Here is a 144179-nt window from a genome sequence, read left to right as displayed (position 1 = left end):
TGAGTGTCACCTACTGGAAGCTTCCTTAAACCACAAACACACCATTTCCCACCATGAATATCACCAACACTGCTCTAGAACTTTGACCACACTGTATCCCAGACCTGATTTAGAGCCCTTCCCAGATTGCAAATTCTAGCACCTTCCTTTGGAACAAGGGCAGTGGTCTGGAATAGAGGTCTAAGTTGTGCAGGGCATTGCTACTAAAACACAAAGAAAGCTTCCGGTGGCTGCACTGCCTGTCCTGAGGTAGGAATGCAAGATACAGAATTTTAACTATTACATTACAGGACATAGTCCCCTATGATCCTAACCCCTGGGCATTTATAAACGTCACAAAAATGCCAGGTTGCTGAAACTCTTAAGGATGATCTTCCACCTGAACAGGCTGGCAGCTTGTACAGCGGAAGAACAGATTACAAAGGAAACGCTTTTATCGTCATGGTGACTACAGAATCAATCTTGTAAGAGGGGGGTGTTTCCAAACGTCTCCGTTAGCTTCCTGACCAGGGTGTTTGGAACGCTTATTTCTCCGGTCCTGACTATTCTTCAGATGTGCTGCTCACACTCCACTACAAGGGAAAAGAGCCTCATTTGAAACTGCCAAACAAGTACCCCGCCTCTCAAACTTAGCATTTACATGCTGATGACCCTCGTCAGTTTCCCTTTACCATAGGCGGCAGTAGTTCTGCTCCCGGTCCAATATCCAGATGATCCAAACACTGATTCTGCACACCTGCAAGTGTGCTCCCTGCCGGTACGTTTCCACAAGTCCTCGCTGAGGGCGTGGGGGGGAGGGCGGGGTAAGCAGCACCAGGCTGAGGTCCTGAGTCAGGGATTATCTAGCCTTTGTTGAGTGTGAACAAGCCAGGCTTCGAGCCCTAGCCCACCATCTGATCTAGCAAAAACACATTTGGTGTGGACTGTATCAATTCTCTCCGAGAAACAGGTTCCAGAAAGGAAATAAGCGTTTTAAAATGTTTATTGGTAGGAGCTCCTAGGAAGACAGCGGGAATGTGAATAAGAGTGAATAAATTTTCCTGTGGAAAGAAATGCTGGTGATCTGGCTTCGTATTCTAATTTCTTCAATTTCCACTCATAGGTTGCTGGAGGAACTGCAAGTTTATGCACAAAGAAAGGACTACTTCAGGCTCAATGAAAAATGGGTCCCTAGCAACTGTCAAGCTCTATGTTCATTGCGACAAAGAGAAATAATAAGCGGAGTCTCCGAGTATCCCGCACCTCCTATGGAAATGGGCCGGCATGTAGGCTAACCCTTCGCTCTGCAACAAACCCTATTGTCTCCCTGAGATTATGCCTAAGCACTACTTATCCTAAATAGCACAGGGAAGAAAATAAAGCATAATTATTTCCTACAGAGGTAGCCTCACATGTGTTCTGGTTTTATGGTGATTACTGAGCTATATCTCCTTTCTTCAGAAAGAGGGAAAACGGAGTCTGTACAGAGGTAGGATGGAACCGGTACCTGGAGCTCCATTCGAGGGACACGTGGAGGAATTCCACTCTCTGTCCATCCTGCTCTTTGAGGCAGGAATCACTGTTAAGTCTTCCTTATGAGGAAGCTGAAGCGCATAGGCGTTAAATAACTTACCCAAGCCGACACCATTAATTAGCAGAAAGGCTTTGCTGGTGGTGCGGAAAGTTAGATATTTTATTTTTTTAAGAATTTTATCAACAAAATGGACTTTGACTCAAGAATGAAGTAATTTTTGAGTCAAACTATTTTATTTCTAACACACACACACACACACACACAAAAAAACTATCTCCTATGATATCAATTTTTAAAGGTAACGACTTTCACCCCTATTACTCAATACCAGCTTGTTTTGAGCAGTGATAATAAATTATTTTTCCTCTGATGCAGACTTTTTTATTATAGCTACTTATCAAACTCAATCCTAATCAACTAGCAAAGGGCCTGAATGTCCTGTGTACTGTTATATTTTGAGCCAAATATAGGTGAGAGCTCAAGTCATCTTTCCGCTGCTAAGTCTCCAGTAGCTATGGCGGAAGAAAGCAGACTATTTATTTCACATTTCTGGCTCCACTCCATAGGACTTATATCATAGTAGAAAGGTTTTTCAAAATCCTTACAACTCCTATTATATTCTTTTAACCTGGGCCCAGCAACAAAGTTCTATAAGACTCAAGAAGACTGATGAAAGTTCAAAGACAGCCTGAAACACAAAGTGAGATCTAGGGCATCAAGACTATGACATGAGGTCTCACCTTAAAAACCAAAATGCAAAGTGAAAAATGTGTCTGCTTTCTGTGGTTTTGTTTTATTTTTATTTTATTTATTTACACTTCAGCCATTGTCCCCACTTATTGGTCCCCCCCCCAGAGTTTCTCATCCCATTCCTCCTCCCCCTTGTCTTGAGGAAGGTCCTCCTCCAGACCTCTCCCTCCCCTGGGACCTTAAGTTTCTTGAGGATAAAGCGCATCTTTTCCCAGTGAGTTAGACAAGGCTGTCCTCTACTACATATGTGCCAGGAGCCTGGGACCATCCCAGGTATTCTGCCTGGTTGGTGGCTCAGTCTCTGAGAACTCCCTGGGGTCTGGATTAGTTGAGATTCCTGGTCTTGCTATGGGGTCACTCTCCCCTTCAGCTTCCTCAACCCTTTTCCCATGGGGGTCCCCAGCTTCAGTCTAATGGTTGGGTGTAGATATCTGTGTCTCAGTCAGCTGCTTGGTAGGGCCTCTCAGAGGACAGCCATGCCAAGCTCCCATGTGTAAACACATCACACTTCAGTAATTGTGCCAGGCCTTGGTGCCCTCCCCGCTTCATGAGATGGATCCCAAGTTGGGCCAGTCATTGGACCACTTTTCCTTCAGTCTCTTCTCCCTTTTTGTCCCTAACCCTGTCCCTCCACTTGAGGCCCTGTTATCTACTGGAAGTGGGTTCTTCGAATCCCCTCTCCCCAATATTGGGCCCTTTGAGTCCTGAGAGTCTCTCACCTCCAGGGGCTCTAGTGCTTTCTGGACGGTGCCCTCCACCTCCCATCCCCTTAGGCTGCTTATTTCTTTTCTGCTCGCCTCCCCTATATCTAATCATGTTCCCCTTGTCCTCTCCCCCTCCTTTCTCCCACCCATGTCCTTGCCTTACTCTGCCTCCTGTGATTATTGTCTCCTTCCTTCTAAGTAGGATAGAAGCATCCTCATTTGAGCCTTCCTTCTTGTTAAACTTCTTGCAGTCTGTGGGCTGTATCATGGGTATTCTGCACTCTTTGGCTAATACCCACTTATCAGTGAATATATACCATGCATGTCTTCTCAGGATATTTTCTAGTTCCATCCATTTGCCTGCAAAATTAGTAATTCCCTCGTTTTTAATAGCTGAGTAGTATTCCATTGTGTAAATGTACCACATTTTCTATATCCATTCTTTGGTTGAGGGATTTCTGGGTTGTTTCCAGCTTCTAGCTATTACAAATAAGTTTGCTATGAACATAGTGGAGTACGTGTCCTTGTGTTATGGTGGGGTATCTTTTGGGTATATGCCCAAGAGTGGTATAGCTGAGTCTTCAGGTAGATCTATTTCCAATTTTCAGACATCTGTTAAGAATCCTCCCCCAAAAAATGTTAAGGCCTTTGTTTTGTCTTAACCAAAGCATAGATGCAGTTATCAAGATCAATAAGAAGTCTGTACATAGGGTTTTCTTGCTGGGCAAGAAGTGACCAATCAAAAGCATCAATGTGGAACACATGTGATTTAGGGCACATTCTTATAAGTGGCTGCAAAAATATGTGACCTTGACAGTAGCCTTCAAATTACACCATAGTGTAGAGCACAAGCGTAGGAGACAAATGGGCATCGGCTTAAATATATGACCCTGAGCTGTGTAGTCTTCTACACGCACCTAACCTCTCCAAGCACTTTTGTGCAGGTAAAACAGAGATAATCACAGTGTTGTGGGAATTAAAAGCAAAACCTAATATAAAGCAGCTCACACATGGCCAGCATGTGATAAATACTCATTAAGCAGGAATTCATTCTCATTATTACTTTTTACTGTGCATGCAGTTAGCTGTTTCATGTGTCTGAACTGAATGATAACAGCATTTGCCATGCATATAATTTTAATGGCCTTTGAATCCCCGCAGCCCCTTTCATCTCAGAGGACCGAAGCCCTGCCAAATATTACCCCCCCCCTTTTTTTTATTCCTGTGGGTATAGGTGAGAGCTCATAAAAAGCCTCGCTATTTAAAGGAAGTATGAAAGAGAGAGCCAACTGCACGTGTTTAAACCAAACCAAATCCAGTTCCTTCCAGGGCTCCTAAAATGAAATGGATCATATTATCTGCTCCCAGTGGCTAACCGTCGTTTATTGGGAATGTAAGCCAATGTGGCTGATGCATTACTCTTTCCAGCAGTGGGGCTGGGTTTGTTTTGTTTTGTTTTCTTTCTGAACTGCTTTCAGGTTTTCGAAATTCGAATTTAAACGTCTGTCAGTCTGGGTGCAGATAACGCTGAACAGATTGTGAAGGTGATGGGATGCAATCTAGTCAAAGCCGAGGCGAGCGCCAGCAGGCTGAAGACCCAGCTCACTCCTGTTCGCAGCCTTTGCTAATGATGGAACAATTGTTGGTGCTGATTTGTGGCTGGCATTGGTATGCAGGCTACAGCACTTTCATCTGCAATCCAGCACCAGATTGTTTAATCCGGCCAATGAGTGTGCTGTGTCTGCAAGAAAGGGCTCCAAAGAATCTCTCCAGATAATAAGACATGGGGATATGCGAGCAAGCACAGCCTCCGATCTACCTCCAGAATCCTCCCTGAAACCATTGTTTGGTCATGTAATGGGACATGTGCATCTTAACAATTTATATGAATTAATAACGGAACACAGCTTTCAAATAGTAGAATCAGTCAATACACAGAAGGGGGGAGTGCTGAACTGTAGACTGCACAATTCCAAACTTAGCTAACATAACCTTTCCAATAAATAAATACATAAATACATAAATAAATGGAAAGAAGGAAGAAAAATGTGTAAATATGCTCAGACTGCCATCCGCATTGACTGTGGGGACCTGATTTTTTTTTCCTTTTTCTTTTTACCAAACAGCACCTGCCTCTCTATTGAGAGACGTCTGCACGCAAGGATAAGTGAGAACAACAAAGGCTTCTGCCGTGGCTGCATCATTTTCTTAGAACTTGCCATCATATGCTTCCGGTCAGAGAGAGAGGGTTGGTTCGGGAGTGAAGCTTTTAATATCAGGTGAATGGATTTTCGTAGGAGGTTAGGAAGCTTCCGCTCTTAAAGAGAAAGATGGAGCTTTAAATGTAATCACGTCTCTTTTGGCTGTAATTATCAGTGCGCGGCGAATCATCTTTCCATTTAATCTGTTTAGGCAAAGGAAATATCTGCTCCCATATCTGTGCCAGGCGGTCTGGAGAAGCCAGAGCGGCCCCATTTCACCAGCTGCGAGGAAGTACAGCTAATCCAGAAAAATGATCCTGAAAGATCACCTTTAAGGGAGGGTGGAAATAAAAGTACAAATTGATTTAAAAACAAAACAAAGAAACAAAAAAACTAGGAACTTGTCACATGTTCACCGCTTAAAGAGATTATGATATTGAGTATTTTTTTCATAATTCCTATTGCAAAAAAAGTTCACACTGTCTAAATGAGAAAATATCAGACTTTGACTAATCGGCCTTGTTTGAAAAATAGTAAAAATATAGAGGTAAATAGCAGCTTGAATTGGTGTCAAGAGTCCAGGCAAATGCTGCAATTCCTGTGCAAAATAAAAGTTTGTAAAAGTCCCTCTTACAGCTATAATAAACAATAAATATTAAATATTTGTGAAGTGCTTTGAAAATGATAACTATCACCTAAAAATCAGCAGAAAGAAAGAGAAATCCTGGCATGGTGCTGCATGTCTCTAACTCCAGTACTCAACAGGGAGAGACCAGAGGATCAGGAGCTCAAGTCTAACCTCTGAACGTAGTGAGCTTTAGTGTATCCTGAGCTGCAAAGAAAGCTGTTTCAAAAAAAAAAAGATAAAAAGGGGAAAAAAGAGTAGGAGAGAACAAAAGTGTTAGAAACTATGGCATATAAACAGTATAGTATTAAATATGTATATTTGTATATTTTTAGTGTTTTTTAAAATGGTGAATCTTCACTGTAAAATTCTACCAGGCCTTCAAAAGGAACCAACACCAATCCTTCCCAAATTATTCCATAAAATATTATAGGAATGTAAACAACCCAACTTCTGTTATAAAACTGGTATTACACTGATGGAACAACCAAATAAAGATGCAACCAAAAGGAAGGAAGGAAGGAAGAAAGAGGGAGAGAGAGAGAGAGAGAGAGAGAGAGAGAGAGAGAGAGAGAGAGAGAGAGAGAGAGAAGCTGTGGGAGTTTGAGAGATGGCTCCAAGGTCAGAGAGCTGGGAGCCCCTCCAGCGGACCCATGTGTTCAGCATCCATATGTTGGCTCACAGTATTTTGTAGCTCCAGTCTCGTGGGATCCAACACCCTCCTCTGACCTTCTCAAACACTGCACACATGTGGTTCACAGACATACATGGTAGTCAAAACATTCAGTCACATGCAATAGAAATGAAGAGAGGAAGGAAGGGAGCAATTGCAATGAAGTGAAATTATACATGGCTGGGGAGACAGCGGGACAGATGCGGTTACTCGTCACCAACCCTACCACCTACACTGATGTCCAGAACCCAGCTGGTGAAATGGGAAAACAGACTCACTAGCTGGATTCCATCTTCCACGTACTACCATGGTACATACATGCCCCAACACACAAAATCACATTTTTATAAAAGATCCTTCAACATGAGCAAGTTGATTTTGTTCCAGTGATGGACCAGCATACACAAATCAGTAACTGTACTGTATCACAAAGAAAAGCCACATGAATATTTTAATAGATGCAGAAAAAGCTTTTGACAAAATCCAACATTGCTTTTTAATTCCAACAAAAGCAAGCAAAAGATTCAGAGACAGCCTGAGCTCCCACTGTTAGAAAACCCACATGAACACCAGGCTATACAACCATAATGTATATTCTGAGGGCCTAGGGCAGACTCATACAGACTCTAATTGTTGGCTCTGTCTCTGTGAGGCCCTATGGACCCATGTTAGTTGATTTTTGTGGGTTTTCTTGTGGTGTCCTTATCCCCTCTGACTCCTAGCAATGCAGGGATGGTTCAGCATATGAAAATTTATTAATGTGATCTACCATATAAACAAACTAAAAGAGAAAAAAAGAACACATGATCATCTGATTCGCTACTGAAAACTCCTTTGACAAAATCCAACACCCCTTCATGATAAAAGTCCTGAAGGCTTTTATCTAACTGGACATAGCTAAGCATAATAAAGGCAATTTACCAGCAAGCCAATTACAACATCAAAATAAGTGAAAAGAAACTCAAAGCAATTCCACTAAAATCCAGAATAAGACATGGCTGTCTACTCTCTTCATAACTATTCCGTATAGAATTTAAAGTTCTAGCTAGAGCAATTAGACAACTAAAAGAGAGCAAAGGGATACAAACTAGAAATAGAGAAGTCAAAGTACCTCTATTTGCAGATAATATGATAATATACATAACTGACCCAATAATTCTACCAGTGAACTCCTACAGATGATAAACACCTTCAACAAAGTGGGTGGATACAAGATTAACTCAAAACCCACAGACCTCCTATATACAAATGACAAGCAGGCCAAGAACAACGTCAGAGAAGCAATGCTCTTCACAACAGCCACAAATAACGTAAAATAACTTGGTGTAACTCTAACCAAGCAAGTAAAAGACCTGTCTGACAAAACTTCAAGCCTTTGAAGAAAAAAATGGAGAAAGTATCATAAGATGGTAATTTTTCCTGTAACTTGTCTTTGCTACTTTCTGGGTTCTTCTTTACCCTTCAGTTTTACCTGCTACTGCCAGCTAGGAGAAGAAGAAGAGTAGAGGGGGAGATTTCTCTGAATCTAATTTCTTTCTTTTTTATTTCTTCTTTGAGCACTACAACTAACAAACCATCACCAACCTGCCTCAACAACCAACAACTTCACCTATTAGAGCTCTAGTATTAATATACCCTCTGAAAAATTCCAAGAATTCCAAATGTCATACAATCACAGAAATGATCTGCAGCTGGCCAAACATGCTTTTGCTAGAGCACAAGACAAATCATGGTCAGCTGCTTCAGACAGTCCAAAGCAGCCCCTCATCCCCACATCTGGGATTAAAATGATTCAAATATGTCACTACAATCTCCTATGTTTGTGATAGAAATAAGTCTAAGTAAGACTAGGAATAGAAAGAATGCATTCAATATAAAAGCTCTGTGTAGCAAAGGAAGCTGTTTGGGAAGAGATAACCTACAGAAAAGGCATAGATCTTTGCCTGACAGAGAATTAGTATCTAGAATATACAAAGAGCTCCAAATAATAAACACTGGGTCAGTAATATGGCTCAGTGACTAAAGGTGCTTGCCACCAAGACAACCTGAGTGAGATCCCCATGAGTGACCTGGTAGAAGGAATCTGACTTCTGACCTACATACACACACTGTGGAACATGGCTATCTACACACATATGTGTGCACTTGCACACAAATCAACAACTACAATTTAAAACAGGGTCATTGTGGGAGAAACTACAGCGATTTCTTTGCTAAATGGACATGTGTCAAGCTGCCTTATAGATACTTATGTTTCTACCTAAACATTAGTGCCTCATTCAGCCTAGGTCAGGGAAGCTTCTGCTTAGAGTTGGCAATTGGTTGATGCAAAGACTCACAACTGGACAAAGTGCTAATAATAGCTGACCATTGAGCTATCAGCCCTAAATGGGACACCTGTGTAACCCCATCTTAAGTTTAGAAAATAACACAGAGGGGATGAAAAGGGCTGAAGAGCAAGGAGAGGGGAAGGGTTACCATGAAATACTACTGTCTTCTGGATACAGCATGGCTGGGGTAGTCATGATGCCACAGCAGCAATAGCTGCTACATGAAACCTACACAAGGTTGGTCCCATTGTGTGTAGGTGAAAAGTGCTTAAGGACTCACACCTCTTTGCAGAGCTAGACAGTTAATGGTCGCTGAGGGATGGAGAGTCCTATTTCTCAAGGGTACAGCCATTGGTAAATTGTTCTCACTCAAGTAAACTGTCTCCTAGTCATACTTATTCAAGCAACCTAACTAAATGCACACACACACACACACACACACACATACACACACACTGAAAGAAAGAGGAAAAACTTTCTTTAAATTGTTGGGAAGAAGAAGAAAGGGTCTAGTGGGAGAAGAGAAGGAAATAGTAAGAGACAATAATTATGGGGATATGGTGATGGTGTGGGGGTGGGGAGTATGTAATTGTGAAATAAGAAATACAATTTCTAAAAGAAAAGAAAATAGGTTATCTTGCTGAGAAGTGCTAAAAGGTGCCAGGTGAGCTAATATTCACTATGTCCTTCATTCAATCTAGTGGAGGAGACACACAGGTGTCTAACAGAGGGAGGCTAACAGAGGGAGGGTGGCCTTCACAGCTTCGGATGGCCTTTACCCATAGAAGATGACAGCCGTACTAACTTGGCAAAGGACTTGTTTCTTTGCAGACTCACATGAATTCAGCAGTCAGTTGCTATTGTCCATTAGCATCTTTGCTCCAAAATCCACAGCTTGCTATTGTTGCAGAAACTAATGGTTTCTAAATAGCATTCTTAAAATTTTGTAACAATTATGGCTATAAAATTATTATATATTTTTGCTTTGACAAAAAAATCTTAGGAAAATGAATACATTTTAATAGTACTAACACACACACACACACACACACACACACACACACATTTCCACTTAGGGGAAGTAGTCTAGTAAGAATGCAAGGCCACTGGTAAAGAGTCAATAGCTTGACAGTTCATGATAGAAAGATGCGACATAAGAGGGTTAACAGAACAGCTTTTAGCCTTAGCTATTTGGTAAACTGGAACTACATTTCCTAAAACTCCTTTCTTGTCTTGTCTTGGATGGTGCTGGCCTCAAGATAAGTCTACATGACCAATGACAGAGAAGAAAACTAGTGGCTCATGTGGTCAGAAGATCATCATCATAGGTGCTCAAAGCAAAGGGCAGAGGGGCAGAGATATGAGCAGATCCAGTTTGTCCTACTCATTCTGAAGTTCATTCCAAGCCATCTGTCTGCCATGATTATCTGTAGCAGCACAACTCCACCATTAAACCCATTTATTTAGCCACAGGAACAAGCATCATCTTGAAGTCTTCTGTTGATGTTCCATTTCTAACTCTATGGTACCTGATGAACAGGACAGACTTCATGCAAGCTCCAACTTGCTTACCTACTCTAGAACTGGTTCAGGCAGGTACAGTCTATAGTACGAGTCATGTAAAATTACTTAGTAAAAGACCGTTGACCTTAAATCTAGTACTCAGTCTTTTTGTTCCTCCTGTTTCATAACCATGCATTCAGTTTGTGTGCTTTTAACATCTCAAGACATCCCTGGAGACAACTCTTGGATGGAATGTGTTCATATTTACTAACTAGTGCAATAATTAAAAGCCAGAATAACAGGCCTAAAAGTATATACCTCATGATACATTGCATGTTTAGCATGCACAAAACCCTGGGAAAATAGCCAAAATAATGTTCAAATCATATATTTATAAATTCTTGGACAAAATTTTATGTGCAAGCCTTTCTAAACACTTCCAGGTGAGTTGTGTAGTATTGATATTGTAAAATGTTTTTGGGGGAATTGAGATATTAAGTTACTCAAGGAGGAAAAGAAGAAAAGTACAAAAAAATTCCTAAGTTATTGCTCAGAAGAGAAAAATGTCCATTTACAGACTTTAAAATCAATTTCTTCCTTTTTGATGTTTATAAATAAAATGTTGTAGGAAATGAAGATGCCCCAGAAACTAAGTCTTAGGACATGTATGAGCTAGAGAAGCTTCTAGCAATTTAAGGAAACATGTTTCAGATTCAGGAATCTCTCAAACCAAATGTTAAACCACTAGTAGTTTGAAATCACCCCATATACGTATATTTTCATAAAATTGGCAAGCGCTAGGCCCCTTAGAGTTGTCAGTGGATGACTGGGTGCACATGTCCATGTAAGCACACAGTAGAGAAAGAGAACAGCAGACACAGTAATAATCTCAGAGGGAGCAACAAGAGGAAAAAGTGCTTTGATGTACCTGGACCAGGCTGTGTTCTAATAATCTAACAAATATTAACTGATGAGCTAAGACAGGCTCATTCATACCTGTGTCTATCTCCTCTTAACACCACAGTCAGCAACGCTCACTTCAGAAGCTTTTACCAGTCACCATGCAGCATTTGCACCATGGAAATCAACAAACCCCCTGACTTAGGACCAGTTACTCGGTTAGTCCATTAATAAGCCCTGGAGTATCATTAGTCTTCAGTCAGACATCTGAAAGGCAGTTCACACGTTGTTGGTACCCTAGTACATTATTCAGTGTAGCTTGATAATGTAGCTGCTCTTAGGCAGAGGATGGAGAAAAGTGTACAAAAAGTAAGGGACCAAGCATCTTAAGGGAAGCAGGGCAAGATAGCACAGGAGGTAAAGGTACTTTCCAGCAATCCTGATGACCTGAGTTCATCTCTAGAACCTACAGATCTATAGGGAGAAGGGCAGGAACCAATGTTCTCAAGTTGTTCTCTGACCTCCACTCATGTGCTGTGGTATGTGCATCACACACGCGCGCGCACGCGCACACACACACACACACACACACACACACACACACGGACATGCATACACACATACACACACTTTAAGAAATGTAGGGAAAATGTCTTAAAATAAAGAATTTTAGAGTAAAGGGAAATCTGCCTGGGGTGCAATTACTCTATAATAATATGTGATCTAGAATAACCCAGCACGTTCCCTATCCTTCAGGGCTTCTGGGAATGTTGACAAGCATACTCCTTTGCTTGCCATGCTGCTATCTATAACACTCGCTGCTGTGGTTTATTTTTTACTATTCTAAGAGAAGACTTGAGACTAGGTGATTTATAATAAACAGAACTCATTGGCTCACAGTTCTATAACCTGGGAAGCTTAGGACTGAGGAAGCTGGATCTGGCATGGTATAAAGTCAAAAACCCAATCCAAGAGTGGGGGTGCAAATGTTTCTTTTTGTAAAGAAGCCAGCTCTTCAACACTCTGTTCATGAGGGTGGGATCCTTGTGGCCTAACACTACTTAGAAGTTTCCTTCCCACTGTTACAATAACAACCTTCAGTGTGAGTTTTGAAGGAGCAAACACATTAATCACAGCGCAGCCTTCTCCTTGAACACCAGGCCTGGGGAAAATCAATCACTTGAGTTTCCTGCGAACCATTGGTGGTTTTGCAATCAAAGGTTTAACAGTCGTTGCCATTAATGAGTTGACATTATCTTAAGCCCAATCAGCTATAAAATCAGACTTTGAGTGATTTCAAGGAAAACTTTAATGCCAATGAAATAATAGAAGGAATGAGAGGAGGATAGAAAGGCATGGAGACAGACAAACTGACAAGAAAAGTCAAGAACGGCACCAGGCATTCAGAGCTATGGAAACCTTAACTTTACACCATGGACAAGGCTCAGTTGATGCTTTGAAGCCAAGTGCACTCTATCTGCCTCTCTTCCTCCTGCCCACAGGGAAGTAGTAGTGTCAGTGGGTAGCCTGAGTCAGAGCATGCAAGGAAAACCATTACAAGCCTCTTCTCTCATATTTCTAGAAAAGAGGAAACCTCTCTATCTAGGCTCCAAACCAGGAAGTGAATTTTTAATTCAAGTGGTTGTTCTATTGGAGAAAGAACTGCCCATTGTATTAAACAATCCTCGAGCTTTGCTGGTAGAAATAAAAGTCAAGACAATGTGAAGGAGTCAGCAGGAAGAATAACAAATGAAGGGTCCTCTGCTGTAAACAACTGTCAGGACTAAGCAGAGAAGAGGGAGCTGGGCTGCTTCCTTACTTAGCAGGGTCCTACTCCTCAAGCTCAGAAGCCTCCCAGCTGCCCTCCTCCATCCCTGTGTTTGGCCGACCCATTGACTCTCCCTATCAATCAAAACTAGCATCTGCGGCCACTGTCCCAGCAGACTTGCACTCTGGGCTTCATTTTGAACATCCACTGGTCCTGAACCAGTTTAAATGGTAAACGGGATGCTATTTAAAGGGTGGTGATCTTGCAACATCACTCCAGTAATGAAACTAACTCCCCCCCCCCCCCAGCAAAATCTTTGCTTCATACTCAAGAGAAATATGCCTAGGTTCCAGGTTAGTGAAATATGCCTAGGTTCCAGGTTAGTGAAATATGCCTAGGTTCCAGGTTAGTGAAATATGCCTAGGTTCCAGGTTAGTGAAATATGCTTAGGTTCCAGGTTAGTGAAATATGCCTAGGTTCCAGGTTAGTGAAATTGTCTGGCATTTGTGGTGTGTGCTGCCTTCGGGTGCTATATGTCAGTGTTGTTATAAGTAAAATGGAGCATGAAGTAACTTACCAACAAAACGCTGTGCTACTTTATAGTTGGGTCAGGGCAAGAGTGTCCTGTGGGTCATGTCATGGTCCTGTGGTAGTTGGAGAAGGAGAGGGACAGACAGTAACTTCTCTTTTCATCCTTGGTTTTGATCCAAAAGCAGTTCTTTTGAAGGACACTTTGAGCCCCACTGGGAAAACACAGTAGACAGCATGACCCTGGAACCCAGAGCACACACTCAGGGCTAACCCAACATAATGACAGAAACAACTGGCTTTTGTCCTATGTTCTTTTTGTGAGACTGGAGGCTGAGCTTAGGGTCTCAAGCAAATGCTTCTTGTGTGTGAACCTTCCAAAGAGACAGGAATAAGTATCTATAAGATATCCCAGTGTTGTGCTTTCTACAGCTTCTGTGACCATAGTGTCAACACACACACACACACACACACACACACACACATACACACACACATACACACACATATAAACACACACACATACACACACATACACATACACACACATATAAACACACACACATACACACACATACACATACACACACATATACACACACATACACACACACACAAGCACATACACACACATACACACACACAAAGGGCATACATGCATATACACATGCACACGCATAGACACACAAACAACATAGAAAAGATGACTCAAAAAATGTTCAGTAACAAGAGAAGATACCCACTAGTCTCTGTCGTCTTTAGCCACTACGGTCACAGAAGCTGTGGATAGTATCAAGTGGCTCTGGACTTCAGCAAAGAGATCGGACCATTCTGTGCTCTAGAAAAGGGGATGCTGAAGACTGTTAGGGAAAGAAAGCAAGATTCCAAAATGGCTGTTTAAAAAACAAACAAATCATGCACTTTGGGGGACCCAATATAGTGGATGATGACTAACCCCACAAATACCTGATATTTCTGCATAGCTGTGTGTATGCACAGAGAACCCTTGACACTAGTAAAAATGCTATAAAAATATAGCTGATGATGATGATGATGAAGCCAAACTATACAGGTTCACCGTTTCTGCTCCTGTTTCCTGCACAGAGACATTGCAAACAAACCTGCGAGTCGCTGCCCTGTTTCCTTCAATGATATCATCCTGATCCTCAATCCAAATCAGCACAGGGGTGACTGTTATAATCACAAAACAATACCACAAGACTCTGCGAAATGTACAGTACTTCCTTGTGCGTTATTAAATCTCACAATAGCCCCGTGAGAAAAGCAAACTAGCAGAACAGGAATCCTAACATTAAGAAGGAAGGATGCCAGGCTATGGTGGTGCGTGCTTTTGATCCCAACACCACTCTGCAGGCAGAAGCAGATGGACCCTCTAGCTCTGAGTTCTAAGCCTAGTCATAGAGCAAGATCCAGGACAGATACACAGAGAAAGTCCCTGTGATTGCCCCCCCCCCCCAGAAAAAGGAAGAAAAAAGGAAAGAGAAGAAAGAGAGTTGATGCAGCCTTTGGGTACCGGCAATGGGGCAGCAGGCCTGGGGCCATGCCACCCAGTCCATGTCCAATGTGTAATGGGGTACCAGCAGAAATCCTAATGATTCCCAATGTCTTGTAACCAGTGTTTTAAGGGTTAGATCTACAGAGTTGTTTAGACCCCTCAAGGATAGCTTTACAGAGTGATGAGGTTGCTCTAAATATTCACATAAGCTAAAATCTGAAGCAAGGGGGAAGCTTCAGACAAATAAAACTGGCCCCGGAAAGCACAAAGAGGGGCGTAGAGAGGCAGGGAGCCACACGCACAGACTTCTCCGGAAAGCCAGAGTAGCTAAGTTCCAAGGTTTCATTAAAAGCAGGGTGTGTGAAGGAGTTCACTTTAGAACACCTCCCAACAGCAGCTTTGAGAAAAGAAACCCCTCCCACCCCGTCCTTACTTCAACTCCCAAGATTCCGAGCCTCAGCCATGAGTCACACAGCAATTGCCTATGATATGCATCTGCTGGGATCCCTTCAGCTTCAGCTTCCGCAGGGAAAGGCAGGCTCCTGCCTGCCTGTAATGAAGGAGAAAATCAGTGCAACAATGTGTCCGGACGCCAGTGAGCTGGCAGCCAGCAAAAACACGCTAGTACACTAGTGCATTTGGCTAATTTTCCTTTCCAGGGCTATTCACAGATTAAGAGAAATTCAAGGTCGGCATCCTTTCCTTAAATGTGACCTCTTTGTTTCCATTTTAATGTGTCCCTAGAAGTTTCCTGTGGGTAGGTAAATAAGCTTTGTGCTGATTTAATCATCCTCTCCTTCTGTTTCCAGGCTTTGGACTTCCTGGCCCTCTCGAACTTCAGAGTATCACTCCCAGTTCAACCCAGTCTTGTTTTCTGGAAGAGAACAGTGATATAAATAAAAGCAGACTACCAGCTGAAAGCAGCCCAGGCTCCTGCTGTAGGGCTAAAGAGCTAATTCCCAGGAAGAATTAGTCAACTGAACTAGCTGGAGATAGAGAAGAAAGCCTTAGAGGTCACTAATTTGAAAACATGGTACTTGAATACCCACCCAGAAAAAAACAACAACAAAACAAACAAAAAACCCTCTTATTAATCCTCAGTAACATACCAGCTTCTTACTGAATCACCCTATTTCTGCACCTTCCTGTCTTATCCATTAACTCACTGGTGACTGGTATAGTAGTACGCATAGCCCACAGTGTAATCCCAGCACTTAGATGGCTAAAAAGCAAGTTCAAGACCATCCTAGGATGCACAGCAACAGCAACACCCTGTCTCAGAAAAAAAAAAAAAAAAAAGATGACATAAATAAATAAATCTGGCATAATGGTACACAAACTATAATTTGAGCACTCAGAAGATAAAACCATGAGGATTGGGAGTTTAAAGTTATTCTCAGATATATTACAAGTTCAAGGCCAGCAAATGAGAATGTCTTAAAACAAAACCCATAAAAAATAATGAATAATATAGTGGTAGAGCATTTGCCTAGAGTAGCCAAGGCTCTAGATTCAATATCCAGCACTCTGCAAATAAGTAGGTGAAAATAAATGTTGTGCTAGGGCGTGGCACACACCTTTAATCCCAGCACTCAGGAGGTAGAGGCAGGCAGAACTCTATAAGTATGAAACCAACCTGGTCTACAAATCAAGTTTCAGGACAGCCAAGGCTACCCAAAGAAACACTGTCTCTAAAATAAAAATAAAATATAACAATAAATAAGTAAGCCTGGTCTGCAAAGTGAATTTCAGAACAGCCACACAGAGAAACCTTGTCTCTTACAAACAAACAAACAGTTATATGTGCCAGAGATGTAGCTCAGTTGGAATACTTGCCTAGCATTTGCCAAACTCTTGGTTCAAGACCCAGCACCAGGTAAAAGCAGGTTCTGTGATGTAGGCAGATGTCTTAATCTCTGTTTATCCTCATTGGAGAGGTGAAAGCAAGAGGTCTGGAAGGTCAGGATGATCTGTAGCTTGACTTTAAGGCCAGGCTAGGTTGTTACCCCAGATCCTGTCTCAAAAAGAAATGTTTTATGGGAGAGTAGTCATTGTGTTCTTGAGAATTTCAGACAGGCTATTTTCTCCAATGGTCAGGCTAGACAGAAAGAAAAGATACTGCAGTGACACTCCTGTCCACTGTGTCAGTGGTAAGGGTAAATTCCACAAAGTATAAAGCAGGTTGTAACAGTTACTAGTCAAAGCAATGTGGAAGTGGCTTACAACAGAGGCTTCAAATCTTGATGAGCCATCAGAACACAATAAAGATTTATATATCTTATTTATATGAGTACACTGTCGCTGTCTTCAGACACACCAGAAGAGGGCATCAGATCCCATTACAGATGGTTATGAGCCACCATGTGTTAGTCATTGAATTGGGAATTGAACTCAGGACCTCTGGAATAGCAGTTGGTGCTCTTAACCACTGAACCATCTCTCCACCCCTTACTATTCCTGGTGTTGGGGAATCTTCTAACTGGTTAATTGACCTTGAAATTATTTTAAATTATATAGGATGTGTGATATTTGTGTTCATGTGAATGACTTAAATTTACCCAAAGAATGGAAAATGAGTCCAAGCATTTTGTGAATTTTAGAAGCCCCAAGCCTGGGGCTGAGAAATAATGTAAAAGTATTTAGAGTCGTTTGGTGTAGAAGGTAATTGGAATAGATCTTTGAATTTTCTAGTTTGCAGAAATTTGTAATAAAGGCAATTTTGTTATCTTGACTTTTTTTTAATAAATACACAGAACAGATTAGAATGAGCCTTTGGTGATGGGGAATTATTTTTACATGTGTATGTGTGGGTTCCACTCGTGATGTCCAGAGTTTGATGTGTGCTACCAACCCTGCTTGTTTCTGTTTGAGACAGGGTCTCCATGAGGCCTAGCTGATCTCTTAGCTCCTAAACCTGCCTCTCTGTTTCCCAAGTTTGGCACCATAGGCTTGTCAGCAAGATCTGTAAAATGCTTGTCTTGATTTTGTATTTGTTCATGTTGTGTAATATTAAAAAACAATTGCTTGATATATTCCTTAAAAAAAAAAAAAAAAAAAAAAAAAAACTACTTCAATAAGGGTCCTTAGACACTTTAACCTCCCTGCTAGTCTACTACCCACCAGAGGTAGTGGAGAGGTTAATAGGGTAAAGGGCGTGTGAACCTGTTTAGATATAGTTCTTTTGAGTGATTTCAATCTTCACTGTCAGGATGTTGTCATTGTCAGCAGTTCAGTTCACACGAATTAGCAATGCAGGCTTAAACCACTCACCAATATGATTCACAAATCAGTAGTAATGGCAGTTCAATCCAGAAGAAACCGCAAGGCTCTGCCCATAGACCCAAGTCTATGGAAGTGACAAGAAGCCACAGGAATGTCATGAGAAGTTCTGTGGTGGTTTCTCTCTACGAAGTCACAACCAAGGCTAAAGTGACAGATGTAGGGAAGACACATGAACTGCCCTCAGGCCCGGCTGCTTCAGTACAGCTATTAAGTTTGCTTGTACCCTGGCCAGCCTGCCTTACAATGAACCCATAGACCAAATTTGGCTTTTCTCTGTCCTTGTGTGTATGACTGGGACAGCCATACTTTACAGCTAGCAGACACTCACAAGGTCCTCAGTAGTAAGGGAGGTCTTATTACATAAAAGACCATGGTGAGGCTTTGAACCCAGGTGGGAAGCCACACCTGTAATGCCAGCCCTTGACAGACTCAGACAGGAGGATTCTTGCCACTTCAAGGCCAGCCTGGCTTATTAAGAACCTTTCTCAAAGGCACAAAAATAAACAAGGCCTGGTGTCACTCACCTGTCATCTCAGCACTCAGGGGCTAAGGCAGGAGAATCATAACAATTCAGAGGACAGCCTAGGCTACAAAGCAAAAATTTTTCTTAATAATAAACAACTATATAAATAAATACCATTGAAAGTTAGGTTCTGGTTTTAGTTTCCATATACATATTTGTAAAAGTATCTTTGACTTGCCTCATGTAAATGTCTTCTCTGAGGCTGCCTCTGTCTGCTAACACAGGCCTAGTCCTGGAATCCTCTAGCCTCCGTACAAGCTAAGCTAGGCCTTGAATGTTTTTAGCCTCTGAGAATTACTGCTGAATAAGCTTTCTAGTTCTTTCTGAGCTCTGGCTGACTGGTTCAACCCAGCGTCTGTCTGTCTGTCTGTCTGTCTGTCTCTCTCTCTCTCTCTCTCTCTCTCTCTCTCTCTCTCTCTCTCTCTCTGAACTGCTCTCTTAAATAGCATTTCTCTTCTCGTGAGAGTAGGCCGTATCCTATCACGTCAAATCTTTCTCTGATTCGTCATTTTGTCTGGCCATCAGTTAGACATCACTTTCAAACATGGCTGCTTCCTTCTACAAACTTTATCTTCATTGTTTGGGATTAAAGGTGTACACTAAGGATATGTCTGTATTCCAGCCAAAGGAATTAAAGGTGTATGGTAAGGGCTGAGCTGCACCACAACTAGCAATGTGGTTTTTTTCCAGTAAATAATACCATCTCAGGGGTCACAGTGTGATCCAATATCCTGCAACAGATATATATTATATATAAAGCATATCTTCCCCATACAGAGTTCCTGTGACTTTTCTTTTTTTTAGGATTTATTTATTTATTATATATAAGTACACTGTAGCTGTCTTCGGACACACCAGAAGAGGGCATCAGATCTCATTCAGATGGTTGTGAGCCACCATGTGGTTGCTGGGATTTGAACTCAGGACCTCTGAAAGAACGGTCAGTGCTCTTAACCACTGAGCCATCTTTCCAGCCCTCCCCTACTTTTCTAACTCCACTCTTGTTTGTCTTTTTTGTTCTGCTCGATGCTCATAGGGGGACAGTATTGCCCTTAGTTACCCCCATGACACCCTAATTCAACCAGAAGCAGCCAGAACTGACCTCAGTGTCATAAATCCTTTGGGCCTTACTTTCCACTAACCCTGGTTAAAGCTGTTTCTTTTCATGTAAGCAAAAAGGGCTGCAACATCAGACCACAGACACTGCTTCTGTACAGGGAATTATCCATCCGGTGTGCAGGCTATCCCATCCCAGGGACAGCAGGCAGGCTCTCAGCTGTTACCATCAGAAAAGCCAAAACACAGGAAAAGTGCAGCCATACATAGCACTAGCTTCTCACTGCCCGAACCCAAAGCAACCTCTTTCATCCTATATCCTGCCTCGTACCTTTTCTAAGCTACCAGAACACAGCGGCTTTGAGACACATTATTCACCCTGTAATAAGGCCTTAGTTCTAACCAAAGATTCCTTTACAAGTTTATAAAAGTAAGAAATGTCTTTTGTTCTGCTGGGTCATTGGATTGCCTATTCCAACTGTGGATGGCCGCGTTACTAAAGGATATTTCACCTGAAATATACCTCAGTGTTCTCCTGCAAAACCTGAAAAGAATCATTCTTTATTATATAAAACAGGCTTTTCACTTCTTTGGTGAAGTTTATTACAAGGTATTTGTTTTAAGCTCTATGTGAATAAGATTGCTTCCTTGATTTCTTTCTCAGTATGTTGGCCCTTGATATCTGTGAAGGCTACTGATTTTGTATTTTAATTATGTAACCTGACACTTTGCTGAAATTATTTAAGCCAATGGCTCTCAACCTTCATAAAGTCACAACCCTTTAATACAGTCGCTCACGTGTGGTGACCCTCCCAACCGTAAAATTATTTTCTTCTGTATGAAGTTGCTATTTCATACTATAATTTTGCTAAGCTGAATGGTAACATAAATATCTATGCTTCCAATGGCTTTAGATGACCCTTGTGAAAGGATTGTTGGGTCCCCCTAAAGGGATCCAGACAGTTCTTGGGAGTTATCCAATGGAATCTTTAGGGGCTCTTATGTAGAAGCTTATTGTCTGCAAATAAGAATCTCTGGCATCTTCCTTTTCTAGTATATTCACATTTATTGCTGTATTGTTCTGGTTGAGACTTCTAGCACTGAATTAAATAAGTGTGGAGAAAGTGGACCCATTGTCTTATACTGGTTTTCATGGAAAATGTATTTAAACTAAGCCAAGCCATTTAATTTGAAGCAATATCACACTCTTAACCCCAAGAAGAGGCAGGCTCTGACACCCTCATCATAAAGCTAATGTTATAGAATAGTTGGGTCCCATAAAGTTACCAAGTGTGAGACTTAATTGTATGCCTGCATCAGGTATATATGTTTAGAGAAACCATCACACCCTATGATAAAGTAGTACATACTTATAGCTGTAAATGTGCTGAGAACTGCTCTCTTGAATTCCCATAAATAATGGCATTCAAGTATCGGGCATGGTGGCACATCCCTTAAATCTCAGCACTCAAGAGGCAGGGGTAGGCGATTTTCCATGAGTTCAAGGCCAGCCTGATCTGCATAGTGAGTTTCATGCTGCCAATACTGTATAATTAAACCTTCCCTCACTAGTAATAATAACAATAACAATAAGAAACATTCGAAGGATTTCAAATTTGTATGGAAAGAATCACAGTAACACGGGACCTGAGTTTAATTCTCAGCACCCACATCAAATGGCTGCCAACTGCATATAACTCCAATACCATGACATACAGTGCCCTTTTCTGCCTCATGAGACAATAAAATCACATTAAAAAAAACCCATATACAGAAAGAGATACGCATTCTTTAAATTACAAAATCAAACCCAGTATAATGTTGCATGCATTTGGAAAGCAGAGGCGTTTGGATCTCTGTGAGTTTGAGGCCAGCGGGTCTGCCTTGCTAGTTCCAGGCTAGCTAACAAATGTCTCAAAAAATTATAAAATAAAACATTTTAATATTTTTCATTTTTTTAATTAAAACATCATCCCCCCCTTTCACTTTCCTTTTTCTACCCTTTCCACAAATCCCCTCTTTGCTCCCTCTCAAACCCATGGCTTCTTTTTTAATTTGTTATTATTCCGTATGTATAAATGCATAGATATATAAATACAGCCTTGGGAATCCATGTAGTGTTGCTTGTATGTATATGAATGATTTGGGGAATGACCACTCAGAACTGGCTAAGAAATTAGGGGCTCATTCATGAGGATGACTAAGTCCCCCTCCCTCAGCCGTTTTTATTTGCCTGTAGTCTTTGTCTGGGGTGGAATTTCCCATGGAATTTCCCCATTTTGTGATGCCTGTTCATTGGTGTTGCTAATGTTCCAGTCCTGTTTAGACAGCCATAATACTGAGGTATAGCAGGTAAAGCCTCCCCATTACTTCCAGAAGACTTGATTTCACAGCTGTCTTCCTGTCCCTATGGCTCGTACTATCTTCTTGCCCTCTCTTCCCATGTGTTCCCTGAGCCTTTTTTTCCTCGAGAAAGAAATTAGATATAATAATAATAACAACAATAATAATAATGATGATAAACTGACAGGTGTGGTAGTACATAGCTTAATCCCACCACTTGATGGAGGTAGGAGAGTCAAGCATTCTCAAACTGAGTTTGAGGTCACCCTGGGCTACAGGAGATCTAAAACACAGAGGAGGGTCAGGAAGAGGAAAGGGAGAGAGAAAGAGGAAGAGGAAGAGGGGAGAGGAAACTGGAAAACAAAACAGCACATTAAGTCCAAAACTAAATAGAAGCACATATAAATGAGACTAGAAAGACTATATTTAGAAATTATCATTAAAACTAGAAAAACTTTTACTTTGAATAAAAAGGAATTACTAGGCTGAGGAATGGAAGAGAAATTATAACTACCAACCTCTGATAAATGAAAAGCAGGTGAAGGGGCTACCACGAACAAATGTGTAACAACCAGGCAGACAAGTTGACCAACTTTCTTGACCTCTCTCACTTTTTAAAACCATAGGTCGTTAGTTCATTGTTCAGTGCAAAAGTGAAATTACTCTGTGACTGAGCAACTCCTATGTATTTATAAAGACTGAGATATGCAGGGACAGAAATGTGCACGCCTGTGTTCACAGTAGCTTCATTTGTAGGAATCAAAGTGGAAACAACTCTGATGCCTACCAATTAGTGATATAAAACTTTTTTAGTAATATAAAACGTAGCATATATCCACGTAAGCAAATATTTGTCAGTAAAAAGAAATGGCTGGGCATCCTGCTGGATGCCTATAACAAAGATCAGTAGTTCAGTGTTATCCTGGGCTACCTGTCTTTAAAAAAAAGACAAACAAAAGAAGAAAAACAAGGAAGGAGATTATAATATATACCAGAAACTGCAGGAGCCTCAAAAACCCTGGGTACAGGTAGCAAATTAGAAAAAGAGAAAATGTTACATTATTACATTACACATTGTTCCAGTGTGCTGGTGTGGCCATCCTAGTCTGAGGCACAGAGAAGGAGCAGTTGTGTGTTTCTCAAGGACGGGTCTGGACAGCTGGGGAAGCACTTCTTGATTCCAAGAGGCATCAAGTTTCTTTTGGGTCCTAAAGACATTCTAAAGTTAGAGTACAGTGACCTTGTGCCATGCCACTTACTAGCTAGCCTCACAAATAGCCCTGCTGTGTCTTTGCTCTCCTCTCTCCCCACTTCTTTTGCTTTGAACCTCCCAGGCCTTTTGCTGCTCGCCTTCCTGCCATGCAAGCTCAGCCTCAAGCCCAGCAAACCCCACTCTGTCCCCTGTGTCCTCGAATCAGAAGCATCCGGAGCAACATGAGCTAGTGTGTTTTTTTTTCCTCTGGGCTCACCAAGCCAGTCCAAATTACTCCTGCACCCACACCTGTAGATACAGCCCTTGGGAGCAAGGAACATACATCTTCACTAAGCCAATGGGGAGATTTAGGTGGTAAAAAAATATTCTAATCAACTTGCACTGTGGCAAAAACCTTTCTAAGAGCAAACAGAAGTGTCTGAGATATTGTGGACTTACATCAGCTAAATTTTATCCGATTGTCAGGCAAAGCCTGAGTGATAACTTAGTTCATGCTCTTGTCCAAAAAGTCAATTTGCTATTATTTACTTTGTTGTGGACTCTATTTGTGTGTATTCTAACGACCCTTTAAATTACTTTATAGCAATAGCTACATAAACACTGTTTTACTTTAATGAAAATCAGACTCAGTTCATCATAGATTTTATGATGTAGGTGTGTAGGATTTAATTTAATGTTGTTTTCTATTGGCAAAGGACTATAGGCTACAAATATCTGGTTTCTAGCACACTTATATGGCTTCTCCTCTTGAGAGTTCACATTGGCAGGAGAAAGCAATATGGACCAACTGGTGGCACTGTAAGGGAAATCTCCGGAGGCTGTCTCAACAGAATTGTCATCCTCTTAGGATGTAGTGCCTGTATGACTCTGGGAAATTTCCAGATAGAGGCACAGTTCAGTTTAGTGTGGCCAGCATATTTATTAACTGGGCACCAATAAAAAAAAAACATTGAAACTTATCTCTGTCTCATTTCCCAGTTTCCCAAAAGACTGACATTTCTGTTTGATAGCCTCAAGATATCAAAAGATGGCTCAGAGGCTAAGAACACTTGCTGTTCTTCGAGGGGTCCATGGCTGAACCGTCAGCACACATATGGTAATTCTCGGCTGTCTGTAAATCCAGTTGCAGGGGATCTGATAACCTCTTTAGACATCTGTGGGCACCAGGCAAGTATGTGGTATGTATACACTTATGCAGGTAAAGCACTCATATAGATAAATGATCTATAAGAGATTGTTCCATAATGAACAAAACACATCCCTTAAAGTTTTCATCCCACTCTGACACTTTTGCTCAGTTTAGAGGGTGTGGCTGTGGAAAGGCTCACTGCAGTTTGAGGACTTGATTCTGGTCATTAGCACCACAAAAATAACCAATCAATTAAACAAACAGAAATCGAGCTTTTATAATCCCGCGCTTCCTTGTTTTCATTTGTAAAATGAGAACAGTAATTATCCACCACATTTAGTGGTACTGAGAAGAGTAATTGGTATATTACTCGCAGTTAAGTGGAACCAGGCACTGCACTCTGGCCTTGGATAGAGCAAGGCCTCAGCATCCTCAACACTGGGAGTCCAAAAATGTGCCGCATTTCCCTTTAAATCAACCAGAGGATGCCACAGTTTCCAAGGTAGGAACTGGTTCACTTACATCTTTGCTATCACACATTTTGAAGACTTTCACCATGCCTTCTCTTACATGTCTGACTGTTTCTTTGAGGGAAAAAAAATGCTAATTAAAGTTCAAGAAGAGTTAAAGAACAACTCTTTTAGGCTAAGAATTAAGATGTAGAATCCCTTAAGTTTTCTCTGTTGCCAACTAGTTATGACCTTCAATGATTTATATACCCAGGTTCTACACATGGAAACAGAGGGAATAAACCCCCACCCCCGACCCTTCTAGCTTGAATTTTCTCTCCAATGAGACAATCCTAAAGTAAATGTGACAGTGTTTCTGTAAGAGAAATTTTCAGCAGGTGTTATACTTCCTGTCCCTAGAGGCCTTGCGGATGGATGTGGCTGCTGTGTCACAAGTGCAGCAGTAGGTGGCAGAGAGGAGAGCGGCTGTGTTTACGCTCAGTGTTCTGACCCATGACCATCTGAATTATCCGTCACCTAACATTCCCTGAAAAAAGCAAGCCTATGACACCCACCAGTCCAGTGCCAGGGGGCCCAGATAGGGAGCTAGCCTGAGATGACCACTAGTCCAGCACTATTCAGGCCTACGGGGGTAGACCTTGTCTGAGATTACCCCTGCCCAGTGAAATAATGCATCAGTGGGACATAGTATTTCTGAGACCACTCCTGAGATGACACCAGACACTCGGAGGCCACAGGCACCACTAAGAGGAGCAAGTAAGTGGTAGAGAAATGGAAGAGAAAGAGAAGCAGAGGATGTGTGCAATGAAGAAAACTTGAGGGTAGTAAGGAACAGGCTAATGCGAGTAGCCAGTGATGTCACCTGGGACCATGGTGGGGTTCTGGTCTGTGGTGCCTCCAGAGACCATGTCTGGGTTTTTGGTATTGAAGCAGCAAGGGTCTGTGAACACCAACAGCCAAACAGAAAACCCTAGTCTAGACTGCTGCCCAGGGACACACTGATGTTGGAGGGTTGTGGACAACTGGTATCATGGTAGAGTTGTCTCTGGAGACATAAAAGCAGAAGAGCTGACCCCATCCCCAGCCAGTTACAGTGCTCTAGGAATTGGGACCTGCACATTGCAGGATCTGACCCTATGGACATGAGCATGGGAGACCTGACCCTACCACTGGTCTCCTCCGAGGTGGCATAGAGAGATTAGAGAGAGATGCCTTCTCCTCCCTTACCACCTTCAGAAGGCAGGAGACACGGCTCTGGGGTCAGGACAGGAGAAATGGTTCTACTCCTTACCAGGGGAAGCACTCAGGAGAGCAACCTGCACCTTGCCTGGGCAGCACAGTACCACTAGTGATGGAGGCACACAGGAGGTTCTTCTGAGGAGGTAGATACGGGCTTGGTAGCCCCCCATTTGCCAGCTATGTGGAGACATGGGTGAGGGAGAGACTCTTGGAGGCTCACCCCATGCCGCCTACACCAGGCAGAAGAGCTGGCCCTGGTGTGGGGGTGCGGGTGAGCCAGTCTGAGGATGTGAATGCAGCAGAGCCCTGCCTCTCACCTGCTGGGAGATGGCACAGATGAGAGATACCATTTTCCCCTCCACATTCCTCACCATCTACAGCAGGCAGGCGGGAAAGCTGGCTCTGGGGTCATGGAGTTGGAGAACTGGCCCCTTACCAGCTGCAACACTTGGAAGCGTGAGCCCTGTATCCTGTCTGGGCAGCAGAATAGAGCTGGCTCTGGTTTCAGGACTTGCTGGTGAGTTAGTCCTGTGAGTAAGAATGGGAGAGCCAGGCTGGAGAGATGGCTCAGTGGTTAAGAACACTGACTGTTCTTCCAAAGGTCTTGAGTTCAATTCCCAGCAACCACATGGTGGCTCACAACCCTCTGTAATGAGGATTTGATGCCCTCTCAGTGTACTCATATACATAAAATAAACAAATCTTATACATAAAATAAACAAATCTTTAAAAAAGAAGAAGAATGGGAGAACCACTGGGCTGACCAAGTCTAGGGCTTTGAGTTGGTCCACCCCAACACCTACCCTATCAATAAACTGCTGGAGTGCATGAAAAGGTTAATCCTGCATATCCAAAGCTACAGGATCTCCATGACACAAAGCAACAACAGTGTAGCTAAGAGGAATCCCAGTGAGTATCAGGATTAATAGAGCAACAGAAGCCAGAGGCCTTGGACCAAACAAGGAACATTTGCAAGCAAGTATAGACAAAAGGGTGTACTGTGGGACACACTGGATGGGATTGGTGTGCCTGATGTGAGATTCACAAAGAACCAGTAAAAAGTTAAAAATATGTTACATTCTTTTTACTTCTTTTAAGAATTTATTTAGTTTATTTTTATATTTATGAGTGTTTTGCCTGTGTGTGTGTGTGTGTGTGTGTGTGTGTGTGTGTGTGAGAGAGAGAGAGAGAGAGAGAGAGAGAGAGAGAGAGAGAGAGAGAGAGAGAGAGAGAGAGAGATGTACTTGGTGCACACAGAAGCCAGCGGGAGGCATCTATCTGATCCCCTGAACCCAGAGTTACAGATTGTTGTGAGCCTTGTGTGTACTGGGAACCAAACCTGAGCCTCTGCAAGAGTAGCCAATGCTCTTAACTGAGGGGCCTTCTCCCTAACCCCATCTTTTTACTTCACTTGAACCTCAAACTCAAGGTCTGTGTCAAACAAACTAATCAGACCTCATGACTATTGAGCCAAGAATATGTTAAAATGCATTTTCATCACAAATTCAAGGACATGTAATTAACCTTCTTTTGAAAAATACACCGAATTTTCTGGCTCAGTGGCTAAGAGTACTTGCTGCTCTTGCAAAAGAGCCAGGTTCATTTCCCAGCACCCACATAGCAGCTCTCAACCATCTATAATTCCCGTTTCATGGGGTTTGGCACTTTCCTCTTGTCTTTATAGACAACAGACACCCATGGGGAACACAGTCATACGTGCAGGCAAAACACCCATACAAATAATATAACTTTAAAAATCAATTTTAAAACATATACTAGTACTAGTTAAGTTCTCATTGGAAAATGAGAATTTTAGTTAAAACCTACCCAAAGCAAAAAATCAAAAAACAAACAAACAAAACAAAAAAAAAAAAAAAAAAAAAAAACCTGAGTGGTGAGATGCAAGCCACACCCTGGAGGGAGACCTGGGGCTTCTCCTGGGAACATGCTTGTGAAATCAGAGTTATCACTGATTTAAATTTATCACAGACCAGCAAAGCACTAGACTCAGAAAAGTAACCATAAGCAACAAGCCAATTATAATTCTTAAGCACTTTCTCAAAAAATTTTATCTTTATTTGAAATGCATGAGTGCTTTTTCTACGTGAATGACTGCAGAGGCCAGAAGCGGACATGCATTCTCCTGGTGCTGGAGTCATAGGTGGCTGTGAACAGCCCTGAGGTTGGAGCCTGATCAACCTCCCTAGGAGCAACAAAGACTTTACTTCAGGGCCATCTCTCCAGCTGCTTTTAAGACAGTTATCTCAAGAAAATGGACAAGAGTCTACAGAAGGGGAAAATGTTGAGTGAAAAAGAAGGGGAAAGTTAAATATAAAATAAAGTGTCCCCAAATTTAACCCCCAAATAAAAGATAAAAGAGGCTTTCTAGAGAAACAAAAGACTGGTATGGAAGCCTGCAGGGTAAAAAGGCACAAATCAAAGCCACACAGAATAATTACATAAGATGTCAATGGAAGGCCAGGAGGCACTTGATCCTTGTGGGAACAGCCTAGCTCAATCCCCAGTGCCAGAGCTCCATCTGAGAAAACCAACAGGACTAAGTTAGTGCCCAGAGATGTCAAATATGTGTCACGAACAACAAAACAAGACCTCGAAAACTGTTCTCCATTAAAGAGACCTCAAATGAATGAATGCACAGGCCTTGCTGGAAACCTGGACTGTAACAATTTTGTAATTTGGGAAGAATTGGGGAAATCTTGGTGTGGGTTATAGATACTGAACTGCTACAGTTTCTAAGAATAACAATGTTGTGGTTATGCATGTTATATGCTTTTTATATATTATATAATACATTATATATATACATATAGGCATTTTTGCTTAATGATATCTGTGGTGTTTAAGAACCAGTAAAGTGCTAGGATGTTTGAAGTCACTGTCAACTAATTGAGAAAGAAATCATATTGTAATAAAAGACAAAATGAGCCAATCCAAATATTGATAATTGCTGACATTAGTGATGTAATTTCATAAACAACGTTGTACTAGTCTTGGCATTTAGCTGGAAGATGGAAGTCTTACAACCAAAATTTTAGGGCTGGAGGGATGGCCTGGTAGTTAAGAGTGTTTCTGCTCTTCCGCCTACGTCAGGTACTATAACCACCTGTAACACTAGCTCTGGAGGCTCCAATGTCTTCTTCTGGCTTCTTCTGGCACTTATGCACATGTGGGATGCATTCACACACACACACACACACACACACACCACATATAATACTTTTTTTGAAAAAAGCTGAATAAACTTTCCCAAAGTGAAGCCTCTCACAGAAACCTGGCAGCAGGACCCTGAAGTCCCAGCACTCAAAACAGACCAGAGGGTGGCGGGCTCCTTGGCAGTATGAGCCACTAAGTGAGACTGTGTCACAACAAGAAAAAAATATATTCACATAAGTTTTCAATAAGTAAATTATGCTGGGCTTGGTTATATGCCTTTAATTCCCACACTCAGGAGGTAGAAACTGGTGGATCATTGAATTCAAGGCCAGTCTGGTCTACATAGCAAGTTCAGGCCAGCCAGGGCTATATGGTGAGATCCTGATTCAAACAAATTAAATAAGGTGTTTACAGGCAAAAATTTAAAAACCTCCAACTATGTAGCATACTAAGTTTTCAGAAATGCTCAACATTTGTCCATTTTCCTTCACCAGAGAGAAGAAGAATGTATTTAATAATAAAAAAAAACTATACTAATCATTGATGGATTCTGCAAATAAGAATATGAGCTCCTTGGAGGTTAGGGTTATTCTTCTAACCAGAGCCACAGGGGTTCTCTCCTGTGGGTGTGGACAGGAGCAGTTACACTGTGGTATCTATTGGGTAACACTGAGAGTCAAAAATAGGAAGCTCTAGATGCAAATTAAGCTTGTGGTTTAAAAAAAGAAAAAGTTGAAAAAAAAATTTTTTTTTGAAGTAAGCTAGCCCCAGGGGAATTTCTTTCCTCAACTGAGGCAGGTGTGTGATTTCTTGAGGGGAAAAGTAAAGAGGAGATAATGTGACAGAGCCAGCCACTGGCATCAGGTGTCTTAGGCAGATATGGCGGAGAATCGTCTGATGGGTAGTCTGTCTCTAAAAAGAGAAGCAAGATGAACGTGTGTGCCTCTCCCATCACACATGGGTAACACAGTATGTTTGCTCACCCCTTACTTCCCTCTGCTCCCTCTTGTCCACTCCACTGTCCCCTGGCTCCTACACTGTCCCCTTCACCCGAAATAGTCTTCTTTCTGCCTTCATGTCTTTCATATGTGTGTGCATGTTCTGTGAAAGGTATTTTCCAATGGGAGAGCATGTCTGTTTCTCACCCCGCCCCCCATAATGTCTTCTTCCTGCCTCCCTCTCCCTAAGTCATCCACCGCCCACACAGTTTCCCTCAGCTTTAACATCACATACATCTGGGGGGATGGAAACCTTCAAAAGGAGCCTTCCCTCAAAGGAAAGAATTTCTGTTAATGGGAAGTCATTTATTATTGCATTAAGTTTGAAATGACAACAAATGCTGCTTAGCAATGATAAAAAGAGATAGTAAGGCTAGGGGCTATTTACTTACCCTCAGAAAGTGATGGGGATGGCAAGCTACACAGGACCGGAGAGGAAAGAAGGAAGGAAGGAAGAGAGGACGTGCTCTATACAATGAGACAGCCATTCCAGGCCTCTTACTGCAACAGAAAGAAAATGTTCAGCAATAAGAAAATGCTTATTTCTGATGCTGTCTGCAAACCTTTAAGCACATGCAGTCCTTTTCAAACTCCCACACTGTGTAGAAAGAGAAAATGACATGTGAGCCACACCCATGCTCCGACTCTACCTTGGGAAAAGGTTAAATAAGGTAGAAGGCAAACTGCTGGCTAGTGGTCCATTTGCCATTACAGCCAATAGAGTTGTTGGTAAACAGTTGGACACTGTGCAGCAAAGTTTACCAAACTGAATCTGACATTTGAACTGTCAAACACAAGTTCTCTCTTTACCTCTCTTTCAGAATAACCACATCAAATTGCATTAAAGTTGTATTAGCCCTCAGTTTCATTTAGTACAGAAACATGCTTTCTTTCTTTCTTTCTTTTTTTGAGAAACATCTTTTCAAGGGATGACAATAAACTTTGAGATTAGAAAACTGCTTATGACAATTTGATGCAAGCAGCTATTTTTGGTCTGTGTCTTTATAATGCTTCTCTTTGTAGTTGTCTTCAAGAAAAAAAAAACATTAGCTTTAGAAAAGCCAGGTTTCATGTGGGGGGGTTAAAAGGAGGGCTAGAGCATTATGCAAACTTGAGGTGGGATCTCTTGCATCTTCTAATTGTGGGGATCCCATGTTGAATTTCTTAGTAACTCTCTGTACCTCTGACTCCCCATATGCAAAACAAATACCAGAAACATGCCCCCTCTTTGAAGCATGCCCCCTTTTTGGATTAGCATGAAGATTAGATGAGTAAGTATGTGATGCACAGGAAGTCATGTAGGTGGCCACTGGGGACCTTCACTGACTCTTTTTATCAGTCTTTATGTTCAGTCCTGAGGATGGTGCTTCGCATAAGCAGGCACACTCTGTAGACACTTTGCATAATGTCTATAGACACTGAACTACATCCATATCCAGGTTCTCATTAATATCTCCCTCTCTTTTTTCTTTAAAATTTATTTATTATATATAAATATATATAAGTAAATAATAAAATAAAATAATAAAATTTATTTATTATATATAAATATAGTATAAGTACACTGCAGCTGTCTTCAGACACACCAGAAGAGGGCATCGGATCCCATTACAGATGGTTGTGAGCCACCATGTGGTTGCTGGGAATTAAACTCAGGACCTCTGGAAGATCAGTAAGTGCTCTTAACTGATGAGTTATCTCTCCAGCCCCCATAATTTGCCACTTTCATACAAAGGGTTGGCTGTAAGGATGGCTAAATTAAAACATATTTTTGTATATTATAAAATTTGGTTTTCAATTTAGACTTATTTCTGTATAACCAGAGAATTCAGTGGGTAACATTCCTTGAAAACACTTTCAATGACTGGCTCGATCGCTCTATAATATAGTATATTAAACAACATTAAATATGGGGTTGTGGAGATTTTTTCCAGAAAAAAACATGCAAATTTATAATCAGATAATGTTTGTCCCATTGTGTGTCCCATAGATCACATAGAACTGAACCAAAGTTGAAGATTACATATGGAGCCTTTTTGAGATGTCCCAGCAGTGAAAAGCTTGGCTGCTCTTTCGGAGGACCAGGGTTCTGCTCCCAACACCCCCATGGCAGCTCCAATCTGTAACTCCACTTTCCAGGAGATCTGAGGCCCTCCTCTGACCAGGCATCAGTGTGGTACATACACACCTGAAGGGGGAAACACTTCCACACATAACAATAAGATCAAATTTAAAAACTGAGAAGATATCACTTCCTTCACATCTCTTACCCACTCTCCTAAGATTCAAATTTGGGAGCTGGAGAGATGGTTCAGTGGTTAAAAACACTGGCTGCCTGTTCGTCCAGAGAATCCAGGTTCAATTCCCAGCACCCATATAGTAATTCACAACCATCTCAACCCAGGTTCCAAAATTCAAATTTGTGCTGCCCCAAGGGACTTTCAGACTTTCTAAGTAATTCAATTTGTCTTTGCTTTTGTATAGAAGGTAATTGTATAATCATTAGTACTAATCCGAAATTTTCAGGGTCATTGGCTTAACTTTCTAATGTAGACATGATCAGAAGAGGAAGTGGAGTTGAACAAGCTCCGGAAGTTGGAGGTGAGAAAATCTCTTTAGAATAAGCAGAAAATTTTCAGAAAGAAAAACCAGTATAAAAATGCCAGTTGAGTTCTACTGGCCAAGCAGCCATGGGCATTTGTGATAAAGAGTTCTGTAAGTCAGACCCAGTGTGGTCCCAGGAGGCCCTGTTTTGTCTTCAAGTAGCTTACACGTCTTGTCATTTAGGAAAAGATATTCAGGGCTGGAGAGAAGGCTCGCCAGTTAAAAAGCACTTGCTGCCTTTCCAGAGTTCCTGGGCTCACCACTGGTCACAGCTCTCGGTAACTCCAAGTACATAGACTCTGACGTCTGTAAGCACATGGTGCATAAACATTCATGCAGGCAAAACACTCATACACCTGAACTAAAGTGAGTCTAAAAAATGCTTCAAAAAGGAATGAACAGACAAATCTCGTTGCCTAACTAAACTAATAAATACTATGAAATCGGGTGACATGAGATGACAAGGCGCCGTTCTTTTCTTTCCTTTTTGTGGTTCCCCTGAAGTTCCAGAACTGAACGGGAGTACTCTAGATTACACAGCAAGCTGAGCCACCTTCACAGCAAAACTTTAGAGTAAGTTAACGTTCTATTTATCTCTGTCAAAAAAAAATGAATCATGATTTATTTATGACTCTCTAATCACTTTTTTTTTCAGAAAATAGAAATGAATGTTCTAGTGGGCTAAGTAAGGAGACTGGTTATCATGGACACAGATGGCTGAACAAGCAGAAACAAATGAACGAAAAATAGGTTGGCAAGATGACTCAGTAGACCAGGGTGCTTGCTGCCATCCCTGACAACCTAAGTTCAAGCCCAGAATTCAAATGGTGGAGAAAGAAAGCCTGCTGCTGCTGCTGCTGCTGCTGCTGCTAGGTGTCCTGTGACTTCCATAGGTGAATGTCATTATGTATGCACATGCACAAACACAGATGAACACCAAGTAGATAGATGATGAATGGATAGGTAGATAGATAGCAGGTAGGTAGGTAGGTAGGTAGGTAGGTAGATAGATAGATAGATAGATAGATAGATAGATAGATAGATAGATAGATAGATGCACACATGCATACACACATACATACATATATACATACATAGATACATAGATGAATAGATACATATATGGATAGATACATAGATAGGTAGCTGGATAAGTTACATAGATACATAGACACATAGGAAGATTGATATAGAAATAAGTACAGAAATGATAGACAACATAAAAAACTATTAAGCTGACTATTCATTTCAAAGTTGCTTTTCTTCTAAAAGAACCAGTGTAGTAATAAAAAATAACAGATTAGTGTTAATAGACTATTATATTAATAGGTTATTGATAGTAATAATAGATTAATAGCATTGGGCTTTTTCTAGGTTTGATGGGTGTTCTCCAGTTTGTCTGCTTGTCTGTTTTAGTTCTGTTTGTTATTAAGGAAGAGGACCTTCACTAAATGTCAACTGAGCTGATTTCCTTGGGAAAGTGGCTGCTGTCTCTCTAAATCCTGATCTCTCTGGTCAGATCAGCAGTGTGACTTCTGCCTAATGGCAGGGAAAGCATGAATGGCACCAGTCTGGTTTCCAGAATCTTAGTCTTTTGTCATTGTCATTTAAGAAATTCCTTTTGTAGATCTATTATAATGTGAGCTGACCTTTGCCAAGGTGAGCAGTGACTGTCATAAGATTATGATGCAGAGGACACCGAAAGCCAGAACCTGCTCCATTGGGATCTTTTGTCATAGCTCAAAAATACAAAGCTAGAAGGCCACACGGGATGAGTGGTGACATTAATTCCAATTATTCCACGACTCACCAAGAGATAAAAATCGGTTTTTTACTTTCTTTAAATCTAATCTGACTGTGTCAGAGACTCTGTAGATTGGGACAAAAAAGTGACTCGTAACTAAGATTGGACCTTCAGCAGTCTCTGAATACATTTTCCCCCGTTGTCCACATGTACTTACTGAGAAATACACTGCCAGGTAAGAACTCCAGTCAGAATGCACAGAGGGAGCCGTGTCTACAGTGTTTGGCAGAGAATTCTGGGAGAATTCTTGCCCTCTACATGTGAGGACACAGAGGTGTCACATGTGAGGGAAGAGTTCTTGAAACCTCTGTGCTATGAATGTCGATGCGTGAATGACACCAGCCAGGGCTGAGGCGAGCAGAACCAGTTAGCTAAACTGTACCTGAAGCACAGAACCCTGCGCAAAGCAGAATGGTTGTTGGAAAGCACCACATTTTGAGGTGATTTGTCATGCAGCAGTAGCTAACCAGATGGCAGGTGGAAAGTCACTTTCTCCTCTGCTGCTTATGCGGTGTCTCTAGTATGGGATCTATCTTCCTGGTTCATCTTCATCTAGACTTTACAAAGAGGTTCTCCCAGAAATGCTCTGCCAAAATTCTGGAAGGAAAAGACTAACTGGATTAACTCATTGTTGCCTGTTGTGAACATTTCATGATTCAACCCTCTTCACTAAATTAAACAACTGTCCAGTTTAAAATGCCCATTAAAAGACAGACACTTTCTGTACATATGAAACTTCACATCAGGTTCATATACTTTAACATGTCCATCAAAAGACTCCGACAAGATCTAGCTGGATCTGTGTTTCAATGCTAAAAGCACAAGAAGGTTTGAGGTCTGGAGATATATGTTAGCCCAGGTCCTAGAAATGAGGACTGGGTTGAAAGATTAAAAGATAGTGGAATGTAATGCTTCTTAATATTGTCTAGAGAAATCAGATTCATGTCCATTCGGAAATGGAGAGCAGCTAGGGGTGTGTAGAACAGGCCATAATCGCAGCTGCTCTGGAGGCTGACTAAAGAACCACAAGTTTGGGGCCAGCATGCTTAACTTAGTGAGATTCTGTTTCAAAGACTAGTTTTTTGTTTGTTTGGTTGCTTGGTTGGTTTGTTTTCTTTCCTTTATTCAATCCAAGGATGTAGTTCACTGGTAGAGTTTTTCTAGCATGTGTGAAGCCCTTGGTTCAATTCCTTGTATTAAAAAAGGAATAAAAATGTAAATGAAGATAGGCATTTAGGGCCAGGTTGTGGCTTTTTGGTAAAGCTATACCTAGCTCACAGAAGACCTGGGTTTGATTCTCAGCACCACAGAGAAAAGAAAGAAAAGAAGGGAGGGGGGAGGCAAGGAAAAAGAGAAGGAAGGAGGAAAGGGGAAAGTGGGGGAAGGGGGAACGTCAGGCATAGTGGTTCATGCCTGTAATTAATTTAGCTAAATACTGGAGACAGGATAGTCGTAAGTTCAAGGTTAACCTCAGCTACATAATGACTTGTATATCAACCTGGCTACAGGAGATCCAATGGTTGGTTGGTTAGTTGGTTGGATGGTTGGTTGGTTGGTTGGTTGTGGCAGAGTATCATAGGTAACCCTAGCTAGCTAGAAATCCTCTATGTTGACCAGGCTGGCCTCTAACTCAGTGATCCACCTGCCTCTGTTTCCCGAATGCTAGGATTAAAGAAGTGCACCACCAGGATCAACAAGACCCTGCCTTTAAAAAGGAAGAAGGAGATGGAAAAGGTGTAGGTGAGTAGGACAGAAAGCAGGAGGCAAGCAGACAAGCAAGAAGGCTAGAGATGGAGGGAAGAAGCTAGGCATAGTGGCACAAGCCTGCAACACCTGCTCAGGCAGGCCAGGGCAAAAAGGCAGCGAGTGTGAAGATGGCCTAGATTACATTGCACATCTCAAGCATCTCTCTCTCTCTCTCTCTCTCTCTCTTTTCTTCCCACTCTCTCTCTTTCAATATATAGATATCTCTGTCTCAAACTCAAACGTAGCAAGAATACATATAAATATTACATATATATATATATAATAAGATGTCACAGACAAGGTAACACTGTGGCAACAGCAAGGTTCGTGGGCAAAGCACATGCTTGGTGCAGCACGGCAAGAATCCGAGCTAATTCATGGGAACTGAGTTTCCTTTCATGCTGTGTGTGTGTGTGTGTGTGTGTGTGTGTGTGTGTGTGTGTGTGCGTGTGCTTGTTTTGCTTCCTATTGGTGTTTTTTGGTCTTCCTGACTTAGTTTTTGTTTTACTTGGTTTTGACCTTCACGTTTTGTTTTTCTGTTGTTTTCCTTTTTAGGGAAGGGAGAACTTGACTTTGAGTGGGTGGGAAGGTGTGGAGGATCGTTGAGGTGATAAAGGAGAAAAAAAAACGATAATTAAAATACATTGAACGGACATTCTTAATAACAAATTTAAAGACAGAAAAGCCTCTCTAATATCAATGCCAAAAATCTAAATAAAGTCTGGCAAGAGAAAACACCCACCAATTCACTAGAGACTTGCTTAACATATGGCCTCAGACTGTAGCCTAGGCTGACCTTGACCTTGAGGAACTCCCACCTCAGCATTTCGGTACTGGGATCACAGGTGAGCTCCACCCATCCTGCCCGCTCCCTCTGCTTTCCCAAGGACAACCTTCCCTCTATTAATTGGGGAAAAAAGGCTAAATTTGCCCAATTATACAATGAAGCAACAGAGTGCAGTTAGGGTGTCCCATCCGCTCTTTTGTGTACTATGCAGAACAATAAGCAGCCAACAATCAAAGTCCTCAAAACAATCCAAACTGGGCTGGGCGTGATGGTGCACACCTTTCAGTCGCTCCGCCCAAGCTACTTTGTGCTGACCTTTGACCATGCTTCTTTACCTTGTGTGTGTGGCCTCCTGCTGGTTCTCGGCATTTCTTGAGCACACTAATCTAACATCCTGCACCACACTTATTCTTTAGTTCGCTTCTTCAAAGAGCTTGAAACCAGAAAGTGCTATTTACTCCTCAGCTTCCCTGCTAGCTGGATCTTGCAACATGTGAGCGGAACTGAAGTTCAGAACAGAGACGGCGTTGATCAATATTGTTGAATAAATGGATAAATGCCTAAAATTACAGGCATTTTTTTTCCATAAACACGAGATTATTTTTTAAGGTGAAGTGGAGAGGGGGATACCACCGAGTGGAGGTCCTGGTCTGGTGCTTGCTATATAGAGCAGGCTAGCCTTAAATCTGAAGAAAGCCACGAACATCCCTGTCTCCTGCCTCTGTACCCCAGCCCCAGATACTGATGTGCAACATAACCTTGGGGGCAGGTGACAATCAGGTCTCAGAAATATGAATAAAACACATTCTGAGGTAATATTTAAGGATCAGAGACGCCTCTGTTGTGTGAATGTGTATTTATGTTTTTTGGCTTGGTTGGGTGGCTTTGTTTTTAATTTAACATCTCTTTTTCTATTTTCTCAATTTACTTGTTCTTCTTGGTTATAGCAGGTTAAATAAGGCCATTTTTATGCATGTATAATGTCCTTTGAGTGTGTTCCCTGCAGACCCCACTGTCCTCCTCACCCCTCCCATTGGTCCCATGTGCTCTCTGCTTTCCTTCGACTTTCCTATAGTCAGTCCTTGTGTGACTTTAAGCATCTACAATATCTAGGATATATGAGACAGGCCATGTGGCATGTCTGTGTGAGACTGACTTGACTCATCTCCCATTTTCCTGTAAATAACATAACTTTATGACTACAAATATCCATTGTTCATATAAACCATTATAGATGGGACCAGAAAGATGGTTCACTGGGCAAAGGCAACTATCTCCAAGACTGACAACCTGAGTTCCAGCCCTAGGTGGATACAGAGAGAGAGAGCTTTCATCAGATTCCCCCAGTCTCGGCTAGCTCTCACTGACTCAAGACTATAGATCAAGATGTGAGATCTCAGTTGTTCCTGCCGTCTTGGACTCTAACCTTCTGAATCCATGAGTGAAAGTAAGTGTTTTCCTTAGTAAGTTCTCTTGGTCATCGAGTTTTATCACAGAAGTAGAAAAGTAACCCAGGTGCTTTTGCAAAATAAAATCCAAATAAAATGCAGCAACACATCATTAGCAAGGTCTCAGCTGGTTGTCAATCTGTGATGTTTAAAATGTGAACTTTGGTTGCTTTTGTATATATCAAAAAGAGAATTCAGTTGTGATGGTAGACACCTATAATCCCAACAAGTAAGACATGGAGGCAGGATAACCAAGAATTCAAGGACATCTTCAGGTAAACAATGAGTTCAAAGACACTCTAGACTTCACGACACTTTGTCTCAAACAAAAGCAAAACAAACAAACAAACAAAAAACAACTTAGAAAGACAGCTGGGACTTTTGACTCATGGCTTTAATTCTAGATATGGAGGAGGCTGAGGCAAGAGATGGAGTGAAACCAAGTCCAAAGCCAGCCAGGACAATCTAGTGACATATGGTCTCAGCTGAAGAGTTAAAAGACCTGGGGAGGATTCAGTAATAGGGTGCTTGGCCAGCATATGTGTAGGTTCAATGCCAACACCACAAAACCACCACAACAATAATACTAGCCATAGGAAACAAATAGATGTAAAAACTAAAGAGAAGCAGGTATCTGGGGATGTGGTAGTGTATGCCTGTAATCCCAGCACCTAAGAGGAGAGAGATCAGAATCAACAGAGAATTGAAGAACAATAGAGGTTTAGGCACTAATCTTAATTTCATTTGATGAGGACATTCCAACACTAAAGAATTAAAATGGCCGTCTTTCTTTGGGGAATCGGTGTGACAGTCATCCCATGATTGTGAAATGAATTTGAGAGTCCAGGAAGCACAATAGAAGCACGTTGTTTTCAAGTCTAGGCATCCCTCTGTGCTTTGCAGTCACTGGCAGTTGTTCCCAGCACAGCCAGTTTCAGTGTGGCTAACCTCACACTTAGATGATGGCTAACATAAGATGGGGAGTATGTATATAAACACACAGTTGCTGTCTTCAGACACACCAGAAGAGGGCATCAGATCCCATTACAGATGGTTGTGAGCCACCATGTAGTTGCTGGGAATTGAACTCAAGACTTCTGGAAGAGCAGTCAGTGCTCTTAACTGCTGAGCCATCGCTCCAGCCCAGAAAGCTACTTCTTAACTGTAGTTGTTTATTTCTGATACTCCTGATGATCCCCATAGGGGAATTCAGATTCCAGGACTATCCATGAGAAAACTGTCAAGTCTCAGCCACTTAGGACTGGCCAGGAATGTCCAGTTCTAAAGAGCAGACTGCCACACAGCACAGCCTCTCTCACAGGACATTGATTGTGCTTCGAGCATGTAACCCTGTTTTTGCTCAGTAGGGAACATCAGCATATAGTGTGGAGATGAACTCACTGCATACTTTCCCTTAGTGCTTCTACAATCATTTTCTCTTTCCAGAATGAGTACCCGGAACTACCCCAAGTGTTCTGAGCTGAGTTTTCAAAATCTCTTAGTCAATTATTGTATGCACCCTGAACAGGGACAATCAAGTGAAGAGAAATGTATTCCGTGCTTTCTAAATTATAATTTGAGATGAGATTTTTTTTTCCTAATAATTCTCTAGAGGGTCAAATTTAAGTGCCATATGTGTGACTAAACTTACTAAGTTTGGTGATTTTTTTCAAAAATTTGAAGGATATCTAGAGGGTGACAGCATACCAATAACACTGAATTCAAAACAAAAATGGTTTGAAAACAGTTTCTTGATTAGAATTGTCCCTGATCTCAGCATAGCAGTTGGACTCTAGGTCCTATGGCTACCATCACTAGGAAAGGGGGGAAAGCTTCAGGGAAGAAAGGAACAGTGGTACCATACTCATGTAGTTCTCCATCAGAGTCATACCAGAGTCTAAGGGGACACTCATGTGCTTGTCCACACACTTTTGGGAAAGCATGAAAGTCAGCCTTCCTGGTCTTCTATTTTAAACAATCAATGCTCTGATTACCCATTCACTCCTCTGTCAGTGCTCCGATGGGGGTAAATATGTGTACATTGTTGGAGACTCTGAGATGGATGCTGTTGTTCTTGGTCCGAAGAAGTGGTGGTTAGTTGGTCAAGCCCTTTTTGGTATCTTCTGTCCATATATTTCTGGGGAATTCTAAGAATTTGCATCTTCCTCCAGCTCAGCAAAGCAGGCTCTAGAATTAATGTCTATTCCTTCAGGTTCCACTTGAGATCCTTAAACATCAGGTCAAAGCTGCCAGCTATGCCAAGGAACTTCTCACCAGGGAATCTGCCTAACAGTTATCATCAGTCTGAGGCTCTTTGATGGCAGATGACAGTTCTTATCTGCATTTTATGCTGAAAGAATATGTCTAAATAAATCCCAGCTCAACGTACCTGCAAAGTTCTCCTATATACTCACTGCATAGACACAAAAGCCCCTTAAGGGACACAGGGCTTTTCTGCACCAGTCACCTTCCAAAAACTGAAGTCCTAAGGGCATCAGGTCATCCTACTTTAACGTACCCTTCAAATTTCCATAAAGTCAAGTCCCACGTGGACATTTCTTTAATGGACAGGATAACAATATCTTCTGTTCAACCCAGTACCTAGGTCATTGTTATACCTCCAAGTCAACAAAAGTCCTGACATAAAAGCTTTTATAATGTGGATTCTTCAGCTGTCAACTTCTCAAAGCTTTGTCACAGTTATCAGTGTTTTGTTTTTAAAATGTCCATCTTCCTGGAATGAAGCCTGAGACCCCCACACCCATCTTTCCTCATTCTCCTGCTAATTAGCCAAACGTTTTCTTTGCATCTGTAAGACCCCCTTGAAGGGAAGCTGATTTAACTAATTTGTCATGCCTTCTCTGACGGAAGTTCATTCTGCACCAATGGAGCGATGAGGAGAGTAAGAGAGGAGCCCCTATAACCACAATATTACCATGACTTAGCCACATCATAGAGCCCAGGCCCCTTTAACTATAATGTTGCCATGACTTAGCCACATTGTAGAGCCCAGGCCCCATAACCACAATGTTACCATGACGTAATCACATCATAGAGCTCATGCCATATGTCCTACACACAACTCACATCAGTGGCTTTCTCCAAGGCAGTGCTCCACCAGGAAGTTACAGGAGTGGTAAGGCAGTCCCCCTTACAGTGGCTTTTATTCAGTCTCCTGGGATGGCTGTTCCCTGGGGACTGACATTGTGTGTCTGTCAACTGCAGTGATCTGTGACAACCCCACAGAGGTCTGTAAAGTCTATCTATGCCCACCCTTGGTCTGAATAAGGACACAGATTTATTATATTTATTATAAGCTTTGGGCACTATCAATTGAAAGATTCTCAGTTATTCTAACTGGACAATACTGGCCTGGCCTACATCCCACCATGTGGCCTGTTACCTGTCTATCTTAGTCTCATACTGGCTGGTACTCTTCTGGTCTCCACTTGAGACTCTCCCTCTCCCTCCCCCTCCCCTCCCCTCCCCCTCTCCTCCCCCTCTCCCTCCCCTCCCCCCTCCGTCTCTCTGGGCATGGAAGCCACACTTTTTCCTCTCCTGCCCAGCGATAGGCTGTTCAGCTTTTCATTTGACCAATCAGAAGATGATGGAGATCAATCTTTTACGAAATCCTGAGTCTGGAGATGCTTCATAATACTGACTGTGACCTGATCTCTGGGTATATAAACCAGCCTTTGAATACACAGAGTATGAAAACATCCTCCAACCACAGACCACTTTCCCTCTGCCCGCTTGTGGGACTGGGCATCTGCTAGATTCTTGGACTTCCCCACTCACAGCTGCTGCCGAACATTGTTGGGGAGTTGGACAACAGACTGTAAGCCACCAACAAATACCTTATTATATCGAGACTACCATAAGTTCTGTGACTCTAGAGAACCCTGACTAATACAGAAATTACAACATATTCTCCTACTCTGTATCCCTCCCCTCACACTGACAACCTTTTTGGTACATTTTAAGTTTCTCTAACTAATGTAACTTCCCCTTTCTGAGTGGCTTTGTGGCTAGTGGGAGGACCGTCATATGAACTAGGACCAATTTTAAGACTCAACCTAACATTCTCTTATCTCATTATATTTGTAGGAGGCTGTCTGAATGGTTCAGTGGGTGAAGGCATTTGCTGTCAAGTCTGAAGACCTGCGCTCAAGACATGAAAGAAGGAGAGAACTACCTCAGAAAGCAGCCCCATGACTTCCACATCCATTGTGAACACACAACTAAATGTGTTATCTTTAAATGATTTTTGAGAAAGCTGACAGCAGGCCCACCTGGTAAAGATGCTTGTTGCCTAATGATCCAGTGCTATCCCTGATGAAAGTGTCATGGTGGGAGGGGAGAAATGAATCTTCAGTTTATCCTCTGACCCGTGCAGGTGTGCCATCACCTGGGTAGCACACACGCTCACACACATACACAGAAATTTAAAAACTGTTTTAAAAGACAGCAATAACCCATGGTTATGTATTTAACTTCTTTTCTTATAAGTTTAGAATTCCGTAAGCATCCAGTAAAACCTGCTGCCCCTGTAATTAGAGCTGTCTCTAAACTCCTGGGCCCTTTGGCCTTTCCTCACTAATTGCAGTTTCAGTGACTATTCTGTAAAACACGGCCACATGATCACCCAGGACTCAATGTTCCTCCTGCAACCCCTTCACTCTCTCACTTCCCAAACCACACTTCCGTCAGTGAGCCAGGGCTCTTAGAGACAATTCCACTTAATGGATACTGACTCCATTAGAAAAAGTAATCACTTCCCCCCACCTACTCTTATAACTACAACCAGCAGATGCTTTAGGGAACCTTAAAAGATTTAAGGACAACACACACACACACACACACACACACACACACACACCCTATCAAGTAAGCAATATTGTAGCAATGATGTCTGAGATGTTCTGATGCAATCCAGGAAGACACCATCGGAACCCACAGGTCTGAAGCTCAGTCTCACAGTGTCCACCTTCTTTTAGAGTTGGCCATAATCCCCAGCGTGTTTTGCCTGCGCTTCTGATCATAAACGGGTTCCCACAGCCCCTTCCTCAGGTCCAGTGATCATGTGAGTATCTCGCAGAACCCAGGGAAGCACTGACTCAGATGGGCCCATGTATTACAGAGGACATGGAAAGGATGGACAGAGCCACTTCCTGCTCGGTGGAATGAGGGGGTGGCTTGGTGGGGACTGCCAAGCCCCCACCTGAACAATCAAGCCATGTGACAGGCTTAATAGAAAAGGGAGTTTGTTTGCGACCTGGAGGAGGGGTTGGAGGCAGAGGAGGAAGGGGGACAGAGAAAGAGAAGGACGGGGTTTGGGGAGGAAAAGAGAAAAAAGGGAAGAAGACGGCCTGGCTAGGACAGGTAGGGAAGAGCGGGGAGGAAGAGAGAAAAGAGAGAAGTAAAAAAGGAGGGAAAGAAGGGAGAGAGGGAGGGAGAGAGGGAGAGAGAGAGAGAAGATGAACAGTTCTTTTTATAGTAAGCAGAGAGAGAAAGGGAGGGAGACGGAGAGAGAAAGAGAGAAGCTGAACTGTCCTTTTTATAGTGAGTCAGGCGTCTACCTGGCTGTTGCTAGGTAACTGCTGGGTGGAGCATAGAGGAAAAGCTAACACAGACTCCAAGCCTCCTCTTTCCACACTGCATCTCGGGCACCTGCAGGTGTTCAGCAATCCAGATGCTCGTACATGCTACAGTAACATCAGTGCCGTGGTGTAAAACTACTCCCTTCCTCTGGGATGAAAATGCTTAAAGTCGGGAGAACATAACTGACCTCTGAGTAAAGACACAACAGCTGAACATTTACACACAGATCAGGGATGACTAGTTTTTTTTTCCATACCCCAGCAGCCACTAAAGGTCTCCTTTATAGATTTTCTTATAATCATAATTAAGTTTCAACGTGAGGATTTACTTTTAGTTCTATGGGAACAAAATAACTTCACAAATTAAGATTTTAGTCCAGTAAATGGATGTAAATCTTCACCAACTGGGCATGCTGAAGGACTTCATGCGGAAGATGGCTTAGCCCCTCTTACTGCTTCCTGCACGCCTGGGTCTACCTTTTGTTCCGCTCTCTCCCTTACACATCAATAACAATGTCTCTCTTCGTTGGTTGCTCAATGATGTCAACAAAGAAGACATTTCAGTTTTGTGGCAAACCATTCCGATAGGGAAATTTTTAGACAATACAAGTTCTCAACTATCTATATTTTTCCTTTGGGTGTTTGAGACAGGACCTCATTTTATTACCCAGACGGACCTCAAACCATTGTGATTGTGGGACAGAGCTACCACACTTGACTTCAACTTGGTATTTCTGGAGGATTGATCAAGGGACTCTGCAAAGTGCTCATAGCCTGCCATACATAAACCTGGATGTCAGGCTGCTTCAGCCAGCCTCAGGTTCTTTGATGGCAAGAGTTTATTTATTCCCTCTGAGACTTCACTTGTCTTCTCACTGAAGATAATAACACAAATCTGGTAGAGTCTTATAACAGGATAAAAAGATAAATAAAAGAATGCTGTGTCCCTGGCACAAATCAGGCAAGTAATATTTTTATGATTATTCTTATATTGCCAAACTGTTGCTGTTATGTAGAGCTTGGCAGAAATCACAGCCACCCTGCACATCACCTGGACAGCATCTTTCTGACATTATAAAAAGGAGCATGTGGAAAAGAGGGATCTGTAGGACGAATGACCTCAGACTGCAATGGAAACTGTGTGGTCTGCACTAACCAGGACCAGGGTTTTTCAACAATTTCCTCTGTGCTTAGAATTAACTTCACAAAACTTCCTGGACCTTAGGATCGCAAGGAAACTTCACGGCGAGTGAACGGAGGGGCCTGGTTTCTTCACCCTGCTGCCAGTGTTGCCATCAGAGTGAGCTTTCCCCTCCTGTACTGAGCAACAAAACTGAGGACCTTGGGGCTGGGGAGATGGTGCGGTGGTTAAGAGTACTGGCTGTTTTATAGAGAACGTGGGTTCAATTCCCACTGCCCACATGGCAGCTCGTAACCATCTATAACTCTAGTATAGGGGATCTGACACCCAGACTCAGACATACATCCAAGCAAAACACTGATGCATATTAAAATATATAAAAATAAATAAATCATTAAAAACCCTGTGAGCCTTGGCTGCGCTACACAAGTCCCCTGCACCTTCACCCACAGGTCGCACCTACAGTCTGCCTTTCTAAGATTCATAATTTCATTAAATTATCTTTTCTTTCCCTTCAAACACCCACCTTAATTTTCTCTCTCTCCTACGGGCATTAAACTATGTTCAAGTGTTTCTTATGTTAAAAATAAAAATCCAGTTTTCACCCACACATCCCTCTGAGCTGCTCTTTCTCCCTCATCCCCTCCACCGTAAGCCTTCTTTAAATGGTTGTCTCCACAGAGTCACTTCCTGCTTGGCTTCCTGGGCTCAAGGCTCTCCTACAAAAATTTACTTGGCTGGAGATCACTAGACTGTCCACCTGTGTATTCGAGGACAGTTCTTGTCACCAGCATCTTGTGACAGCTTGCTGGCTGGTGGATTGCTTGCCAGGTCTTATTCTTCCTCCAGAAGCTATTAATCTATTCTTAACCCTTGTCCCTTGGTGCCAAGGACCCTCCTGCCCTGTCCCCAGAGCCCTTTCCCTGCCACTAGGTTGGAGCTTCATTTTCCCCTCTCCCTACTGAAAAGACTGGTTTCATCAAGCCCAACCTCTGTCCTGGTGATTCACAGACTCAAACCTGTAGCTACACCAAACATCCCATAAGCCAGGTGGCACCTGGCTGTGCCCAGCCTCACGCTGCTGAAAACCCATCACTATGGTTTACAACAACACTCATAGCAAAGTGCCACATCCTGCCCTCCCGCTCCCTCCACCCCAACTTCCTGCTCCACATCTATTTCTGGAACACCTCTGGCTTGACCCACTTTTCTCATCCCTGTGGTCTAATCTCTAACCCCGACCACTTGGTTTTACCTAGGTGATGAGTCACTTTTCTCACTGTTGTGACAAAATAACATGACAGTGGCAGTTTAAGAAAGAAAGGTATAGCTGGGCAGTGGCGGTGCGCACCTTTAATCCCAGCAATCTAGAGACGGAGGCAGAGGCAGGCAGATCCCTGAGTTTTATGCCAGCCTGCTCTATAAAGTAAGTTACAGGACAGCCCGGGCTACTACATAGTGAGACTCTGCCTCAAAGAGGGAGGGAGGAATCATTTTGTCTCACAGTCCAAGGGTACTGTCCGACACAGGGGGGAAGAAGAGCAAGAAGAGGTGAGCGTTGCTGTTCATCTTTCTTCTTCCTGTTTATTCAGTCCAGAGCCCTAACACACGGAATGTGACTACCCATATTTGGGGTGAGTCTTCCCACCCCTATTAACCTAATTTAAAACCCCTTCTTAGACATAGCCAGAGGTTCATCCCCTAGGTGACTCCACATGTGCCCAGTTGAAGATCAATATTAAGTATTTCCATGTTTCCCACTTCCCACCTTGCTGACACACCATCTTTCTTGTTTCTGTTGTAGCATCTATTACACCAGGCTGGCTGGCCATGGACTTCTAGGTATCTCCTGTCTCCAAGGATAACTAGAGTTACAGATGCAGGCCACTGCCTTGGCTATTCACATGGGCTCTGGTGACCGGGCTTAGATAGTCAGGCGTGCACAGCCAGCCCTTCCAGCCACTGAACCTTCTTCCCAGCCCTGCTCCTCTGCTTTTTCAGTCTCCACACTGGAGATACAGAGGTATTTCCGTATTCCAGATCTGCCAATCTGACTGTTTTCTTCTCCTCTACAATCCATTGCTATTGTTTGGACCCCCTTTTTATTTGCCTACGTATAATGCTTATGTGAGGAGAGCACACATATGTGTGCAAATGAGCATGCACAGGGAGGCCAGCGTTTGATGTTGGGAATCTTCCTCCAGCACTCTTCTACCTTACTCTTGGAGGCAGGGTATTTAATTGAACCCAGAGCTCCCCTCTGAGGCTCACCAACTTGCTGTGGGACTATCTTGCCTCCACCTCTGGAACTGGAATTACAGTTGGGTTGTTATACTTACCTCAAATCTATGCCAGTTCTGGGGAATCTAACCTCAGGTTCTTTTGCTCACATGACAGACGACTGCTTTAATCACTGAGCCATATCCTTAATGCTTATCAAAACTCTGAGTCAAGGTTTGACTGTATAGCCCTGGCTGGTCCAGAGATCACTGTATTGACTAGGCTAGCCTGGAACTCATAGAGAGCTATGTGCCTCTGCCTTTTCAGTATTGGGATAGAAGGTGTGCATCACCATAGCTGGCTTCCTTTGTGGGGCAGGCATTGTGGAGGCAGACAAGGTTAACTTTGTAGCACAGGATGGCCTTGAAGTCACTACATAGAACAGACTGACCTCAAATTCCAAGATCTGCCTGCAACCGACTCCAGAGTACAGGGATTAAAAGTGTGTACCACCATGCTAGGTCTTTTTATTTTTTTATATAGTCCAGACTAGCCTCGCTCCTACCCCATCCCACCCTCACACTTGGCCTCTCTGAAAATCCTCTAGAATTCATTTCTTCAGATAGTTCCTGTTCCCTTAGTCATTCAGTCTTTCTCTTCATGAAGCGCTCCCCTTTTGTGTCAGGACTGGCCTCTGGAGTTCCTTCTTTACTCCTAAGATCTGTTTAAACATCACAGCCACGGGGGCTTTCTCCAAGGCTGAGGCATGAGTTGATCCCAGCAGCCCATCTTCCCTTACACTGCTTACGCTGTTTTGTATTAACCGCTCTGCACACCCGCTTTCCCAGGTTTGCCTGAAATCTATGCAGGCAAAGGAACCCCGCCTATTCGCTGTTGTGCACCTGAGTAAAAGAATCAGTGTGTAAAGGAATACCAACGGCTGTTTCTGAGCACTGTATTACCCGCTGTTTAACCCTAAATGAGCTAGTTAATCTTTCTGACACTTCCCTGCTTGCATTAAATACGTGTCTCCTCTTGCTATGTAACAAAATTTAGTAAGATAGGGATCAAAAGAGTCTTACTTTAAAGATTACTGCAGAGGTAAGGAGCATAGCTTGGGAGTAGAGCTCTTGCCTGGCACACTGAAAAAGAAAAGGAAGTCTTTATGGTACTTTGTGAATACAGAGTCTAGACCACAGTCCTGAATTGTCAGTCACTGACCTACAGGAGACTGAATGAATCTGACTCTTCCAAAAAGTGTGCTTTTATCAGTTCTCTCTTAAGAAAAACAAAACAAACAACAAAAAAAAAAAAAACAAAAAAACAAAACAAAAAAAAAAAAAAAAACAGTTACCTTTTTCAAGTGTGTGTGTGTGTGTGTATGTGTGTGTGTGTGTATACACTTTAGGTCCTGCCTAGGGCACACCTGTGGAGGTCGAAGGATAACTTGTGAGAGTTGATTCTCTTCTTTCCCCGTTTGGGTCTCACAGATTAAATCTCTGCCACCAGGCTTGGCAGCAGGCATCTTTGCCCACAAGGCCACCTCTCCAGTCCTCAGAACATAAAGTAAAATGGAGGTCAACAAGATGACTGAGCAGCCAAAGGTACTTTCCACCCAAGTCTTTCTAAGCAGAGTGGTATCTCTGGTCCCACACATAGATGGAAGGCCAGGACCAACTCCTCAGAGTTGTTCTTTGACCTCTGCACCCACATTCCCACACACCCATTATCTACACACATATCTAAATAAATCATGGAACACTTTGTAATTCATGGAACACTTTATAATGTTGCATTTAATCCCTATACATGAGCCATGGTGACCATCTCTGCCATATTCTACTTTCAGTAAATGTGTGGCCAAAGAGAACACTGTTGTTGGTTTTGAGGTTTTACTATCTACTAGATTTTCTTTATCGGGTGGTATACATGCTAAGGTGCATGAGTAGATATCAGAGGACAATAAGTGGGAATTTATTCCCTCCTTCTACTGTGTGGTTCTGGGGCTTGAACTCAAGTTGTCAGCCTAGCAACAGCCAATCACCTTTATCCAAAGCCATCTGGCTGGCATTGTTAGTTTTCAGAGGCAGGGCCTCACTATGTAGGCCAGGTTGTACAGACCAGCCCTAAACTTGCAGCAGTTCTTCCTCTGTCCCCTCAAGCTGGGTTTACAGTTGTGCAATAGTGTTTTCTGCAGTTTTCTGAGGCAAGCTATCATAGCCTAGGCTGGTCTGAAACTGACACTGCAGCTCATGCTGGTCTCAAACTCACAATGCTCTGGCTTAACCTCCAGATTCCTGGCGTTACAGGTAGGCATTACCTCATGTGATTTTTAAATATCTGTTTTTGTAAAGTTGCCTATGCTTTTAAAAGTCAATCACAACCCCCCAAAAATGATAAATTCACAGTTTCCAAGACATTCATTCTACATAGACTTTACTAGTTCTTGCCTTCTGGTAGACAGTGGTTTCAGGCATTCTCTTAATGTAAGTGGTTCAGGAAAGTTTACTTCATTAAAACCTACTGTCTGTTATAATACACTATCAGGGTCTAGCAAGAAGGCTCAGTTAGTGAAGCTCTTGCCAAGCAAACATCATCACCTGAGCTCAATCACCTGATTGAAAGGACTACCAAAAGTTGTCATCAGACCTCCACACAAATGCTGGCAACCACATTCACATGTGTATACCTGTGAATAGATATCACGCAGAGACAAGAATGAGAACAATTAGAGTTTGTGGGATATTTATATATATGTAAAATAGCAGCTGTCTAAAGTTCATGAAGTCCTGCTTTTACCTCTCTGCACAACAAAAGTATATCAACTCAAGAGAAACAAGGACATCATCACTAGGATATTTGCTTGTACCTGGTAACACTAAGCCATGAAAGCACAACCTTCTGCAACTGTCCCTTCCTTGCTTGTATCTGCCCAGGTATAATGAGACCACCAACCAGAAGATGGGGAGGGCAGGGAGCCCTCTCAGGAGACCCTGTCACATCCTACCTTAAGACACAAATATGTCTCTTTTTGCCTCACAGCTTTCTGTGAGGGACCCCTGGTTTGTGATTCACAAAAAACTGTTGTGAAATGCAAGACCATAGGCTGTCCATCATGCCAAATAGTAATAACATTGTGATCTAAGATATAACAAATGAGAGTCCAGGCTTGGAGGCACACACACCTCTAATCCCAGCAGAGGCAGGCCAATCTCTGAGTTTGAAGCCAACCTGGGATAAATAGAAAGCCAATATATATGGGGGGTAACACATTGCATTGCCAACCTTGGAGGAAACTCCTGACTTCTGATATACCCATGGGCTCGGAGCTGGCGGTGAGTCAGATCTCATTAGATCTTCTACACACTTGTCTAGAAAATTTGTAGACACTGTAAAGGATATAAAGAAAATTGGATATCAAATAATGCTACCCTGCTTCATTTCGATTTTTATGCCTCTCCAGTTAGAGACATATCTGTAAGGAAGAAAATAATTTAACTAAGAGAGGCCTAAAACTAGTCTTGCTCAGTTGTTTTGTTTTGTTTTGGAGTCTGGGCCTCACTGGTGCAGTCTGGGTTGACCTGAATGTAGCTCAAAATGGCCCTGTGTTGAAAACCCTCTTACTTTAGCTTCCCACGTTCTAGGACTAGAGTAAGATGCCATTGTATCTGGCTACTAAGTGTCTTTATTTATTACATGATATTTATTACATGCGATAAGCCAGCTCAATGGTTTTTTGAGTGCTTATATATCTGACTCCTGCAAATCTGCTGAAAGACCATGTTAGCTTTCACCCCAGAGTTAATCCATTAGCTTCTCCTCAGGACCTCCATCCGGAATTGGAGTCTGGGAACCTGCTTACACAGGGTGCTTCCCAAAGCTCCCTAGGCAGTTTGATTGCTTTTCCAATTGGCATCATTTTGAGTGTATCCCCAAGGATCCATGCCTCGCTAACAAGTTCAGCAGGGGGCGCTCTTTCCACTTTCCAAATTCCATGGAAGGCGGAATGGCTATTATTAGGTCACTCCCCAAAGACAGGAACAGGTCAGAAAAGCAATTTTGCCTTTTTTGGTCATTAATGAAACTACATTAAGGCTTCACTTTTTATTTGTGTGTGTATACCTCACAGAGGGTGTTGAAGGTGGGGTGTGGGGAATATGCCTGGGAATTGCAAGCCTCTAAACTCTTGAGCTACTTCTCCCTACCATAAAGGGGAGAAGTAATAATCTATGCTTATCAGAGGAGGTGAGAATTCAAATATGATGGTATATGTCAGTTACCCTAGCATGTGACAGACTGAAGCAAGAAGATCACAAGTTCAAGACCAGCCTAGGACACACCTATCTAAGACTGTCGTCAAACTAAGTAAAATCAAACAGAAAGAAGACAAGATAAACCAAAAGATGAAACAACAAGGTTTATGGAGGGTGGGCTATGGAGAGCAGCAAGTTAGGAAAGTGGTCCAGGTTTCCACTGCACGGAAGCTGCAGGAAGAAGCTGGTGGCCCGTGTACCCACATAAGCAGTCCTTACATCAAGATGTTTTTTCCCTAGGAGGAAAATGGACAAAGACTCTGTGAAGATACTTGAACAAAAAGCCAAATTCTGCCAAGCAGGGCAGAAAATAAAAGGAAGAAACAATGAAGAAAAATGAAGGAATAATATTCTTGCATATGATATTGCATTGAAAACTGCTAAAATGAATGAGGGTAAGATTAATTCAATATTACCAGTAATACTGAAAACAAGATTTACCTGTTTCTAGATAAAACTGTGGTGGTACATACTGTCACCCCAGTCAGTACTCAAGAGAAGGAGGCAGAAGAATAGCAATAAGCTCACAAATTTAAGAACAGCCTGGTCTATGCGGTGAGTTCAAAGTCTACTTGGGCCTCATGGCAGCATCTGGGTCAACAAAGCAAAGTCGGGTGTGGTGACACAAACCTTTGATCCCAACACTTTGGAGGCAGATGCAAGTGGATCTCAGTGAATCTGAGATCTACATAGAGAATTCCAGGACATTAAAAAAATAACAACAACAACAACAACAACAAAAAAGACAGGCATTGTAACATGCTTATAATCCTACATTTGAAAGGTGGAGGGAGGGGCTCAGAGGTTCAAAGGCAGCTAGAACTATATAAAAATTCCAAAACCATTTTTCCTCACATGAAATCATAAAAATAAAAATGTTCTGAAAGTTACAGGAGATTGATATTAGCAACACATTTACAACATTCCTGGAGAGTTGTCATGATATTTGTCCAAATAATGGTCTTAATGGTCTCTTCATAATACCTCTAATAGTAGTATATTAGGATTAGAGTAGGGAAATGTCTCACTAGTCCATACATAAACCAGGTCAAGCAAGGTCAGGACAAATTAAGTACAGGTCAAAGTAAGAAAAAAAGACTGAGATATTATATCATTATCTCTGGTTTTAGAAAACAATGATTTTTATCATTATTGATAATTCGTTCCCATCACCAGGCTAAGGGTTATGTGCAAATGTTTTTATCTATTGGTAATGTCTTTTAATTAGTATTTTATCTATCTTCCTATCTCCCTTCCTTTGATAGGAAGAACAGCAAGGCTGTGTCCTGGCCCAAGTGCTGTGTCCGCTGACGTAGGTTGTCATTAAGATGGCTGTAACTGTCTATCATGTTATATACACTTCAGGAAAAAAATGTTTTCAGAGCTGTGACATGACATGTGATGTCTCTGTGAGATCTCTGTAAATCTTTCAAAGCTGTAGGTAGCAAAATTCTTAAAGAAAAAGAAATCAGGTCTTTAAAAACAATGTTCTACACTGCAGGCAGGAAGAACAGCTAGGGTGCACTTAGGTTTTGTTGGCCTTTTGTCTGTTATTAGCACACTACAAAACCAAAAAACCCAGAGCCTACAGTGCACTGTAAGGCAGTTCTCCACTGGACAGCAGCGGACAGGAAATGGCCTCCTCTCCAGCAAGCTTGGTGACAGAACAACTGACTTCGACAGCAGATGCTCAAGCCAGTCAAGTCAAGTCTTTGACACAAAATGGCAAGGTTATGTTATGCCTTGGGACTGGCCTTTCCCTCCTCCATCAGGAAACAAAGGCTCCATGGTGGGGTAGCAGCACCTCTTATTCCTCATTTTAGAGACATAGCCAAGAATCTGATAACACTCGGCTGTTGTTCAGACAGCAAATTATCTTTTAAAAACTAGATTAGCCACACCTGGGAAGGGGCAGCTCTCAAAAATGCATAGTATTCACAAAGCTGGCTCTGAATTCCTCCTACAGATGGACCCTAATGCCAGTAAACAGTGATTATGCACACCAGAGCCACCCTTTCCCAGAAGTAGCTAAGAAAGGAGGCTTTCTTTAAATCAACAGAAAAAAAAAAAAAAAAAAAGTATGGAAAAACAAAAATCTACAGACAGTCATAGTTTCACTTCATTTTTCTCATAAAAAGTCACAGCAGCCAATGAGAATAATGTATTTTCCTTTTAAGTAACAAATGTCATGGTGGTTAAGGGTGGCTAGGGAGACAGAAAAGAATTTGGCAAGAAAATGTTCAGAAAAAGCAACTGCAACCCAAGCATACTTCCAGATAGACAAGAACCACCTGCTATAACAGAGAGGTTTTAAAAGATGAACCAGGGAGATGGTTTTGAAGACTTTTCTTTCTAAAAATGATTTCAATAGAAAGGAACGTATAGACATGTCAGATCTGGCCCGTGCTTTTAATCTCAGCTCTCTGGAAGCCGAGAAAGCAGATCTCTAAGTCTGAGGTCAGCCTAGTTAGTGAGTTCTAGTCTAGTCAAGATTATCTAGTGAAGCGGAGAGGCAGGGTGTGGGTGTGGAGGGATTTGAATATTTGGAAGGCTGAAGAGATGGCCAGGCAGTTATGAAACCCTGCTCAGTTCTTGCAGAGGACCTGAGTTCTCTTACTGAGCACTCACATTGGGCAGTCTACAACAGCCTGCACTTCTAGTGTTGGGGACCTGATGCCTCTTCTGGACTCTGCAGGTACCTCACATGATGCACACACATACACTCTGGACCACACACATACATATTAAAAAAAAAAATGCATACCAACACTAGATTTCCCATCTATTATTAAGCATAGAAAGATATATAATTATATATATATATATTCCTATAGTTAGTCAAGAAACACTCCTGGAAGTAGATGGCTTACCACTGATAAGAGTAATAAGTACCCACACACATACTTGGAGTCTTAGTTAATCCTTCCAACAACATTGTGTTTAACAGTGCTTAAGGGCTGGGGGATAAAACTCATTCGTAGAGTTATGTAACATGTCTGGGTTCACACAGCAAGAGATTCAGGCAGATTTCCTGAAGTCTGTTCTACTCCAAAACCCACACTTTAAGCAACTCTGGTATTAGACATGACATAAATGTATTCAATGGTTCGTATAGAATTTCATATCCTAGTCAAAAAAATGATAAGGAGTCTTCCTGTATTTTAAAATTCAGCAGTAACCATGAACATCTCGATGACACAGTAATGGACAGACAGAAAAGACAGAAATTTAACTCCACAAGAAATGCTTATGGGAAGACAAGATTTTGCTCAGTTAGTACCAAATCAGAAATCTGATTATTTCTTTTCTCCTTCCTCTCTTTTCTTCTGTTTGAAATAAAATAATTACCATGGGCACAATTTATACATGGCTACTTGCCTTTGAAGACATAAGTCTGGTGTGCAACTAGTCCTGTTAGGAGCCAGGCTCTCACTGGCAAGTGGAATGGGTGACTGAAAAGGTGCAAAGGAGCTGCTGGGCCCTTTAAGATTAACTGCAGGCCATTCCCAACAGCCAGGCCTAGTGGCCAAGCTAAGGTGAGGTACAGCAACCTGAATAGGAACTGAGAGTATGGAAGTCCTGTGTTCTCCACATGCATTCTGATACATGGGTGTGTGCATTCAACAATCATGCACATACACACATACACACACACATACCTTATTATAAAATAATCTTTGTGTGTGTGTGTGTGTGTGTGTGTGTGTGTGTGTGTTTTATCACAGCAAAATTGTGGAGGTCATATGACAACTTAGTAAATCAGTTCTCTCATTCTATCTCTATGAGGGCTCTGGAAACAAAGGCAGTTTGCTCTACTCGTATGGTAAGCACTCTTTACATGACTTCTAACATTTGCTGGCCAGCTTTGTTAGAAACTCTGGGAGTTTTTGACCTTGAAGACAATTCAAAATGAAGGTCAGCACATGTGGGTCATAGTGTCTGCTGCCCTTCCCTATATAGGCCAGGCTGCGGTCAAATGGGAATCCTGTTACTTCCTACTACTGGGTTAGTCCTGAGTGTGCTCTGTCAATGCATTAGACATGAAATGCCAAATAACCAGGGCAAAACCCCTGAACTACAATGGGAATTTCAGGTTTCTAAATGGGGGGAGGGGTTAGTTTTGAGACAGGGTCTTATGTATCCCAGACTGGCCTAGAATTCAGTGTAGCCATGTGAGTATGACCATGAGCAGATCACCCTTCTGTCCCCAGCTCCTGGATCCTGACATCACAGGCGTCACCATGGCTTGAGCTTCTCTGAGCAGAAAAGGCAGAACACAGGACCTAACGACAGGTTTGCCTAGCTACTCCTTGGATTTCAAAACCAGCTCCCAAGGGCACTGTAGACACCTGCTGAGGCTTCGGAGGCTGCCCCTGCTAAAATTTAGATCTGAGAATGACTCCTGTTTGGAGGGAGCCTCAACAGGAATAGTTTGGCTATTTTAGTTCTGGTTACTAGCAGGCAGTTTTGGATTTCCACATGAACTCAACACTCTTGGTGCTTGGTAAACAAATAGACAACAGCCTGGAGAGTTGGCTCCATGGTTCAGAGCACTTGCTCTTTCTTGCACAGGACCTAGGTTTAGTTCCCAGGACCCAAGAGGCAGCTCACAACGATTTGTAACTGACCCCCTCTCGTTCCTGGGGTACGAGGCCAACACACAGTACACAGACATACATGCCAGCAAAACACCCATACAAATAAACTAATTAATTAAAAATCATAAATGTATTAAAAAGAACAGACAAAGACGGTGAACACCTTTAATCCCAGCACTTTGGAGGCAGAGGCAAGCTGATCTCTGAGTTCTAAGCCACCTGGTCTACAGTTTCAGATGAACCAGGGCTACAGTGAGACCTAGCCTCAAAAAAAAAAAAAAAAAAAATTAATTTAAAAATAAAGTCTTGCTGTAGAGCCCAGCTAAATGTTATGATTACTGACTTGTGAGATCATGCCTTGGTAATTGTTTCTAAATGGAAGAAACATTGTTTCCTTAGAACTTACTTTAAGCATTCTTCTCAGTAACAATGTGACACATAAAGTTGCCTTTCCTGAGTGAGTACATAGATATTTAAGACTGTTCACGAAGAGGAAGTGTTTGCACTGCATGAAATTAAGGGAAGGTATCATGGCTGCCCCCCCCCCCCATTCTTTCTCCCTCCCTCCCTCCCTCCCGCTTTCTTTCTCCCCACCTCTCCTGTCTAACTATAAGGCCCAGCTGAGTTCAAACTCCCAGACTTCCTATTGCCTCAGACTTCTAAAGGCTGTAATTGCAGGTCTGCTGTTTCTTGTCAAAATTTATGTTGTGTGTGTGTGTGTGTGTGTGTGTGTGTGTAAAAGAGAGAGAATGTGTGTGTGTGTGTGTAAAAGAGAAAGAATGTGTGTGTGTGTGTGTGTGTGTGTGTGTGTGTGTGTGTAAAAGAGAGAGAATGTGTGTGTGGGTGTTGGACATTTATGTGTGCATGCCATAGCACACATATGGGTAGGTCAGAGGATGGCTTAATGTAATTTATTTTACCTTTACAAAGGTTGTGGGGATCCAACTAAGTTTCTTAGGTTTGCGAGGCAACTCTACAGGCTAAGTTTCTACTACTCAGCCTTATTCTTTTCCGTTGACCCATTTGAGTCAGGGCTGACCCGGAACTGTAGGGCTCAAATGATCCTTCTGTCCATCAGTCTCAGGATTAGCTGTGACTACGGGTCAGAGCTGGTCCCAGGCCTGATTTCTAAAGAACATACACAGTCCCCCACCCCCCCCTCGCGCGCGCACACACACACACACACACACACACACACACACAGAGGCACCCATGATCCACGCAAAAAAAAAAAAAAAAAAAAAAAAAAGGGCGCTTTACAGACCATATAATAATGTTGAAGTAAATGTTAAAGTAGACTTAAGGTTGCCCTGATCACAAACGATCCTATACCGATAGAAGAGGTTCCCAAATTACCTACTTAAAACATAACATTCAGTGACCTGAAAACTTGAAGACTGAGGGTGGGTGAGTGTGCGCTCAAATACCCTAAACTGTGAGTTTGTCTTGATCTCGTCTTCAAAAGTTAATGATTACCAAGAGGAACATTTAAGATGCAAGTAAAAACTCCTGAACAAGAAAAGAGAAAACTGCCAACAGAAGAGCTGGTGTCCATAAGCCTTGAACTTCTGGAAAAACTGAGCGCTGCTTGTTAGGAATCCAGCTTCCCACAAGGCGGTTTCTTCATTTACTTTACCGTACGGTGTGGAAATTTGTGCAAAATAGAGGAACTTACGGGGGCGACTTGAACATTAGAAACTGCTGGCTTATTTCTTATGAGTGACAAGTAGGGGCTCAGAGACACCCCTCCTGTCTGTGCGAGGCTGCCCCACTTCGCGGCCCACGTGGCCAAAGTAAACAGAAGGTGGGCCTGGGCGGGGAGCGCCGGGCGCCGCCGAATTGATGCATTATGGAGTCTTTAACGCCCGGGCCCCTCGAGCTCTCCCGGCAAGGCCATGGAGAAATGGGGAGCGGCTTGGCTGGGCGACAGGGAAGGGGGTGGCAGGATGTGGGACGAGTGGGGGGACCGACTGGTGCGGTGCTGGCGGCGGGAGCGCGGGGAGACAGGGGCCCCCGGAGCGCGCGGGAGGGCGCAGAGTTTCCAAGTGCCCCCGTGGGGGACAGAGGCGCGGAGGCCCACGCGCGGGTGTGCGGCCGGCAGCCCCGGGGACTGCGGAAAGGCCGGGGTGGAGCCCCGAGGAGGCCCCTAGCCCCTAGCGAGGGAGCGAGTGCACAGGCCCGGCCTCGCCGCGCCCCGGTGAACCAGTGAGCGCACAGCCCGGATCCCGCCGCGCCCCCGGGAACCAGCGAGCGCATAACCCGGGCCCCGCCGCGTCCCCGCGAGGGAGCAAGCGCGCAACCCGGGCCTCGCCGCGTCCCCGCGAGGGAGCGAGAGCGCAACCCGGGCCTCGCCGCGTCCCCGCGAGCGCATAACCCGGGCCGCGCCGCGCCCCCGCGAGGGAACGAGCGCACAGCCTGGGTCCGCGTCCGCGCTCGCGCCCGCGCCGCTCGCATGCCAGTCACGTCCGCCCCCTCGGCGGCCGCCCGAGAGCCGGCCCCGCCGAGCCCAGAGAACAGACGTCAAACTGCCTTATGAATATTGATGCGGAGGCGAGGCTGCTTTCGTAGAGGAGCAGAAGGAAGCAAGATGGCTGCCTTGTAGGATTTGTTAGAAAGGAGACCCGGCTGCGACGGCGGCGGACTGCGAGGCTGAGGGACCAGAACCAGGTCAGAGCGCTGCTGTCCGCGCCTGTCTCTCTCTCTCCCTTTCTCTCCTCGCTCTTTTCGGCCGCGGAATGGTCCCTTTCCAGTCTCCCTCTCTTTCTCTCGGCCTTGCGGGGACTGTCATGTCACCCACAAATACCAAGAGGGAAGAAGAGGGAAGCCTCACAAATTACAAGAGCTTCTTCAACATGGCTGACAAATATAGTTTTAATTCAGCACCCCCTTCTCCTGCAACCTGCACTTCTGGGGTCCCTTCTTCCTGCTAACGTGTGTCCCCCCTCTATACCCAGAAAACTTACCTTTGTACCTCCCACCAGCCACTCTTCTGGCCTTTTAGTCTCAGGAAAGTGAGTGTTTTCTTGGGGCTGCCTTTCTGAAAGAGTTCTTCTTTGGGGACCACCACTTTCTCTTTTGATCCTCCTCTCCCCTGTCCTTAGTGTAAGTCAAAGGAGCCCCTAGTTCATCTTCAGACACCCCGGAAAGAACACTGACCCGGTGTGTTTGACTCTTTTATCTCCAGTAGTGTTTGTTTGGGTCCTGTTCTGGGTTTGTGTCTCCGGTGTTTGTGTCCCTCCCCCTCCCCCCGTGGACGATTACACTAGACAGATGTCACAGTGAGTGGATTAAGGATCCACTACGTGGAGTTTTTTTTTTTTTTTCTTTATTTCTTTCCTTTTTTCTCTTGAGTCCGCGCGTTTTGTTAGTGGTGCTGAGTGAAAGAGGAAAGAATAGTTTCTCTGCTCCCCGAAACAAGATCAGAACCCACTTTTCTCAAGGTTCACAAGCTTTGCGGGGCTGTGCCTTCTAGTTTGGGAAATGTGTGTAAGAGAATCTGTGCAAATCTGTGTGTTGGCTTTGTGCTGCCCCCGAATCAGCTTCGTTCCTGTTCCCCTTAAGTGACAGGCACACACAAAGGCAGGCGCAGGCCGGGGGAGGGGGCGGTCTGAGCGGGCTGAGTGTTCCGAGTTGGAGAAGGCAAGGTCAGGGGCGCCCAAAGAAATGAAACCCAATCCCAGCGAAGATTTCTAACAGTTCCATCCCAAATGTCCTTAACTCTGGTATTCACTCTTTTATTTGGTCGTACACAAACACACACACACACACACACACACACACACACACACACACACACACACACCCCTCCCTACTCTTCACTCAGATCTTGACTCTCTTCCCTAGATCTTCTTGCTCACTGTTAGAATGGTAATAGGGTTTCTATAGAGAGTTTTCTATGTTTGGCTAAACCAAGTGAGGCCTGGACAGACTCTTGAGAAGGTTGAGTTAAAAGATGTGGTTACTTGCTTGTTAATGACTTCATGATAGCTTTTGTTTGCTTTGAGCAATTTTTTTTTTCTCTCATTACTGATCTGAAATAGAATTAGGTTTGTTTGTGTTATTTTTCCCAAGTTGTTTGCTTAAAATTTAGCAAAAATATTGTGGTGCTTGTCTATCTGGGGAGCAGAATGTATCAGTAGATTTAAGAATCATAAGTCACTTTGCTCTAATAAGGATTAAAATGGCAAAATTTTTACTCAGAATTCATCAGCAAAGAACCAGCATAAGGATAAGATTACATGTTAGAAGTTGGGATTCATGGGGAAAATACATTTGGTTTAAGACTTTGGGTATTGCAGCCTAGCTAATGAAATCATTACATTTGCATTTTAATGGAAAGTTGAAATACTGAAGAGGAGTCACATTCTTTTCCATGTTGATATGTGTGTTTTGTAATGTATTTTGAATACAGTATAAATTGTAACCTCATAAATACTAATTTAAAAATGCTATTAAGCAGAACAGTGTTTGTGAAAGATTGGGGCTTAAACTTAAGATCAGTAGGGGTTGATTTGATTCCAGGGCAGATGGAAAGGAATGTCGTTGTATAAATCAGGTTTCCAAACCCTTAGTAGTTCACTTTACAAGTCTTTCTGTTTTGGTTCTCAGAAATGAGAAATGTGGCTAAGTTTGCTTTCAGCTTGGTACTAGGGACTCATCCACATGACTAGAGGGAAGAAACATTACTCATCCCTGAACAGAAGCAGTTCATTGGTTCTGACTTGCCCTAAAGTAGTAGAGGAAACACAGAGCCCCCATAAATGTTTATTGTTGGTTGAGAAAACTATGGTCAATTATTCCAGTAGTCTACAATTAAAAATAAGAAATTTGTGTCACTAGTAAGCCAGTGTGTCATGACTTCTTTGGTGGACAACTTTTCAGATTCATATTTTATCCCCTCACACGACACTAAAGTGTTTCCCACTATAATCAATAAGTGTGCTTACACTGACTTTATTTTAATGTTATCATAGAGACTACTCTTTCCTGCTGTGAGGTTTAGGTTCTTTTTACTTGGTTCATTCTAGCTTTATGCTGAAAACAGCTGCTAAGTAATATTTTAAGGGTTTCAGGGAAATGTTTTATATTTTTGAGCACTCTAAGTAAAAAGAAACACTTTCTCACTTCTTAGAGAAATTATTTAAGCAAGCTCAGGATGGAGAGCCTACAGTTATGTTCAGTTACTGTGTGTGTTAAAGTCCCACCTAAGTATTTTTAAAGTTCTTCAGAGCTGTTTCAGTTGATTTTACTTTGGCAAAAATATTTTTAAAAAATAACAAGATTGTACATTTAAAAAATACATTGTTTTATTTATTCACATCTTGAACTAATGAAAAATTACTTGGAACCTGACTTTGATTTATTTAAACTCACGTATTTGGCAAGTATTCTTTAAGGCTTTCAGTAGATTTACTGTTTAAGTCTGTGCTGGGAACCAGTGGGACGGTGTAGTTTCCACGTGGCGACATATGGCCCTGATACTGCCATCACCAATACTTTTCATGCAATGTCACACCTGCTTTGGACCCTTTAGGATGACTTCCCCGGTCCTCATTGGCTGCTGGGTTTATGGTTTCTTTTGGTTTCATTTGTCAAAGTTAAAGATTCCCTATCAATTTCTCTGGCTCCACCCAGACCCTGTTGTAAGGCAAGTGCCAGTATTTCCTTGTTTGCTCACCTCATCTGGAAACTCTTCTCATGACTCAGACACATCTAAAAGAAACTCTAGTTTCCATCATTACCCAAGCAAATCAGTCTATTTTTAAATGAAATTACCATCATATAAAAATGTCATAGAAATGTCTGAGTTCAGGTATGTAATCTTAATTATCACTTGGCAAGCTGAGGCAGGAAAATTGCTAAAAAAAAAAAAAAATAGAGCTAACTTGAGCTATAGAATGAAACACCTCAACAAACAAAGAAAGGAGATAATGTGAAATGCTAGTATTTTAGGCTACCTGGTATTTAATACTAGATCTAACTTCATGCTGCCAGCATTCCTAATTTTTCAGTTATTATAAAGAAGATTTGTTTTCTGTATATGTGAACTTGCTTGCATGCACGTATGTGTGCTGCATGCATGCCTGGAACCTTTGGAAGCCAGAAGAGGATGTTGATCCCCCTGGATCTGGGGTCAGGTAGTTATGAGTTTGGCATAGGTGTAGCTTGGAACCCAGACCCTCTGCCAAGAGCACTGTGTGAGCTTAAATGCTGAGCTGTCTCTCATCATCAGATTTCATAATCTTACATAGCTTATTGCTTGAAGACATAATATAATTGTTTCTTGAATGGGACACTATTGATTCATTAAAATTATGGTTTGTCAAAGATTATGCCACCATTGAATAGCAATTCCTAGGAGCAGCATCAGACCAAAGCCAGCAGCAGGAAAATGTCTTGTAAGCCAGCTTTACAGTTGGAGCCTTAACTGTGGGAGAATCCAGCTGCCAAGTGGAGCTGGTTGGTTATCTTGGAAACTGTGCTGAAGAACACAGCCACAGTGAGTTTTGCCAAACACACAGTATTTACTTGGGTCTAGTGCTCTGGTTTTTATTACAGTTTACTGCCAAAACTAAGTGAATACTTTGACATTATTGAATGATACAGTGCATCTGTTGGTGAATGTAGGGTGGGGCAGAGGAGGAGGGGCAGCCAGAACATGTGTATCACTGTGACCAGCAGCAGAAAGACTTGGGTGCACTTAGCACTTTGTTACCAAGTGTATTCTGACTTTATATGGACATTGCAGGAAATTCCAGGTTTAAGATAGATACATCATCCTTCCCAGTAGAACTGACCTTGAGTTGCTACCAATGTAGCAACTTCTGTTTTGACTTTCTCCACTTGTTATAAAAGGTATCTAAGGGGTTGGAAAGAAGACTGAGTAGTGAAGAATACTTTGCTCAATCATAAGGATGGGAGTTTGAATCCTACAACCTACAGCACACACCTATTATTACATGTCCAAGGATTCCAATACCCCACTTCAACCTCTGAGACAGCGGCATTCAGACAGCAGAGACCGGGCAGATCTTTGCAAGTTTGAGACCAGCTTGATGTATGTAGTGAATTCCAGGACATCCAGGGTTATGTAGAGAAACCCTATCTCAAAATAAATAAATTGATACTTTAAAAATGGAAAATCTCAGATTAGGAAATTATAGGCAAAACTGTACTTACATATTCTATGCTTTAGGAAACAGAATGGTAGGTTTAAACTGTTTTTGGAGAATGCCTTTGATAATCTCAACCTACAGTTTTAAAGTTATGCTTTGTGTGTTTATTTTAATGTGCATTTCTCTCTATATATATTGCACTATGTTCCTATGGTGCCAGCAGAGAACAGAAAAGGGAATCTTCAGATCCCTTGGGACTGGGGTTACAGAAGATCTTGATCTGCCATGTGAGTGCTGGAAACTGAATCCAGGTCCGGGAAGAGTAGTCAGTGATCTTAACTGTCCGGCCATTTCTTCAGCTGTGGTTTGAGATGAGGTCTTGCTGAGGAGTCCCAGATGACCTGGTACTTACTGTACAACCCAGGCTGGAATCCGACTTGCTGCAGTCTTCCAGACTCCATCTTCTGCGTGCTTACCATGCCCACCTGAGGAAGTAGGGCTCAATGGGTCAAGCTCAAGGCGGATATGAAATCCTATTCTAAATAGTCTGAGAATTAAAACCAAAGATGACTAAACTGGGGTAAAGTCCTTTCGAAGGATAATTTAGAGCATAAAATAAATTCATTGTTGGTTCTGAAAATACTGCACGTTTCTTTTAAATCAGATTTCTTTCTGTCTGTTGAGCAGTTGCTGATTTCTATATCTTTTTATTCACTAGCAGGATCTTGTAGAAACTTTATATTTTTACTAGAACGTGTCATGTGCACTCAAAGCATAGTAGGAAAATAATGGTAATAGGAATGATCAGGGCAGTAGGTAATGATGCTGCTTTACCTTAATGTAAGTGCTACAGGAAAAGGTCATGATGGCTCCTCTTCAAGCCACCCATCTTCACCACAGGATTTAGTGACTTATACATTCAAACTGGAATTACATCTTTTTTATTTGAAGCTTTTATTACAACAGTTTCAGAATCTCTACATTTATATGAAGCAATGCACACAGATCCTTTGTATATGACCTGTTCTCCTCTAGAGGGAACATTTTGCACAACTTTACTAAAGTGTCATACCCAGAAAGCTGGCATTGATTCAACTTTGTGTGTGTGTGTGTGTGTGTGTGTGTGTGTATGTGTGTATGTGAAACTCAGGGTCTCAGACATGCTAGGCAATTATTTTTCCATTGAGAAATAGTAATTGTTTGTGGGTTTTTTTTTTTTTTTTTTTTTTTTTAAGTTTAAGATAGAGCCATACTCTGTAACCCAAGCTGATCAAACTCATGGCAATAGCTTCTGTAGTGCTGTGATTACAGGCACAAAGTATCACATCCTATTCCGTCTTCTTTGTCTTTTGAGACCGTGTCCCGCTACGTAGTCCAAGATAGCTTCCTTCTACCTCAGCCTCCTCTGTGCTTTGCTGAAGGTTGTGTGCAGCAGAGCTTGTCTTCATGCCTATCTGTCTGCCTGTCTTTCTTGACTTTCTTCACTCATTCAACCCTGTGTATACCTGGTCCAATGCCCCTTTATCTCATGATCTTGAGGACAAAAAAGTTGGGGACAATTCTCCATTATGCATGTGATTGTGCCATTAAAGTTTAGCAAATTATATTCGGTCATGCAGCCTTTAGCAGTTAGTTCAGGAGGTGGAGCCTAAGAAATAGTAAAGGACTGTCATGTTTAAATGGATGCCAAATTTATAGTAAGATCTAGAAATGAAGTCTGTAGATTGAATATTTTAGCATCAAATTACTAGACAATCTTTGGGTCTTATCTAGCTGAAAATAGAAAGGCATTAGAGGGCTTCACCAGTTCCTAAAGTTTGAACTTCTTGTACAAGACAGGATCTCAACATGTAGACCACATAGACCAGGCTGGTCTCAGCCTCATAAAGATCTACTTTTTGAGTTCTGGGATAGTAGACATTGCCCTGCGCCCAGCTCCAATTTCTCTTAGTACTTGAGAATCATTTTATGATGGGAGGTTTTATTCACTACATTTTAGTCCTTCATTTTTCCTTTTATGGACTTCCAAAACTTTATTTACCCCCATGGAAAACTGAAATACTGTGATTTGTTGTTTTTGCCTTACTATATATCCCAGACCAACCTAAAACTTGATTTAGCCAAAGATGGCCTTAGCATTGCTCTCTCTTTTTTCTTTCCTTTCTCTCTTTGAGACAGTGTCTTTTTTCCTTCCTTCCTTCCTTCCTTCCTTCCTTCCTTCCTTCCTTCTTTTCTTTCTTTTATAAATTACCCCCCCCCCCAGATTTATTTGTCTTATGTGTATAAGTACACTGTCCCTGTCTTCAGACACACCAGAAGAGGGCATCGTATCACACATTACAGATAATTGTGAGCCACCTTGTGGTTGCTGGGAATTGAACTTAGGACCTCTGGAGAGCAGTCAGTGCTCTTAACCATTGAGCCATCTCTCCAGCCTGACAGTGTCTTTTTATTTTATTATTATTATTTTTTTTTTTTGCTAGCCTTGAAATCAAAATTTTTCTGCTTTACCTTTCCAGATACTAGGATTATAATCGTGCACCACTATGCCCTGTTTGGCTTTGAACTCTTTATCTTCCTGCCTCAGCCTCCTAGGTGTCACATGCTAAGTGTAAGTTACTTGTCTGCATCTGTTGTTGATTTTTTTCTTTAAAGAATAACTTATGTGCATCAGTGTTTTGTCTGCATGTGTGTGCCTGATGTCAGTGAAGGTTAAAAGAGGGCATCAGATCACTAGGAACTACGGTATCAAATACTTGTGAGCTACCATTGGGTGCTGGGAACTGAACCCAGGTCCTTTACAAGAGAGGCATGTGCTCTTAAATAATGATCCAGTTCTCCCTGTTGTTGATTTTGTTTTGTTTTTGTTTTCCAAGATAGAGCTTTTTTTTAATACCCTGGCTGTCCTGGAACTCACACTGTAGACCAGGCTGGCCTCGAACTCAGAGATCTGCTTCTGCCTTCTGAGTTGTGAGACTAAAGGCAGGCCCTACAATGCCTGGCTTGTTGTTGATATTTATACTTTACTTTTACAAATACCTTCTTTGAAAAATAAAACATATTCAAAAGGAATAATGGGTTGTTTTGCTTAAGGACTATTCTCTGCAGAGAACCCTGCCTGTGGCCTGGAACAGGTAGGGGCTGCCTTTCACTAAGGTGCACGGTACTATACATTAGGTTTTGCTACTGTGACTGGTCTGAGTTATGAAACAAAGTCTGTTATGACTTTATGCACATTGCTAAAATGCATGTTATCAAATTACTTTCTTCACAGAATATTATACTTTAATGGGAACTATCCACAGAACGCTCCATTTTATTTTATTTATGTATTTTGTCTTAGAAAAACAAACCAGCAGTGGCCTATGTAATGGAAGCCAGGTGATGTGAAATGGTATCTGAGTTACTCTTCTCATTTTCCTCCCTGTGTGCAAATAGAAGGTCACCCATTAGAACAAGGCCTTAGTCCTCTAAGGTAGGCAGTGGTGCCCAGCCACAGCTGGGCTGTCAGCACACTGGCCTGTTCCTGCCCATTCCAGCCACAGCTGCATTCCATCCTCAGCACGAGGCTCTCTCCGGCCCATTTGCTTCTAGTCTGTCTGTTCTTGATGCACCTCCCCACTTTGCAAAAGGTCCTGATCTGAAGTTTTAGAATCATATTGGCTGCTGGCTGTAGCATGATCTCAGGTTTTTGCACCTTTCATGACTTTTGCACTAAAGGTTCACTTTTCACCAGTCTGTAATTAGAATGGGAAAGCTTTCTTTCTTTTTCTTTTTCTTTTTTTTTTTTTGCAAATAAAGTTGGCTGATCAACTATCAAGTTCAGGCAAGAATCTTAAAATGAATGTTAAGTCACTCACATTTCTATTTTAAAGTTAACAAAAGAAAAGAAAACACATAAATAAATGTCTTTCAGATTTGAGGGGAGAAGGAATTTCCCAACTTGAAAATGCTTAACACAACAAACAAACAAACAAACAAACAAATAAATAAATAAGTAAATAAAGTGCTTAACACATAAATTTTTCTTTTGGTAAAAACTTAGGTATATCTTGGAAAGAACATATTTTAAATGTTATACTCCAAATTCTGCTTGTTTTATGCAAATACCACGTAAATGGTTTGTTTTTTTTTTTTCTGTGACATTACTTTATGTTTAGGTTGACATTCAAGCAAGACTGTATTCTAATTTGTTACCCTCTAATTCATGGGAAAACACTGGCAGAAAGCAAAGGTAGCAGAGATTTCTGCAGATGGTTCCCCTAACCAATGGCTTGGCTTCTGGCTCTCCTCAATGGCTTGGGCTTGATTACTGTTAAAAATTGGTCATTCGCTTTGGAAACTAAGCTTTCTCTAGCTTGAAATGATCTCATTCCTTTTAAAACATTATTTTTTTTTCTAGTGGAAAACTTTATAGATTTCTTTCAAATAGATTTGAAATCATTTCTACCGAGTGCGTATTTCAAGTGTTAAAGAGATATAGAACGTGTCATTTTTAAAATTTAGGATTTGTTATTTTTTAATACATAACTTGTTTCTATATTACGTTCATTGGTGCTTTGCCAGCATGTGTGTCCGTGTGAGGGTGTCAGAAGTCCTAACATTGGAGTTTCAGACAGTCAGGAGCTGCCACTTGGGTGGTGGTAGTTGAACCTGGGAAGAGCAGCTACTACTCTTAACCATGAAACTATGCCATGTGCCTGGTGCCTGAATTGACCAAAAGAGATGTCATATCTCTCAGAGCTTGAGTTATGGATTATTGTGATGTTACATGTGGGAGTTTGGGTTGAACCCCAGTCCTCTGAGCCCTTCAGCACCAGTATGTTTAATTTTAAAGTGTTTTAAATAAATAAAAAAGAATAAAGACAAACTTAATCCTTATTAGAGCAAATTCTTTGTCATTCGCGGCTACATTTTTACGGCCAAGGAAGTAGGTTTCTGTGTGCAAAAGAAGCAGTCAAGTCTATTACACAGGACCCTGTCACAGGACACGTGGGCCAGTGCTCTTGGCTGTGCTGTTTACAAACATTAGGCAACCACTGGGAGAGAGGAGGCTTTTGTGTCTGGGGCCCCGTCCCCCCCACCCCCTTAATTAATAGTAAAAAATCTCCTGTCCTGACTCTGACCTGGTCATGACCCCAAGATCAAGGTGTTTAGGTGAGGCCTGCCCAATTCAAAGTTTACTTACCAAAGTCTGCCAAGCTAAATATGTGTGGAGGGGTGGGGGTGGGGTGGGAAGAAGGATGTGTGGAGGGTGTGTGGAGGCTAGGGTAGGAGATGGGGGGGGGGGCTGGGTTGGGTTAATCTTTTTGTCTCCAGAGGCTCCCAGAGCCAGTCTTGGCTAGCCTTTTTGTTTGTTTTGGTAGATGATGCCTTGGTTCTGTTAATTACAGTGTCCACTGCCTATTCTCACAAATGCCTTTCCAATAACAATCAACAGTGACAAAAAGGGGATCTTGGAGGAACTTAGAGAGGGGAAAGAATAATCAGAACATAGTGTATGAAAATTAAAAAAAATAAAAAATTCTTTTTTCATTTTGGGGTCTTGAGAGGTGAATCCGTGATCCAACTTCCAAAAAGTAAGAACTGTGACCAAAGAAACTTTACACTTTCCGGGTTCCTCTCTTCCCACCCCCACACTGGTATCTGAAATCCACCCTGTAGGATGGCTGCCCCACCCTACTCAGGATCCACCTCACCCTGGGGGGTGGCATAATAGAAAGAAAGCTGTCCTTGGGACGTCCTCCTTTTCCTGGTAGATTTCTGGGGATTTTTATTCCTGTTTATCCATAAAGAGTCTTGAGGGATTTTTGTACTCGTTTTTTTTTTTTGTTTTGTTTTGTTAAGCATCGGGACTTTAAGTGTTGTAGTAAGCAGGCTGGTCCTGATATGTAAAGTGTGAGAAGGTTTTGAGATGTGTTTGTGTCATATCCAATCAAGGTTTCCCTGACATCATCTGCAAGTGGAAGGTGTGTTAACTGAGATGCAGGTGCTCACTGTTTTCTGAGACAGTATACCCCAGGCTGTCCAGAAACGCACTTTGTGAACTAGACACATAGACATGCACATTAGCAAAGGCCTGGCTCCAGAGGAGCTCCAGGTTAATCTCATTTCATCACACATGCTCAAACACCACACAGATTTAATGTTTATAGACCATTCCGGAATTCTGAGGACTATTGATGGTTAACTCTGGGGGTGGGGTTGCTTCAGTTGCTGCTTGCAAACCATTTAGCTAGCTCTTGGAAATGGTACCAAATAAGAAAACCCCGAAGGGGTAGTAAACTTGTCTGAAAGAGAAATGTATACACCCAAAGCAGCCTCACCCTGTCTATTCTAGAATTATTCACATCTGAATTAAATATTTTGAATAAGAAATAGTGACAGCTTTTGCCTCTGAGAAGTACTTTTGTGAGCAAACCACAGTGGTCCCTTAACTCTTTGATAGTTAGGCTGGCCCAAACCCTGTTACAAATTAACTTAGTTAACTAATAGTTATTCCCATAGTAGTTAGGGCTTCCTTTTCTCTCATTTTAAGATGCAGCATTTATTTGTGCATTTTCAAAAACAGTTCCTAATGTATGCATAAATGGTTTTTTTTTTTCGAAAACTACTGAATATATTTGTACGGAGGACTTTTTGTCTCCAGAGGCTCCCAGAGCCAGTCTTGGCTAACTAATGTTGATTAGTAATGGATTGAACTGGAGAAAAACTTGTTTTTATCTGATACATTTGCTTATCTGTTGTAGGTTTTTTTAAGAATGGGTCTCCTTGTGTAGCCAAGGTTGTCCTTGAGTTTACTGCATAGCTCAGGCTGCCCTCAAATTTTGGTACTTCTCCTGCCTCAGCTTCCATAATGCTAGAATACATACCTGGCTAAATCATTTGGTACATCCATGACAGGGGTGGCGGGATAGGAATAAAAGTAAAGTGAGAGATAGTTTTCTATGCAGTTTGATAATGTGCTTGTGTGTGTATTCACCTGGGTGTCAACAAGTGTTGACATGCTGGCCAGGTGAGAGGAAAACATGCAGAAATGGTGACACTAAAAGTTTTCAGTGAATAATAAACACTGTCACCAAGAAAACTACAAGATTGACTGTAAACTAATTCCTGCTTGTAACAAATTATCAAATATTTGATTTTCTCTCATTCTTTGCACTTTTAATAATTCTTGTTAACTGTAGGTTTAATTCACTGTGTTCGTTTGAATTTGATTTTTGTTGTGATTGTTTTACAGGCCTTGGGCCACTTTACCTCTGAGCCATATCCTCTGGTTCATATTTTATGTGCAGCATGTACATTAAATGTCCTTCCGAGCACTTACCCCTTTAACATTAACCACCTTCCATCCACTTTTAAATTATTTATTAGATTTGAAAAAAAAAAAAAAAACAGTTCATGCACAGCATTGTGTATTGTGACCAGATATAGACTCTAAGAAATGAGGAGAGAAAAGACTTCGAGGGAAAGTCAGTTTGCTGATGTTGCTTAAGAGGCAATGTTTAATTCCAATACAGGCAATACTAACCACGTTCTGTTCTGATGATTTGTTTCCTCAGATTCCGTATTTAAGTTAGATCATGCCACAGGAAACTTCTCAAGTTGTGGCTTTCTCTGTCACTGGGTATGTGTGTCTTCATCATGTTGTTCTGTCCTCTCCATGCCCGCTTTGCCATCTGCGAGATGGAACAGCTAACATTTTTGATATGTTGCTAAGAGGAGCTGATGGGATGTCAAGTTTCAGTGGTTCAGTGGACGGCGTTTGCTCTTCAGGTGTGTGTGTTGAACATTTGTCTAGATCAGGAAGGAAGTCGCCATCATCTTTGCTTCTGTGGAGTGGCAAGAATCAGAGATTTGATCCCCTTGCCTGTTATTCCAGCATTGTGGAAGCTGAGGCAGGAGGACTGCCATAAGTTTGAGGCCAGCATAATCTTCACAGCTATTTATCTATGCATCCGAGGACTTTCCTGGGATATTTTCCAATCATTACTTGAAGGACTGATTTTTTTTCTATTGCCTGGATGGTCCTTCATCTGAATCTGGCATAACTTTCACAGTATTGGGCCTGAGAAAGAATACACAGGGTAGTGGCGTAACCTCTGAAGAGATGGAGAATCATTTTCATCCTTGGATTGTTGCAGTCAGACACACTAGCTCCTGTTGTCACCTGTTTGTGCCTCTCCTAAGCTTGACTTTAGAAATATTAAATGGTCATATGCATGGTTTAAAAACTGTCAATGCTGAAGAGTAGCTGAAGAGTGTGTGGAGTAGACGGTGGCTCACACCTAGTTTCTCAGCACTCGGGAAGCAGAGCCAGGAAGATACAAAATTTCAGGTTATTTGATGGAAAATTTGAGGCCAGCCTCTCTCTGCCTTCCGGTGTAAGGATTAAAGGTATGCACCACCACACCAAGCATGTGGGCTTATTATTGTTTTGCTGTGTAGCCCAAGCTACATGCTAAATATCTGAGGAGGACCTTAAACTTCTGATCCCGTTGCCTCCAAGTAGTGAGACTATACCTTACTTGGTACAAATCAAACATTTAAATTAATATAATTAAAATCACACACACACATATATAATCACAAAATCTTTCATATTTTAAATTAAACAATGCCAGCCAGTGGTGGTGGTGATACATTTAATTGTACTACTCTGGAGTCAGAAGCAGGTAGATCTCTCTGAGTTCAAGGCCAGCCTGGTCTACAGAGTTCCTGGACAATCAAGGCTAAACAGAGAAATCCTGTCTTGAGAAAACAAAACGAAACAAAAACTGAACAATGTCATATTGACCCACCTGACCCAGCCCCAGCTGATGAAAGACATGAAACTCACTATTTATCCAGCATTTCTTCTCTTCTCTCCCTTCTACCATAATGCTTTTGTATTTGTTTACTTAATGTGTGAGGGAGAGTGGGTCTCCAGCCCCCAATTTTCTGTTTTCTATGCTGTTATTCCACGTTAGTAAGTCTGTAAGTTCCATATGGGGTGGGGACAGAAGCTATAGCTCATAAACCTTCAAACATGAGCAAGGGTTGCTTTGGTTTGATCCTAGCAACACAAAAGAAAGAATTATATCCTAGTGCCATTTATAGTGTGTGTGTGTGTGTGTGTGTGTGTGTGTGTGTGTTGTTTCTTACTGTTAATGGAAGCAAGTACTTTGCTGACAGTCAGGATTGTGATGTCTAGAACTCAGCCCAAGGTGTGGTAAACAGGAGGCTGAGCAGAAAGTGCAATCCTGATACAGAATTTGTGTTGCCTCCGGTGTTAATATTTTAATCATCAACTTAAGTGAATTTTGTTTTCATATATTTTTTAAATTCCTTAAAATAATGCTACACTTTAGTTTCTTTCATATACACTCTCAGATTTCCCTGTAAACATTCATTTTTTTTCCTTGAAAACTGATTGTTTATTGTGTTCTTTAACTGATTATTTCTAATCAGGAGTGTGCATCTGTGTGGGTCTATGTGACTGAATGCTGTGGCGGTCAGAGGCTTTGAATAGGAAGTGGATTTCTCTGTCCAAAGAGCTTCTGTCACCTTTGTCCCCTTCCTGGGCTTCATCATACTTCACCTCTCCTGTCCACCTCTTCTCTTTCACACTAGTCTATACCTCAAAGCATTTTGGAGGTCTAAGAGATAATAACAGTCCTAACCTGTACAAAAGGCTTTGCATTTTTCTGCATGGTTAACAGAAACATACCTGTATTTAAAATCATTTGGAGTAATTAAAACTTTTATTTTCTAGAGTCCAAATCCTATTGTGTAGTGCAGGCTGTTCTCAAATTCTAGATTTCCCCTGCCTCAGTAGAGATTGCAGGTACATATCACCATACCTGTTAGTTTGGCATCATCTGAACTAAGAATTTAGGAGACATTGGTAGATTACTAACCATCTTTTATTGCTTTTGTAATATCCCATGTCAACATTTTAAACATTCAACTGCTTCTTATGAAAGCAGTTGACTCTTTAACTCCAAAATCTCATTACAAAGTATTTAGGGTATAACTTAAAAATGTGATTCTTCTTAACACTATGTAATCCCTAAACTCAAGGTCTATACAATCTTAAAACAAAAACCTTCATTTATTTTAAGGAATTTTTCTGTTGTCACTTTATCTCATTATCTATTTTTCTTATTTTTGTGGAATTTCTAATTGTGCCTTAATACCTACTCATCCCCCAGTTGAATCTTTTTTATTAAAGTCCTCACATTTCACACTTCATTTCAAAAGTATCCATCCAGTGCAGGCAACTGGGGCTGGGTTTGCAAATGGAAGCCCTGCAGTTCAATTTCCCAGGAGCTTCTGGTGCATAGGAAACATTGTACCTAAAGTGCTCTTCACAATGGCACTGTATTCTTTTTCCATGTTCTTATAAGGTTAAGGTATTCCAAGTACCTTGTGTGCTTAAAAACATGATTTGCAACACTTTTTTGAGTTTTAAACAACCCAATTATCAGCAGAGGGAAGGTCAGTTGATTCCTACCTTCCCAGGTGTGTCTGCTAACCTTGGTGCTTGTAGAGATTGTGGTTTCTGGTTGCTCTCATGATAAGATAGAAATCTTTCAGCTTGCTTCTTTAGGCTTCAGATGTCCTTGGCATTAGCAAACCTTGATTTGGTGGTACACACCTTTACTTTCCAGCACTTGGGAGAAAGCAGAAGTGGTGGATCTCTGAGCTTTAGGCCAGCCTAGTCTACATAGTGAGTTTAAGTCAGCCAGAGCGACATAGTGAGGCCTTGTCTCCAAAGGAAAAAAAGAAAAAAGAAAAAGAAAGAAAGGTCTGGAGACTTTGAATACCTGTTGCTTTTCCTTAGGACCTGGGTTTAGTTCCCAAAACCCATATGCCAGTTGGTGGCTCACAACCGTCTATGACTACACTTCTAGGGGATCAGATACATTCTTCTCCAAGGTCACTAGGCACACATTGCTCGTAAGCATATATGCAGATAAAATATTCATATAAATAAACCTAAAAACCCAAACCTTTGAGTTTTGTTTTAGACATTGCTTATTGATTATTAATATTTTATTCCACGTGTGTGAATGTTTTCCTGAATGTTTATCTGTGCACCACATAGTATCTGGAGCTATAAGAGACCAGAAGAAGGTTTGGCTCTCCTGGAGATGGCAATTGTGAGCAGTCATAGAAGTGCTGGTAATTAACCTCAGAGCCTCTGCAACAGCAGCTGTGGTCTTAACTGCTGGACTATCTCTTGAGTCCCACAAAATAAATTTTGTTTGTTTTCTTGAGACAGGGTCTCTCTACATAACCCTGGCTGTCTTGAAACTCACTATGGAGACTAGGCTGGCCTGTAGCTCCTTCTGCCTCTTAAGTGAAAGGACTAATAGTATCTTCTACTGGGCCCAAAATAGTTTTTTAAAATGAGGTCACAAGTGGATAGGATGATTTGTTATGTGCAATTTTCAACAGCTTTCAAGATACAATTTTATATTGTGTGTTGGGATATACCAATATTCTAAAGACAAAGCCAGGCCAATTTATGAGCAGTCAAGGCCAGACTAGTCTATATAGAGAATTCTAGTCATCCAGGGCTATACAGCGAGACACCTAGTCTTGGAGCAGGAGGAAAAGAGAAATAATAATAAAAAAAAAAAAAAAAAAAAAGAGAGAGAGAGAGAGAGAGAGAGAGAGAGAGAGAGAGAGAGAAATGAAGTAAAAGACTTTATAAATCCCTATGGGTTTATACAGTTATAAAGTTGGAGTGGGAGTTGGTGGTTTTGTTTTTTAGTTTCTAAAAATGGCAGACTTCCTGTTTGCAGTCTGTGGAGTAGGGAACATAGAAGTCACCACTTCTTCCAAATGACAAGTAAAGATGAGGGAGATGAAAGCCAACAGTGCTTGATTCTGTCAAAAGAGGATCAGAGGAAACCGTAGTCCGGTGCTGAGGAGATGCAGGCACATGGTGAAAGGCACAGCTTGTCAACAGTCCACAGGAAGAGCTGTCCTGACCTATTGTCAGGGTGGGAAAACCTGGGCAGTTAGTGACTTGCTGGGGACGTGGTGAGGCTGAGGGGTGCAGGCTCCTGGATCACCCAGTCAATATGGCACCCACTTCCAACTTCCTGTGCCACCAGCTCTTCCAGTTCCTCTAAGTTGGTGGTGTGGCCCACAACCACATGCTTCCTGGCAAGAAGGGGAAAGAAATCCTTTTGATACACGCCAGAGAATTCTGTTAGCCTTCCAAGGCCTGGCTTCAAGAAAGTATTGAATAAAACCTGCATTCTGGCCTTTTTTCCCTTTCTTAAACTTGGCCTCACTACGTGCTTCTGGCTGTAATAGACCCTAACCTGCCCACTGCTGGGATAGAGGCACCAGCAGCTCAGCAGTTTCTGGAATTTTATCAGATTCTAGCCTAACCCTAACTTGAAGGAAGAGAACTACCCAACTGCAGACCACTCAAAAAATCCAGTTTTGCCCAGCTGGCTGAAATAACTTGAAACCACAGTGGTGATGTTTATAGTGCAAGGTACAGACCCACAGAAGACAGACTAGCCACAGCAGGGCACATTGTTCCTCTACTGCATCATCAAAGCCTTAGTGAGGGCAGTTACCAAGGATATTTTCTGTGCTGTTGAACAAACAATTGCAAGGCATACAAAAAAAAAAAAAAAATGAAGACATACTCAACATAGAAGCAAATATAGTAACAATGTTGGAATTATCAAGATTTGTATTATAGATTTGTATTATATTTGTACTGACTTACATATAGCATTTAGAATTTTTTTTTTTTTTTTTTTTTTTTTTTTGCTTAGTTTGTCTTTTCAAGACATGGTTTCTCTGTATAACCCTGACTGCCTGACTGTCCTGGAACTCACTCTAATCTGTCTGGCTTCAAACTCAAAGATTTTCCCGCTTCTGCTTCCTGAGTGCTGGGATTACAGGCATGACCCACCACTGCCTGGCTTATGTAGTGTGTGTGTGTGTGTGTGTGTGTGTGTGTGTGTGTGTGTGATCTCTCTGAGCCAGTTCTCCTTTCAGGATGGGAATCTCAGTGGTAAAACCCAGGTGTTAGCTTTAGCAGGTCCATCTTGCAGGGCCAAGAAGTGGTTTCAATGATTAATATGCTAATGAATAAGTAGAGAAGGTAGACAGATGCAAGAACAGGTAGATAATGCTGACAGGGATAGACATTTTCGGAAAGAGCTAAAGACCCACTGAACGGCAAGCATGCTGCGGCAGGAGTAATAAATGCCTTTGCTGGATTCATTAATAAACGGGATGCCACCAAAGGAAGAATCTGAGCGCAAGGACTTGGCCCAAGAAAATATAAAAGCGAAAATACAAAAGGAAAAGGGCCAGGATGGACGAGAGCTGCAGGACACACCCAAAGTGCCTCCTGTAAGAGAGAGCCAAGAGTGAAAAATGCAGAAGTACCTGAGTAGTCTCATTCATGTCAAATGCAAGATTATAAATCTAGGCTGCTCACAAACACCAACTAACCCACCCACCCCTCCCTTACGGTCTTTCTTAATTGACCTATGGCATTATTCATGATGAAAAGTTAGCTCTGCTCTTTTATTAAGAGCAGGATCTACATGGAGATTTGTCTCCTGTAAGGGTCTAGATGAGACAGTGGGCTTTCTTCAGTTACCTTCTTAACAGTGCTCCTGGCACAAAGGTTACAAAGCAAATTAGTATCCCTACAGATTGCACAGTTAGTATTCAAGATGAGATGTTTAGTTTCTAACTCCTTCCTTGCCTCACTGCATCATTTGAAAGTGAGTTCTTCTAATAGAAAGTTATTTGTTGACAGCTGGGACTCCTACATGATTTATGCTACCTCTGACCTGCATTCTGTGTAACACATGACTTCATCTGTGGCAGTGAGTGGAGGTGACATGTACACCCTGCCCTGGCACACACCTGGTGCCTTACTTAAGTAACTTACTTCATCTATGCTTGCTGCTGGAAGATTGGCATGCCCCTGGAAGGCTGTCTGAAGTGAGGCCTGTAAAGCAGGTGTCTCCTTAGGACAGATCGGTCTGCTGGGTTCTTATCTATGAATAGTAAGAGGTTTTTTTTTTTTTTTTCTATTTGGTTATTAATTTTATTTTTAAAAATTTGTTTCTTTGGCTGGCCTTGAGATTGTAAAACTCCTCCTATATCAACTCCCTGAGTGCTGGTATAGCGAACAGCTCACACACAGCTTCTCAGCATTACTTTCTAAGATGGTCTCAATACTTGACCTTAGCCACAGGTCCAGAAGCCACAGAATCTTTAGCCGTCACCTGTGTCTTTATTATTTGCATTTAGCGGGATGTATGTGTGTAACTGTAAATATTAAATAAGAATCTGTTCTGTTGCTATGAGTCCCACAGAGTGATACTCCAGGGGGAGCCGTTCTAGGAGCAGCTCCAGTGTGTAGCCCCTGCAGTCCCCCAAGTCAGCTAGTTACCAAGCCTGATACCCGTACATCTCATTCCACCGGCCCTGAGCCCTCTCATCTTTCGAGGGCAACAGAGCTGGAACTGCTGGTTCCAGCTGCCTCCACAGCCCAGTAAAATCATGACTCAACAGTCCCTCTGCTGCTTCCGTCGTGAATCTCTCGCTATCCCCTCCCCTTCTGCTTTACCAAAACTTTGTTCCCACCCATTCTCTGCTGTCCAATCATATATAGCCTTGACATCAACCTACATATGTGTGTGCCTATTGGTCTTTATGTAGTCCATAAATCCTCCATTGGTCACAGGTGACATTCTTTGAGAAGATGTTTGATGGTTTCCACCTTGTTCCATGATGAAGCTGGTTGGATGTATTGAGTATCCCCTCTGCATCTCTGCCCCACTCCACTCTTCACCATAGCATGGTTGTAGACAACTCTTACAGTGGTTTCAATAACACAGAAGCTACAGGTGGCTAGAATTCCTTGGACAAAGGACTATCAACAGGCACAAAGTTTTTGTTCAGGTATCTTAGAAGACTTAGCGAATAAAAATAGGAGTTTTACATGCTGGAGAAGATGGCCTGATTTGATGCTTAGCACCCATATAATGGCTCAAAACTATGTGTAACTCTGACACCTGCTCCTGACCGCCATAGGCACCAGGCACACGTGTGGAGCACACACATGCATGCAGGCAAAACATAAATTATTATTCACTTTATAATGCAGCTCTGCACGGACATGTCCTGTGATCTTCGTCATGCTGTAGAGTTTGGTGTGTTTGTTCAATTTTGTGCTGTTTTTAAAATGTTTATAACAACTCAAACATTAAGTAGCTGTAGTTATACTCTCTTTGTATAACACAAGAATAATTACTTTCATCAAAAGTCATCCTTGTTATAGAAACATTTGAATTTCTTATCCATATATATGATTATCAAACCTCAAGTATAACATGTACTTTTGGCTTTTTTGTTGTATTTTGCCTGTTTTGTTGCTGTTGTTGTTGTTGTTTTCAGACCGGGTCTCACTGTCTTACCTTTCCAGATTGCACCATATGCCTGGCTGAATTTAAATCTCTGTGCTATCTGGCATCTTTACTTATGGGGAAATGGTTTTAAATTCAGTTAACTGGCCCAGAATTTGAAAAGTTAGCCTTCTGCTTCCATTTTCATTGAAGGTTGATAATATAATTTTGGTATGGTTTTGAAAACACTTTAAAAGACTGTTATATTTAAATGTTTGGGGTTTTCCCCCACAAATTTCCTCCTCATCTTGCTCTCTAGCTATCACTAGAGTGAAAAGTGACATTCTCCCCCCCCCCCCCCACCCAGCAATGTTATATTCAAAGAGACTTAACAACAGTCGGTCTTTTTTTATCCCTTAGGATCTGTGGGAAGAAGCAGAGCCCTTTGCAGCAGGTGCCGGAGAGGGGCTGTACCCCTGCTCATTGAAGTGCTTCCAAGGGAGCTGGCGCTTCTGCTGCCTGAGTCACTGGGCCTCCCCATCACCCTGAAACCAAAATAACTCAGGGCGTATAGGTAGGCTGCAGATGACTACTGGGACCCTGCTCCATCCTGGGACCAGGCTTTGCTTACCAGATATTAAATATTTTTTTTACTATTGGTTATGGCAAGAGAGACCTCATTTATTGTTTTAAGTGGATAAATGCTCTCTCTCTCTCTCTCTCTCTCTCTCTCTCTCTCACACACACACACACACACACACACTCTTCTTTTTCACTTTGAGATAAAATTTTGCCAAGCTGGCCTGAAACCCTGACACATCAGTGCTTTTTAATAAAATCTGTGTTGGGCATGATAGCATACACCTGTAATCCCAGCACTTTGGATACAGAAGCAGGTAGATTTTTTGAAGAAATTCTTGGAAGCCAGCCTGGTGTATATAAGCTCCAGGCCAGCCAGGGTTACATAGTAAGACCCTGGCTAAATAATAATAATGATAGTAAGAATAGTAATAATTATGATTAAAATTTCATCTTTTTTTCTGTTTGGGAACTGTACCACACTTTGGGGTGTGCACACACACACATTCACACACACACACACACACACACACACACACACACACGCGCACACACACACATACACAGGAATGCACACATGGGTTAATTTTGAAGTTCTACTTCCTGTTCCTCTTGCCCCCATGCCCTAAGTTTTGGGATGACAGGTGTGAGCCACCATCATGATAGAATTACTTTTATTTCATCTTAAATAAAATTTCTAGTTTGCAAAATGCATGATTTGTTTTCACAAAACAGATAAAAGTAACTCCAGAACTTTCTTGTTTGCTTTTATGTCTTCTTATAAATCCTTTCCTTTGCTTTTCTATTAGAAGTGAGGTTTGATAAAAATCCACCTGGGTGTGGTGTTGCATGCCTGTAATCTGAGTGCTAGAGATGCCGAAGAAGGAGGCTCAAGAGTCTGAAGCCTTGGTGGGCTACATGGAATCTCTGAGGACAGCCTGAGATTCAGAGCCAGACCCTGTCTGAAAACAAGAAGGAACTGCTTAAGACATGCTTGTTTAAAATTCAACACTACTGTTTCTGAATGTGATACTATTTAAACATTTTTTTAAGATCCATTTTTGTTTTTAATTATGAGTAGCACAAGGCTGTGTGGCATGTGAGTACAGGAACTCAGGGAGCCCAAAGGAATTGGATTCCTTAGAGCTACAGTTGCCTGTGGTTGGGAGCTGCTCAGGCTATGTGCTAGAAACTGAATCCTCTGCAAGGAACAGTATGTGGTCTTAATTGCCAAGCCAAGCCATCTCTCCAGCCAAGTAATGCTGTTTCAAAGAAATAATAATAGACCAAAGGTCACCAGCCTTATAATGTGGTGTCGGAGTGGGAAGTTTCACGCCACAAGTAGTTCTGCATCGTGCCCATCCTCAGACTCCCTCTAGTTGATGCTTGATGTTGGCCGCTCCCGAAATGGCCTTACATCTTCCCTCATGTGAGCATGCCTTCACTTGAAGGCAGAACTATGAGTCATTTATGATACAATTCATAGTTTAACACTCATTCTTCTTGAATGTTTCAAAGACATCGGGAGGTAAGGTTAATATAAGCCTAATACTTTCTTCAAAATATTGGAAGGCAAACTATTTTTAATATCCAGCACTATATTATAGATTTAAAACAGTTCTATAAAGCTTGTGCAGTCTACTTCTGATCCTTAATGTGTGACCACTATGAATGGTACAGACATTTAGTCTGGTTGAACCTTGGTCATAGGCTTTTTTTTTTTTTTTTTTTTTTTTTGACTCTACCATGGCACTTAATGACACAGAATTCACAAATCTAAAGGAGTAGAGCTTATGTTTTAAAATGTCTCTGAACCCAGCGGTGAACATTGTGAATGTCTACCTTGCTTACACATTTCTGCTTAGGGAATGTTTTTTGGTAGAAACTGTGTGATTAGAGGTTAGAGGTGAGACTCAGCTAGTAGAGGAAGCTTGCCTAACATGCAAAATACCCTGGGTTTCACTCTTTTGTACTGCATAAACTACACTGGGTGGTAAGGACCTGCAATCCTAGTACTCAAGAAGTAGGGACTGAGGATTGGGAATTTAGATCAGCTTTGGCTGTGTAGCAAGTTCAAGGCCAGCTTGGGATATGTGATATTCTGTCTTGGAAAATTTCTTTAACAATCATAACTGGGAATAAGTTGAGATAGTTCTATCAATAAAAAGTACCTTGCATGTCTATATCTTATCTGCTCCGGGTTCAGCTTTGTTTTTCTCATTATGCAACACTGGCTGACCTATAACTTGCCAAGTGAGTAGCTCAGCCTAGATCTGAACTGGTGGTTATCCTCCTGCCTCTGTCTCTTAGAGTACTGGATCTACAGGTGTACATCACCACACCTCGCTGCTTATATGATATATGTATTTGTTCCATCAGACTCAAACCAGCATGTAAGCCAGTGGGTCTCAACCACTAAGGATCATGAGCCCTTTGGGGGCCAAGCAACTCTTATAGAGAAGTCACCTAACACCATCATAAAACACAGATATTTACAATGTGATTCACAATTGTAGCAAAATTAAAGTTCTGAAATAGTAACAAATGTTGGGGGTCACCACACATGAGGAATAGTATTTAAGGGTCACAGCGTTAGGAAGGTTGAGAACCTTAGAGCTGCTGCTGCTGGATGCAAGGCCAGCCTGGCCTACAGAGTGAGTTCAAGACTAGCCAGGGCTACACAGAGAAACCCTGTCTTGAGCTCTGCCCTACACCCTCCCCAAATTGTTTTCCAGTAGAATTACTGTCCTGTATGTAACCATATCAATACCTCCTCTGTGTTAGTTGGTTTCTGTTGCTGTAGTAAAGTTCAGTAAACTTACACAGGACTTGTTTTTTGCCTTGTGGCTCCAGAAGGATAAGAGTCCACTCTGGGGGAAGATAAGGCAGCAAGCAGCAGGTCTAGGGGCAGGAAGAGAAAACTGACAGCTCACATCTTTAACCACAGGTACAAAGCACAGAGTGAGCTGGAAATGGCAGAGGATTTTAATTCTCAAATCCCATCCACAGCGTCATACTTCCTCTAACTGGGTCGTACCTCCTAAATGTTCCCCAAATAGTACCACAATCTGAGGACTCAGTGTTCAAAGGCCTGAGACCAAAAGGGGGATTTTTCATGTAAACAACCACAACCACAATGCCTAGTGTTTGTTCTCAAAAAAAAAAAAAAAAAAAAAAGGAAATGACAGATGAACCATTAAAACCAGTGTAAATGTTATATCCTCTTCTTTCTCTTCTCTGTAGACCAGGCTGGCCTCAAATTCACAGAGATCTGCCTGCCTTTGTCTCCTTAGTACTCTGAGTCTGAGTAAAGGTGTGTTCCACTATTCTTCCCCTTCTCTCTATATGGGATTTTCAGAGCTCAGAATGGCACCACAGTGGTGGGAGGTTTTATTTCTTACTTGGTAGATTTAAAGTAAATCATATCTTTCTCTGCTTTTCAGAGTTAAAGATTTAGACGCGCCTGCCATTGGCCCAGACTTTGACCACAGAGGTCAGAGACCAGCAGGTGTCCAAGTGTCCAATGTCTATAGTTCAGACTCAGAAACTTTCCGAACGCTTTCCTTTTGTAAGGGCAACAGTTGGGAACAGGGTAGGCAACATTCCTGCCTCAGCTTCCTGTCTGCTGAAATAATTAAGATGCTCGGATTTCTGCTATATTTTTCCTCATTTTCTTCCAATGTGGATGTCCCATCTTTATTTTCAAGCATACCCACTATAACTTTTTTCTCACATCTTGTTTGTTTGTCTCTGGCAAGAATGTAACTTGACTGATATAACTTCTGCTCATAGTTGGGAATTTATAGGTATCTCTGTCATTCTGCCTGGCTCCTGGCTTCCTCTCGGTGTAGTGCAAACGTGATGACGGCCATAGTATTTTCAATGCTGGCTAATATTTCAGATTTGTTTGTGATTTCAGGTCTCTAAAGACTTAACAAGAAACAACTTATGTGGGGCACATTTGTTTTTACTTGGCTGGAATTTGTTCTGTGAATTCCTGCTGAATCCTTCCTTTAGAGCCACACTTTGTAGAAGTCAAGAGGAACAAGAGCAGAAATAACAAAAGATCTTTCTTATTTTTTTTTCTTCCCGTAACTTGCTTTAAAGCAGTTGCTCTTGGTGTGACCATTTTTAAAGCATTGCTAGGGAAAGAGCCATTGCTGCCAAGCTGCTGAGATTCTGAAATAGCATTTTCTTCTGAGAACTGGGCAGCTGAGGTCACTTACTAGCTCTGGGTGTGGGTGGAAGGGGAGAGCCTTTTTGGGGACACACCCTGCTGAGGTCAGTAACCTGCTGTGCAGTGCACTCAATCTACTCTGACCCCATTTAGACCTGGAAGATCTCAGCAGGCTGAGACAGCATCTGTACAGGAAGGAAGCAACTAATGCTGTGAGGCTCAGACGGGGCTCAAAAGGGAAAGGAAGGGCCAGACCCAACATGATGAACTTAGAGCCTTTGTGACATTTGGTTAGCGATGGATCCAAGTACTGACAAAGAATGACTTTGTCCCTGGACATGGTGGCTTATGTTAGGAATCCCAGTATGCAGGAGGCTGTGGAAGGAGGATGAAGGCAAGCCTGATCCATATGGTAAGCTCTAGGCCAGCCTGGGATATAGAATGAGACCATGCCTTAGAAGAAAAAAATAAAAAGAAAGATATTATACATAGTATACCTTACTTGTATGCATGTGCGCATTTATAGTTTGAGTGGCTGGATTTTAGAGATTTCTTCTTCTTCTGTTAAAGGCCTGCTTTGGCTGGAGGACTACCAAAACCCACATAAGCATGCCTGGAAGCTTCCTGGAATCCCAGCTCCAGAGAGGCAGAGACTCCCCAGAGCATGGCTAGCTAGACTCCAATGGCTAGCACTAGAGAGCCACTGATTCAGTATGAAACCTGCCTCACTACATGTAGAGCAATGAAGGTTGACATGTATATGCACAGACACATAGACACACACAGAGACAGACAGACAGAGAGAGAGAGAGAGAGAGAGAGAGAGAGAGAGACAGAGAGAGATGCATACCTCCTATACATAAAAAGAAAACGCACTTCCAGGGTTTGAAATAGTGAATTAGGCTCTGGCACACAAACACAGTGTGTCCATGGTAGAGAAGAGGCTCTGGGACTCTGCCACCTCTGTGCTGAACCTAAGTGAGCCCTAAGGCTTTTAGAAGTAGATCATAGCTTTTTACTGTATTATTATAAATTTTACCTTCTAGAAAAAATGTTTTAAAACATTGAATCGATCATAGATTTCTAACTTATTATTTTAAACTTTATCTTCTAGAAAATTATTTTAAAACACCAAAATAACTAATAAGGATAAAATTGGAGTAGATTTCAGTTTAAGGAGAAAATCTGTCTAGGAACTACACAAATTTCAGAAAGATTGCGCTTTATAGAGTACATCGGTCCGTTGCTAAGAGGTTGTTTGGGGCATGGAAAACTGGAGCCTCGTGGTTCCCGACAGTTTGCCAGCTGGAATCCCAGCCAACCAGATAACAAGTTGTAGCAACACTCGGTCCTCTAGGACACCTGAACCCATGCCAAGCCTTGGAGGAAAGTCTCTCTAAGCACGCTGCCGTCCATCTGAGAGTAGAGGGTACTATGGTGTGTGTACAGCCCCATGGTGTGTGTACACAGAAGTATTCCAACACAGGAGGCTTGCAGTCGAAGTCCTGATAGTATTTAGCATCGTCTGACTGTTTTGGGTTTTAAACAGAAAACAAGAAGGCAGAAACCTCTTTGCCTTTCTTCTTGTTCTGTAGGTAAGTGGTTAAACTCAGCTGGAGAGACCTCAAGTATGCATGTTAGGAAATGGCATTGACCTGCTTTTTAATATGTGTTAGTTGGGGTTTTACTGCTGTGAACAGACTTCATGACCAAGGCAACTCTTATAAGGACAACATTTAATTGGGGCTAGCTTACAGGTTCAGAGGTTCAATCCATTATCATCAAGGTGAGAACATGGCAGCATCCAGGCAAGTATGGTACAGGAGGAGCCGAATTCTAAATCTTCATCTAAAGGCTGCTAGCAGAATATCACATGCACAGTGGCACACCTATCCCAACAAGGCCACACCCACTCCAACAGGACCACATCTAATAGTGCTACCCCTGGGCTGAGCATATACAAACCATTACATATCCTACCAAAATTGTATTGAAAGATGGGGGTGGGGGGAAGAAAGGGGTTAAGGTATGGGGGGAAGAGAAGAAAGAAAGATCCTTAAATTCATCTTTATTTATTGTAAATCCCTAGATGTCCTCAGGTGAATTAAGGTGAAATCCATATCTCTCTCAGCTTTCTTTTCAGGAATAATGTATTTATCTGGTTGATGTTGTCACTGATCTTGTCACTCAAACCCAGAGCTTTGTTACTGTACCTGATTTATTCTTGTTTTCTCTACGTACCTAGAATGTCACTGAACTTTATGTTTATGTACTAATATTAGTTCCCCACCTAGTCATTTTCTTTCGGTTCAGGCTCAATTTCATACTACAGGGTTTCAGACCCATCACTCCATGAATAGCTGTCCTACTAAGTATCTTACCTATCAATATTCATATCACCTTTTAGCCATTTACCACTTATGATAATAAATACAATTAAAGGAACATGCAATCACAAGTGTTGGTAAGGTTGTAGAAGACTTGGAACCCCATTAACTCCACCCTTTGTTTAGACGTCTAGATTTCCTCCGAGTGCTATAGACTTTCGTTGTGTCTTTGGCTGGCGGATTAGGTTCTGTTGCTTTCTGCTGTGTTTTTATTCTCAGGTAATCTTTTCAAAATTCATATCAGAGAAAATGAAAGCTCCAGAACACAGGGCCTACCAGTCGTAAGGACTCTCCCTTCTATAGCAGCCAGAATGATGCCCTCACATGATGCATGAAGAGTAAATGTTAACTTAGTGCTTCATGCAGTGAGTGCCAAGGTGTAAATGCTCTTCAACTCTGCCTTCCATAGAATCACTGGGGTCAAAGTCCTACCGTAGTCCTCAGAGTGTCTGGGTGAAGGGCACATCCTGGCACTAGATGCTGCTCTTGTAGCCCAGACTTTGGGCACTGAGCCAACAGATATTGCAAGTCAGTGATACAGAACCTAGTTGACCATCACAAGGACTGAGCTCTTGGTTCTTGCCTGTCTCAAAGTGCTCTCTATACAGATGGAATTTTTATTGGGACATTTGAAGGTGGCACTGCTTTGATAAAAATGTTTTAACCCTAAATTTTTTTTCAACGCCCAGCAATGTTATTAGGCCTCTAACTTTTTAAACAGCACACCATACAGTTAGGAACAAGCAAAGGTGCCCTGATCCTATTTGCAAACTAAAACCAAGTAAACTCTTGTGTTCTCTAGGCTGGTAAAACATTCAGCAGCTTACCCTCCCAAGATTCTCCATGTCCCTTGTTCCTGTCCTGTTACGGTGCTTGGAAGCAGGAGATGGGCTCATTCGTGGTCAACAGGACATGATCCAGGAGAAGCAGTGAGGGACAGTGCTGCTGGTAAGGAGGGGCACCGAGGGCACTTTGCAGTTACCTGGATACTCTCTCCTCTGCCTTTAACTCCAGGTCACGATCTCTGAAGTTGTATGAGTTTTTATGCATATCTGCATTTTCTGGACTGATATTTTTATTTAATTTTTAACTTTATTTTAAAAAACAAAGATAAAAGAAAAAATTTGAAATATTTTTGCATAAATGTATACAAATACATTTTTGTCAGTGCTTGGCTTTCTCCTTTTCCTTTTTTTAAGGTTTGATACTCTGCATTAATGTCTTACTAGTTACAATGAGCAAAAAGTACATGTAAAACAGGATGTAACCCAGAATTAGTCAACGTTTTCTTGGTGTGTAAGGATTGAGCATATTTTTTTTTTCTTTTTTTCTTGAACTTCACACAGTCTGTGAGTTGTTTCTGGAGCAGTCCGAGCCTCTGGGGTTAGCATCCCACTATCAGTGACTGCATATTATGTCTGTTCTTTTGTGACTGGGTTATCTCACTCAGAATGATATTCTCTAGATGCAGCCGTTTTATTAAGAATTTCCTTAAGTCATTGTTTCTGGTGGCTGAGTAGTATTCCATTGTGTATATGTACCACAATTTTTGTATCCATTCGTCTTCTGAAGGACATCTGGGTTCCTTCCAGCTTCTGGCTATTATAAATAGAGCCGCTATGAACATTGTGGTGCATATATCTTTGTTGTGTATTAAAGTGTCTCTGGGGTATATGCCCAGAAGTGGAATAGCTGGGTCTTCAGGTAGTACTATATCCAATTTTCTGAGGTATCGCCAGACAGATTTCCAGAGTGGTTGTATCAGTTTACAACCCCACCAACAGTGGAGAAGTGTTCCTCTTTCTCTGCAGCCTCGCCAGCATCTGCTGTCATCTGAGTTTTGGATCTTGGCCAATCTGACTGGTGTGAGGTGGAATCTCAGGGTTGTTTTGATTTGCATTTCCCTGATGGCTAAGGATGTTGAGCACTTCCTTAGATGTTTCTCAGCCATTCCATATTCCCCAATTGAGAACGTTTTGTTTAGCTCTGTACCCCATTTTTAATAGGGTTGTTTGATTCTCTGGTGTCTAGCTTTTTGAGTTCTTTGTATACTTTAGATATTAGGCCTCTATCTTATGTGGAGTTGGTAAAGATCTTTTCCCATTCTGTTGGCTGCCGTTTTGTTTTCTTGACAATGTCCTTATCCTTACAGAAACTTTGCAATCTCATTAAGTCTCATTTGTTAATCTTTGACCTTAGAGCTTGAGCAATTGGTGTTTTGTTCAGAAAATTTTCTCCTGTGCCTATGTGTTCTAAGGTTTTTCCTACTTTCTCATCTAATAGTTTCAGTGTATCTGGTTTAATGTGGAGATCTGTGATCCACTTACACTTGAGCTTTGTACAAGGAGATAAGAAGGGTCTATTTTCATTCTTCTGCATGCTGAATAGGCTGTCCTCTTTCCATTGAATGTTTAGAGCTCCTTTGTCAAAAATTAGGTGACCATATACGTGAGGGCTCATTTCTGGATCTTCTATTCTATTCCATTGATCCACATGCCTATTTCTGTACCAGTACCATGCAGTTTTCAGCACAATTGCCTTGTAATATATAGCTTGAGGTCAGGGATAGTGATTCCCTCAGATGTTTTTTTGTTGTTGAGGATGGATTTCGCTATTCTAGGTCTTTTGTTATTTCAGATGAAATTGCACATTGATCTTTCCAACTCAATGAAGAACTGGGTTGGAATTTTGATGGGGATTGCATTGAATGTGTAGATTGCTTTTGGTTGGATGGCCATTTTTAAAATGTTGATCCCTCCAATCCATGAGCATGGGAGATCTTTCCATTTTCTAAGATCTTCCTCCATTTCCTTCTTTAGAGGTTTGAAGTTCTTGTCATACAGGTCCTTCACTTGCTTAGTTAGAGTCACACCAAGGTATTTCATAGTTTTTGTGACTATTGTGAAGGGTATCTTTTCCCTAATTTCTTTCTCCACATGTTGGTCCTTTGAATATAGGAAGGCTACTGATTTGTTTGAGTTAATTTTGTATCCAGCCACTTTGCTGAACTTGTTTATCACCTGTAGGAGTTCTCTGGTGGAATTTGTGGGGTCACTTAAGTACACTATCATGTCATCTGCAAAGAGTGATGTTTTTACTTCTTCCTTTCCAATTTGTATCCCTTCGATTTTCTTTTGCTGTCTAATTGCTCCAGCCAGGACTTCCAGTACTACGTTGAATAGGTAGGGGGAGAGTGGGCAGCCTTGTTGAGTCCCTGATTTTAGTGGGATTGCTTCAAGTTTCCCACCGTTAAGTTTGATGTTGGCTGTAGGTTGTATATTGCTTTTATTATGTTTAGGTATGGACCTTGGATTCCTGTTTTTTCCAGGACTTTTAACATGAAGTGGTGTTGAATTTTGTCAAATGCTTTCTCAGCATCTAGTGAGATGACCATGTGATTTTGTTCTTTGAGTTTGTTTATATGGTGGATTACATTGATGGATTTCCGTATATTAAACCATCCCTGCATCCCAGGGATGAAGTCTACTTGGTCATGGTGAATGATCATTTTGATGTGTTCTTGGATTCGGTTTGCAAGGCTTTTGTTGAGTATTTTTGCATCAATATTCATAAGTAAGATTGGTCTGAAGTTCTCTTTCCTTGTAGGGTCTTTATGTCGTTTAGGAACGAAGGTTATTGTAGCCTCAAAAAAATGAGTTAGGTAGTATTCCATCTGATTCTATCTTGTGGAATAGTTTGGAGAGTATTGGTGTTATGTCCGCAATAAATGTCTGATAAAATTCTGCACTGAACTCATCTGGCCTGGGCTTTTTTTGGTTGGGAGGCTTTTGATGACTTCTTCTATTTTTTTAGGTGTTATGGGATTATTTAGATGGTTTACCTGGTCCTGGTTTCACTTTAGGATCTTGTATCTGTCTAGGAATTCATCCATTTCCTCCAGATTTTCCAATTTTGTGGAGTATAGACTTTTGTAGTAGGATCTGATGATTTCTTGAATTTCCTCAGTTTCAGTTGTTATGTCTCCACTTTCCTTTCTGATTTTGTTAATTTGTATACTCTCTTTTTGCCCTCTAGTTAGTTGGCTAAGGGTTTATCAATCTTGTTGATTTTCTCAAAGAACCAGCTCTTGGTTTTGTTGATTCTTTTGATGGTTCTTTTTGTTTGTATTTGGTCTATTTCTACCCTAAGTATGATTATTTCTTGCCGTATACTCCTCTTGGGTGTATCTTCTTCCTTTTGTTCTAGAGCTTTTAGCTGTGCTGTCAAGTTGGTGATGTATGCTTTCTCCAGTTCCTTTTTGGAAGCGCTCAGAGCTATGAGTTTTCCTCTCAGTACTGCTTTCATTGCATCGCATAGGTTTGTGTATGTTGTGTTTTCATTTTCATTGAATTCTAGAAAATCCTTAATTCCTTTCTTTATTTCTTCTTTGACCCTGCTATCGTTTAACAGAGCGTTGTTTAGTTTCCATGTGTATGTGGGCTTTTTGTTGTCTTTGTTGTTGTTAAAGACCAGCCTTAGAACATGGTGATCTGAGAGGATGCATGGGAGTATTTCAATCTTCTTATATCGATTGAGGTTCGTTCTGTGTCCAATTATGTGGTCAATTTATGAGAAAGGTGCCGTGAGGTGCTGAGAAGAGGGTGTATTCTTTTACTTTAGGATGATATGTTCTGTAGATATCTATTAATTCCAGTTGGTTCATAGTCTCTGCTCGTTTTACTGTGTCCTTGTTCAGTTTCTGTTTCCATGATCTGTCCATTGGTGAGAGTGGGGTATTAAAGTCTCCCACTATTATTGTGTGGGGTGAAATGTATTTTTTGAGCTTTAGTAGGGTTTCTTTTATGAATATGGGTGCTTTTGTATTTGGAGCATATATGTTAAGGATTGAGAGTTCCTCCTGACAGAGTTCCCCTGTAATGAGTAAAAAGTGTCCTTCCTTATCTTTTTTGATAACTTTTGGTTGGAAATTTACTTTAATAGCCACTCCAACTTGCTTCTTGGGGCTGTTTGCTTGGAAGTTTTTTTCCCACCCTTTTACTCTGAGATAGTGTCTGTCTCTGTCTCTGAGATGAGTTTCCTGTAGGCAGCAAAATGCTGGATTTTATTTCTGTATCCAGTCTGATAGCCTATGTCTCTTTATTGGGGAGTTGAGTCCATTTATGTTAATAGATATCAAGGAAAAGTGGTTTCTGTTTCCTGCTATTATTGCTTTTGTAGGTTGAGTTGTGTCTGTGTCTGTTTCTTCTTTTGGTTTTCTTACTTAGGAGTTTTCTTGTTTTTACTAGGATGTAGTTCCCATCATTGTATTGGGTTTTCCACCTATAATTCGTTGTAGTGCTGGGTCAGATATTGTGTAAATTTAGATTTGTCTTGAAATATCTTGATCTATCCATCTATGGTGATTGATAGTTTTGCTGGGTATAGCAGTTTGGGCTGGCACTTGTGCTCTCTTAGGGTCTACATGATGTCTGTCCAGGCTCTTCTAGCTTTCATAGTCTCTGTTAAGAAATCAGATGTGATTCTGATTGGTCTGCCTTTATATGTTACCTGACCTTTTTCCCTTACTGCTTTTAGTATTCTTTCTTTGCTTTGGGCACTTGGTGTTTTGACTATTATGTGTTGGGAGAAATTTCTTTTCTGGTCCAACCTATTTGGAGTTCTGAAGGCTTCTTTTATGCTCGTGGTCATCTCATTCTTAAGGGTAGGGAAGTTTTCTTCTACAATTTTGTTGAAGATATTTACTCTGCCTTTTAGTTGATATTCTTCTCCCTCTTCTATTCTTATTATCCTTAGGTTTGGTCTTCTCATTGTGTCCTGGATCTCCTGGACATTTTGGGTTAGGAGCTTTTTGGTTTTTGCATCTTCTCTGAATGTTTTCAATGTTGTCTTCGGCCCCCGAGATTCTCTCTTCCATCTCTTGTAGTCTATTGGAAATGCTTGCTTCTGTGACTCCTGGTTTCTTTTTTAGGTGTTCTACCTCTAGGGTTATCTCTTTTAGTGTTTTGTTTATTGTGTCAATTTCCATTTTAAATTCCTTCTTCCATTCCTTCATCTCTTTGGTTCTGTTTTCCTCTAGTTCTTTAAGTTCTTTGAGTGTTTTTCTTGTTTCCTCTTTAAAAGCTTCTGATTCTTTTTGCTTCCCCCCCGCCCCCTTTCTTGTTTAAGGATCTCTATCATCGTCTTGAGGTATGATTTTAGGTCTTTGTCTTCTTTTTCTGGAGTGTTTGGCATTCTGCTGTTCGCTGTGATGGGAGAGCTGGGTGCTGGTGTTGCCAGGTTGTCTTGGTTTCCCTGGGATATGCTCTTTCACTTTCCTCTTGCCATCTTGTTGTTGGTGATATGTTCTTGCCTTTCCCTTGTACATGGCCTGTGTCCCTGTATCTCTGCTGGTCCAGGTGTTGGATGGTCCGAGCCCTGTTCTGAGCTCCATAGAGGCAGGGTGGGAACAGAGGTCCCAATGCTGGGTTCCTGGTCCCTGGATCAGGCAGGGCAGGGGTGAGCTTTCAGTGTGCACACTTGGCAGAGATCTCTCTGCCCCCGGCTACTCGGATCCCCTTCTCGCCAGGCCTTTACCTTTGGGACTGGATTGTTATTTTTAAAGAGGGTTTCTGTCAGATTCTTAATGTCTGATCCTTTCAGGAAAAAGACGGAAAAGTCTTTGAAAGCTACTCAGCCTGGAGTGGTGGAGTGTTATTGCTACCACTCCCAGTCCCTCCCCTCCCTCTCTGACTCACCTCTCACTTCCTCAGTCAGCATTTGCATTTGTTTTCAGGTCTGTGCTGAGCACTGGGAGTGCAGGCTGCTGTGGTAGTAGACCCGCTGCTGGGCACTAGCTGAGAACTAAAACGTGACAAGTGGTGACTTGTGTTGCAGATCTGACAGGCATTAATTCAGGCTTCTGAGAGGACAAAACAGGCTGGAGGAGGAAAATCCAAAGACCTTGTGTCTTTAAAGTTGATCTTAATAAAGACCAGTTTGCTTTCAATGCACTGAACTGCTAGTAAGTTTCCCAAACTAAGGGTTCTTAAAAGGAAAAAAGAAAGAGTTATTACTTTTACTTATTTACTTAGGGGGAGACATTCAATATCATGTGTGTGTGTGTGTGTGTGTGTGTGTGTGTGTGTGTGTACGTCACAGAACAACTTGTAGAAATGGTTCTGTCCTTTTACCATGTGAGTTCTGTAGATAGAACCCATTCACCCTTGGTAGCAACCACCCTTGCCCATCTTGTCGGCAGTAATGAAGTCCTCCACATACCGTGCATGTGCTTGTATGTGCGAATGCACATGTGTGCATATGTGTGTACTTGTACTTGTGGAGGTTAAATGACGACCCTCAGGAATCTGTGTTTTTCTTCTACCATGTAGGTCCTGGGGATCAAACTCAGGTTTGTCAGGTTTGCCAGCAGAAACCTTTACACACTGAGCCATCTCTCTGACCACAAAGTAAGGACTCCTTATAAAATGATTTTCCTTTATTTATATGCATACAAAGAGGTAAAGAACAAATGGATGCTCCCTCCCCCACAGAAAACTAAATGCATTCTATATATACCTTTTTCTGTGCTAGAAGCCAGCTGAAGTGGGGGGGGGGGTGGGTCTTGTGGGAGAGCACTGATGGTCAGACAGAAAAGGAAGATTTCAGAAGTGTTCCATAACTCTGAGCAGGTAGTTCAGCTGTGGTGTATCTTTATGCATTTGTCATAAAGAATCCTGCCTAAAGCTGCTAGCTAGAACCTCTGCCCACATCCTCGGAGCCTGAGGATGATACTTCTGAGGGACTGACTTGCTACCATCTTTGCTGTGGCCTTGGTTAAGCCCCCATAGCTTCAGAGGCCGGCCAGATTACCTCTTTACCATGGGGGTTTGATGTCATTGTAAGAGAACCCTCAGAATGAAAAATTTCCCCTGACTGTTAAGATTTCCTAGACCCTTTTCCCTGCTCATGAAGGGAATCTTGGGTAATTAGGAGCAGGCTTTACTTTGCTCCTCATCCAACCAGTGCTCACTTCTCCCTGTGGTGCCAACCATGACCGCTCCTTGACTCCTGTTCTCTACATGAGATCAAAGCACATGTATGTTAAGATGGAATTTTTACTTCTTCAGTGAGATTAGAGCATGACTCAGGATTTCTTTTTGGAGGTGGGGGGGTGAGGCATGAAGTGTGCATGTTTATGAGAAAGCGTAAGAGAAATAACTAAAAAAGAAGTTAAAATGTTCACTGTTGGCAAATTGGCTTGCTGGGGAGCTTTTTTTTTTTTAACCCCTTCTTCCTATCTTAGTTCACACTTAACATTCACAGTTGGGTCAGCTCAGCCTAGGACATGGCTTTCAGTAGTAACTAAGTACAGGACATATTTGAATACATTACAGAGGGTGTGTCTAAGGCCTTTAACCTTGCTTTTACTTGGCTATTAGGAAATAGTCAACAACAAGAGGATCATTCTTTGGATACTATCTATCTATCTGTCTGTCTGTCTGTCTGTATCTATCTATCTATCTATCTATCTATCTATCTATCTATCTATCATCTATCATTTATCTATCTAACTGTAGGGTTGGGCACAATGAAACTTCCCATTTTTCTCCCAGCATACATTTCATTGTCATCACCATTACTACCCTTGTGTTATTTATCACTAATCTTACTCATTCCTTCAGTTGTTATTTTCTTTCATTCTTGTATTTCTTTAATTAGTTCTTTGTGTGAGAGAGTGTTCTACAAGTCTGCCTGTACCTTTGACCCTCTGGGAACAGACAACTCTATGTTCTTGACAAGATTCCCATTACTCCTCAGGTTTAAATTACCAAGATTTTAAAATAAGACTTAGGAAAACCATTGCTATGAATGGGAAAATCTGTAGCCATTTGCCTAACAAACCTCATGAATTTGCCGTTTGATTCTTGGGATAGTTCATTGTTTGTTATTGAATTAAGGTCAAACTGTGTTGTGGTCTGACTTAAGTTATTCTCCTGCCTCAAGTTCCCAGGTGACTTTAGGTCACCATATTGCCTTGCTGACACAGGATTTTAAAACAAACACAGACACAGCAGATCATCTCATGCCGAGATCTTCAGTCTCCAAATAGATTCTCACCTCCTGCCATTTGTTATTGCTTTTAATTTTTAAAAGTTTTGTTAAATGTATTGTGTTTAGTGTTTGGACACACATACACATGCAATGTTTCAAAATTAGTCCTCTCCCAATACTGTGTATATAGTGAGGATGGAACTCATTGAGTTCAACTGAGTTTCTTTACCTGTTGAGTTATCTTGCTAGTCCCAGCTTTAGTTATTTTTAAAAAATAAAATAGAACTATTTTGTAAATAAACTGCAGAAGTGTATTTGAAAGGTTTTGATTGTCTGCTTTTAAAATCTCCATACTTGTTTCTTTCCTTTACACCCTGACACAGAACATCTTGAGGTGAAATGTGTAAGAGCATAGCCCTGTGATACACACTAGCATGTGTAACCTGTGTCTCTCGGAGATTAGAGAACATGAACACTGTCCTAGGATTCAGCTGAGTAACTCAGCAATCTCTGAATTCACAAACAGCTGAGCAGCAGCTTTGTGTTACTATGTATCTACATGCAACAAGTTTTGCACTTAGAACAAGTAGAGCAGACTGAAACAGATCCCCACCGAGAAAGCCATCTTCCCTGTCCTTGGATTTGGTTTCCTCTTCCGGCAGAGTATCATTTGCCTCTATTGATCTCATGGGATATTTTAAGCAGCGATGAGAGTCTTGGTGAAAACTCTTTGTATTCTAAAATAAAATTAGGAAAGTCCTTTGTGGGCTGGAAAGATGGCTTAGTGGTTAATAGTACTGACTGCTCTTCCAGAGGTCTTGAGTTCAAATCTCAGCAACCACATGGTGGCTCACAACCATCTGTAATGAGATCTGATGCCCTCTTCTGGTGAGTCTGAAGACAGCTACGGTGTACTTATATGTAATAAATAAATAAACCTGTAAAATAAAGTCAGAGTGCCAAAGGAGGCCCTAGAAGTGTTTACCCATCATTTCAGGTGTTATCCTACCAGATTTTTTTTTTCTCAATATGAAGATGTTGTGTATCGCACCACTAATAGTGTTCTTGTAGAATTTCTGATCCTATGGTGAATATTCTATGTGTATTTAAGGCTTTTGCAATTTTTTTTTCTTTTTTCTTTTCATTTTTTTTATTAGATACCCTCTGTATTTACGGCTTTTGTAATTTTTGACCAAAGGATATACTCTCTTTAAATATTAGTGAAGGTTTAGACTTAAACACCACAACTTAATATTTATCTTGAATATTTACCGAAGAGAACTAAAGATTTTTTTATCCACATAAAAACCTGCACAGATATGTTCATAGCAGATTTTATTATGGATGAGTGTTTTGTCTGCATGTAGGTATGTGTACCTTGAGCCTGCCTGGTGCCCACAGAGGGCAGAGAGGGTGTTAGGTTCTCTGTAACTTGAATTGCAGACTGTTATGAGCCTCCATGTAGATGTTGGGAGTCCCGGGTCCTCTGTTAGAGCAGCAAGTGCTCCTAAGCATTGAGTCAGCACTTCAGCCACAGTTTATAGCAACTTTACCCAGAACAGATAGTTACTTATTTCCCTGGTTTCTACACTTGCTCTAGGGTGTGTACTCACATCTGCAGGTTTGGAATTGGAGCTAGTGTGAGAGAGAACATGTGACAGTTGTCACTCTGGGCTTGGTTATCTCATGACCTTCTCTGGCTCTACCCACTGCAAATTCCAGGTTTTGTCATTGCTGTTTGATTTTAGTTTTGTGTTTTCCTTTTGAGGTAGTACCTTTTGTGATCCAAGCTGAGGCTGAGTATCAAGATGCTTTTCAATTGCTGATCCTCTGGCTTGCACTACCTAGAGATACAATCTCCGGTGTGTACATACACACCTAGTTCTCTCTTCTACAACTGAATTGGGATACCTAAGTTTTATTTTTGTTTCCTTTCTCTGGAAATAAAAGGATTGTAAAGTGCAATTTATAATTAGTACAGTTCTTTCATTTTGAGATGTGCCCATACTTATATACTTATTTCAAGCCCCCCCCCCAGTTCCTTAGGGGGGGAAAAAACAAATCTCTATCTTTGTTAACCTAGAAAGAAAACTTTGTGTCTTTGTTAACCTAGAATAAGGCCAATTTAGTCTAAAATTTAAAGTTGATTGAGACTAAACAGTATTACAATCTGGAAAAACAGATCCAGGCCTTCTAAAATGTGTCCAAGTTGTAGAGAGTACAGCCATGTCTGTAGCTATGAACCTCAAGTGGGGACAGGAGTGTACTTATAGCAATTTGCTAGCCAAGAATTGTTAGTGCTGATGGACATTAAGCAAGCCTACTCACTCTGCCCCCAACCACCCCCAACATACAACATACACATACACACAGAGTCTTAACTATGTAACACTGGCTGGCGTACATAGTAACATATAGCATACATAATCATGAACTCCCAGAGTTTGCCAACCTCTGCCTCCCAGATTAAATTCATGCACTACAATGCCCACTGGGCACATTAAATGTTATTTTAAAAGGTAACTGGGTAGCTAGCTGTGTGGTGGTACATACCTGTAATCCTAACACAGGGGCAAGACATTCATTCATTACTATGTTTCTGCCTCTCCATCCATCCATCCATCCATCCATCCATCTGTCTTTTGTCATCCCTATCCTTATCACTTTTGAACACAGGCTTCAAATTCAAAATCCTTAGTGCTAGGATTGAAGATGTGGGTTGGAACAACCTGTACAAAATCAAAGTGGGGGGGCCATGGTAGGGCGCTATATAGTGAGTAAACAAAATTTGTGGCTTTATTCTTTAATCTTTTTTTTTTTTTTACAGTCCAGACTTTATTCCATGGTTTGCTCTCTGACTGTTTCTCATCCATATTCCTACTTCCCGTCTCCAAAAGGCTGTCCTACACCCCACCCTGCCCCTCCAAGTTTTTGGAGAGTTAGGTGCATCTTTTATCACTGAGGCCAGGCCAGGCAGTCCTCTGGTGTATATGTGTCAGGGTCCTCAGAACAGCTCTTGTATGCTGCCTGGTTGGTGACACAGTACCTGAGAGATCTCTGGGGTCCAGGTTAGTTAAGACTGCCTGTCTTCCTATGGGGTCACCCTCCTCCTCAGCTTCTTCCAGCCTTTCCCTAATTCAACCACAGGTGTCCCTGACTTCAGACCATTGGTTGGGTATAAGTATCTGCATCTGACTGACTCTTTCAACTGCTTGTTGGGCCTCTCAGAGGGCAGCCATGCTAGGCTTCTGTCTGTAAGCACACCACAGCATCAGTAATAATATCACGCCTTGGAGCCTCCCTTTGAGATGGGTCCCAATTAGGGCCTGCCACTGGACTTCCTTTCCCTCAGTCTCTTCTCCATTTTTGACCCTGAAGTTCTTTTAGACAGGAACAGTTCTGGGTCAGAGTTTTTGACTGTGGGATGGCAACCCCATTCCTGTGATTTTTCTTTTGAATTGTAGTCAGTTTTCAGATTTGATATTCACTTCTTTCAAAGTATATATGAAATTTTTTTCTTGTGTGCCTATGCAGGTGTCTAGGTGTCTCTATATGTCTGTATCTTTCTGTGTCACTGTGTCTGAATCTGTGTGCATGTGTGTCATGTCTGGATGTCTCTCTGTGTGTATCCTTGTTGTGTGTGCGTGTGCTTTGTGTGCGTGTGCTTGCACTTGAAGGCATATCCTACCTACCACCGTGCTTCGTCCTCAGCCCCAAATCTTCCTTTGGCACAGTGACACACAAGTCTATAACAGATTTATAGAATGCCAAGCAAGTTATTTCAAAACATGCTGTTCTGTTGTTGAGTAATATATTTGTTTTCTCATTTTTATTGAAATTTCCTTTTCCCTTACATTCTGTGACATTATGAGATATGTCAGTTTTAAATTTGCTTCTGGCTTGTAACTCCCCAGAGCAGGCAAAGTTTATTCCCCTCCAGGTAGGTCGTAGAAGTTCTACTTCCTTGAGGAACTTTACCCTTACCACCTATGCCCTAGGGCAGTGGGAGAGGCCCAGAATACTGAGAAGGCTCCTCCCTGGATCCCCACCCAGTCCATTAGCATTGAATGAACTTGGACGTTGTATAAGCCTCTGTAGACCATTGAGTGTCCTCTAGCATGCCACAGGGGAGCTTCAGCAGTCTCCAAAGCGTGTGTGATGTCCCAAGGCGGGTAAGGAAACTTCAAACTCTCTCTCTCTCTCTCTCTCTCTCTCTCTCTCTCTCTCTCTCTCTCTCTCTCTCTCTCTCTCTCTCCTTTTTAAAGATTCATTTATTATGTATGAGTACACTGTAGCTGTCTTCAGACACAACAGAAGAGGGCATCAGATCCTATTACAGATGGTTGTGAACCACCATGTTGCTGGGATTTGAACTCAGGACCTTTGGAAGTGCAGTCAGTGCTTCTAACCACTGAGCTATCCCTCCAGCCCTCAAGCCCACTCTTATTTCTTCATTCTACACCCCTCTTCCTCCATATCCTTCCTTCTTACAGTTTTTTAATGAAAAATTGGCCTATAGAATGCTTTGTGATTTATACAATGCTCTTGAGCTTTGTGAGTTGGTCCTAGAAATGAGTCAGACCCAAGGAAATTGTAGTCTATTAGTCAGAAGCATCCTAAGATACCCGAGGCTTTCAACTGGCAGCTAATAGGGGACTGTCTCAGGCCTGAGGTCTTGCCCTGACCCTGGTTGTTCTATCCAAGTATAGAAGCTATGGGAATTTAAATGAAGGCTGGTGTGGTGTTTTCCCGTAATCATGGCATTTGGGAGACTAAATTGGGTTAGTTTTGACTACAGAAGTTCTAAGACAGGTCTACTAAGTAGAAAAAGAGTCTATCTCAAGGGGGAAAAAAACAAGACATGTTGTATGTTATGCAAGTCTTCCTGAGTTGCATGTCACTGGGTAGAGATGCTCGAAACCTGTGTGGGTCAAGTTTTCTGTGTTACTTCTCTTGTTCTTACAAGGGACAAATGGGCTGTTGGATTTTTGGTTTTGCAGCACAGGTATTTTAAATTCTCCCCCACCCCCATTAACACACCCTGAAGGAAAACATTGCTGTATCTTTACGATATGTAATAGTATCTAGGTATATGAGAAAGTCACCTTAGTAAGGCGTTTGAAAGTTATCACCAAAGCATTTCCCTCCTCTTCCCTGTGTTTGTATCTTTTTCACTTTTCTAGTTTAGGTTTCTAGTCCAAGTCTACAATTTGGTAATTATGTAAAATATTCTCTTGGCCCCTCAGCCCACCATGCTGAGGAAGACCTGTCCTGCAGGATCTCCCTTTCTGTGAGCCTTGCCTCATGTAAATGAGACTGTTTGGGAAGCCAGAGTAGCTCCAGCCATATTGTGGGCAGATGGGACACCTGCTGCCTTTGGTTACAGAGCTTGGAGTATTTGGTTTCTCAGACTTGCCCCATCCCTCACCTTGTAGCTAGGCGATGGCTTGTCTGGGTTAGCATTCTACATGTGACTGTGACTCAGGGATACCACATGGCATCTGCATGTCCCTTCAGCTGCCCCACAGTGACTGAGGCCTTTGACTGTATACTTTGCTGTGAGGTTATCTTTCCCCCTCCATCTGAAGGTTTTTCAAATAAGGGGTAATAACACAGCATAGCTTTGCTTTCTGTAGCACTTCATAGCTTTAGCAGGGAGCTCATGATTAGACCCTGAACAGTGTGGCTTCATCTGCATTTTCCTAAAAATTCTGGAAACTTTGAATCTGACCTTTCATCATCTAGTATTGGATATATTAATAATAGTGTAACTCTGAATTTTTGTTTTCTTTTAATCAGCTTAATCATAGGGAGAAGGCTTAGGTATCTGCTTATTTCTACTCTGTGCCTTGATTTTACCCATGGATGCAAAACTGAGCTCAGGAAAGGGTTCCGTTGTGGATGCTGCTTTCAAAGAAATGAGAAATAGAAAGCATGCTCTTAAGATGAAAGAGTAAGGGGTGGAGGTGGGGCTGGGTTTGGGGGTGCACTCCTTCAGTCTGAGCTGCTTAAGTCATGAGGCAGGTAGATTTCAGTTCAGAGACAGCCTGGTCTACATGGTGAGTTCCAGGACAGCAAGATTGCTTTAATGAGACTCAGCTAGTCTCAAATGCAAAAATAAACTGTCTTAATTCTAGGAAGGTTTTGAACTTTTTATATTTCAATTTGTTTGCCAGGATTAAAAGTGCATAACCATAGCTGCCTCAATTTGATTTTTAAAATTTTCATGATTTATTTTATGGGCATTGGTGTTTTTGAATGCATGTTTACCCGCGTGAGTGTCGGATCTATTAGCACTGGAGTTACCGTCACTGGGCTACACTGTGGGTCTGAACCTTGGTCCTCCATCATAGCTCATCAGTGCTCTTAACCACGGAGCCTTCTCTCCAGCCTTTCAGTTTGAATTTTTAAAGTGAAGCTGGACAATAAGTTTGTAGGCATTAAATTAATATAGTAGTTCTCAACCTGTAGAGCCATCCTTTACAGGGCTGGTGGAGTACCCTTTCACAGGGTTGTTATTAGATGTCCTATATGTCAGATATTCACAGTTCAATAACAATTACAGTTATGAAGATGCAACAGAAATTACTTTATGGTTGGAGGGTCACCACAACAAGAGGAACCTTAAAGGGTTGCAGCCTTAGGTTGAGAACCACTGCATTAACATGTAGAAATTTATAGCGATTGGAAATTTTATATAAACCTAGAAAGGGCCACTTGTTGCTTCCTAAGGTCCTAGGTCTCGGTGTTTAGGAGCTGATGCTGCAATGGGTGGAAATTAGGCAAAGGTTGAGTTTTTTTTTTTTTTTAAGTTTCTTATTTACAGAGGCAAATTAATTCACAGAGAATTTCTTTAGCTCAAATATAAAAGCCTTTTTAGTACAGAGAAGAGGAAAGAATTGGAATTAGAGGTTCAGATCACTGCAAGTGCCATAATTTAGAGTACACTGGTAAGTGTGGCCACAGCTCCCATGCCTGTGTCTGCACTAAGAAAATCAAAAGGGAATGAGCACCCTTGCATCAGTCCTGGTGTGCTCCACAGCTGGAGGAGCCCAGCTGCCTCCTCTCTTTGGCAGAAGTCACTATGGCTGTGTTGAGTTTGCAGTTCTTTTAAATGGAGTATTATTACTGTGGAAAATGGTCGGAAATGCCCTTAGCAAACATTCAAATGGGCAGCATTATTCTGATCTCCCCAAACTCCTCACTAGGAGTGTGTGGGACCTCCCTGATTTTTAATTTTTTTCTACCCACTTGCATTTAGGTATAAAGGACACAGAGACCAGACTGATTTTCTTTCTTTCTTTTTGACTAGACTGATTTTTATTGTGAAATATGTTTAAGCTAAGTACGGAGTCTTTATCTGGCCACTTTGTGGTATGAGTCTTCTGTGAGCTGGCTGTGGAAGCCAGGGCCACAAGCAAGCAGGTACTTTTTCCAGTAAATCCTCTAAAGTATGGGGATAATTTATCATGAATTTTTTTGTCTGCTTGAACTTTGACATGGTGACCTGCCATAACAAAGAAAAGACAGCAGAACACTTTATACCAATTATAATAGCCTGCATCTTAGGAAAGCTCAGGGAAGTCTTTAGAATTAAGAAGTGATTACCAAGCTATTAAATTTTAGGACCTGCTAGGAAACAAAGTGTACCAACCTAAATCCTTCCTCCTCCTCCTCCTCCTCCTCCTCCTCCTCATTTGAGACAGTAGCACCAGGTAGCAAGAGATTTGCTATTTAGACCAGACTTCTATAGGATAATAAAGTAAGAAGAAACAAAACTTAATCTAACTGGACAAAGAAAAGGAAAAGAACTCAAAAGAAGGCATAAGAAACAGAGATAGATGCAGAAATTCACTCAGTAATCCTGTAAAAACACTAAACTGGAAGCCATGATATCTATGCAAAGGGCCTGTAGAGTAAAACAAATATATATCTTTCTTTTTTAAAAAGAAAAAAAGGCCTGACTGACATGAGACAGAAGCCATTGAGCATGTAACCTACACTTAAAAGAGAAGTTTCCTGGGCTGGAGAGATGGCTCAGTGGTTAAGAGCACTGACTGCAGTGCCATTCCTAGACTGGTAGACCTGAGCTATATAAAGTTAGTGATGAATTCTCATCTTTAAAATTAAAACTTGTATATGATAAGTCACACTAGCATTTAATGAAATACCTGCCATACTAATGTCATATGAAAAACAAACAAAACACCAAAAAAAAAAAAAAAAAAAAAAAAAACCCTGTGACTGGTAGCACATGAAAAGACAAGTGGACCTGAGTTCCAGGCCAGCCTCATCTACAAAGCAACTTCTAGGACAGCAAGGGCTACACAAAGAAACAGTCTCAAAAAAGAAACTACAAAAGCCAGAATTATGTTAAAAGTTAATTTCCATTGTGGTAGGCTTGCCTAAGCCTGCTCTTTGTACACAGTGCTATCTGAAAACACAAGCTACTTATGGATAAAAAAGTGTAACTTTTCACAAAAACAAATACTGAGTTAAAGACAAAACAATTGGGCTAGAAAGATGGCTTAGTGGTTAAGAGCACTGACTGCTCTTCCAGAGGTCCTGAGTTCAAATCCCAGCAACTACAGGGTGGCTCACAACCATCTGTAATGGGTCTGATGCCCTCTTCTGGTGTGACTGAAGACAGCTACAGTGTACTTATGAAATAAATACAGCTTTAAAAAAAAAACAATTGAATAAGTAGAACTTCTGTATAAATGAAAGCCATGACAGACTTTCTACCTTGAAGTCTGCTTACATAGGTACATCCATAGCTAGGGTTAATGTGGTGATATGTATTTAAACCAAGCGTGGTGGCTCCTTTATATTCCCAGTACTAGAGAGCCTAAGACCAGTTCAAGGCTAGTGTGAACTGTATAGTGAATTCCAGACCATCCTGAGCTACAGTTAACTTTTAATCTCAGCAGGCCTGAAGCAAATAGTCTAGATAGTATCTGTTCTAGATAGTGAATTTGAGGGTAAGCAGGGCTACACAGTGAAACTATCTTAACACCCCCCACCTGACCCTGCACCTGCTTAATTAAAACTGTATAAATTATTCATCTAAATGAGGGTTATAATGTGTGCTAGTCTATGGAATAGTAGATTTGTTGCATGTTCTATAGATGATGCTCTACCTGCACCTGTGAGATTGCATCAGACCGCTCACTGGCTGCTCCCTGGTACCTGTTATGGCTATGACTGGCTGTAACTCCTGATGCAGGCAGTCAAGTACGCTCTTCTAGCCCAAACTGGAGGAAATGATTTGTTCTTATGAGAATCCAGTGCTTCTGCTGTGAGACAGTCTTAGTGAACAATTCATTGTTTGGCTATTAGTGGTACTGCTGACACATCTTTGTTTTCTTCCTGTCTGTTTGCCTAGGGATTGCACTCACTGGCCAATCCCATTTCTTTTCTCTGGAGAGTACAATTATGTACTCTCATTCATAGCCTGACCCGTGGTCCACTGATCATCTGAACATGTGCTCACTTCATATATCCCTCTTCCTTGGTTAGCTATTCCAATGCTCACTCTTTAGTAACAAGGTAGGGTTCTCCTTTCAGACATGAGGCCATTTCAACATGTATTTCAGTGAATCCCCAGAAGATAATTAATTACAACACCAATTTTAGAGAACTGTTACATTTAAAATCCCAAACATTGTCCTTATATCTATTTTATTGTATATATGGATGTTTATTCTGTAGATAGCTCTGTACCAATTGTGTATGGTGCCCTTAGAAGCTAGAAGGGAGGACAGGAATCAGACAGTTGTGAGCTACCATGTAGGTTCTGCAAATAAAATCTGGGTTCTTGGGAAGTATTTTTAGCCATTGAACCATTGTTCTGAGCCCTAAATTGATAATTTTAAGTAAATAAATCTTGAGTAGCCATTCTTGTGCATGTTTTATATATTCCTATGACTAAAAATTCATAAGGAGAGATCTTTATATCTCAAGACTCCACAGATACAAAGTGTTAGGTTTGTGTGCCCGAGTATATGTATATGTACCATCAGCATGAAGGAGAACTTAGAAGGAATAAAGATACCAGGTTCTCTGGAGCTGGAATTTTACATGGTTGTAACAAGTATGGAACCTAACCTGGGTCTAACCACTAAGCCATCTCCAACTTCTAGAACCAAGTTTTATTAATAACAAAGTATCAGTCTTTCTGTTTGTGTTTTGACACTAAAGGCACCACATAAATAATACTAAAATATTTATCAGAGTTTTCAAGTTAAAGAGTTATCCTAAAAGTATTTAGGGAACCTGTTTCTGAATAAGTGGTTATCCATCAGTACCTTTAAAACATCTCTTAATATTATTTTTCTACGCTTGATAGTTTTACTCAGTTCTCTGAATAGACTAACAGTCTCACATAGACCAGTCTGACCTTGAACGCCTCATTCTTCTACCTCTGCCTCACTGGCTAAGTTACAGCTTTAGGTCTGTACCATGAGTGGCCTGTTTTTCCTGGCTTCCTTTGGACTGGCACCACTAAACCAGTAGTCCATGGTAGACAATAAATATATTGAAATCCCTTATTAATCTTTAAGGATGCCCCTCATATTCTCACATCAGTTTGTACCCATTAGGCACACAAACCCTCATGAACGCATGGTAATCATTTCTAAAACAGGAGGAAGAAAAAGGACAAGCTTGTCCCTAACTATAATTGAGATTAGATCAATATGAGGATAGAGCTGTCAAGTTTGGGTGAAAGCTGCTGAGAAACCCAAGCAGCATGTCTTGTGAGGCCACATAGCAAGCAGAACATCTTTAAGAGCAGATTTCATGAGTATGATAGTGTGTAATTCCCCAAATGCCTATGTAGCAACTCTCTGCCACAAAGTTTTTCAGTAAAAAGGGCATTTTCTATTTCACATTAAAAGAGAAGCTTGCTCTGGACTTGACAAGTCAGTTAACTTAAGAGTTGGGGTTAGGAAAACACTGTCTATGTTGTGTGTGTGTGTGTGTGTGTGTGTGAGTTTTGTTTTTGAGAAGATAGGGTCTCAAGTTGCTTATTCAACCCAGACTTGCTATGCAGCTGAGCACAACTTTGAACTCTGAATCATCCTACCATCACCTCCAGGGTTTGGGATTATAGACATGCCAACAAGCCTGGTTCTCCTCCTTTCTTGCTGTAATCCTTCCTTTAGTTAGGAAGGAGGTAGGAGATAGTATATCATTTGCTCTAAGACTTATTGAATATCAGGTTCACAAGGCAAGGATATTTGTCTCATTCAGTGATGTATTGGTGGCTACAACAGTGCCCGAGAGGGGCTTATTCAATGAATATTTGTCATTGAAGAGACTAACCATGATATGTTGGTTACCCGGTACAGGTACTTAGGCAGAGATGGGCAGATCTCTGCATTCAAGGCCAGACCCAGTCAACAAAACAACAAAATGCAATACTGAGTGATTATAAAACTAAATGTTTGAAATTTGTAGAGTTCTAATACTGTATTGCTGGAGGCCATTAAATAAAATTTACCTGAGCTATGAATGTCTAGTTATCCCATGAACATTCTGCAGGGTTATCCCTCTGACACAACATTTTATATTTTTCTGGCCTATGCCCAGTCCCAGGATCTGCAGGCTTTAACCCCAGCACTTGCAGGAAAATAACTGGAAGGCACTTGAAGCTTGTGCACCTAAACCAGGTACACTGAGTTTGCGATTGACCTTGTGGGCCATTGGATACCCTCTGAAACAGGCATCCAATCCAGTCTCATCTCCCAGATTCTTCCTGGTAGTAGAACTTTCTCTGTTTGATCTGCTGATCACCTTGTCTGTATCTACCTCAGCTTTGCACACAGTCTATTCCATACTTTTTTTCTGGTGTGGGGAATCTCCTGTTATCTTAGGCAGGGTTTCTATTCCTGTACAAAACATCATGACCAAGAAGCAAGTTGGGGAGGAAAGGGTTTATTCGGCTTACACTTCTACATTGATGTTCATCACCAAGGGAAGTCAGGACTGGATGGAACTCAAGCAGGTCAGGAAGCAGGAGCTGGTGCAGAGGCCATGGAGAGATATTATTAACTGGCTTGCTTCCCCTGGCTTGTTCAGCCTGTTTTCTTACAATACCCAGGTCTACCAGCCCAGCGATGGCTCCACCCACAATGGGCTGGACCCTCCCTCCTTGATCACTAGTTGAGAAAATGCCTTACAGCTGGATCTCATGGAGGCATTTTCTCAAGGGAGGCTCCTTTCTCTGCAATAACTCTAACTCGTGTCAACTTGACACAAAACGAGCCAGCCCATCCATCCTTTCATTTTTTTTTTTTTTTTAATTGAAAATTTCAACCACTGCGTGAAGAAACACTAGAGAATGTCTCTGTGCAAAGACAACCAAGTCGTGGTAGATTCTAGTGAGAAGTGGAGTGAAACAAACATTTTGGCTTTAACTTTATGGGCTATCAATGTACTTGTGACAAGGTCCAGCTAGTAGAAGGTCAAACAAAGGCAAATGTAAGAAACAATTCTAGGAGTAACTGGTGCATGGATAGGTGAACTGACAGGACAGGGGCATCTTCCTACTGAGTGAGTTATAAACTATAAACACAGTTACTTAACCGCCAGTGGCGATTGCAAGTGCGAGACCTCTTACATCAGTATTTCCCCATTTCTGCATTTGCCTCTTTAAGATAATCCCAACTCTTATAATAATCCTAACTCTTAAGGTAACATTTTAAATGTTCAAGCACAGTAATTAAATGGTCCTAATGAGGATCTCTAAAAAGCCTGACAGAGCCTTCTCTTTAGCATGGAGAGGCTACCCTAGGAAGGATAGGTGTGTGTGTGTGTGTGTGTGTGTGTGTGTGTGTAGGTGCTATCTAGTCAGTATTTCTATGAAAAGTCAATGACCTAAGAATATTGACATGCCGATCTTTTTTTGTTTTTCTCCTTTGTTTTGGGGTGGTTGTGTGTTTGGGACAGCTTTTCTGGGTATCCGTGGGAGTTCTAGAACTCTAGATGGAGGCACTGGCCTGGAACTCAGATCTGCCTGCTTCTGCTTCCCCAGTGCTAAGATGAAATACGTGCCACTATCACCTGGCTTTTTTAATTAAAAAAAAAATTATGTGCTTGTTTTACACATGTCTGTTCTACTTGCTTGCCTGGTGCCTGCAGAGGCCAGAAGAGGGCATCAGATCCCCTGGGACTAGAGTTAGAGAAGATTGAGTCATGGGGGTGCTGGGACATGTCAGGAGGTCATTCTCTGCCAGACAGAGTTCGAGGCCAGCCTAGGAATAGAAGTAGCTGTTGATTCCCATATATTTTACTTACTAAGAAAGTAGGAACCATACAGACAAATCAAAACTTAACTAGGGCTGGTGAGATGGCTCAGGTTGAAGGTGCTCAACAGAATTTGGTTCCCAACACTCATCCAATCACTTTACAACACTGACGGATACTAGCCTCTGGGCACCTGAATTGAAATGGATGCCTGTTACCCCAGTGCTGAGGGAGTGGAGACAGGACAATTTCTTGGGCTTGATGACCACTAACTAATATAATGAATGAGACCCTGCTTCAAAGGAAGGTAGAATAGGAGCCCTGACATTCTGGATGGATGGATGGGTGGGTGGGAGGAAGGAAGGAAGGAAGGACAGACAGATGGACAAACAGAAGGACAAATACATAGCATATCTTCTAAAAAGAAAGCAAGAAAACTAAATGGGGGGATTTGGTAGATTTAGACTATAACAGATCAAAAGCAGCATTTTGGTCACAGGAGGCTTGTCTTCAAGGACACTCCAGTGCATAATGATGTCTACTGTCTACACTTTGAGGGCTCACTGGGTAACCCAGGATGTCATTGAACTTCAGATCTCTCTCAGTTCTGGGAAGATGGAAGTTTACCATTACAATGGCTCACTACCTATCCTGAAAGAAATGTATGGTGGGTATAAGTTGTGTTCCATTTTGGTAATAATATAACACTGTTCCGGAGATTATTGCTATGTATGCTTTCCCAACTTTTCTCCATGCCAAGAGATCATTCCTAGCCAGCCTGGCAGGGGTAGTGCACACCTTTAATCCCAGCACTGGCAAAGGCAGTTGGAATTCTGAGTTCAAGGCCAGCCTGGTCTGCAGAATAAGTTCCAAGACTACAGGCAGTCTATCTCAAAACCAAAAGAATAAATAAAAAAAGGAAATAATTCTTTAACAATGAGTTTACCAAAGAGAATAAAGCTTGTCACTGGAAGTAACAAGGTGACAAACAATTATCCCTAAAGTTTGTGCTGGGACATGGAATTTAGTATATACATTCCCTGCCCATGAGCAGCTGTAAGTATTTACCTCCATTGATCTGGATAAATTCACAAACATGGTGTGTATGTGTGTGTGAGAGAGAGAGAGATTAGGACATAGTGAGAGGACTATTTAAAGGAAAAATCACTGCCTTTTATTGTACTTGTTATGTAAGTGTATTTTTACTTAGAGCCAGAAAAGACAAACCACTGTACAAAACCAGTAAGCCAAAAAAAGAAAACAAAAAACCCTCCAAATTTTGAGCATCATCTGCAGTTTTCTGTGATGAGAGCTATGGCTATCATCTGGGTGATTCAGAGAAAGTCAAATGGTGCTGGGCTACATTACAGCGCTAAATGCACACTGGTGAAATGAGATGCTGATCCATTTGCATGCTAATGTGCTATTTTTAAGTCATGCATCATAGTGTCTTGAAAGAGGACTGTCATAATTATGATGGATTAGACTGCAGACTCAGCCCTCCGTGCAGTGATTGTTTCACAGATGCTGTTGATGTGACTTGAATTTATAATTAATTATTGTCAGGCAGGAGAAAGCACAAAATTAAACTCACAGGAGAACTGTGATGGCTAAAACTGTGCCTCCTTATATGCTAGCTATCAATCAAGAGATATATTTTCAATGAAGATACTTACAGTTTTTGATTTTTTTTTTTTGTTTTATCAATCATTACATTCGTTTACCTCTCAAATGATATCCCACTTCCTGGGTACGTCCCCCCAACAGCACCCCATCCCATATCTGCCCTCCCCCCCTACCCTTTGCCAGTATGAGAGTGCTCACCCACCCATCCACACTCTCCCTCCCTGCTGCTCAAGAACCCCCCTACTATGAGACAACAAGCCTCCCCAGGACCAAGGGCCTCCCTTCCCATTGCTATCAGGCAAGGCCATTCTCTGCTCTGTATGTCTCTGAGGCCATGGGTACCTCCAGGTACACTCCTTGGTTGGTGGTTTAGACTCTGGGAGAACTGTGTGGTCAGGCCAGCCTATGTTGGTCTTCTAATGGGGTTGCAGTCCCCCTCAACTGTTCCCAACAGTGTTGGGTTTGGTGTTCACAGACATGGCTCCCCAGGTGGGGCAGTCCCAAGTTGTCCCTTCCTTCAGTCTCCCATTTGTTGTCTCTGTTCTTCCTTTGGACAGGAACATTTCTAGGTTAAAAACTTAGAGATGGGTGTGTGTCCCCACCCCTGAACTGGAGGCCATGCCTATCTGCTGGAGGAGATTTCTACAGGATCTGTCTCTCCCTTCTCTGCACATTTTGGCTAGAGTCATCCCTGTTGGGTTCTGGGAGCCTCTGGTGGCAGTTTCTCATCCACCCTGCTACATATTTTTGTTTGATTTCTAAACCCTCTGTACCTCCCTGACACCTCCAGATCGTGATGATTCCTCCCTTATTTCTTCCCCCTTTCTCCCTCCCTGGTATCTCCTTCCCGCCCATCCCATAATTGTCCTGTTCCCCCCTCAATGCAGGACTGAAGCATCCACACCCTGGTCTTCCTTCTCTATATGTTCTGTGGATTGTATTATGGGCACTGTGTGTTTTGGGGCTAATATCCACTTATTAGTGAGTTTGTACCATGTGTGTACTTTTGTGTTTGTTTGGGTTACCTCATTCGGGATAAGATTTTCTAGTTTCATCCATTTGTCTAAGAATTTCATAGAGTCATTGTTTTTAATTGCTGTATAGTATTCCATTGTATATGTACCACATTTTCTGTATCCACTCTTCTGTTGAAGGGCATCTGTTGTTTCTAGCTTCTGACTATTATAAATAAGGCTGCTATGAACATAGTGGAATATGTGCTTGTTATATGTTGGTGTGTCTTTTGGTATATGCCCAGGAGATGTATAGCTAGGTCCTCAGGTAGCACTGTGTCCAATTTTCTCAGGAACCCCCAGACTGATTTTCAGAGTGGTTTTACCAACTTTCATTCTCATCAACAATGAAGGAGTGTTCTCTTTCTCCACATCCTTGCCAGCATCTGCTGTCACCTGAGTTTTTATCTTAGCCACTCTGAGTGGTGTGGGGTAAAACCTCAGGGTCTTATTATTGGTTTGCTTTTCCCTAAGGATGCTGGACCTTTCTTCTTTAAGTGCTTCTCAGCCATTTGAGATTCTTCAGTTGAGAAGCTCTGTACTTAACTTTTTAATAGGGTTATTTGGTTCTCTAGAGTCTACTTTCTTGAGTTCATTGTATATATTAGCCCTCTATATAAATTCTTTTTTAAAAAGTCTTTAATTAATTTTTTTCCTCACCAAGTTATCATTGAATAGTTCTTTAGCTTCCACATGTATGTGGGGTTTCTGTTTTTGTTGCTATTGAAGACCAGTCTTAGTCTATAGTGGTCCAATAGAATACATGCATGGAATTAATTCAATATTCTTGTATCTGTTGAGGTTTGTTTTGTATCTGAGTATATGGTCAGTTTTTGAGAAAGTAACATGAGGTGCTGAGAAGAAGGTAATCTTTTCTTTTAGGGGGGGAAATGTCCTGTAAATATTGGTTAAATTTATTTGGTTCATAACTTTTAGTTTCACTGTGTCTCTGTTTAGTTTCTGTTTCTACGATTTGTTCATTGGTGAGAGTGAGGTATTGAAATCTATTATTGTGAGGTTCAATGTGTGCTTTAAGCTTTAGTAACTAACATTACTTTCACAAATGAGTGCACTTGCATTTGGGGCATAGATGTCCAGTATTTAGAGTTCATCTTCCTTCATCTTTTTTTTTTATAACTTGTTTGGTAGTCTATTTGTTAGATATTAGAATGAGGGAACCATTTGCTTGGAAAATTTTTTTCATCCTTTTACTTTCAGGTAATATCTGTCTTTGACTCTGAGATATATTTTCTGTATGCAGCAAAATGCCATGTCTTGTTTATATATCCGGTCTGTTAGTCTTATGTCTTTTATGGGGAAATTGAGTCCATTGGTGTTAAGAGATATTAAGAAATAGTGATGGTTGTTTCCTGTTATTTTTGTTGTTAGAGGTAGAATTATTTTTGTTCTCTTTTGGGTTTGCTGTGAAAAGATTAATTTCTTGCTTTTTTGAGGGTGTAGCTTCCCTCCTTGTGTAAAACTTTTCCCTCTATTATTCTCTGTAGGGCTCAATCTGTGGAAAGGTATTATTTAAATTTGATTTTGTCGTGGGATATTTTGTTTTCTCTCCATCTATGGTAATTGAGAGTTTTGCTGGGTATAGTAGCCTGGGCTGGCATATATGTTCTCTTACTGTCTGTGTGTTATCTGTCCAGGGTCTTCTGGACCTTTTCCCCTTACTGCTTCCAATATTCTTTCTTCTGTGTATTTGCTGTTTTAATTATGCTGTTTTAATTTATGGTTCCATTGTTTGGAGTTTTGTAGGGTTCTTGTATGTTTATGGGCATTACTTGCTTTAGGTTAGGAATCTTTTTTTCTATAATTTTGATGGAGATATTTCCTGGCCCTTTGAGTTGGAAATCTTCATTCTCTTCTATACCTATTCCCAGGTTTGGTCTTTTCATTGTATCCTAGATTTCTTGAATTTTTGAGATAGGAGCTTTTTGCATTTTCCTCCACTGTTGTGTGTCGATGTTCTCTTCTATCTACTGCCCCCGAGATTCTCCCTTCTATCTCTTATACTCTGTTGGTGACACTTGCATCTGTGACTCTTTTCTTTCCTAGGTTTTCCATCTCTATGGCTGTCTTTTTTTGAGTTCCCTTTAATGATTCCATTTCCATCTTTAGATCCTCAATGCTTTTTTTTTTCCAATGCCTTCACCTGTATAATTGTGTTCTCCTGTATTTAAGGGATTTATGCATTTTCTCTTTAAGGGTTTCTACTTGTTTACTTGTGTTCTCCTGTATTTTTTAATGGAATTATTTGTGCTCTTCTTTATCTTCATCCTCTATCATCTTCATGAAATGAGAGTTTAGATCTGAATCTGGCTTCATGGTGTGTTGGGGTCTCCATGACTTACTGTGGTGGGAGAACTGGGTTCTGATGTTGCCAAATCAAATTGGTGTTTCTTGCTTATGTTCCTGCACTTGCCCTGGTGTTATCTGGCCTCCCTATCTCTGACCGGAGCCTGTACCTTTGGTGATCCTGTGATGCTGTAAAGCTTGGTGTGTCAGAATACCTGAATACTCAAGCTGCAACTAGGGTGTGGGCTGTGTGGGATCGGGTCCAGCACAGCTTGTTTTTTTGAGACAATTTTTATGCATAGCTCTTGCTTTCCAGGAATTCACTATTGTAGACAAGGGTCGCCTCACTCAACTCACTCAAATCCACCTGCCTCTGCTTCTTAAGTGCTGGGATTAAAGGGATTCACCTCAGCAATGGTCAGTCTGTGCCATTACCTGGTATGGAACAATGGCACATTTCTCTTTCTGTTGAAATACTTTTATAATTTTACCCTTTAACTTCTCAACAACAAGAAAGGGGCATGTTTATAGTTATTACCACTAGTTTTGGGTCCTCAGATAGCCAGTCATTGTGAGGAATATTAGACTAATTGAACAAACAGGGAAACATGAATATATGGATGCTTTTAAGTGAGTCTATATTTTCTTAACATGTGTATTGGTGTTTGGCCTACAAGTCTTGAATGTGACTAAGAAACAGTTCTGATCTGCCATGTAGGTGCTAGAAATTAAACCCCATTCCAGGAAGAACAGCCAGTGCTCTTAACTGCTAAGCCATCTCTCCAGCCTGTGAATAATAATCAGAATTTTGGAGCCCAAACTTTTACTTGTTCGTATTTTTAAAAATGAGCAGTAGCCACCACAGTGGGCTCACTCCTGTAATGTTAGCAGTGATAGTGAGGTGGGAGCCAGGGGGATTCATTTCAAAACACTGTCAAAATACCTCCACAGAAACTTCACATTTCATATTCTTTAAAAAAGACTTACTTATTTTAAGTATGTGAGTGCTGTCTGCATGTACACCTGCATACCAGAATGCATCAGAACCCAACACCCATGGCTGTGAGCCACTATGTGGTTGCTGGGAATTGAACTCAGCACTTCTAGAAGAGCAGCCGGTGCTGAACCATCTCTCCAGCCCACACATTTCATATTCTAAATGCTGTATATTTTATTCACTTCAAGCCACATGAGGAAATGAGTTCCTGGTTTAAGATAAGTAAATGCCCTTAATCCTGGTAATAACTACACGTCCATAAACATGTAGCAAATTACCTTTCAAAGTATTGATAAGAAGCCTGTAGATACCCTTACATAAGGGCAAAATATGATTTAAGGTCAAAATCTCCCTAATTCGTGTTTTTCCTTGTGATGGAAAAGGCTTCAGAGAGCTGCATGTCCCCAGCAGGAGCCAGCTTCTCAGTATTCACATGTACAGTGGGAGAAGACTAGGCTCTTCCCACTTCTGAAATGCTTCATACACCAGGACAATTTATGATCACATACCATCTCATTTGAATGCCACTTTAAAGACCTTGCAGTGTTTTAAAGGTAAAATGTCATTCTGTGATTGTGAGCTCTTTATCAGCACAATTCTGACAGCTAGAATGGCTACCAAAATAATATGTGGGGCTCAGGGAGCTTACATTTGCTTTCCAAGCTAATTTGATAATTTTTCAGTAGCCCTAGGTATTAATTCCTAACAAATAACGTGAGATATGAAGTATCCAGGGGAAACTTAACTAGTCAGACTTTCCAGGTTTCCAAAGGGACCTTCAGAAGTATCTAATCTCATGAATTATTTCTGGTCATTCTCTTCTACGTGCAGATAATAAATAAAGCCTGTGTCTGTTATTTTTAACTGGGAAAGGAAACATGATGATTTTTCGCCCTGTAAAATGTGGTTGAAATTTAATGCCCAGTGAGGAACTCATAGGGACTTGGTATTTAGACATAGGGTATTGAAGTGATTACAATTGGGATCATGGGGTAGGAACTTCACCTTATGTGAGTGTGGGGGTCGAGTGACAATTTGCAAGGGTTTGGGGGTCCAACTAGCAGCACACACAGATCTCTCTCTGCCATCATGGCCTGCACCTCCTCCAGACACAGCAGGAATTCTGTTCCACTTGAGAATAAAGAACCAAAATGAGCCTCTATAACCTGACCAACTGTATGCTATTAGTAATAGGAAGTGGACTGAGGAAACCATGCTCCATAACTCCAGAAAAAGTTTATAGTGATTTAAAAATGGGTCCTTGTTTTACAGTCATTTATATTTGAAAAATAACCTAATAAGATTATGTAAATATCTCAAACATCAACCGAAAGATTCTTCCTGTCTTAAACAACCATGATAAATAGTTGTTTATCCTCTCTAGAACTATAAGGCCAAAGCCTACATAACTGAAAGCACTGTTCAAAGAGGTACAGGAATCTATAACATCCATACAAAAGATATGGCTTAGGACATACTAAAGCCAAAGGCAATATTTCCTTTTTCATTCTCTGAGATGATAGGTTTTCAAGACCTAACCAGTAGCTCTCAAGGACAGTGTCCAAGTTCTCTGAACTTCCTTTAAAAAGTTAGCCATTAGCTTTTCTCATCTGCTTTCCTTACCTAAGAAAAAATTCTTTCTTTTTAAAGATTTATCTATTTATTACATATAAGTACACTGTAGCTGCTTTCAGACACACCAGAAGAGGGCATCAGATCTCATTACAGATGATTCTAAGCCACCATATGGTAGCTAGGATTTGAACTCGAGGGCCTCTAGAAGAGCCGTCTCTCTGGCCCCAAAAAATTATTTTTTGTTTCCATAATAATATACAGTTTATTTTATTCATTACTTATTTCTTAAGGGCTAATATAATACTTAAAGATATGTTTGTTTGTTTGTAGACAGGGTTTTCCTTTGTAACAGCCCTGGCTGAGCTTTGTAGACCAGATCTGCCTGCCTTTACCTCACTGGTGCTGGGATTAAAGGCATGTGCCACCACTGCCAGGTTGCTTAAATTATTTTTGAACCTCATCTATTGTAATATTTACTTTGACACTTTAGAATATGTTAAATTATGTGGAGTGGATCATAATAGAATAAGGTTTTGAATGTATTTAATCTTCAGTTAGACTGGAAAATACTGCATACAGAGCCTGCAGATATTTTAACATCAGAAATGTACATCTGTAAGTAATAATAACACTTGCTATTTGTGAATTGGATGTACAGTTGCCATAAGAATGCATCTTTTTACATTTTCTTTTCCTTCCCTAACCCTAACCCAATAAATACCTTTACCATTCAAACCCAGAACTACCCATAAAACCATGCTACATGACATGGAAGCTTAAATTTCAGAAAGTGAAATTAAATGTTTCTGTTTAATGTCCTTCAGCATATGTATTACTTTAATATTTTCTTGATCGTGAGTGGTTTTGAACTGAGAACAACCTTGGCTTCCTGACTGTTCTGCCCCCCCCCCCCCCTTCTTTGGAGTGTTAGGATTACATGCATGCACTTTCTGCCTAGTTAATGCAGTACTGGGGACTAAAGCCAGGGCTCTGTACACCCCAACCAGGCACTGTGCTTCAGCTACATCCCTGGTCCACAGTGGATTTTGTTTAGAACTGAGATTTTGGTGCTTCTTTTCACCCTGTGGCATGTTTTAAGTTAGACTAGTCATACTTCGGGGACTCGATAGTTGTTTGTGGCCCTGTATTCATGTCTAATGTGTTGGGTATGATGTGAATGTCCTGTTTCAAAATTGGAAGGCAGTCAGCCACGCAGAAAGAGACAACACTTTTCTCTAGGAATAAAAGTCAGCTTTAAGTTTTATTAAGGACTGTACATAATTAAATGTATGAAGGCAACTGAGCAATGCTCTGATCCGTTGGTGTTCTTCTCCTGCTTTCCAGCCAGTTTGTTATATATTTGTTAAGGAAGTCCAGGCATTCTCTTCAGCAGAAGTTTAGAAACCATGTAAAGCTCATCAGTAAGACATGTAAATTGTAGGGAAAGCCAGAGTCCCATCATGTAGCCACTGAAACAAGTAAGACAGCTTTGGATGTCAGCACACAGGGGATCCAGCTGAGCACTAGAGACCTCTGGGGACCCCACAGGCCACTGCCCCTCTTTTCAGAACATCACCCGTGCCCTGTGTTTTTCTGCTGGTCTTTCATTTCACTGCACATAGAACTTTTGAATTTACTTGTTTTGTTATAACTGACTGCTTTTATTTAGATTTTGAGGCTATACTTGCTTTTGTCTTTTGGCTACTTTACTGAATCCTTAGAAACTATGACAACATTTCAGTGGGTCCTCTTCACTGACCAGTGTACTCAGTCTTCCTATTGAGGCAGGGTCTCACTCTATAGCTCTCCTTGGCCTGGAACTTACTATATAAACAAAGCTGTCAGAACTCAGATCTTCCCGCCTATGTTGGAATTAAAGGTGTAAAAGCAACATGCTCTGATAAATTTAATAATAAATAACTTTAGTGTTGCTTTTCAACATTTTCATATTATTCCTGTTTCATTTGTCTTATCTAAAATGTACTAATCTAAAATAGCACTGTTTTAGTCCAGACAGAATGGTGCTTTCCTCTTACCTTTGAATAAGTAGTAAGACAAAGAATAACTAGATGAATTGAGAATTATTATGGTTTAAACATTTTTTATTATTGTATGAGTGAGTGTACATTTGTGCAAATGAACTGGATTAGCCACTCAACATGGATATCATTGCTGACTATAAACTGAAGAATAGGGAAGAAACATATTTGCATATGAAGACAATCACTAGGTTTTGCATGGTTTAAAATTACATTTATTTACTCTCTCTCTCTCTCTCTCTCTCTCTGTGTGTGTGTGTGTGTGTGTGTGTGTGTGTGTGTGTGTGTGTGTACACACGCACATACATGCATCCATGCCATGACAGGCATGTAGGGTTCAGGGGACTAGGAGTCCACCCCTCTCACATGGGTGTGGGGGATCAAACTCAGGTCATCAGCATCAGTGACAAGTGTCCTTGCCTGCTGAGTCATTTCACCTGCAGGAAATCTTGTCCCTTGTGGAAAAATCACCTAGAAGTGGCATGCTTGAAGATGGTTGGAGATGTCTGTATGCTGCAGGAATCACCTCACACTGACTTGGATCCCTAGCTGAGGGGTTTTGGTATTTATTTATAAGCTACACCTTTCACCCCATCAACATATAACATACACTGAGAGCAACAAATTGAAAACAGTTTCCCTGTTAAAGAATTTGAAAACCATTGCTGCAGGTCTGCTAGAACAAATCAAGTATGGTAAAGAGGAAAAGATACCAGAACTAGACTCTAGAACATTCCTTTTGATCTTCTGATAAGAAATTGGGGGTAGCCTCGAGAAACCTGAGGATCCATTTTCAAAAGCTGTTATGGGAATTATAAGCTAAGAGAGCGGATGCAGTGTTCATGGAGATGATAATATGACAGCTCAGCAAGGGCTGAGGAAAGTGCTTTTTCTCTGACACTAGTTACTGTTGAGGTATAAACTTTTAAACAGCTGGGGTTCCTTCCATTGTTCCTTTACTCCATGCTGGGAAGACAAGAGTAGCTGCTGGCTAAGGATGACCATGATCATCTGAATACTATATCTAGGCGTTGCTGTTATTGTAACGATATTGATTTCTGTTTCTGTGCCTTTAGGATTCATTCGAAGGACAGCCTGGTGGATGGCCCCGAAGCAAGCCTGATGGAACAGGACGGAACCACCCATGCTGAGGGCACCAGACCGAGTCCATTCCTGATAGCATCGCCTTCTCCCATCAGCCATACAGAATCTCTGGCTGTCAAACTCCACAATGGAAGCCCGTTAGCAGAGAGACCTCGTCCAGAAGTCAATGGAGACACCAAGTGGCAGTCTTTCCAAAGCAGTCATGAGAGTCCAGACCTCACACATGAAGGCAGAGGGTATTCCAGGTGCTTACAAAATGGAGGGATAAAGCGCACAGTCAGTGAACCATCTCTCTCTGGGCTCCATCTGAACACGGCATTGCAACTAGACCAAAAGGCTAAGGGAGAAAGTAATAACTTCGAGGAAAGCCAAGACAGAAACCCAGATAAAAGCAGCAGTCAGCCAAATGTCTCCGGTCTGAGGGATAACACAGAGCCCCTGGCCTCTATAGCCCAGGAAAGTGCAGTTGCAGACAAGGAGGCTTCCCCAACACGGAACTACAATGGAGCTGAAAACATGGAGTTTCAGATTCTCAAGGAGCAGGAAGGCGAAAATGGCAGGAACGTTACATTACTTAAAAACAAGGCTGTGCCAATGCCTAATGGTGCTACAGTTTCTGCCCCTTCTGTGGAAAACACATATGGCAAACTCCTGGAAAAAACACAGTGTTATCCAGATTGTGTTTCCATGGCCGTGCAGAATACCACACCTCATGGAAACACCCTTAGCAGTCAGCCTGCTATCGAGTTGTCTCGTGAGATCACTCAACCGCCGCTTACCTCAGCGCATACCAATTTCTCACACACCTCAAGCTGCCAGCTGCCTCCAGAGCCAGCTGCAACGGTGACTACAACCTGCGATATTGATGATGTTAGTAAACCAGCTGCAGTACTTGGTACTTGTCCCTTTCAGAAAGCAGAGCAGCAACAGCAGTCAGTTTTGGAGATATGCCCATCTCCTGCAGAAAACAAAAACATCCAAGCAAACATGAAGCTATTTGCCGAAGAATACTATCCTAGTTCCGACAGTGATTTGCAAGCTTCTCATGGCAGCTCTGAACAGTATTTAAAGCAAAAGGAAACCAATGGTGCTTACTTCAGGCAAAGCTCAATGTTCCCTAAAGATTCCATTTCTGCTACCACCGTGACCCCTCCACCGTCACAATCACTTGCTCCCCGTCCTGTTCTTCAGCTTCCTTCAGAAGGAAGGGGCACTCTGAATAATGTAGCTGTAGAAGAACACCATCACTACCCCAACCAAAGTAACCTAACTCTTTTAAGAGAGGGGGAAGTGGAGCATCAACAGAAGACATCATCTAGCCAGAGTCTGAATCCATCTGTGCATATACCCAACCCCCCCTCGGTGCTTCCACAACAGCATCAAAATGATTGTGTCCCACTGTGCTCTGAAGAAACAAGAAAAGTGTCAGAATATCTCACACACTACCTGACAAAACATGGCCACAGTGGAGATTTACAAGAACATAACCAATATCTGATGGGACACAGGGAGCCTGAGGTCCTGGAGGAACAGACGCAAGACTCCATACTGGCAGCACCTGGCTGGATAGAACTCAAGGCATCTCATTTTCGTGAAGCACTCCAGCAGACAAAATACAAGGATACATCTTTACACTATCAGAACAGCCCTACCGATCAGATGAGCTCCAAACAGTCCACTGGAAATGTAAACATGGCAGGGGGATTCCAAAGGCTACCTTACACCCAGAAAACAGCTCAGCCAGAGCCGAAGTCACAAATGTACCAAGTGGAAATGAATCAAGGACCCTCTCCAGGTACGGGGGACCAACATCTACAATTCCAGAAAACTTCATACCAGGGTATCTCCAGGACTGATCTGTCACCTGAGGCCCATGTGCAGGCACCGAATGTTCCTTGGTATCATTTCCAGCAAAGAGTAGATCCCTCCACTGATCAGCATTTGAGTCAACAGGCCACAGAGACTGAACTATTTTCAAGCTTTTTACAGCATACTCCTCATAAGCAGACAGCACAAACGCAAGCATCCCAGAACTCGAATTTCCCTCAAATCTGCCAGCAGCAGCAGCAGCAGCAGCAGCAGTTCCAGAGGAAGAACAAAGAACAAATGTCCCAGACTTTCTCTCATCTCCAAGGTAGCAATGATAATAAGCAAAGACAAGTCTCGTGCTCTGGCCAGATTAAAGTGGAAGAAAGCTTTCGTGGTGAAAATCAGTCTTCAAAATCAAGTAATTTCCAAACTCACAATACCCAGGGTGGGATGGAGCAAGTGCAGAATTTAAAAAGTTTTCCTTATGTGAAGACTTCAACACCAAATTCGAGCAAATTACAGGCTCTCTGTTCAAATGATATACACCCGGCTTCTGAGAGAGAACAAAATCCACATCCTGAACTCTTCATAGGAAATAAGACCCCGAACCTGCAGAACATGCAGTGTTTTCTGAATAATGTGACCCCAAATCAGAACATTCATCACAGGTGCTTTCAAGGACAAGAGCAGAAGCCTCAGCAAGCTTCGTTTCTACAGGGCCTTCAAGGCAGAAGCCAGGATGAGTCCTCAGCACCATTAGCTGAAGCGGCTCATCAGAGTTATTTGGTGCATAATCAAGCAAAGGCACTCCCTGTGCCCAAGCAAGGAAGTCACGCACAGCCCCCTCCTCAGAAGGACACTCAGAAGCACGCTGCCTTAAGGCTGCTTCTCCTACAGAAGCAAGAACAGCAGCAAATACAGCAATCCCAGTCTGAGTCGGGTCATCATCAGATGCATAGGCCAATCAAAATTGAGCCTGGATCCAAACCCTCTTCCTGTAAACGCTCCTTGTCAGTGCCACAAGAAACGATGTCCAAAAGGATAAAGCAAGAGGTCCCCTCCCTGAGCTGCGTTGAGGGGCAGCCAAAGAGCATCATCGAGACCATGGAGCAGCATCTGATGCAATTTCAGCTCAAGTCACTTGGTGACTATAAGGCCCTGACTCTCCAGTCGCAGAAGCGCGTGAAAGTGGAAACATCTACAAATACCCATGCTGCAGAATCTGAGAACCACACCCCAGCTGCAGAGCCGCAAGCAATTCTGCCAGAAAAGATGACAACCAAAGCAACAGCTGGTTCCTTCCTCAACGATGCATCAGAAGCACCTCCCAAATCAGAACCTGAGGACGGTTGCAAAGGATGCAAAGGTAAGTGACAGTGCCATACAGAAGCACGTGGTGTGTGCCAGAATTAGCTACTTAACCTTCGTATATGGGGCTTCTTTCTTAAGCTGGGAGTCTGGGAGCCAGTTTACAGTCCAGTACTTATCCTCCTGCAGTTCCTCATCCCATTCCTCCTATGTCTCCAAGAGGATGTCCCCACACCCCCGTATACCCCACCAGGCTTCCCCACTCCCTGGGGCCTCAAGTCTTTCAAGGGTTAGGTGCATCTGCTCTCATTGAGGCCAGGCCAGGCAGTCTTCTGCTGTATAAGGGCCTCAGACCAGCTTGCACATGCTGCCTGGTTGGGGGCTGAGTGTCTGAGAGATCTCAGGGGCCCGGGTTAGTTGAGACTGCTGGTCTTCCTATGGGGTTGCTCTCCTCAGCTTCTTCGAGCCTTCTAGCTAGACTTCTAGCCTCTTCCCTAACTAAACCACAGGGGTCCCTGACTTCAGACCATTGGTTTGGTGTAAGTATCTGCTTCTGTCTCAGTCAGCTGCTTATGGGGCCTCTCAGGACAGCCATGCTAGGCCCCTGTCTGTAAGCACACCATAGCATCAGTAATGGTGTATATATAACCTTGGAGCCTCCCCTTGAGATGGGTCCCAATTAGGGCCTGTCAATGGAACTCCTTTCTTTCAGTCTCTTCTCCAGTTCTGTCCCTGCAGTTCTTTTAGACAGGAAAAATTCTGGGTCAGGAACTGTAGGATGGCAACCCCGTCCCTCCACTTAATGCCCTGTGTTTCTAGTGGAGGTGGACTCTACATGTTCCCTCTCCCCATCATTGGGCGTCTCATTCATCTAAGGTCCCTACCTTGAGTCTAACCTCCCAGGTCTAGGTCCCCTCTCCCTATAACACTTGATCATGTTCCCCTTCTTTCTCTTCTGCCCCTCCTTGTACCCTCTCCCACCCAGTTTCCTCCCTCCCTCCCACAGCTCTCTACTTTCTTCTCCTTCCCAAGTGGGATTGAGGCATCCTCACTTGGGCCCTTTGGCTTATTAACCTTCTTGAGTTCTGTGGATTGTATCCTGGGAGTTCTATACTGATTTCGCTAATATCTCTAATAAGTAGAGAGTACATAGAATGTATCTATTTTTGAGTCTTAAATATTTTACTCTTGGATATTCTTGTTCCATCCATTTGCCTGCAAAACTCATGATGTCCTTATTCTTAATAGCTGAACAGCATTCCATTGTGTAAATGAACCACATTTTTTTGTATCCATTCTTCTTTCTATTGCTAGCTTCTGGCTATCATAAATAAGGCCACTATGAACATAGTTGAGCATGTGCCATTGTGGCATGTTGTGGCATCTTTTCGGTACATATGGCAAGGAGGAGTGGTATAACTAGGTCCTCAGGTAGATCTATTTCCAAATTTTCTGAGGAACCTCCAGATTAATTTCCAGAGTGGTTGTACCAGTTTGTGATCCCACTAGCAATGGAGGAGTGTCCCTCCTCCTACATGTTCTCGCCAACATATGCAGTCACCTGGGGTTTTGATCTTAGCCATTCTGATTGGTGTTAGGTGGAATAGAATCTCAGGGTCATTTTGGTTTGCAGTTCCCTGATGACTAAGGACTTTGACCACTTCTTTAAGTGCTTCTTAGCCATTCTAGATTTCTTTGAATTCACAGTTTAGTTCTCTACCCTATATTTCTGATTGGGTTGTTTAGTTTTCTTAGAGGTTAGCTTCTTGTTCTTTATATATATATTTAGGTCATTAGACCTCTATCAGGTATGGGGTTAGTGAAGATTTTTTTCCCAGTTTGTAGGTTGCCGATCTGCTTTTTGGTTTCATGAGGTCCCATTTATTAATTCTCTTAGAGCCTGAGTCATTGGAGTTTTGTTTAGGAAATTTCCTACCATGCCCGTGAGTTTGAGGCTTTTTTCCCACTTTCTCTTTTTTAGATTTCAGTGTATCTGGTTTTATATTGAGGTCCTTGATCCACTTGGACTTGAGCTTTGTGCAAGGTGACAAATACGAATCTATTTTCATTTTTTACATATCTATCACCATTTATTGAAAATGTCTTTTTTCCATTCAATGGTTTTGGCCTCTTGGTCAAAGATCAATTGTCCATAGGTGTGTGGTTTTATTTCTGGTCTTCAATTCTATTCCATCGATCATCCTGTCTATACTCAACAAAACTGGAAAATCTAGATGAAATGGATGATTTTCTAGACAGATTTTACAAAATTAAATTAAACGCTGGTAAACCATCTATGTAGGCCCATATCCCCTAAGGAAATAGAACTTATTAAAAAACCTTCCAACCAAAAAAGCCCAGGGCCAAATGGCTTTAGTGCAGAATTCTACCAGACCTTCAAAGAGCTAATATCAAATCCTCAAACCATTCCATAAAATAGACAGAATGAACACTACCTAATTACTTCTATGATGCCACAATTACTTTGGTACCTAAACCACACAAAGACCCAACAAAGAGAACTTCAGAACAATTTCCCTAATGAATAAAATACTTAATAAAATTCTAGCAAACTGAATACAAGAATATATCAAAATGATCACTCACCATGATCAAGTTGGCTTCATTCTAGGGATGCAAGATTAGCCCAATATATGAAAATCCATTAATGCAATTTACTATTAAACTCAAAGAAAAAACATCACATGATTACCTCAATAGATGCTGAAAAAGCCTTTGACAAAAATTCAACATCCCTTAATGTTTAAAACACTGGAGAGATCAGGAATCTAAGGTCCATACCTAAACATAGTAAAAGCAATATACATATCAAACCAACAGCCAACATTAAATTAAATGGAGAACTATTTGAAGCAATCTGACTAAAATCAGGAATAAGACAAGGTTGCCCACTCTCCCTATCTGTTCAACATAGTTCTAGGTAGAACAAGAAAACAACAAAAAGAGATGTGGGGATACAGCTTGGAAAGAAAGAAGTCTAGTTATCATTATTTATAGATGATATAATAGTATACATAAGCAACCCCCAAAATTCTACCAGAGAACTCCTACAGCTGATAACAACTTCAGCAAAGTATCCGGATAGAAAATTAACTCAAACAAATCAGTAGCCTTTCTATATATAAATGATAAACAGGCTGAGAAAGAAAATAGAGAAACACCCTTCACAATAGTCTCAAATAATATAAAATAACTTAATGTAACCAAACAAGTGAAAGATCTGTATGACAAGAACTTCAAGTCTCTCAAGAAAGAAATTCAAGAAGACCTCAGAAAATGGAAATATCTCCCATGCTTACGAATTAGTAGGATTAACAAAGTAAAATTGGCTATTCTACCAAAAGTGATCTACAGATTCATTGCAATACCCATGAAGATTGCAACAGAATTCCTCAAAGACATGGAAAAACAAGCAAAACAGGATAATGAAAACAATTCTTAACAATAAAAGAACTGCTGGGGAAATCCCTGTCCCTGACCTCAAACTGGGAGCCATTTGTAACTGCTCAAAAACTGTTCTTTGTTTTGGCTTTAAATTACAGATACTTGTAATGCAAAAGGAAAAACTTTAAACTTAACATGACCCCCCCCCCCAAACCCTGATGATGCATGTGTTCATTTCTCTTAATCAGATCTTAACATATATTTATTAGATCATTTCTCTTCAAGATTTAGTCTTCATGTATTCTCATCAGAACAGGGTGTTGGGTCCCAAGGTAATACTGCTGTGAGCCACCATGGGGATACTGGAAATTGTGTGGAAGAGCAGCAGCTGTGCTTGAGCCCCTCCTGAGAGTTGTTTTTGAAGACTGGGTCTAGCCCTTGCTTTCTTGGAACTCATTGAGTAGATCAGGTTGGCATACCTCTGCCTCCCAAGTGCTGGGAGGGCATCAGCATACCCACCCTGAAGCTATTTAACTCTTTTGTCAGAGGAGGCATATGGACAGGAAAATCTATTGGGATGAAAAGTAGTTACCTCCTTAGCAGAGCAGTGTTGTGAGCCAAGTTTAAAGTTTGTGGTTAAATATTAGAGTTCTAGATGTTAAGGTAGTTACTATTTTTAGTCTTGAATTGGAAAAATTGTTACATTTAGTTACAAGATTCTTAGTACAAAGTTCATAGCTAGAAGGTTCTAATGATTGAAGTTAGCCATTAGTACCAAATCACCGGGGTACTTAGAAAAAGCTCGTTTTGGAGCACATAGAAAGTAGCTCCTTTTCTAATTGACATTCTTTGTGTTTTGGGTTCCTCTTCTGTATTCTTTTCTTTATTTTTTAATTAAGTTTGTTTTGTGATAGGTGTGGGGCTGGAAGATAGCAACACTATCTGGTCCCCACAGGTGTAGGTGAAGGCTTTGGAGGAACACCACATACTACTGTTTAAAGCCCCGCCCATCCTATGTACTCACTGACATACTTGGTAGGCTGGTCTTCAGCCCTTCATGGGGGCTGTTAAGTGGAGCACTAGATTCTCACCTTTACTCGTACAACTAACACTTTTACCTGACTCTAGGAAGCCAATGTAAGTTAGCTCATAAATCCAAGCACGGTCAAAATAGCTCCATCCAAATGGTACGGAGTAAAAACAGCAGAAAAACTCTATCCCGCAAGTCGAAACTGAAGTGGAAAAGGAAGAGACTTTCAAATGGCAAGCATGACTCTTTTTTTTTTTCCTGCTTAAAAAAATTGCATTGCAGCTTATTACATATAATAAATTTTAATTCCTTAATTGTTTGGTTCTATATTTTGATATAAAATTTCTTATGTTGTATCTGAAATGTAGTAATAATTTTCCAATAGTTGTCATGTATGTACTGTTTGGCACATTTTCTAATAGATCAAGCCACCAATGTACTCTGATTTAAAGAAAAAAAAAATTAAAGTTACTTAGGGCCACTAATGTACAGCTGGAGGATTATCTTTGTGGATGTAGCCTTAATATTTAGTGTAATTGAGGTCTAAAATAATCTTCTATTATCTCAACAGAAAAAGATGAAGCTCCTTATTATACCCATCTAGGAGCTGGTCCTAATGTGGCAGCTATTAGAACAATCATGGAAGAAAGGTAATTAACTCAAAGGCACAGGGCAGATTAATGTTAATTAATTAATATCCTTTGTATCTAGCAGTTTTTCAGGCCCCCCACACAGCAGTAAACAAGTGTAAATCAAGTAATCATATCAGTAGGCCTAGCTATTCCAGGGTTGCCAACCCAACACCAGACTATTCACTATCATCACATTATTTGACAGGAAATAGTCACTTAGCTGGCATGGACTGCCCACTTGGAGAAGGATGCTGGAAAACCCAGGCACAAACAAATCTCAACCAGCCAGCCTGCATGAGAGTGCTGGCAAAGGTTACAGAGAGTGGCCTCACTTGGCTCTCTTTCTCCTACTGACTTGATGATGTGTCAAAGAAGAAATGCTGAGAAAAGCAGGATGCTTTTCAGCTTTGTGGAAGAGTTGTTTCTCTTACAAAAGAAAGTATAAAAAGGTTGTGAAAGGTTGACTAAGAGTTTTCATTTACTTTTTTAAAACTGTCAGTCCGAGGTATTTACATTTAATTTATGTATATTAAAAACCCAGAGAATGCTTTTTCTATATAGCTAGAGCTCTGAGCTAAGTGGTCTGTGCTGTTAAGAAGTAGCAGAGGTTTTAAAATGTAATTGCATGTATATGCACAGTACACAGTATCCTTGCTTTATTTTCAAATCATGTGCTTCTAAGTTATGTAGGAATTCACCATGTCGCCCACCCCCAGCCACAGTGCCCTGCCAGAGCTACCTAATTTTCTCTTGGTAACAGTGCACAGCACTTTGGCACACCAGGAATATAGTCCATTTCTAGAGTTCTATCTTTTTCAAGATAGCTAGATACTAACTTTTGGCCAGATGTCTTTAGAAACACTAGCTTTCTAAAAACTTAAAATTATCCAAGCTGTGAGCTAAATTTAATAAAGGATGAAAAAAAAAAACAAATAGATTTCAAGAATTGAATTTAGCAAATTCATTTTGTACTATATATATATATATATATATTCTAATTTTCACCCAGCATATAATTACAGAATAATCCATTATAATTTCTAGTGTACTTGCATGCTGACAAAAAGACATAAGATGATTGTGCATTGTGCTTGGCTTAGACCAAATATTTAAAAAATAAACCCTTCATTTCTTCAGATGTGGTTGCAGAAAAAAAAAAAAAAAACTACACTTAAACATCCAAATTGTTTGCTTCTTAAAGTCATCTAATAATAGTGTATGTTTCTTTAAGGTTTGGAGAGAAGGGTAAAGCTGTTAGGATTGAAAGAATCATATATACTGGTAAAGAAGGCAAGAGCTCTCAGGGATGTCCTATTGCTAAATGGGTAAGTGTCCCTTCCCACCTTACTCATTTCTATTCATTTATTCAACCTCAAGAATTGGCTTGCCCAGTTCTCACCAAAGAGCATTGCCAGTTGATAGGAGCATATTCTATGTGTATCCTTGTATTCTAAAGGCCGGGTGGTTCTGAAATCATAAGCAATTCAATTGAAATAATTTATAGATCAAAAGCAGTGGTTCTCAACTGTGGGATTCAACCCCTTAGGTTGAATGGCTTTTTCACAGGGGTCACCTGAGACGATTGGAAAACATATTTACATTGTGATTCATAACAGTAGCAGAATTACAGTTATCAAGTAGCCATGAAAATAGTTTTATTATTGGGAGCCATCACAATATGGACTGTATTAAAGGGTCACAGCTTTAGGAAGGTTGAAAACCACTGGTCTAAAGAATAGTCCTTAGGCTGTGAAGAAACAGCTTTTAATCCTTTAAGCACCAGGTTAATATTTATAGTGCCACTGAAAGAAAGCCTTCAACTAAGATCCTGAATTTGTCTTCTGTAGTTCTTACTATAGGAGGTAACATTTAACTGTCCCACTATACCAGGCATGGTCTAAACATTAAGTGATTTTGGACAATTTCTTTTGATAGTTGATTAGGTCTCCACTGTGTAGCTGCACCAAAAAAAAAAAAAAAAAAAAAGACAAATTGCAGGCGGTGATAACTTTGATCCAGACATGAAAAAGTATGCATATGTAAATTATCAGCTCCAATTGACCCTTGTTCTGTTCTGGGTGGGGTGGGGCTGTTTGTGTGGACTGTTGATCCACACAGGTGTATCGGAAATCAAGTCCTGAGGAGAAGCTTCTGTGTTTGGTACGAGTTCGAGCTAAGCACACCTGTGAGACTGCAGTGATTGTGATTGTCATCCTGTTGTGGAATGGAATCCCCCAGCTTCTTGCATCCCAACTCTACTCAGAACTTACCGAGATCCTGAGCCAACATGGCATAATCACCAACCGTCGCTGTGGTAGTAATGAAAAGTACGTGAGTTTAAGCCATTTCTATTCTCCAGAGTGACTTGAATTTGTACTGTGATAAAGGGGGGGGGGGTCACATGTTTATTTCATAGAACAGTGAGTGCTTATGGCCCACTTAGACCATAGGGTGTCATTGTTCAAGAGCCATTTCTGGTAAAGTGTAGGTGTCTGCCCCCAGTGGCTTTTGGTTTTGTTCATTTCTAGTTCTTAGTGTTGGATACTCCTTATCAAGTAAGATACCATTCAGATCATTGGCTTTAATTTGTCATTTTAAACTGGTAGAAGTTCTATAGAGATGGAAATTGTTCCATTCATTATTTCTGTAGTCAGAACTGCCTCCCTTTTCACTGCTGCTCCATGCCTCATTGCTGTGTAGTTAGTAGGTATCCTGTTACTGTGTGTCCAGTTAAATCAACCAGGTTGGTTTTCTGTTGTGAACTCCTGCATGATGCTGATACACCAAAGCTATCCTGCTACACTTTTTCACCATTGGTCTGAAAATAATTTACAGTTTGTAATTTTAAAATCTACCTCATTTTTTAAACCTCTAACCACAAAATCATTTGCTGGGATCACAAAGAAACACGATCATGTTTCCCAACCTCACTGCCAATCAGATTACAGTTTCTCAGTCTTGCCTGAATTATTATACAGGTATCTATACCTGCCTGTCTGAAACTGATTTTTTGACAAATCTGATTTTAAAAAAAAAGGCTCTTGATCTATTCTCAACTGGCTTCACTTCACTTTTACTAATGATTATTCAAATGGTTCATCTACTTCCTAACCCACAACTTGTAAACTTCTGATGACCTGCTGTAGATGTAAATACTTTTCAGATTATCAGTTTTTGCTGGGGAATTCACTGTTTATACAATAGAGCTTCAGGACAGGCTTCGGATTCTAAACTGCTAATGAATGTGGGGAAAATAAATGAGAGAAGCTTAGCCATGACTGTTGCATTACGCCTAAAGCCAGGAAATACAACTAACATGTCCACCAACTAATAAATGGACAAAGAGAAGCATGATGCACCCACAAAATAAATTTTGAACCAAAGTAAAGTGAAATTATTTTCAGGAAAAATGAATGGAACTAAAGATGACCATGTTAAACTAAGCCACAATCCTCTAAACTTTATCAAGTATGATGCAATATGGCAGTTCTTTAATTTTTTTTCTTTTTTGAGGAGCTTCCTACACTGACTTTGACAGCAGTGGCATAAGTTCACATGCTGGCCTGGAGAGAGAGACAGACACAGAGAGACAGACAGACACAGACAGAGAGAGGAACAGAGAGGAGAGACAGAGACAGACAGACACAGACAGAGACAGAGATGTTCCTTAAGTCATTTTGACTTGAGTGATATGTTATCTTAAAGCAGCACTAATGTACATTTCCCCAAGTCTTAGCACATTCAAGTAATTGTTGGTCATTTATTTCCTGTCCTCTCAGTTCACTAGCCTACTTACTGTCTGGATAGATGGTTTTGGTACTGAGTTTCTGTAGTCCTTTAAATATCTTAACATTTGATCTGTATAAATGTATTTGCCAAAGACGTTTTCCCACATAAGGTTTCTAGTGCCATATATTCTCCCTGTTGTTACTACTTCATGATTGTCAGCCTGACAGGATCAAGAAGCAGCTTGGAGACATTTCTGGGAATAACTCTGAGGAATTTTCTATAGATAGGGTTAACTGAGGTAGGCTGACCCACTGTAGCACCTCTATTGGCTGGAGACCAAAACAGTAGGAGGATTTGTCCTTCTCTGCTTCCCTACTTGTATCCATATCTTTAAAAAGAATTTTGTGTGAGGTGATTCAGGTTTACTTCTACTGCATGAGGATTATTCAGGCACTATTTTTTAATGTGGAGTTTGATTTCTTTATCAAAAGTCAGCTGATTGTAACTCCAGTTTATTTCTAGATCCTCTATTCCATTTGTCTAAATGTCTGTTTTTGTGTAAGTATCATTCTGGCTTGTTACTATGGCTCTAGAGTATAATTTGAAATTAGTTATGATGATACAGTCTTGCTCTCTTCTGTTTAGTTTAGGATTATTGGCTACTTGGAATTATTTGGTTTCCATATAAATGTAGTCTTTCTTTTAAAGGGCGTAGAAAATCTAACTGGAAAGGTGATTGCTTTTGAATCTATAGATTCATTTCATCAATGCAGCCATTATAATGCTGATTACATCAGTGAACAAATACTTCTCTAACTTCTTGTTTGATTGTTTTGGAACTTTCCATTATGGAGGTCTTTTACTTTGGTTATTTTTATTCATTTGTATTTTATTTTAAAATGTTAATAATAGTGTAGGAATGTTCCTGCCAAGCTGAGAAAATTTCTTCATTTTCGTGAAATTTTTAGTTTATTTTTTATTTTTGATTATCTCTGTGGTTGTGTCCATGCTACTGCCCACAGAGGCCACAGGTGTTAGGTCTCTGGAACTAGACCTATAGCCAGTTGTGAGCTATCCAATGTGGGTGCTCCAGAGTAAACTTGAACATGCTATTTGCAAAATCTACTGATTTCTTTTGCATGGTTTTTTGGTATTCTGTAGTTTGCTGAAAAGACTTTGAGCATTGGATTTAAAAAGGGCACATCATTCCTGATGTACATGGAACTGGTCATCATTTAGTATATGTTGACGGGCTTCATCATGAATCCTTATTATGTTGACAGGTTCTTTCCATTCCTAGTCTCTTTAGCACGTCTTGTGGAGGAATGCATGTTCATGTCTGTTTGAAAAAATTGTGATTTCTGTTACATTGGTTTGTGTGTTGAGCCAAGTTGGCATCATTTGGAATGAAACCAACTCTACCAGGAGTGTTCTTAAATATGATTTGCAAGAATTTGTTCATCTGTGTTAATCGGGGAAACTAGGTCAATAGTTTGGTTGTCCTTATTGGTTAGATGTCAGGGTAATTTGTAGAATGTTGCATAGTTTTTCTTTTTCTTATCAGAATGTGTATATAACATTACATTTATAAATAATGCACCAAAAGTATTTTAACTGATCATTACAATAATAAAGTAGTTTAGAACACAATAAAGATGAATGAGAAAATTGGGCTGGCCAAACAATGCATGAAGACAAATATCTTTGACACACATTACACAATTACATGAATTCTATGTATACTCAGTCAACATTTACAAGTTAGAAATTATTCCTACCTCTTTAAGACATGCAAATGGCTCAGTACCACACAATAAACTGGTAGATATTGTCAGAGACTATTTCTAATGCCCTTTGTTCTCTCAATAGAAATTGTGGTTGTCAGGGTAAAAATCCAGAAACCTGTGGTGCCTCCTTTTCTTATGGTTGTTCTTGGAGCATGTACTATAATGGATGTAAGTTTGCCAGAAGCAAGAAACCAAGGAAATTTAGGCTACTTGGAAATGATCCAAAAAAGGTTTGTTTGTTTTCTAATCTATAACCTATTTTTCATACAGAATTAATAAGCTTAATGACCTGTCATACTCTCATTAACAAAAGGAATTCCAATGCTGATGAAGCTACATATTCTGGCTAAACCCTAAATACAAAATCTTATAAATTCATCATGAATATGTATAACAGCACAAATTATTCCTACATGTGGGAAGTCAGCTAGGGTTTCTATACACCATGACCAAAATCAACTGAGGGAGAAAAGGGCTTATTTTGCCTTGAAGCTTGTAGTTCATATAGAGAGGGCAGAGCAGGAACCTGGAGGCACAGGGCTATTGCAGAGGCCATGAATGGTTGCTGTTTACTGTCTTCTTACCTATTGTGTGACTGAACCATATAAAGTACTCTTGACCACCACCCAGGGGTGGCACTGCCCACAGTGAGCTGGGCCCTCCTATATCAGTTGTCAATCAAGAATATGAACCACAGGCTTGCCTACAGGGTGGCACTTTTAAAATGGAAATTGCCTATTCCAAAAAGACTTTAACAGTTTGTGTCAAGTTGACACAACTAGGCAGCACATAGGCCTTTATGGAATACCCATGCCAAAAGTAAATTGATTAGTAAAGTTGATTAGGCTAGCCTGAACTAAAGAGTGAGACTCACATGTATAAGGAAAACTCTGTAATATGGACAAAAGACCCTTGATGTTTATGACATTCTGATTTCTCAATGTAATTTCACACTGATGTGTATAAGAAGGGGCTCTACTTACGATTCTATTTCATAGAGCAGTTGGGCAAAACTTTGCCTATACTTTCTTATACCAAATAAGCATTTGCATATTAAAATGTGTCCTGCTTGAGACTAAGAGTTACTATTGCAATGAATCATGTTGCAAACAAGGGCAACAATACTGTGGATTTGGGGTGGGAGAGATGGTTCATTGGTTAAGAGCATTGCTGCTCTTCCAGAGGTCCTGAGATCAGTTCCCTGCACCCACATGGCATCTCACAGTGGCCTGTACCTCCTGTTCCAGGGGATCTGACACTCAAACATGCAAGTCAACCTCCAATACATTATTTATAATTTTTAAAAAATTGGATTTATATGCAGTATATAAAATCTATTTTTTTAAAGAAGGAGTACTTTATTAGAGACATTATGGCTTCACTCAAAGCGGCCATAATTTATTGCCCCAGGCACCACAAAGGAACATCAGAAAACTAAAATATTAGGATTTGGGATATTCACTTTCAAGTCTAAATTATGGAAGTCAAGTATATACTATCTCTAGTATCTCAAGATTGATATTACTGTAGTGAATGTATTCACGCAACTAAAATGGATTGAAAATTTAGTATTCAGTTCAAATCAATAAGCATTGATTTCTCATTTAAAATCATCAAACTTTTTAAATCTCTTAAAATACAAATTCCAAATATTGGAAGACAATACTTTGAAGATTATAGGATTTAATTTAAGAGCACGTAAATGTTTGCCAAATGACCAAAAAAACCTCAATATATTTGGCACCTGTATTAGCATTTTCTCTCCATACACAATAACTATTGAATCTTAAGTAATAAGATCCACACATGGTTATTACATTTGATACATTCATGTAAAAGGGAAATGCCATCTTTATCTGTGGTTATAATATTAAATACAGATACATGATGCAAATAAGCCAGATTGTTCTTCTTAAGCAGGCCTGTTACACAGCCATCTCTTTACCTACCTACTAAAGTTTGTATCTCTTGGTATGTGTGTCATGCGTTTGTGTGTACATTCACATGCATGTGGTAGCCAGCATCTTTATCCCTTTTTGAGAAAAGTCTCACTGAACTCAAGGTTGTTTTCAGTGGGTACCAGGTGAGCCCCCTGTTTTCCTTACACCTCTACCACCCCAGCACTGTTATGGGTGGCCATCTTTTATGTGATGAGCTCCACCTCAGTTCACTGGGCTTGCACGTGCACTGGAGCCCAGAAGGCCTGTAGTCACCTGGAACTGAGTTACTGTGGTTGTGGGCCACCCAACATAAATGAGAAGAAACAAGTTCGGGTCCTCTAGAAGAGCAGCAATTGCTAACTACTGAGCTTTCTATCTCCCCGGCCTCCTCCTAAGATTATTCCACAGTAGCAATTTAAAGTAAGAGTGTGTCCATGGGAATTTATAGACCGAGTATTAGGACATGCCACTTTAGAAACCTATCTGCAACTTTTCTTTGTGAGCATGGGGTAATAGGAATATTTAGAATTAATGTATAGGAATGTTTCCCTTTTTAAGCAAACTGTTCAGTGTTGGATGTAGCTAGTTCAGAGAATTATATACACATTTAAAATTTAACTTCTATAGAGAAGTTTGTCTTATTGAACATCTGATAGTGAGAGGGAAATGTGTGTGTTCACATGAGCCAGCTGACTTGTTGACCACTCTACTCCCAGCATAGGCTTGTTTACAAATTGTCAGTTGTCTGCATGCAAAGTAGAAACTGAGTCCATGGAACCCAGACCCAAAGACAGCACATGTTAGGTAGCACATACACATTCATATAAAAAGCATTTAGAAAAATTTAGGTATTTTCTATAGTAAGAAAACCATTATACTTGGGAATAATTCATCTGACTGTCATGTTTAAATGCGCACACATGTTTATATATCTGTCTAATTTAGAATTTATTTTGTTAAATCATTTTTGTACAGGAAGAGAAACTAGGTTCTCATTTGAATAACCTGGCTACTTATATTGCTCCAATATACAAGAAACTTGCACCTGATGCATACAATAATCAGGTAAGTTTTTATGGTTGATGAGAAACCTATGAAGTCCAAAACTTGTTTCTTTGTTTATTTTTCTGAGTAGCTTGGCTGTCTGTGACTGGCTAGCCTCTGCCTCCCAAATTTTGGGATTTAAAGGTGTGCACCACCAGCTTCCAACCCTAAAAATTTTTGAAGGAGTGGCTTTTTAGCCTTTCTAAACAATTCATTTTTCCTTTTTCATGTATATGAGGGCCTCCCTGAATTTATGTAAATGTACTACATGGTAAGGGTCTTGAGTCTCCTGGATTTGAAACTATAGACAGTTTTAAACCACTATGTGTGTTAGTGTCTCTTTAAGAGCCCAATGCTCTTAACTTGGTTGAGATGCTCTTACTTGCTCTTACTTCAAGTATGTAGAAGACTTGAATTGTGATACAATCCTCATTTGTATAGTGGGTCTGACCAAAGCAGGAGGGAAAAACCAGAGACTAGCAGAAAACTTAGGGAAAGATGAGGTAAATGGACCCGATTTGTTTATAGCAGTGGTTATATGGGTGTGCATATAGATCTAAGACTGCCTTCCATAAATGCTACTTAACACATATCCATGGCAGGTTATATTTAGGAATATATGATGCAATAACAATTATGCATACATATATGTATTACTAACAAGTAGTTAAGGTGAGGGCATGAATTTGAAAGAGCAGGGAGGGTTATATGAGAGGGTTTGGAGGGAGGAAAGGGAAGGGTGGCAGTGTAGTGTAAGTCAGTGGTAGATTGCTTACCTAACTTCATTGTGAAGCCCTGGGTTTGATCTCTGGCATCACAGTTTTCCTCAGTAATAGTGTGCTCTATCTTTGGCTATTCCATTATGTTCTAGACGTAGAGTGCAAAAATAATCTCATTCTAAAGTACCTGCCCGTTGACATACGTCTGTCCGTCAGGTTGAATTTGAACATGAAGCTCTAGAATGCCGTTTGGGTCTGAAGGAAGGCCGACCATTCTCAGGGGTCACTGCATGTTTGGACTTCTCTGCTCATGCCCATAGAGACCAGCATAATATGGTGAATGGCAGCACAGTGGTAAGTGGCACCCCATGATCCCACAGCATCTGCCAGTGAAAAGCACAGACATATGTGCTTTCATGGATGAATTGTTCCAGTGATCTTTCTGGACACTACCAGCCCTCTTATAACCAAGTGGCACATGAGCACAAATGTTGACAACCACACAAAAATTTGGGTGTTCTTAGCACTAATCCAAATAGTGTGTATACATTGTTATTTATTTCAAAGTGTTTGTCAAGAAAATAAAGAGAGGACTTGAGTTTCATTCCCAGTTCCCATAGCTCACAATCACCTGCAACACCAGCTCTAGAGAACTTGACTGATTTCTGTACTCAGGCTAACAATAAATGCATCCATACACATAATTTGAATATCCTTAAAAAGAAAAATCAAACTTCAGCTGGGAAAGTGGCTCAGCCAGGAACATACTTAACTTCAAGCTAAAGAACTGAATCGGATCCCCTATACCTTTAATCACCCAACACTGGGAAAGGGGACACAGAGATCTCTGAGGCTTGCTATCTTTCCATCCCGCAAGATCTGTACATCAGGCTCCGTGAGATGCCCTGTCCCCAAAAGTAAAGCAGAGAATAATCTTCGTGTCATTTGTTTGTGACTTACATACAATGAGTCCACGGGAGCTCATGCCTACGCACCATAGTAGCACAGTGGATTGGTACTCCTTGGTTCTGAACACAAGCTCTGAGGCATGTTTGCTACCAGCCATAGTTTGAAGTTAGATCCAGGAAAATTAGCTACTCGTGACCCTAGTTAGCCCTGTCTGAGGCTAGGTAGTACAATCACGTGGTCTGTTCTTCCGTTCTATAAAGTGGCAGTGGGCAATGAGCCTGCCTTTGAATAATCACAGGGGCTACAGGGCAGGATGGGAAGGCACTCTGAGAATTGAGTGGTCATGAATATGCAAAAGAAACATTCAAAGACATGAGTTCTTCCTACCAGGCATTTAGAAAGCACACATTCCTTTCAGGTATATCTCCTACTTTTTATGTTTGTCTGTCCTTTAGATCTTATTTTCTCCATTTACCAACCAACAATTATGATCATAGTTACCATAGAGAATGCATACAGAGATGCATGAGATACATTCAGCTGTTGTCTTATGAAGCTTCTTGAGCATAGCAAGTTGTTAAACATGGAGATGGAGAGTTAGGAGTCAGGTCTGAGGATGTAGAGCTGGCTGTGTGTCCTGTTATCATCCTTCCCCATCCCACTGTATGTGAAAGGAAATGCATCTGTCATGTGTTATGGGAAGCAGGAAAGTGCTTCGTTTCATGTGGAGGAAGTGTGGCTGCTTTCCTGAGGTCTAGAAGTCCATGAAAACAGCCAGTTGAAAAATATAAAAAAGGGGAGATTGTCTTCTATGTCCTGCGTTATTAGTATTTTCTTCAGTTATAACAGGCAGACCCGGTTTTGATAATATGCATGTCCCTCATCCAAGACACATGTGGACACTGGTAGGGAAAAACTCTAGCTTGTATACACTTTCTTTCTGGACCTGCAACTGAGCCTGGAACATCTCACATCTGCTTCAGGTGGTCACCCTCAATAGAGAAGACAATCGTGAAATCGGAGGCCATCCTGAGGATGAACAGCTCCATGTACTGCCTTTGTACACTATTGCCGCTGAGGACGAGTTTGGGAGTACAGAAGGTCAGGAGGAGAAGATACTGAAAGGGTCCATTCAGGTTCTGCACTCTTTTCGGAGAAGAAGAATCATGTTAGCAGAGCCAATCAAGACCTGCCGACAGAAGAAATCAAAGACCAAGAAAGTAAAAAAGGAAAAGTCTTCCTCATGTACAAAGCAGATGGAAAATGCAAGCCATATGAAACGGATGGCAGGTAAACTGTGTGACACTTGAGGGCTTCAGTGCTGTCTGGGTGATACCTTGGGAAGTATTAGCTAGCAAACATGGTCTGACTAATCTACAATTTTCTTTCAAATGGCCATGTTCAGGGTATGCTGGAGTTGTCCAGAGTTGTACTAATTTGCAGGATAAAGGGTGAATTGAGTATTTTTACATAGACATGTTGGATCTGGTTTAGGTAATGTTCTACACTTAACTAAAGAACTTCTGTTGGCCTTTGCATGGAGCATTGCATACCACAGCCCTTGATGTATGTCTATAATTATAGCTACTAAAACACAAATCCAGTGTTTTGGAAGTACTCTGGCTTGATCTGTAAACTTTTTGAGCCTACTGATTTGCTTACCAGTTGTCTTTGCTCTGCGAGATGAAAATACCCATCTAGCTGGTTTCTGTGATAAAAACTGTTCATTTCTCTATCTAACAGTTCACGGCTTACAAGGGGAACATGTCTACAAGGTACTCTCTACATACATGTAGATATAGAGAAAGGCTGTTCTTGACAAGTTCTGCCATGTGCCTGATTTATTTGAGAAGTAAAACAAAACATCCCCTTCCTTCAGGGACAGTATGAATGGAGCGGGCACCATTATAGAACAGTCTGCATTATGGAACTAGGTTGGCATTGAAGATGAGATAATTAGTCAGAGGCAGACAGGTAGAGTGAGCAGGGGCATGTTGGTGGGGGTGGGACAATAGTATTTTACTGACATGCGCCATTAAAAATTTGGCATGTTTCTTTTATGGCTTCAGACAAATTATGGTGGACAATGCTCAGAGCCCTGGCTTTCCTTTGTCCTAGCTTGGGGGGCTTATTTATGCTATCGCATATATTTAAGTGTCCCCATTAGAGTTCTTAAAATGTCCTTGTTCCTGCTCTCTCCTACCCTCTCCATAGCACAATTGCGGCTTTCAGGATCTGTCATTCAGCAGCCACAGCCACCGCAGCCACAGCATATCTTTCCCAGTAACTCCCAGTCCACTGACTCCCATTCTTCTGGATCGACCAACGTGTACATGAGACAGCCGACTCCACTCAGTCCTTACCCCAGCTCTTCACACTCTTCAGATATTTACGGAGATGCCAACCATGGGAACTTTTACCACACTTCATCTAATGCTGCAGGTTCATATTTGAATCCTTCTAATGCCATGAGTCACTACTCTGGACTTTTCAATCAGAATAACCAATATGTGGCTTTTCAGTGCAATGGAAATGTGTCAGCAGACAACGGTTCCCCTTTCTTAGATTCTTATCCCCCCCAGTCTCAGTCCAGGGGTCTGCATAGATATCCAAACTTACCACCCATCCACACACTTTACCAACAGAGGTTTGGAGACAGTCCCTCTAAGTACTTAAGTTACGGAAACCAAAATATGCAGAAAGATGCCTTCACTAACTGTACCCAAAAACCAAATGTACACCACTTGGCAACGTTTTCTCCGTACCCCGCACCCAAGATGGATGGCCATTTTATGGGAGCTGCTACCAGATTACCATACAGCCACCCAAACATGGACTACAAAACCAGTGAGCATCATCTACCTTCTCCCACGATCCACAGCTACAGTGCAGCAGCTTCAGGTTCAATGAGCAGTTCTAACCACGCCTTCCACAACAAGGAGAATGACAGCATAGTCTCCCATACAGCTAACGGGCAGTCAAGAGTGCTTCCAGGGTTTAACCATGACAGAACTGCTTCCACTCAAGAACCATTATACAATCTGACGGACTACAGTCTGGAGAAGCAGCCTGGGGTGTCAGACCAGGGTGTGGCTCCTGTAGAGGACATTGAGTTTTGGTCAGATAGTGAGCACAATTTTCGGGATCCTTGCATTGGAGGGGTGGCTATAGCTCCAACTCATGGGTCAATTCTCATCGAGTGTGCAAGGTGTGAGCTTCATGCCACAACCAAAATAAACAAACCTAATCGGAAAAAACCCACCAGGATCTCCCTTGTATTTTACCAGCACAAGAACTTGATTCTGCCGAAACATAGCTTGGCTCTCTGGGAAGCCAAAATGGATGAAAAGGCCCGAAAAGAAGAGAAAGAGTGTGGATCGGACCATGGGTCTCCGAAAAATCATGATAAACAGGTAAAGCACGAGCCCGTGGGGCCGCAGGAAGCTCCTGAGCCCAGTTACATGCATTTCATCCAGTCTCTTGCTGTGACCACAGACTCCACCGTGACCACCTCGCCATACGCTTTCACCCGTGTCACGGGGCCTTACAACAGTTTTGTGTGACGCTGTTCATTATGCCACCAAGAACAACCTGTCGGGAGCACGTCTCACGGCGTGGGCAGTAAGGACAGATCACAGCAGCTGTGTGTGTTTGTATGTCTGTTTATGGGGGGGGGGTTGTCAGCTCACCAGCAAAATAGTTAATTTTACCATTATACTTAATCTCTACCGACTTCTCTTGTGGTCACTGATGGCATTCAGGAAGAGCCAAGTGTCCTATGCAAAGGGACCGTGGGAAGAAAGTGCTCTACATTTGTTTTCAAAACCACTGGTTCCATTATAGGCTGAGGTCATGCATGTGACATGCCCCTTGCCACTCTATATGTGACTGCTTCTAATCCAAGTGAGTGTGATCATGGGACACAGTACTGTACTAGAACACTTGCAGGAATCATCTGGTGCTGATGTATGATGGACTGAAATACTGGAATTATGACTTTTCGACACACAGTTTTTACTGTAACCTTAATAATTTATTTATCAAAGGAGCTACAGAAAGCTTAAGTGAATAATGGCAAAACACTGAATTTGTTTGGGTGTTAACATTAAATGGTGCTACAAAAATGGTGTTTTTAATAGCTCAAAAATTAATGCCTTTTGTCATACAGCCAGTGTAGTCTAGGGCCCTTGAGGAACTGGGGTACCTTTGATTTATATTTCTATCTTAATTTGTTATTCAGCTTAGTTTTTAAAATGTGGACATTTTAAAGGCCTGGATTGTAGTTATCCATTGATGTCCTTGTAGGACTATAAATGTATACATATACACACTTACACATGTGTATTGAAATATTTTAAGTGGTGTCTTAGAAGCACTTTGCCTACCTAAGCTTTGGCAACCTGCGCAATGCTAAGGTACTGAAACTTAAAAAACAAACAAACAAACAAAAAAAAACAAGTTTACTTCCATTTAGGATTAAAAGGTTTTTTTTTTTTTGTTTTGTTTTGTTTTGTTTTTTTTTTTTTTTAGGAAAGCTTTGAAAACATTTGCTTTGCTCTTAGCCATGTATCTGCTGATGAGCAGAATCACTGTAGACAGGCCTATTAGAATTTAAACCGAAGCTGAATGGATGCATGCTAGTCCACAGAACACGTTTTCTGGTGCTCATCTTACGTGCTGTTCTGTAAAACCCTGGTAGGGCAAGCTCATCGCTCCTGCGTATGCAGCTTAAGAACTTCTGTTAGCTGCAGGCGATAATTAGCCACATGCTACAGGCAGCAAAGCTCATCCACTTACATCCACGCTGTCCCACAGAGCTGTGTGTTCAGGACAGCAGCCTGCCTCTGTTCATTGTGTGCTTTGTGCTGTCATGTCTTAGCTAAGTGTCACACATACCAGGAAGACTGAGTGGACTGAAACCTGCATCAGATGAGAAGACAGGGCTACGTCCATAGGACCCTACTGGTTACAAACTGAAAACGGAAAGAAAATAGGCAGCTGGCTTGCTATGGTGATTTTTAAACATTAATTTGTATTAAAAGGTAAAAGAGTTGTATAGTAAATTAAATTGTAAAGCAAAACCTTTTTTTAAAGTAATGCTTTAGTATTTTAGTACTGTAAAAAATTAAATATATACAAATGTGTATATATAAATATAATATATATGAGATTGAAGCTAAATTCATGTCATGATGGTGCTACCCAGATTGCTCCACACAGATCTTAATGTGAGCTAAGAATCCATTCAAAGTCAGAGTGGTGTTCCTACTTGTCGTAATACCTCAACACTAGCTTGGCAATGGGATACTGAGCTAAGAGTGGAAACTTAGAGCATCGTATACCACCATTTTTTTTAAACAAACAAAAAAAATCTTTGTATTATTAAAACATACCATTTTTAAATACTTGATTTCTTAGCAAGTATCACTTGAATCTCAAACTTTTTGTTCTAAAACTTCAGGGATGTTTTGGCTCATTCTCCTCACGCCGACGTGTCATCTGTTTATGTCAAGTGGTCAGTTAATATATTTTCTCCTTCAGGGATTTCACCTTTCTTTTATTTTTGAATCCCTCCTATTTTGCTTGTACATGTACTGATAACTAAAATTAAATTTATAAATTTGTCAACCTTCAGTTGTAAATTTTGGAGAGTTTAAGTTCAGCAAAGTAAGAAGTCTAAAACAGGAAGCACCGAGCTGGTGCAGGGAAAATGGAGAGGTAACGTCATCCCCGTGGCTCATGCCCCCATCACCAGTAATGGTGTCTGATCTAGTGATGAGGACAGCTTCAGACTGCAGCTCAGCAGCCCTGGGAGCTGCTGGTGTGCTGTGCAATAGGGCTCTTGTTACATTGTGGCCTAAATACAGTGTTGCTTTTCAAATAGCTTTGTGTCAGTGGAGACCTTTGTAACTTATTGGTCACATTTTGTCACTAAAAACTTTTCAGAATGTCTGCCTTGCACACAAAACCACAAGGTTAATGGTTTTCACACCATGGTGTTTAGTCTACATCAGGTTCCTGCAGATGTGCTTGGCAATTTCGAGCCAGCCATCCCTAAGGAAGATTTGCTTTACCCACTGTCATTTGTCAAACTGCTGGCCAACGGGAGCAGTGAGTGTGGTTTGAGAGGATGGGTCATGTAGGAAGCAAGGCAGTGACATCCCACCTCTGTCCATTAGATCAAGTGGAAGGCAGATCTGTGATTTGCTTCTGTGACAACAGTTTGAATACATAGCCATACTTGAAAGTGCTTCTGCTTGGTGTCAACATTACTTGAATGAATTTTTCATCTTGATTGACGCACAGTGATGCGTAGTTCACTTTACAGGATAGTGTGGTTAACTTGTTAGGAGATTTTTTGCAGTTTGACACTAAAATAATGAACTTCTGTGTGCATTTTTTTCTATGCTTTATTTTCTTTAATGTCATTTCCTTCATGAGATGTTGGCTTTGTTTATACAATCTGAGGGTGGTTATAAATACTGTAAGTATTGTAATGTTATGGATGCAGTTTATTTTAAAGCTGTTTATTATATCATTCCTGATAACGCCATGTGAGTGTTTTTAATAAAATTTATATTTATTTAATGCACTCAAGTATTCCATTGCACAAGATTTTTGTTCCAA

General features: G+C 41.4%; 1 protein-coding gene across 1 annotated transcript; it reads left to right on the top strand.

The window, feature by feature from the left end:
* Positions 1–87164: 87164 nt before the first annotated feature.
* TET2 (tet methylcytosine dioxygenase 2) lies at positions 87165–141718 on the top strand. The gene is made up of 10 exons (XM_080915168.1): positions 87165–87291; positions 119213–122415; positions 127364–127442; positions 128656–128749; positions 129543–129751; positions 133023–133170; positions 135856–135945; positions 136860–136997; positions 138536–138842; positions 139767–141718. Exons 2-10 carry the CDS (start codon positions 119259–119261, stop codon positions 141113–141115), a joined length of 5571 nt encoding a protein of 1856 aa, XP_080771294.1. The 5' UTR covers positions 87165–87291; positions 119213–119258; the 3' UTR covers positions 141116–141718.
* The last annotated feature ends 2461 nt before the right edge of the window (positions 141719–144179 follow it).

The sequence above is a fragment of the Micromys minutus genome, assembly GCF_963924665.1.
Source record: "Micromys minutus genome assembly, chromosome: 4".
Classification (NCBI taxonomy): Eukaryota; Metazoa; Chordata; class Mammalia; order Rodentia; family Muridae; genus Micromys; species Micromys minutus.
The sequence above is the reverse complement of the archived record's forward strand: the minus strand, read 5'-3'. Positions and strand labels throughout refer to the sequence as shown.

Bases quoted from the DNA above. Each gene is read 5' to 3' on its own strand.
- TET2 (XM_080915168.1), top strand. From the start codon at position 119,259: ATGGAACAGGACGGAACCACCCATGCTGAGGGCACCAGACCGAGTCCA. The intron at 122,416-127,363 runs GTAAGTGACAGT...TTATCTCAACAG, and splicing joins CGGTTGCAAAGGATGCAAAG to AAAAAGATGAAGCTCCTTAT. The intron at 127,443-128,655 runs GTAATTAACTCA...TGTTTCTTTAAG, and splicing joins AGAACAATCATGGAAGAAAG to GTTTGGAGAGAAGGGTAAAG.